The 144,179-nt window shown below is 39.2% G+C and overlaps 2 protein-coding genes across 11 annotated transcripts; both read left to right on the forward strand.

Annotated features, from left to right (window-relative positions):
* Window positions 1-1,845: 1,845 nt before the first annotated feature.
* gria4a (glutamate receptor, ionotropic, AMPA 4a) lies at window positions 1,846-119,289 on the forward strand. Of its 10 annotated transcripts, none has more exons than XR_013327039.1 (18): window positions 1,846-2,235; window positions 5,581-5,739; window positions 46,108-46,347; window positions 49,582-49,634; window positions 49,821-49,952; window positions 54,352-54,405; window positions 55,098-55,256; window positions 59,506-59,673; window positions 59,925-60,029; window positions 61,236-61,346; window positions 77,229-77,435; window positions 78,047-78,262; window positions 79,733-79,893; window positions 98,058-98,256; window positions 105,316-105,563; window positions 111,420-111,534; window positions 113,357-114,646; window positions 117,222-117,241. XR_013327039.1 is itself a non-coding variant. In XM_077721976.1 (18 exons), the coding sequence occupies exons 1-18, from the start codon at window positions 2,142-2,144 to the stop codon at window positions 117,384-117,386; spliced, it is 2,724 nt and encodes a 907-aa protein (XP_077578102.1). In that variant the 5' UTR covers window positions 1,846-2,141; the 3' UTR covers window positions 117,387-119,289. The 10 variants fall into 10 exon arrangements, 7 of the variants coding, with proteins under 7 accessions (XP_077578102.1, XP_077578103.1, XP_077578105.1 ...); XM_077721976.1 differs by having other exon boundaries at window positions 114,509-114,646; window positions 117,222-119,289; XM_077721977.1 differs by lacking the exon at window positions 111,420-111,534 and having other exon boundaries at window positions 113,357-113,471; window positions 114,509-114,646; window positions 117,222-119,289.
* A 4,344-nt stretch (window positions 119,290-123,633) lies between these two features.
* On the forward strand, window positions 123,634-140,683 carry aasdhppt (aminoadipate-semialdehyde dehydrogenase-phosphopantetheinyl transferase). Its single transcript, XM_077723214.1, has 7 exons — window positions 123,634-124,117; window positions 124,181-124,294; window positions 128,589-128,709; window positions 129,560-129,681; window positions 130,212-130,373; window positions 136,370-136,438; window positions 136,519-140,683. Exons 1-7 carry the CDS (start codon window positions 123,887-123,889, stop codon window positions 136,693-136,695), a joined length of 996 nt encoding a protein of 331 aa, XP_077579340.1. The 5' UTR covers window positions 123,634-123,886; the 3' UTR covers window positions 136,696-140,683.
* Window positions 140,684-144,179: the final 3,496 nt, after the last annotated feature.

The following is a 144,179-nucleotide window of genomic DNA, read 5'->3' on the forward strand; positions in this document are numbered from 1 at the left end:
CACCTTTTCATTATATAAATATATCTCGTCAGCAAGCAATGTACCCAGACAGTCAAGCTGTCAGCGTCTTACAGGGACATCTAAAAAATATTAAATTTAGTGGATACAAAAGGCAGCGGCCCTGATTGGGTAACCCGTCCACTTTGTGGGAAAAAAATTTAAGGGCGTCTTATTTGAGTAAATATCCATCGCGTTGTGTTTGTAAAGTTTATTATCGCTTAATAAGGGTAAATGCAATCATTAATAAGGGGAGCAATTGGCTGAGATTGACAGGTAAGACACTCAATCCCTTTGATGATTGACTAGTTTTGTAGTTAGTGGTTTGTAGTGACAGGAGAAAAAAATTAACTGCTTCTTATCCTTTTTTTATTGCATCGCATGTTCACGATGCACATGCACTATTTTTCGCATTTTGCTTCGCTGCGAGAGAGGCAACTTTCAATAGAAAATGAATTGAACACGAGCTACGTCGCCTCTAATGAGTCTTTCCCATAATGGGTGCGACACACGTTGAGCAATGAGCAATGGCGTAATCCAAAAGTTATCGCAATTAGTTGAACTTTCAAATGCAGGGTTTGTCCTATGTTTCTTAGTCGCGAGATGATAGGTGATTTTGTGATTTTCGCCTCTTTAAGTGGAATATGAATTGAACCCGAGCAACCAACACAAGGGCGGCTCCAGCACCCTGTGCAACCCTTGTGATGAAAACTGTTTCGCAAATGAATGAATATGTGGGTTGGTGTTTTGAAATACTCTTTACTAAAAAAACCTGGAGAATATAAAACGATTTTCCATGCCACTGCTTTTTATGAACTAACACACCATGTCGCAAAGCTGCGATAGAGTAAGCGGTTTTCGCCTTTTCGCGCTCGTTCCATAGAAAATGAATTGCTTATTTGGCTTAACACACAATTGGCTTTCAGCACCATGGACAGTTCATTTCAGTCTTGAGCGTGTGGTAAAAGTGCTTGTCATAACTATCCTACTACTGAACACAGTATGTGTCATACAATTTAATACCATCTCTGCCATTGATTTCTTTTCGCACTGTTTGGAATGCTGCCCTAAAATGTGTCGAACAACACCTCATCTCCCATACATCACATTACATTAGAAAGTGTAATTGGGCATGGACAAATCAAAGTTAAAGATATTTTGCAAATTCGAGAATTAATTTGACATTGATATATTTGGACAGTCTCCATTGATAAAAATAATCTAGACATTTACAAGATGTATCAGCCATGTGTTTATCCTCCACTAGGAAATGCAACAAGTACCTAATACTTGTCATCATAAAAACCACTACATTGTTCAGACCGCATCACGTGAGAGCACTCTAAACTATGCTTCTTCATTTTGGTGGCCAGATTTTTGTGCTCGTCCTGTTGGGGATAATAATGCGTTTACAGTTTAACGTGAAATGATGCATCCGAGTGGATTGTTTGATACAGGCAGAAAAAAGTAAATGTAACCAAAGGTTTCCATGTGGACACTGAACAGAAGCAGTGTTAGATGGAAGAGGACATCTATAATGTGGCTAGTTGGAGGAAAAGGAAGCCTGTGGTGAGACAGAGAGAGGGAGAGAGAGAGAGAGAGAGAGAGAGAGAGAGAGAGAGAGAGGGGGGGGGGGGATACAGAGAGAAAAAGGGAGAGATATAGAGAGAGGGGGAGAGAGAGCGAGAGAAAGAGAGAATGAGAAAGCCAGAGAGAGAGCGAGAGAGAGAGAGAAAGAGAGAATGAGAAATCCAGAGAGAGAGAGAGAGGGGGGGGGGGGAGAGAATGAGAATCAGAAAGAGCCAGAGAGAGGGAGAGAGAGAGAGAGAGAGAGAGCGAGAGAGAGAGAAGGGGCGCGCATGTCCATTTGCTCCATGCGTCTGCTCTCCAAGCTCGCCAATCTTGCAACGACTTTCCCCACTCCTCCTGGCCGCCTCTGTGTTTCCATGTGCAACGGTCACACTCATGCGCGATCTGTGTATGCAGGGGGATATCACAGCAAGAAACCCATCATGGAATAGGACGACTACCTTGGGCAAACTACACTGAATACGAGGAAAATATTCCTCTTTCTTCTGTCGATTTTCCCATTCAATTCTGTCAATGCATCTCAACACTTTTTGAGGGGACCCAAGTGAAGAAACATGAGGATTAGTATTTTCTCTTGGCACTTTCTGGGCTCATGTTCCATCCTCTGGGGTTTTGCGACAGGAGCATTCCCCAGCTCAGTGCAGATTGGTGAGTTTGAGAGCTTTTTTTCTTATATATTCATTTTTTACATGTTTAATACACTGTGTATACACATGCATTCTGAACATCTCAAAGAAAAGCAGCTACAAATATTTTAGACACCAAAATTGTACTTCTGACAAAATTCTGTAAATATTGTATGTTTTTTTTCCTCTAAAAACAAAAAGAAAACGTTGACAATCATGTACAAAGCCTTATATATTTAATATATAAGGCATTTATTTAAAAAAACATGCTTTTTATTTATTTAGATTTGATCTCTTTGGACACTGCAGTACTTTCTCTCTCACTCGGTCTATGTCTTTGCTCTATCTCATGTTCTCCTTCTTGAAAAAGAAATGGAATTCTTTCTCACCACACTAAGGCAAAAAAGTAATAAAGTTTGCCAAATCGATATCACCGTTGCAAATCAACCCACGTGCAATTGAGCTTGTGTGACATACACACTACAGGCAAATATGTGATAATGAATTCGCTGCATCACTCCTAATGGGGGGTTGGGGGGTGCGGGGAGGATGGGGAGTTGGGAGATCCTATAATGAGATTCATCTCCTTGACTCTTTCGACCAACAGCTGCCAATAAACTTAATATGCTAAATATTTCGGCAAACTAGTAACACATACACATCCCCAATGCTGTCTGGACACATACAGCACATCAAAGATGCAATGTTGTATGGAATGTACACACAGAGGCAAGGGTGCTGTAAAAGGGTGGCGGGCGGATGATTCTGGAGGGTCATAACTTACAGAGGACCTTTACCCATATTAGCATATTACATGCTTGATGATGTTTCATATAAGGTTTCATTGTATGAGCTGTTATTGCACTACATGGCGATGCATGTTGCCTGTATACTAACGCCAATTCAAACGAGGACCAGTATGCAGACACCGCTGATACGAGATGAAGGTTCTGTATACACATACATGACCTTTTCTGTGTGTCCGTCTAGTCAATCACTTGAAGAGTAGAAACGATTTTTCAGCAATGTCATTTCAGAGAAAGATACGCTCTGCATTTTTAATAGTTTGAGTATAGCAGAAATAGCATGCTATAAAACCTCTTGATTAAATGCAGTCTTTTTAAATTCCGTTCTTCCAGGATAATTTCTATCACATTTAAGTGGGGAGTCCACCTTACTACGGTGTGACATTCACATGCAGTGGGGTGTGTAGAGTTGCTCCAGCACATAGGCTGTGGGTTTGATTTCTTCCTTGGGTGACCTGGTCTAAGTATCCTTCAGCAAGCTACTGAGCCCACAAGTTCTGATGCTGTGTCATCAGTAAGTAAATGAGCACTTTAAATGCCTTAAAGGTGGAAATGCACTAAACAAGTTTAAGACCATTTAAGTTTGTTGTCACAGATATGTTTGTTTCCACACTTTTTACTCTGAATTGCATTACTGAAAAGCCATCCATTTTTATTCTCTTAATTCTGATCTCAAGCTCATCGATCTATGGGTAGTTGCGCACTTATGACTATATCACAGTTGCCAAATCCCATGTTGTTTGAATAACGGTGATAAAACTAATTAGCCGAGTGGTTGCCACGCCAGTCTCATTGTTCTGGGGCCGAGGATTCGATGCCAGATCGCTCCTCACTGAGTGGAGTTTGCATGTTCTCCCTTTCCAAAAACATTAATTGTAGGATGGTTGTGCCCTCCGATTGACCAGCCACCAATTCAGAGTTCCTCCACCAGGTGCTCGTAGTTAGCACGGATAGGCTCCAACACCCCCGTAACCCTTGTGTAAAGAAGTGGTTCAGAAAATGATGAATGAATGCATGAACTAATGTAGAGTTCCATCTCATAAAGTCAGTTGAAAATTCACTCAAGTATTCCTCAAAAGGGAAGCGAAATTGAGAATTGATGGATGGACTATTTGATACATAAAACAGGTCAAAATGAGTGTTATGGTAATTATGCTGTCACTTTATTGTAACTACATTCCCACTTCCTTCTTGATACACGACTTATTCAAGCCATGTTTTTGACTGTCATGGTTTTACTTAAATACCTAAGCACCATCTTAAACCGACTAAATCAGTGCAACAATGTTTTTCAACACCATTTGTTTTTATACAAATGTTATTAAATTAACATCATCAATCGTCCATTTTTATTTCATTTTTTTTCTGTGAACAAAAGTTCCCAATCTTGTTGAAACAATCCTGCTTTATAGTCATGAGATTACACTGTGAGTTACTTCCTGAAAGATTAAACTAGTTTGAACTACTAGCGTGACAAATACACATTTACACTAAGCTAGACGGCTAGATTGTCATAATAATGTCTCCGTTGATTTGTGTGTGCTGCCTACTCCTCCCTTGTTATCGTTTCTCCTTCCCTCGTAACTTTTGTTCTCAGACAGTTGAAACATGAACAAAATCTTTTTGCTACAGATTAGAAGTTCAATCCTTAAATAAATGAAGAAATATCTGAAAATGTATTTGATTTAAAAGGAAGAAATTACATTTAAAATGTAAAATTTTGATCATCAGCTCGGCGAAAGGATGATTCCATATTTACATATTTGAGAGTACTGCAGACCTTCTTGTCTTAGATCTGAAAACTGACAAAAGTCTATTGTACTATTAACACAAGTCATATTTTATTCATTTTCATTTCATTAGCATAGTTGCTGGAGTTAGATTACAATGTCTCTGGCTTACTTAATATAAAGATCCCCTCTGGGACTCCTTGTGAATTTGTAAAAGCTTTCCTTTGCATGGAGAATATGTGGTGCTCTATTCTCAGCCATAAATGCGTAAATGTTCATTCTCTCCCATCAATTGTGACTCTCACTTTTTAACGTTGCTTTATGATTTTGGATAGCTTGATTTTGTCTCATGTATTTTATCTCGACAATTTCGCATTCTGTCTGATGGGATTCTAGCCTCTTATTTTAAAAGGCCAACTGACACAATGTATTTCCATCATCATCTCTTTTTTTGTATAACCTTTGCTCTTCTCTTATGTGCCTGACATTTTTGTGATCTGGCCTGCCTCTGTTATCAGTTACATCTTCTCCAACTCCTAATCATTTTCTCTATTGACCTCTGACACGCTAGTTGTTCTAATATATTTTTCTGGCAATCCCTCCCACCCTCATTAGTTTTATTTTTATTTTTGAAATGCACAGCATTGCTATCAATGAATCTGTGTATGCCAAAACACAAATGAAATTGTTCAAATTGTAATGAAGAGCTTAGTTTGTTTCCCTCACTCTCTCCTCTCGTCCTCTTTTTTGTCACCTGCCCTCCCACGTATGAATTTATCTTCGTGCACATATTTATCCTCTCCATCATCTTTTCCTTTGTTTTCTTTTCAGGTGGCTTATTCATAAGGAATACTGATCAGGAGTACACAGCGTTTCGACTAGCTATCTTCCTTCACAACACCAGCCCAAATGCTACGGAAGCTCCTTTCAACCTGGTCCCACATGTTGACAATATAGAGACAGCAAACAGCTTTGCCGTCACCAATGCATGTAAGTACTGCATCTAAGCCTTCTTGACATTACTTCCTCATTTTAGGTGAAAATTATGTCACATCTGGATAATAGACAACTAAATGATCTAAATGATCTATCCAATGCTATATGTATATATATATATATATATATATATATATATATATATATATATATATATATATATATATATATATATATATATATATATATATATATATATATATATATATATATATATATATATATATATATATATATATATATATATATATATATATATATACATATACATATATATACTCTTTTCTGTTCACTCATAATGGTCATAAATGAACCAGACTTTCTTGATTTTTTTTGTGACAAAAAAGTATCTGTTCCAATCACTCTATCAAACAAAATTCAGAGTTGTAGAAATAACTAGAAACTCAAGAGAGCCATGACATTATGTTCTTCACAAGTGGATGTAAACTTTTGACCACCACTGTATCTGGCTGGTAACAAGTGGTTCTGAAGTAGATACTGCATACTAATCCAGGTTTTACTGTCTACTAGATCATTGAAATTATATTCCCTTAGTAAACCTTTTATGATGAATCTTAAATATGTGTAGTTTGTTTGATTGATAACATTGCACTTTAAAAAATGTAAATTAAAAAAACTTCATGAAATGTGTTGAGGAGTCAATTTTCCACCAGTGATTTTCCCACTATTCAACCCTCTGAAAGAGGCTGTTTGCCGGTGTAGTGGAAAAAAAAAAAACATAAAATAAAAAAAAAGGAAAAATAATATTCTCAATTCCACAAGAATTGGGATAATTAGAAAATATCTAAATTAGGCTTTAACAGGAATCACTGTTTTCGAAAGATAACTTTACCCCATTACATATGACTGCAGAAATCACACATCAATTGTCACTTTTGAAGATCTGTTGTACTATGGATGGGATGTTGAATTTGCAAGAATATAACTATAGTGTGCCCCATGTTTGTAACCCAAACCAGACACCATCTTTATATTCTATTAACTATTAAAAGAAAAAGAAAAAACTAAACAAAAGAAAAGCCTGCCTACAAAGAAGCCTACACGTTGTTGGATAGAGGTTCCTCTGTGTATTGATTTCCTCCCTGGTTACTTGAAGTTAATCTTTTAAAATCATATTATGACTGCATTTAAATCACACCCTGTAGATCCAGGAGGGGTGCTTGTATTGGTCAGTATATAATATATATTATGTTCAGCTTTCTGTATTTGGCAGATGTCTGTGTGCTGTCCACCAATCTACAAGTTGTAAAAACTTGTGTATTAAATGCCTCTCTTTACATTGACCTTTATTTAAAAAAAACTGAGCTGGTGAAATTTAACCAAAAAATACTATTACATTTGGTGTGCAACGATGGGACACTGATAAATAAAATTGGATTGGATAACTTTATTCATCCCGTATTCGAGAAATTTCATTGTGACAGTAGCAGGAAGGGGGGGGGAAATGCGATACAAAAAATAATATGAATGATGCAATGGGATCTTAAGGACCGGTATTGTACTGCCTATAATAGATTTCTTTAAATTACACGTGATTCCAGGCAACATTTGTCAGTGAGAGGCAGTTAATTACAAATGGCACACAAATGTTATTAAGTAATTAAGTAATTGGTTGTTCATCTCCCCGTGCCCTGTGGTTGGCATGCAACCAATTCAGGGAGTCTCTGCCTAGTCCTCACAGTTGGCTGGGATAGTCTTAGGATCCCCGTGGGCCTTGTGAGGATAAGCGGTATGAATGAATGAATACAGTAGAATGAAATATGGAAATACAGTCTAACTATAAAGACTGACCACATTGCATTCCGGTGTTATAACAATATTTTCCTCAGGTTGAAAAATAAAAAAAGAACTTATTGAGGACTTAATTGACAATGACTAATCATTGGACTGGGTCATAGAAATGAAAAGAAATACATGGATATGTAAAATCACTTACTATATTTACTTGTATATAAGCCGCCCCGTCTGTAAGCCATACCCTTAAAATTGCCTTCAGATTGTTGAATTTTACAATTTTTCATGTATAAGTTGCCCCTTGATTCACAATTTTCACCTCCATATTCATGGTTTTAATAAGGAGGAAAAAAGGTCCTACTTTGAAGGGAAAATGTTTAGAAAAATCATCACACATGGTATTACTGAGTTACTGAATGAATCAAAAGCACATCATTAGGGATCATAAGGAATTATCATGAGGAATTAATTTATCCAGTAATTGTTGTTTTCTCACTACAAAACCGAAAATAACCAACAATTCGCAAATGTAACTTTGTGCGCATTTAAGCCATACCCTTAGTTCAGTCATCCTTTTTTTAGTTACAAATACAGCTTATATATGACAAAGAAAGTTATATTATTATTAGTATTCTGATAAAATGAGAGACTCATTGCTCAACAATGCTGAATTTAATATTTTAAATAACAAGTTTTCCCTACCAAGGTAGCCCGGTGATTGAGTGGTTAGCCTGTCGGTCTCACAGCTCTGGGGTCCTGGGCTCAAATCCAGGTCGGTTCACCTGTGTGGAGTTTGCATGTTCTCCCGGCGTGGATTTTTCTCCGGGTACTCTGGTTTCCTCCCACATTCCAAAAACACTCATGGTATGGTAGTTGGGCACTCTATAGCAGGGGTAGAGAACCAATGGCTCGGGAGCCACATATGGCTCTTTTGATGGGTGCCTATGGCTCTACACTAACCTGTGAGCTAAACTATGGAAACTGCTGTTGAGAAAGCACAGGAATAGGAGCGTTACGTTGGTATCATGGCATTGACACTAACTCCACCAATGTTCCCTCAACCCCGTATCGGTAGTCAGCCGATCGCAGGGCACAAGAAGACGTACAGCCATGCATACTCAGACCCATAACTAGGGGCAATTTTAGAGTGTCCAATCAGCCTACAATGCATCATTTTGGGATGTGGGAGGAAAACGGAGTACTCAGAAAAAACACATGCAGTCCCAGGGAGAATATGCAAATTCAACACAGGTGTACTGACCTGGATTTGAACCCAGGACCCCAGTGCTCTGAGGCCGACGCACGAGCCACTCATTCGCCGGGCCGCCCATTCATAGATATTAATCATTACATTTTATTATTACTGAATCACTAATTTGTAGTAGACATGCACCTGCTTATAGCAGGTGTAATACTGGTGTGTGGCCATAGCGAGCAATGATTATGTTGCTCACACTGGTACTCAGTGTGCTCAGGGAGGTTGTCTTTCTACCCAGACAAACAAAAAATTTGAGGTAACATTGACCTCCACTATCATATTTCTTTGGCGGATTAACATTTTAAAAATATGATTCTTTTTTATGGCTCTTTCCTTCAAAAAGCTTCCCAACCCCTGCTCTAATGTGCCACTTGTTGTGAGTGTGAATGGTTGTCCGTCTACTCGTGTCCTGCGATTGGTTGGCCACTGATTCCGGATGTTCCCCGTCTGTGGCCCGAAGTCAGCTGGGATAGGCTCCGGCACACCCAACGACATTAGTAAGGATAAAGCGGTTCAGAAACTGAATTTAAAAAAAAGCATTATCTCGTCCTTTTCTTGTTCCGAAAAAAATGCCAAATTTCTGCTATGTGCAAGAACATAGCAGGTGGGTGGGGAAAGAACACAGTAAATGCTTATTAGTTTGCATACCATTACATACTGAGTCATAAGAATGTTGTTGCTATGTTATTAAATGGGTTTCAAGTGCACTACCACCACCTTAAAAATCAATTCATAAAATAACTAGGGATCTCGTCTTTTGTTATACGCATCTGCATGAAGGCCTCAAGTGATGACTAATTGGTAATGAAAGGAAATTGTCGATTAGAAATGAGAAAACATTATATTGGTTAAAAATTAAAAATAAAGATAAAAACAATCGGTTTCTGCCGAGAAAACCTCACGAAAGTGAGGTGTCCGAGTGTGAAAAGAGGGGATGTAACCAAGTGCATGAAAAGCAGGCAGACACAGAGAGTGAGGGTGCTATAACGTAAACTTTAATAGTGTAAACTTTTATCCAAAATAAAACCTTAGACACAAAAATAGGGGAAAGTAGTACCAGTGACAACTTAAATAACAAAACCCGGGGGCATGAGGAGCACTAGACATGATCAAGCATAACGGGAACAGGCATGTACAGGACTGGACAGACCAGGAAAGATAAAAGCACACAATCCGACAAGTGCTGACAAGGACACCGGATTTAAAAAGACAGACATGGGTTGACGAAACAATTAGAAACACCTGGGTCACACGAGAGCATTGAACAGGAAAGACACAGCAGGTGAAACTAATGGGTAATAACATGGACAGGTCACATAAGGGAAAACGCACATAATACAAAAACCCTACGGAACATGACACACAAATACCATTATTTCTAGACTGTAGGTCACATTATTTTCATAGTGTGGCTGGGCCTGTGACTAATACTCAAATGTGACTTAGACGTAAGTTTTTTTTCCCACTCTACCCATCGAGAGTCTGTGTTGTTGTTTTTTTTTTAATAGGCTATATTTGTCTGAAAGAAAGTTGACACTTAAGATCTTTAATAGTATGTATATGGCATTATTAGTGGTTTTACAAGTATTAGTAATTATTATTGTTTCAATGATTAATCATTACACACATTTTTTTTCCACAATCCATATTTGCAGCAGTGTTAAAAATGAGGTGGAGGGGTGAGTGTCCGGGTTGTGATTTACTGTCTGAAAATCATGGTACGTTCAATGATTTTTAAAAAATACTTTCCAGCAATATGGTCACAGAATGATTGGAATATCATTTAATGCTGGAACAGTTTTGCTTTGCCACAGAGGCATTTAAAATGCTCCCTCTGTTGTTGTTTAGCTGGTATGTTTATTGAAAATGCAGGAGTTAGAAATGGATTTGTGAGGATTGGCATCGACATAATAGACATGGACAAGTACAGGGAGGATATAGCAGTGGTGTGCCATCAGATCCTTCAAGGCCTTCTCTGCTGGCCTAAGAAATATCTGAATCACAGACTGATGTTAATTATATTTTGTCCATGAATATTCAGCTTCCTTTTATTGCTTTCCCCCTGGTTGCACTGCTTCCAGATGTATGTTTTCATATTGAAGCATTTATCCAATCTCATTTCAACCAATATTTGTTGCCGGTATCAGAAATCTGCCTCAAGGCCTTCACAATCAGTTCTGCAGGCTCTGTTGCATTAAACAAGCATTGTTAAGACTGTTGCTTCAACCAATCAGAATTTGATTTGGTGATACCAAGGCCTCGTCACATGCGTAGGCGTAGGGATAAATCATCGCTTTCAGCAACTATGATTGGCTAGTGATAGAGTGGACTAGCCAGAGCTACCAAACTGTATCTGGAATGAGCTGCATAAGCAAATATATTGTTGTGTTGATTTAATGGCGGGTTTTTCAACCTGCAAAAGCTGAAGCAGGAGAAGAAATGGATTAGTTTGCAGATTTAGTGTCAAAGCCATTTTCAAGACGGACTTTTCAAGAAAAAAAAGCTGGACATCATTAAGAAAGGTCAGACTACTGCTAAGCAAGCAAGCCTGTCGCCACAGGGAACGAACATTTTCAGCACTAAATCGAATAAAAACGTATGCCAGAAATACGGCAAGACAGACTCGACTTTCAGCATTAGCTTCGATGGCGAGAGAAAAGAAGGAGGAAAGAAAAGAGGATGGGTATTGTGTACAGTTAAAAATGATTTTTGGTGAGTAAAATATGGCTATATTCCTAAATAATATTTCATTTGTATGAGGTTATTATTGATGATTTTTTATGTGTCGCAGCTGTAGCTGCAGTAGAGGTTTTATAGCCATAAAATAGTTTTTGAGGGTTGGATTGATTCCGATAGCTGAAGGCGCCACTAGAAAAATGCACAGGCCGCCACTGCGATATAGTCATGTAAATTCACTACATACAAGAGGATAGAAAGTAAGTTTGATTATATGTACAAACTATATGAGAACAAGTGACATTTCACGGTCTGAAATTACTGATCAGACTTCGAAAGGATCGGGTTGACAGAAAATGAATGGGAAGAGTAGGTCAGTGAGCACTGATGCTTGATAGCAAATGCGTGATCGGACGTTTGGTCGCTGGTCTTTTGGTCCCCGTTGGTTGCCGGTCTTTTGGTCGCCGTTGGTCGCCGGTCTTTTGGTCGCCGGTCTTTTGGTCGCCGGTCTTTTGGTCGCCGGTCTTTTGGTCGCCGGTCTTTTGGTCGCCGTTAGGGTTAGAGTTAGGATTACGGTTAGGGTTTAATATCTAAGTATATTTGACAACCCTAACCCTACCGGCAACCAAAAGACCGGTGACCAAAAGACCGGCGACCAGAAGACCGGCGACCAAAAGACCAGCGACCAAACGTCCGAGCACCTAGAATTTTTTTTTTACTAAATTAATGTAAGAATGATAGAGATGACATCTTGATACCAGATATTTCTTTATTTTTGACCCCGCAAAAGTGTCTAAAACCTAGCTATATATGCATGTTTATTATTCAGCGAGCACAAATATTGAGCCGACAACATGGGTGGTGAAGCCTGTAGGGCAAGAAGTCTAAAGGATACCAGATACGGCCCAAAAACCTTTTAGTCACACTCTGGTGCCAAGAGTGAGGTTAAGTGACAGGGTGGGGCAACTCATTATTATGGGGAGTATGTGTGACTTTGATATCTGACTTTGGGATACCATGTAGTGGTTACCAGCCAATCATAGCACACATTTGTAGACATCTACAGAAAATGCTGGGTATTCAATAAACCTCTCATTTCATCTAATTTTCTGAAAAGCCTTATCCTCATTAGGATTGCAAGGGGTGCTGGAGCCAATCCCAGCTGTCTCGTAGCCAGAGGCAGGGGACATCAAGATTTGTTGGCCAGCTGATTTCAGGGCACGAGGAGACGGACAACCATTCACTCTCACACTCATATCAAGGCGTAATTTAGATTGTCCAATCAGCCTACCGTGTATGTTTTTGAAATGTGGGAAGAAACCGGAGTACCTGGAGGAAACCCATGCAGGCCCGTAGAGAACATGAAAACTCCACGTAGATGGACATGACTTTGATTTGAACCCAGGACCCGGGCTGTGAGGCCGACGAGCTAACCACTCGCGCCACCGGCCCGCCCCGTTAAATAAACCTAGAAATTGTATCCATGGAATGTGGAAGCCAGCACGATTTCCTGTCAAAACAATATCTAAACACATAAGACCATGCAAATTTCACACTGAAATGCCAATCCCCAAATTGTGATCATCCCAACCTTTTTGTTTTCTTTTTTTCATATTTTTTGAAATCTTTCCACCATTTTATGTCTTTTTGACAGTCAGGATTTTTGTGGATTTCCGGTGCTTGAATTATGAACTGCTCTCTCAAACACATACTCACGCACACAGATATTCTGACATTCGGCCATAAGGGGAGGAGTGTCTGTAAAATGATGCTCTTCAAGTAAGTGAAGCGTCTCACACTCAAGGGAAAACACTTCTTCTGGCTTATGATTCAAAGTCTCTCATCTCCTCCCTCTCACTTTTGTCATCCCCTTTTCCACCTTATCTATGTCCCTTTTCTACTCATTTAGTCCTCATCACATTTTGCCTTCTCAGTCTCAACACGGGTGTGGTGAATGCATCTCTAAATTAATCCATGCCTCTTGCTTCGGGTGTCAAACAATGAAACTGAATTAGAATAGGGAATTATACCACTGACCTTGGCAAAGTCCTATTTTTTCTAGTATTCGAGAAACATGAAGAGATCTTTTTTAAATAAGCACATTTACACGTCACATTTCCACTATCACACTGCTTCTTACGAAATTGAATCGTCTTTGTTACTCGAATATTTTGTGAGTAGAGTCACATTTTACATGCAAATGCTTTAGTCTGTTCCAATACTACCACAGTATTAATTCAGGGGTGTCCAAAGTTGTTATGGTTAGTTGGGGTTTTGCTTGGTTTGTTTGGTTTTTGCCTATTATGTCCCTCCGGGCTTCCCTCCTTCTCGTAACTAGCTGTGTGTACTTGGTAATCAGCCCTCGTGTTACGACCACGGGAGACGTGGAGGCGAGGTACAGGAAATTAGGACCCAGTAGCAGGGAAGCAGGTGAGGACGAGGCAAATAGTGCTCATAACCAAAACTTTAATAACTTAGGACGGGCCTTACAATATAACAAGGACTTAGGAAACTAAACATGAAACCAAACTGGACTGGGGAAAACACAAGGACTTGAGGAACAAAGTAACGTGGATGCATGGTAAGGGAATTTAGGCAGACGATCTGACAATGAAATTAAACTCAGTGGAATTTAAATAGACACATCAGGGACTCATTTCAAATCACGCGCAGCTGCGCGAACACAACGGCAAAGCAGGAGGGACAAACGAGACTCGGGAAAAACAATAGCAGGCTGCTACTAACACCTGGTGTGTCTGTTTAAGCTCTGTGAGTTTTTTAGTCATTGTCATTTAGTCACTGTGCGTTGTTTAATTCATTTCAGATTTCCATGTCAAGTTCCGTGTTACCCCACGTCAGGTTTTATTTTGTCATTTGATGCCAAGTCCTTGTTATTTTATGAAGATTCCTGCCCTTATGTAATTAAAGTCTTATCCTTGACTGCTTCCCTGCATTTGGGTTCAACTATGACGCCACGCTTACGTAACAAAACTACTCCCCAGATCAACGTTTTTGTTCCCCGTGATCCAGTCGACCGTTGAAGCAATGAGGTTTTTGCAGAAACCTGAAGTATCTGACTGCGATTTATGGTTTTCACTTGTAGATATACAGTCATGCCTCTACTTATGAATGCCTCTTGATACGAAATGTTCAGGTTACACATTTTTTTACAAGCAAATGAGTGACTTGAGATACAAAAAAGATCCATGTTACAAAATTCCCCAAAAAGTAAAACCATTTCCATATCCGTTATTTGATTTTGAAAATATTGTCGCGAATGCATTGATTCTCACTTTAGAACATCACTACCTTCTACTGGGCTCTCATTTCATTGCTCTCATTTAATCTCATATGATGACAATAAAAGCATTCAATTCAACTCAATTGGCTGTTGTACAACAACCACTCTCAATTTTTTAAGCTTCTCTCTTACATACCTGTCCACCTCAGCTAAATGCTCCCCGTATTAATGATTGCAATTCCCCTTATTAAGCAATCAAAACCCGTACAAACGTAACACAGCACATACTTTCACACACCAACACAAACACAAACAACAAAAAACATGCACCCACAGCGCCCCTTTGTTGACCTGCACTCCTGCCCTAACCCCTTTAACAAATTATAAAAATATACCAATCTGTATGAAATATGTATGAAAGACTCAAAAGACAGGGAAAAATATTTATTAAGACAATAGAAATGGAAAGACATTTTCCCTGGTAGTGGAATAGTGTATGGCAAAGAGAAGTTTGTGGTGGCTGAAGAAGGGAGGAGGAGGAGGCAACAGTTTGGTAGCTAAGAAAACATACGTAAACACAATTAAAGTGCTTAAAATTCCTTTACATGTAGAGAAAAATCAATCCGATCCACTACACCGTCAGATGGCTTTTCCATATCAACCTTTGTTTTCTAAAATACTCTTAGCCTGCACATTTGAGAATTGATTAAATCAATAATGTTATTATTGCATTATAATATGGGTAAATTACATTCACATACATTTGATTAGCACTCATTATTTTACAACCTCATAACATCAAGCTGTGAGGCTCTCAGCATTGTGCCTCTAGTTTCTCAGGTTCTAAGGGCGATACGGGTGTTTAGATTTGATACTGATTACAGTCCTTTATTATGTGGCGGCACATTATCAGTAAGGCTGTCATTAAAAAATGTCAGTAAGCCGTAATCATTTCCATATATTCTTTTCATTTTTCTCCGTTTCTATTGTGTGCTGAATCTAACCAATCAATTATTCAAGCATGACTTGGCCATAAGTTTCTATTGTGGCAGGCATATAAAAAATTGAGTAACAACACACACACACACGCTTGCATGCAAGCATGCACATCAGAAGGTATTGGCTTGAACAGAACATTGTATAGATTGAGTTTAATTGCATTTGTCTGATTTGGTATGAGAAGCCGCCTCGTGGTGGGACTTTGGTGCGGGCAAGCGCGGGCTCCATTCCTGCTGGTGGTGGTATGATTGGGATTATGGATGGTCATTTGTCTCTCTATGTGCCCTATGACTGACGGGCGACCAGTCTAGGGTGTAGTCTGCCTTTTGCCCGAAAACAGCTGGGTGAGGCTCCAGCAACCCCTGCATCCCTTCTGAGGATGGGTGGTAACGAAGATGAATGAATGATTTGGTGTGAGTCACCCTTTCCTATTCATGTTCAACCTGTACATTCAAACACACATTCTACGTTATACAAACACATTATGTTCCTCCTTTTATATGGTCAGAAAAGGAACTTTTAAATACTGTAATTTCTGTTCTATGGGGAACACTTAAAATCTAAATTTTCTTTAAAAATGACAGAGAGCCCAATCAGTCGGTGCACCTTGTGTATGCAATACATTCAAAATTCTGTAGGTGTTGCAATATGACCCTGACCGATTGAGCGAGTTACATGACAATTTGGGAAAAAGGTTATGGATCCCTGGGCTAAAGTGTCGGTTATCAAGACGAGCATTAGTCGGGCGGCATCACTTTTATGAAAGCCCATGGTGACAAATCTGACTTTGACGGATTTGTATATGTTTTAGTTTTAATGCTTTTTCTTATATTTAGGTGAATATACATTGCGTCAATAAATCACAATAATACTCAGTTTTGCTCTTGCTGCCTTTTTTTTAGAAAATGCACAACATTACAGTACTGCTAGCATAAAACATACGTTAGCATGCATGCAGGATTTACATTGTCTTCAACTTTAATATTTAGTATTTTCTTTTGAAAAAAAAGAAAAAATACTATAAGGAAACTTGTGGCTGTTACCTGCAATTATGTGTACTCGGGATCAATTGGCTACATTCTATTTAGCAACATTTAATTATTTAATCGACTAATGTCAATGTTACATTCTACCATTTTCTGCAATAATTAAGAAAATATCAATAAGAAACAAATAGGTAAGGCCTCTGATAGTGTAGTGGTTCACTCACCTTACTTCGGTGCCGGCTGGCCCAGGCTCAATTCCCCCTGGTGGCGCAATGATTGTGAGTGTGAATAGTAGTCTGTCTCTATCTGTGCTCTACGGTTGACTAGCAACTATTCTAGGGTGTTTTCTGCCTTTTGCTCGAAGTCAGCTCCAGCAACCCCAGCAAACCTTGAGGATGGGTGGTACAGAAGATGAATGAATGAAAAAATGTTTGGCCTCACGAATGATACAGAAAAATGACTTAATCAAAGGTATGTTTGGGTTAAGATTTATCATACCAGAGCAGTGCTTTGTCTGCTCCCTCGCTAAGGACCTCTTTGATAGCAGGGAATATTAATTCATTTATTTTCTGAATCGTTTTATCGTCACTATGGTCAAGAAGGATGCTGGAGCCTATCCCAGGTAAATTCGGGCCAGAGACAGGGGGACACCCAGTATCAGCAGAGTACAAGCAGACGGAAACCATTCTCACTCAAACCCCTACCTAGTGGAAAATTAGACTCCAATCAGCACATGTGGGAAGAAACCCACACAGGCCCGATGAGAACACAGGTGGACCAACCTGGATTTGAACCCAGAACCCCAGAGCTGTGAGGCCAATGTGATTACCACTAAAAGCCATGGAGAATATTTTTTGAATGCCTGGGACACACAACCTTCTCATTTTCTTTCTGCTCGTCCTCAACAGAGGGGGATGTGTCGAATCTGCTCCCTTACCTTGACCGCTCTTGTGAAATTTGCATGTTCTATCCAGGCTAGCGTGGGTTCTGTTCGTAAACTCTGGCTTCTTCCTATATCCCAAAAAGATGCATTGTAGGCTGGTTGAATACTTTAAATTACCACTAGGTAAGAGTGTGAGAGCGAATGGTTGCCTGTGCCCTGCAATTGGCTGGCCATCAGTTCAGGTTGTATCCCAAGTAATGCCCAGAGTTAGGTGGGATAGGCTCAATCACCCCCCGTAACTCTTGTAAGGATAAGCAGTACAGAAAATTAATGAATAAAAGAAGCCACTGGGGATTTATTTTGTTTAAATACACAAGCGTATAGCTTCATAATTAGTAGTCTATTCAATCATCCATGTTCTATTTTGACTGTAGATGGAGAGATGGGATACGGAGTACTAATCAACGAGCATCACGATTTTCCCTTTACTATGCATTTGTTGCTTATTTCTGGAATATAGAATGAAATAATTAATAAAAGTTTAGTAGTTTCTTGTGCATCAACATTACTGACTTACCACACAAGGTGGATGTGTGGTCAGATGTCTGTAGAATGATCGACTAGAAAACTTTCCAATTTCCAAGATTAATAAAAATATCAGTTCAGTTGGTTATGCAGTTGGTCGCTTCAACCAATTCTTCTCACAAATAAACTGCTTGGATAAATGAGCCTACTGAAATGAACACGCCTCCATCTATTTGGGATTTATATTCTGCAAGGAATATATCATGGATGTGTATTGAACGAAGAATAAAGTCAGAAAACTCCTACCAAACCATGACATGTGCAAGGCACACAAAATCCCCTTTGGAAGTAAAGATTCAACTAGCAAAAATTCCTCTTTTGTATGAACTGCTGACTACATTGCTGCTGCCAACATAAAACACAAACCATTTACCAACGCATAACAAAACAAACTAGTTTCAGAGGAATTGTATTGTTCGTAGGCAAAAAGATAAGAATCCTTCCATTGTCCTACGATAAAAAAAACAATGAACACCAGTCAAAGACAACACAAGCAGCCAAATTAAAACATGAATAAAAGATTCAGAGTTGTTTCAATTTTTTTATTTCAGTGAATTGCATAACCTTTTCCGAGCCAAATGCAAAAAGTTAGTAAATTAACACAAAAACACAAGTAATTTAGTTTTTAAAAAGGCATTGATTCGTGATTGAGCTTGGGCTCTCAATTACCCCAATAACTACACACTTGATAACATTCTCTCTTTGTATGCAATCATGTGCAAAGTGGCCCACTGGCGGCATGTTCCGAGCACCTGAAGAATCGTTTAATCAAATCATGTAAATGCAACCTCAGTACAATCAACCAATGATGTCGTAACATTATTAGAACTCCTCTTACGTGGAAATGAAGCTGTATATTTGCTTTTGTTTTTCTGATTCATTTGGCAATGGAATGCAAACACTTTTTCTTAGGGCACATTAAAACCTAAGAACCCATTTTTTGTTTCGGACTAAATGCAAACAGTTTGTGTTTCTCACCTTTTGTCTTGGTGTGAATACAAACCAGCAAACTCTAGTGTTGAGTAAACAGCTTATTGGTTTCTGTTTGCGTCCTCATTTCTCTTCTCTTCTCTCTCATGTGTATATATATATATATATATATATATATATATATATATATATATATATATATATATATATATATATATATATATATATATATATATATATATATATATATATATATATATATATATATATATATATATATATATATATATATATAATTATGACTGTAAAGACAGGAGGTTATGTTGACTCGAGTCACGAGATTGAGTCAAGTCACACAGAATCACAATGTTGTCAAGAAAACTTGTGTCAAGTCACAAGGTTGATGCAACAAACCTGGTCACAAGTTTTTCAAACTGAATAAAGTAACGAGGTTGTCAAGTCAGATCTCAGGTCCATCAAGTTCCTCCTCAAAGATTTATAACACTGAAATTGCAATATCCCTGTTTCAGTCAATAACAATAAAAAAATGAGTCCTGGTTTTTGTTCAGGCCGATCCAGCAAAGACATTTTAACCAATTAGGTTTATGTTAAAAAAAGCACCACCAGATTGTAAACAACTGATTTCATTTGGTCTGTCCCGTATTAGTAAGAATGTGTTGTCTTTTTGGTTGGAATGAAATCTTGCACCCTATTTGTAATAGATTGGACACACCTCTTCTATAAAGTCTCTACAAACATTAGCAATGGTAAATCACAAATTTCTCATGTTTTTTAATTCTTTACACACTTTACACCAGTGGTGGCCAAGTCCGGTCCTCGAGAGGCCCTACTTGGTCTGTTTTCCATGTCTCCCTCCACCAACACACCTGGATCAAACAATCAGGATCGGTATGGACAGCTTGCAAATGAGTTGATCAATTGATTCAGGTGTGGTAGAGGAGAGAGATATGGAAAACAGACTGAATAGGGGCTCTCGAGGACCGGACTTGGCCACACCTGCTTTACACAGTATCATTTGAACTTACATTACAAGAAAGAAAAGGGAAAAGGGTTATTTTGTCAGTCAACGACACACAAAGTAACACTAGCTGTTAGCTAATAAACCTAATGTGCTAATGATGTGTCAGATATGCTGCTATCGCTAGTTAGTTGATTTGTCGCATTACAGCTCTTGTATTTGGCTTTTCTGCATTTCACATCCAAAAGGAAGATATAAAAAGTCAGATGAATTACTTAGAGCTGACGAATTCACTAAGTCCCTATCAGTTCCTGATACTCTGGCACTAATGGCGGCGGCCTTCAAACATCCGCAGTGCGGGAACAAAGGAGAATTGCTACGCATCACAGAATGTGTATGCTCCCAGCCAAGCAAATCAAAGTTGTGTCTTCAATTACTTTTATAAAGTTTGAGTTGATGGAAGTATGGTAGAGCAATGGCCACACAAGTTCTGCAGTCGAGGGTTCAATCCGAGGTCAGTCCTCACTGTATTGAATTTGCAGGTTCTCTTCTGGGTTGGGTGGGTCTTTTCCAGGTACTCCGATTTCCTCACCTATCCATGGTAGGCAGGTTGAACACTCTAAGTTGACCCGTGATATGTTTGTGAGGGTAAATGATTGTGCCCTTGTGGCCTGCAATTGACAAGCTACCAATTCAAGGTGTCCCCCTCCTGGTGCGTATATTTCCCGGACATTGGCTCCAGCTCCCCGCAAACCTTGTGAGGATGCAGCTCGGCAAATGAATGATTGAATGTTTGAGTTGAGTTGCAATACATCAAATTTGCGACTCGAGTCCAAATCCATACTGAAGTCTAACTGTATGGATAGCAAATGTTCCATGCGGCCTCAGTCTCAACTCGTTGAGACTAAATAAAGGCATGTTCGCTGTAATTGCCAACAACATCTTCTTGTTCTTTACTTGTTCATCTTCCTGATCTTGTTTTCATGTTCTAATCAAAGCATTTGCATTTACTAACTCTCTTCTTGACGCTTTTAATCCTAACAGTTTGTTTTGACGCTGAGAGGCATTAACATTCAAGAGCATGTAATCGCAAACATGATTGTTGCATATTTGAACATTTCACAGAATCTCATTCTCAGCTTTGATAGTATCCTTTAGGGATGACGTCGCTGCACCGCACTTTCGGTCGACAGAGCATTCACATTACCTCAGAACACAATGCAACCCACATGGTAAAACAAATGAATCGCTGTTAAACTAAAGTAGTCAAATCCAACACTTGATAACTTTGACTCGCTGTAGGACACCAATGCTCAGGTTGTGGCCTGGAAACAGAAAACTTACCTTTTCCGTTGTCTTTTTCAGCATCTCAGTCCCAATAAATGAAATATATGACTTGCAACAAAAGTGTTACAAACTCTTCTTCAATATTCCTGCCATAGAGTTATTAATAGGAGTGTGCTTTGTATTTATAGTGTAAAGTTGTGGTCAAATGTTTACATACACTTGTGAAGAACATAATGTCATGGCTCTCTTGAGTTTCCAGTTATTTACACAACTCTGATTTTTCTCTGACAGAGTGATTGGAACAGATACTTCTTTGTCATAAAAAAAACATTCATGAAGTTTGGTTCTTTTATGACTTTACTATGGGTGAACAGAAAAAGTGATCAAACCTACTGGCTCAAAAATATAGATACAGCAACACGGATAATGTATATTTTTGACCCGGCAGATTTGATCACTTTTTTTTGTTCACCCATAATACAGTCATAAAAGAACCAAAATTCATGAATGTTTTTTTGTGACAAAGAAGTATCACTCTCAATTACTCTATCAGAGAAAAATCACAGTTGTTGAAATAACTGGAAACTCAAGAGAGCCATGACATTATGTTCTTCACAAGTGTATGTAAGCTTTTGACCACAACTGTATGTATTGGAGCTCATTTGTATTTGTAGAATGTGTTCCTAATAAAATGTACACACTGTAGCTGAATCCACATCTATGATGAGGATGAAAGTAAGGGCATTGGTTAATATTAATAAATGTCACACAGAGGCACACATTTAGAGATGTGGAGCATGACCTTTACCAGACAGTCAGACGCCTGCATCACCACAAGGGATAAAAAGGAAAAATAGTTCTCATTTGACTAGCCTATTCAACAGGTTAACTATATAAGACTACAACTAATATTTGTTGCAGTGCAGCTTCTAAATCATATTTAGACCACATATAAAATGGAAAAGAAAGGGCTTGAATTTAATGCTTTTCTATAGCATTCAATATTTCTCACACAGCTTCTAAGAAACAGACATACAAGCATACACTGCCACACTGCAATGTAAATTCATGGATAGCCTGATATCACAACCCTTAAAGCCAGAGCCAGTCTTTAAGCATTTCATTCCTAATGGACATTTCTATTCTGCAGGAGGAATAGATTATTTGGTAACCACCAGGTAATTTGTCATACTTGCAAACACAGAGATGGAGTAGGAAGCAAAAAGCTATTAATTTTATTAAAATAGGACCATTGCGCTGATGGAGAGAAGAAAGCATTCATGGAAATAGAAAGAAAACAATTAATTATGCAATCTCTGGTAATTATCACGGGGGCACATGCCCAGAGAGGCAATGGGAGATTGAGAGCACAGCTGCATGCACTTGTCTTCTAATGTGTATGCAACGCAGCGAGGCGGCTACTGAGAGTCTATGGACATCGTTGTGTGTAGTTCTATGTCTATTGGACAGTATTGATATTTATCTCTTTAAACCTGCTGCTTCTCCTGTTTGTGGGTATATCACAGTTTGCCTACTCAGACTGTAACCTTTTGTCGTTTTGGATGTAGAGTGTGTGAAGGAATGCATGCAAATGTTGATGCAATAATCAATTGGGCCATTAAGACAGTGATGGATGGACACTCTGCTTCTATTTTTACCCTTCAGATCAGCTTGTGTCTGCCAACCCTTATCTTCACAGGAAACACACTTGTGACATTAAGAAAACCACACACTGTAACAACATTGCCTTTTCTATCTGGAGAATATTTATTGTTGTATGCATTCCTGATACATTTGAATAATTGATGACTCGTGTGTATTTTTGCCTTGGCGGAGCTCTGTACGCTACCCCTGCCTCCTTGATGCAGCATCAAGGCAAAGCATAACGTTACAAATGGAGGGCCCACAAGGGCCCTCCAAGCCCTTTTGCTAATCTTTCTGAAATATGTCAAGGCAAAACAAGATCAAATCTGAAAATAAGTAGTGTCAACTCTACGGAATGTCTCATTGGGCCTCCACTTTTGCTTGATGTGTTATCCTAGGAGATACCTAATAAAGATACAAAAATGATTGTGACATCTGGTTAGGGTGGTGAATTGGGGTAAAAAAAAAATCTAGTCAGAACCCAATCTGTACTATGCATGAAAAAACACAAATATGTTAATTCAACATGATTCATTTGACATTTTATTCAGCATTGACAAACAATTAACAGGATTCAATAGTATGACTACTCAGCTTTCTAATACAAGTTCAAGTCCCTAGAATTGAGGAAGCATTGCGCTGCTATCCATTTATAGAGGCCACATTGTACTTTATGGTGCTGTCAATCAGCATGGAAACATACAAGTCAGATATGTTTTATTATGTCGTCTTATAGTATAGTCACGTAATACCACATTTTTTGATAGGATCTCAAAATCCAATATCATTGAAATTGCCTGTATCAGCTATCCATTTAGAGAAATTTTAAATTGGTGATAAAAACTAGCTGAGCATCCACATTACCTCTTGGCAGTGTGAAAGGAGTTCAAAGCAAGGTCAAAATTCATCCCATCTGGGGCCCTTTTAGTTGGAGGAGTCACCAGAGGCTGCTCACTAAATGGGTTCACCAAGTGCCTAAAGGAAGCCGCTGCTGTTGTTTTTCATAGTCTCTAATTTTCTGAATCTGACACAGAGGTCACTGATTGGGGTAGTATTTGAGTATGTAGGGTGGGACGTTAGAGGGGGTTGCAAGACTTTTTTCAACTTGTTTGTATACACATGAAAATATATCTGTTTCCTAAACAAAAACAAAATGTTTTAACTACCTGACATCTCTAAACAATAATACGTACCAAAATGTTGACGGCATGGCTCTTCAATCTTGGTCTTTTAGATTTTGTAGTTGTAACTGTGCGTAGTGATTAGTAATTACTGCACGAGCCAGTAATTACTGGTTGCAGTGGGTTTACTACTCCTGACTTTTCATAGCCAGTCAATCACAGGTTGAATACTGTATATTGCCAGAGAAACGGTCCTGCTCATATACACATTGTATAAGAAGGATAATTGAACCCACCTTTATATTTCAACCACACATCCTTTAACCAACACTTATTGTTGTCTCATTGATATTGTGTTGTGTGTAGTAGTCTGGAATTAATGATAATGTTTTAGTGACAGAGACTTTTTCAAAGATCATCAAGCAGATTTCAGTGCTGGATTATGGCTGTGTTACAGGGACTAGGAGTTACACACAAAGTTAAATTGTCCCTGACTCAAACATTCAATCACACACCTATTGACACGCATGCAGTCTAGTTCTCTCACCCATCCTCCCATAGGCTCGCTCCCTTGCACACTTACTCCCGCACACATGGTGTCACGCCAGAGGGGATGATGGGATGATAGTACAGATGGCTTACTAGAGTAATATTCTCCATATGGGAAGGCAATATCATCAGAGCAGTTTTCTGTGCAGAGAGAGTGACTGATTAGATCTGGAGAGGAGATGCTACATGATATGACTGGACTACTAGACTTAGATAGCAATATTTTTAATGTATGCTGATTAAAGACACTCAAACTGCTACAACTAATGGACACTGAATTAATTCATCATGTTTTCTGTCTGTTGATCAGGGGTAGCTAAACTATTTCACACAGAGCCGTAGGGGATGCAGGATCATTCCCTCCAAACTTGATGAGAGGTTTACACCAATCCTTTATCTTAAAAATGTAATCAGTTAATTCCAGGAGATGCTTTGTTTTAGCAGAAACCTCATTGGTCAAACTGCTTGTGGTTGATCAGTTGGAAGGACCAGTTTGGAGATCCCTAATGTAGATTCTTCTGGTGTTTGCATTTTTGCCCCTCAAAATATTCCCAAATTCCAAAAATGTAGTCTGCTAACTGACGACTCTGGGAAGTGTCACTAATGGTCAAATACACTTCCTATTGTTCATTTTGTTTCAGCTGTCATTCAGGAAGATGAGAAGCCATCAATATTTGATTGGAAATTTGAGAGGTTTGGCAGATTTCTTTAATTCCATGGCCCAACGGCAGACACGCTGACCTTGAAGCAGGGTTATTAAATTACAGCTTTCTGATGAATAAATAAGTACATCTATAAAATTACCGGTAGGCAAGAAGTTTTTCAGGCCCCAACTGCGGCTCATCATCAGTGAAACGTTTTGGCCATCAAACTATCCCAAAGTACATTACATGGCAACTTGATCGAAACAGAACCGTTAATGCCATATCCCACGACAACTACATCCGACCCTGATGAAAAGAGCAAACTCATAGAGGAGGCGTTGAATAAACCTTAAAGTCCCCCTATCACAGATGTTTACTCACCACTAGTTAATTGAAAAAGTCTTGTAAAAGAGAATTAATGTCTCACATATATCAATAACTATTACCATTGAAAGAAAACATTACATACTAGCTGAATGAATTAATACTCAACCCACACATCTCCCTGAATGGTTTTCAGCCGGTGGGGGGTGGGGGGGTATGCGGCAGAAGACCTGAGGAGAGCCGTCTACAATGTCTCTTCCTGTCTGTGTTTCTTGCTACTGCAACGAAGTGAATTTAAGGAGTACAGGGATGAATAAAATTAATCTAATATAATACAATTTAATCTAATCTAATTATGTGGATCAGTGTTCTTGAAAACCAATAACGTAACGAGAGGACAGGAGCTTACAGAGGGCCTGTTACTCAATGGAAAATGGGTGCTTATCATTCGACTTGTTGGAATACACAATTGAAAATGGGTCGGTATAGGAATAAAGTCCAAAACAATACAAGACTTCACCATACAAGTTCAGACGGGAGGTTGACGCAACATACCACGGCCCGATGACTGAGATAAAGAGGAAAGATTGACACAATACAATTGTGCTACATGTATGTGTCTAGTGTGTATTATTGTTTATTTTGTACCTACACAAGGCATTAAAGATTGATATGCTGTCAACTCGGGCTCCATTATCATCTAATCTACTGAATGGTAAATATCTTACATTTACGACACCCCCAAGTAAAATTTCACTCTGGTCACAGCTTGCTCGGGCAGGGAAAAAGGGATGGTTAGCCAACTCGCTAATCACGTACACCAGTATATTTTACTGCTGTTTAGCTATAAAATATTTTTTTAAAAGAACAAAAACAAACAAACACATTGGAGACATGTCAATTGTCACTTGGTTGAATTGGAAATTTTTCACATTTTGTGGGGGCTTCCCAAATATTAAATGCTATAAAAAAGAGGAATCACTGTAGTGTACTGTTTGCAGAACTCTAATTCATTCATCCATCTTCCATACCACTCATCCACGAAAGAAATGCGGGGGGTTGCTGGAGCCTAACCCAACTGTCCTTGGCCAAAAGGCAGACTACACCCTAGACTGGACACCAGTCAGTCATAGGGCACACAGAGAGTCAGACAACCACTCACACTGCCACAGAGTGGGAATCGAACCCAGACTGCCCCCACCAAAGTCAGGAAGAAGAACCACTGCAACATTGGGTGGCCCCAAAATCCAAATTGATAATTTATCATTCAAAATATTTGGGGACTGGTGAATACGTACCGGCAAGGAAGACATCGCAGATGTCAAGAATTTATACTGTTGGTTGGTTTTAGTGCAGTCTTAAAGATTTTCTTTTGCCTTCTTTTTTTTTTTTTTTTTTAATTTTCACTATCAAAATCGCTCTGTTCATGAATGAGTTATAATTTCTGTTAATCAATTTCTAACCGTTGACTTCTGAATGCAAGCCACTACTACTAGGTGTTCAAATGAAAATGTATTTTCTGTGTCATAAGACAAGGTCAAATGTAATTATGTATCCACAAACAAAAATAGGATTACCAGCGGTGTAAATACAACTGCATTTGGGCATAAAACATCCATATGGACTCATTGGTAAGAAAATGGAACCATTCGAATCCATTGCGGCCCTACAAATTATTTTGTTTGGATGTGGTTGGGTTTTTTTTTAATTAATCAAGTCTTATGGCAAAATAAAGACTTAACAGGTTTGTGGACATTCTCATATTTAGCCAAACTGAAGGATTTGCACTTTAATGTAGAATTACTGCTGACTGTATTAGATGGGAAGAATTAATTGGAGAACAATTAGCATTCATCAGAAGTGTTAGACTTTCTGTGTTTAGGGACAAGTACAAAGTGTTCATTGTGTGTCTCCCCTGTAGCATTTGTGTGTATGTGTATGTCGTAGTATTTTGAGTGTGTGCCTAATTGAATCTGAGTAGAAAGTCTAATAACACTCAGAGGAAAGTGCCGAAAACTTACATGTTGACAGGAACACGCTTGCTTTGTCAGAGGAATATAGTACTTCTTTAACTCTTGTCAAAGTCTTCTTTTTTTCAGATTAAAAACCTATTTCTGGAATTTGAAATCCATCAATTTTCAACACTCATTTATAGCCTGACAGTATCGGAGGGTGCTGGGGCATATCCCAGCTGACTTTGGGCAAAAGACAGACTATACACCCCGAACTGATTAGCAGTCAGTTGTAGGGTACAAAAAAAAAACAGACAACCATCCATGTTCCAATCAATCACATATCCACATGATTTCACGCTGCCTATTCCGGACCGTAAAATAAATGACCAAAAAAAGCAATCTATAGAGTATGGTAATTCAAACATATTGTCTATAAATGTTTCTTTGTCTTCTCTGAAGTATATATATATATATATATATATATATATATATATATATATATATATATATATATATATATATATATATATATATATATATATATATATATATATATATATATATATATATATATATATATATATATATATATATATATATATATATATATATATATATATATATATATATATATATATATATATATATATATATATATATATATATATATATATATATATATATATATATATATATATATATATATATATATATATATATATATATATATAAATATATATATATATAGATACACTTAAGAGAAGACAAAGAAACATGTATATATAGACAATATGTTTATAGTGGTCAATAGATGGTCATCTAGCAGCAGGAGTTATTTTTTAAATTCAGCCGGAATGACAGTGAGCACCAAATTAGTGTGCTCGCCCTCATACTGGGTGTATCGACAAAATAACTATATATACCAGCAGTCATTGCGCAGTACTTTTTCTACGGATAAAATAGTACAGTCGGGGGCTGCTTGCCATAGTTGTGAGAGCTGTAGAGGATGGTGTACCCTATCGACTGATTTATTTTATTTTATCGTGATCACAATTTTAGTATTGGTCTATATACAAAGCGCACTGGATTATAAGGTGCCCTGTCTATTTTGGAGAAAATTTAAGACTTTTAAGTGTGCCTTATAGTCATACGGTACATAAGTTCATGTAGGGTCACCTGATGGTGCAGTGGCCTGACCTTTGTGCAGGTAGCCTGGGTTTGATTCCCACTCTGCAGCATTGTGAGCAGGAGTGGTTGTTTGTTTTATTGTGCCCTGTGAATGGATGGCAACCAAGTCTGGGTGTATTCCGAGTGCTGCCCATGATTGACTGGGATAGGCTCCAGCAGCCCCTGTGTTATTAAGCGGTAAGGAAAATAGTCTTTTATTTTTTTTTGGAGTCAAGGAATTATATCCCAGGTTGGTTTCCTCTAATTTTCCAATGGTCTGGGCAGAAAGACAACTTCCCTGAGCGCACTGAGTACCAGTGTGAGCGACTTCATTATTGCTCGCTATGGGCACACCAGTATGACACCTGTTGGCATCAACAGAGCATTCAAAGCTAGACTGCAAACTCTGTGCCCCTGTGTTAATAAGCGGTAAGGAAAATAGTATTTTATTTTTTCTGGAGTCGAGGAGTTACAGCATCATTGCTCGCTATGGGCAGACAAGTATCACACCTGCGATAGGCCGGAGCATGTTAATGTTCCCTCTAATTTTTCATGTAAAACATGCTGTAAAACACAAAAAACATAAGAGTGGACAGAGCTGTTGTCACAGGCTGCCGCGTAAGCGGCGCCATCATGGGGAATGGGGTAAAAAAAAATGATTAAAAGGTTTGGATTTTATTTACTGCGCACCATATGATTGCTAGAGCGCAAAAAAGACGAGAGTAGTGCGCAATTGCGCACACGCGCAGCTCAGAGGGAACATTGGTTACAAATCATGTTTTTAAATTCTCCTTGCACCAGTTCAGTCTTCTCTCAATGTGGTTCTTGTTCAGAGATGGTCTGGAAAATGGCTTTTCTTACTTTCCCAAGAGTTTTTAGAATTCAACATTTCTTGTTTCTCTTCACACCAGCAATTCCAGCCTTGTTAAAGATAGCTTTACTGCTAAACAAAGGTTTTTTTTTCCATAGAACACGATTGAGCTGTCGTTTTTATCCTTCATTAACATCTTTCAACCATTTGTCTTTTGTCTGAATCATTTGTTTATTGAAGTCTTTCAAAATCTTTTTGATGGTACGATGATCCCTGCCAAGTTTCTTCGAAATAGTCAATGTTGTATCGCCATCTGATAAAAATTTCACAATTTTCTCTTTTTCAGTTGCTGATGTCTTTTTTCTTCCCCATTCCCAATTTCACAGTCAAAACATCAATTCCAACATGTACTTTTCAAAAGTCGATACTACATAAATAACAACATTAGAAAGCGCATTTTGTATATTTTGGCGGTTAATTTTTATGAAGACCATTTGCAACTCTTAAAACAAATTTGGTAGACACGTGTTGACAATAATGCATGAATGTTTGTTTGAAGCAACCTAATTTTTATCAGATTTTTGTCATTTGCATAATAACTTCACATTCAATCAATGGGGATCTAGTCTGCTTAAAAGACTTGCACCCAGTCTGTTTGTGTGTGCTTGCTATACAATAAAACATTCCAAATATATCCAGACTCACAATAGAGTGGTAGGTGTTGATATGTCAATACATCTTCCGTAACTTACTACTTTTTACAAAACATGACTGCTTTATGGAGGAAGTGGAAGTGCTGACCTTGAGACTCAGATTTACTTCCTTGATTTCCGGAGAGCTGTGTGTGATAAAATGAAGTATTTTGTTTTCCCATATAAGGGGCACCAGCTGCACCAGAACCTCTGGCAATGGACACTAATCCAACCCCTCACTGCAGCATTCAAATGTGAAATTACTTGAAAAGCAGCCAAACTCACAGAGCCCTTACTTGCTTGTTTATCACGCACATTAAAAAAGGCAATGATACATTTTTTATAGTGTATATGTGACATACGCATTAAAGGCTTACCTTGCTTTTAATTCATGTTCATGTCTTGCGCGATCATAACGCATCCACTCAAAAACACCTTTAGAGAGTTGAGGATGTTACGTAATGTAGCTGGGTGCCCCCAAGGTGGCCAGGCAATGTAGAGTTTACAAGATGAGAATACTTCAAGGTTTATGCAAGATGACAAAACTGCATGCTTAATGAAAAGGCAGGTGTCAGGAGAGTCTACCAAGTCTGTGTGACGGTGTGAATGTCCCATTGGAAAGACCAAATCAGACTACCTACATACTGTATGAGTCAAGGGTGCAACGTACTACCCATCTACCTGTCCGCAGTGATGAATCGTTTTTATATCAGCAGGGCATGTGTGTGTGATGAATGAGCGTTCATTCAGGGAAGGCCTCCCATACCTGAGCTACTGTTAGTAAGCCTTAAAGTTGTCCCATTAGGGTTACCGGTGTCTGCTTTGCACATGCCCACGGATCTTAAAGGAAGTGTTCCAATACCTGTTTCGTGAGTATTTACTTCAAGCAAGCTCAAACTAACATTTACCTTTGTGCTCCATACTTAAGCAAATAAGAATTTTACCTTTCGAAATCCTATATATACATATAGTCACAAGTTAGCTCATTAAAGTCACTAACTATGGCAAAATATGTCGCAGAGTCGGCAAATGGTGTGACAACCTACAACTCTTCCTTGCTCGCAATGTGGACATCAAAATCAAAATATAACTTAAAAATCAAAGCACCAGATTTAGCATTTTATTTCGACTTTTACTGCAACTGTTTAAATCATTTTTAAGCTGTTTAGAAAAGGACACGTATATTGCAATAACAAAACTGGATAAATATTTTTTGTTTTTGTTCTTTGTACATGACTGCCAACTCTATTTTTATATACGATCAATGTTCGAACATTGCGTAGAGCCATAAAAATGTTGAAGAATGGATACTGTATTATTCATTAAATCAAATCCATATTCATTGTTGACTAATTATGAGAACTCCCACCAAATAATGAGTAAAAGCTAACGATTTCAATCACCGATCTGTCGTGTGATCGTGAGTACCACAGCAGGATGTTTAAAGCGCAAGAATGGATTTTAATAAAGGTCAAATTCGGAGTCTACCTTTTCCCATTTATTACATGGGAAGAGAACAGAATAATCTGAACCACTCATCCTGTTTAGAACATACTGTATTTGGTCCCAAAATAGGCAGACCGGCTAACGAAACATTCATTCCTTTTCTGTGCCGTTTATCCTCACAAGGGTCAGAGGGTGTGCTGGAGCCTATCCCAGCTGACTTAGGGGGGGACAGCCTGATATGGTGGCCAGCCAATTGCAGGGCACAAGGAGACAAACAACAATTCACTTTACAACAATTCACTCAATTATTTCTATTCACCAGAACAACTTTCTCCCATCTGATTAATTTCCATGCGAGTCATGATCAACCAGAATTAAAATGATAATACTGTGTCTAGTGTGATGAGATGAGATTACAAACTTATTAACCCCATACTCAGGAAATTGATTTTGGAGACATTGTATACCTAAATTAAATAGATAATGAAAAAATAAATCAAAACGGAAATAAATAAATAAACAAATAATCGTTTTACACAAAATATTGCACAAGTTTCACTTGCTGTGCCCTATCGGCCCTCCTAGCTTTGTGTAACAATGTCAAACTTCTGCCTATGTACTTAAACCCCATATTTTTGTCAGTCTTTGTGCGAGTATTGTTTCGTCTTGAGGTAATGTCACGTTATGTTGGAGTGCGGTATCCTTTCGTAACTTTTTCCTAGTTTGTTGATTGATACAACACCCGCACTCCCTTTGTATGCATGATTCTGACACTTGGTTCCAACTCCACTCCGCCAACGAGCGATTCATAACTGAAGGTAGAGATACTACTTCTGTATACATGTAAACTATGGGATTGGGATATGACATCATTCATATGTTCAATGTTGATGGTTTCATGAAGCTGATAGAATGTGTTATTTGTGAGACATATTGTGTGATATCTCTGAATGGCACCAACGTTTGCTGGTTCATATTTAAACCAGGCCAAAAGGTGTGCATCATTAATTATTCGGCTTTAGTCCGGATCAAAAGTGCAATTGTGAATACACTGTTAATGAACATCCAGCAAGAAATGGAGTCAGAAAGTGTGCACAAGCTCGTAGTGCTTTAGTGAGCGACAGTGTCATATCATGTATGAACCAGAGTGAAAGTAATGGGAAAAAAAATGTAAAGAAATTTGCAACAAGCATGGAAGTCTGGTTTATACATGAACAAATTGCTTCATAAAGTGTTTTGACATTTCAGCTGGATATGCTAAAAATTGTCGTGATAATCCAAATTTTTGCAATAACTATGTCCAGCTGTGCTATAAACTTGCTTGGTAAAGGGCCATATGCAACTATTACCATATTTCCTAAATGCAACAACACGTACGACTATATAAAGATAGCTGTCCTCATCTTGGACACTCATTTTCTGTAATCAGTGCTTTCATTCTTAGACTACGGGAAGGGCGCCTGCAGGATAAGTGGTCAGTAAAGACAGCCTGCAGGAACAGGTGCAAAGGAGTGGAAAGATATAATCCAAATGAATAAAGAAGTCAACTGTGGCAGTTTTACCCTAAGAGCTTTTTCTGCAGCTGTCTCTGACCACACATTTGGGCACAGGGACCAAAGTAGACAGCAATTCAGAGTGTCCTTTAAGGCAACAACTCTGTATCTGTGAAGTTGTTTGGGTATCTTTGGAATTTAGAAAATAATTTAGAATAGACTATTTGACAAATATTCTGCCCTATAATAACATTTTCTTTGCTGTAGTTTGCTACCTTTGTTTCTTAGATTTGTGGGGCCTTGTGACAGTTACGTTGGTTTCAATAGGAACACAAAAACAATCTGAAAATTGCTTTCTCCTCATCAATGGCGATTAGAGTTAGAAATTTGCATTTAAATATAAGGAAGTGAACACCAGGAAGTTAATAGTTGGGGCCGTGTGCTGGTGTTCTGTACAATTTTGGTACCGCAGCCTTACTTGATAGGCAGGTCTAACAGTTTTTGCTACTTTTTAAATTTGGTTACCTCTGTTTATGTGGGTTTTCTCTGGGTAATCCGGAATCCTCCCACATTCCAACAACATGCACGAATGGCAATTTAGACACTGTAAATTTCTCTTCGTATGAGTGTGAGTGTGAATTGTTGTTTGTCTCCTTGTGCCCTGCGATTGGCTGGCCACCAATTCAGGGCTGTCCCCCACCTGGTGCTGGAAGTCCGCGACCATTTTAAGGATAAAGCAGTCCAGCAAATGAATGAATGAAAGAATGTTTTGCTATACAGACGCTCCCCTACTTACGAACGAGTTAGGTTCTGAGCGCTTGTTCATAAGTTGAAAGTGTTTATAAGTTGAAATTGTTTAAATTGAAGTTGATTTAGATACATGCTATATTTTGTATTATCATTTATGTTTAAGGCCTTGATAAGTATATTGAAGGTTTATATAAGTGCATTTGTATAAGTAACCAGCATTGGTTTGTACCGAAAAATAACATTTAATAAAATGTAGAGAATACATACACTACTGTATACATACATTAGAGAGATGGAGAGAGAGATTTACTAGAAACTGGCCAAAAGAAGCTATCTAATGAGGATTGCAGTTTTCTTCTTTTTTCATCATAAATGCGGTAGCACTGTATGGCATCATTCAATTGATTTGCAACCTTTGTGCAAAGTTCAATATTTGGGTCCTGCTCCTCGATCTTTCTGTTTATAAAAGGTACTAACGGTTGAACGATTCAAGTTGTATTCCCGTGCAACGCTCACCACTTTCTCACATGCATCAAGCCATTTTATTATTGCCGCTTTCGTTTCAAATGAAATGGCTTGCCTCTTCCTTGCACCTTCCTCAATAGAAGCCTTGTGCTTTTCACCAACCATCTTGAATAAAGGATGCACGAGATATTTAATGATAGAAATGAAAAAGGTTCTTTGCGCACTGGAGATATGTCACGCACTTCCGCACTGCAACGAACTGGGCAGAGGAAGGTGGATGCTGGGTGAGCTGAGTTCTCACAGCACCAGGCGTCGGTATTAGCGGCCGAAAGAAGCACTATTCTGAAAAAGGCGCGTAATACAAAATCGAAACTTACGAAAACATTTCGACATAAGCGCAATTTGCAGACATGTTCGCATGTACCGTTTGTTCGTAAGTTGAATGTTCGGAAGTAGGGGAGCGTCTGTATACCCACCCATTATAAATGTGACCATCTAATCGTGCTGTCATTATCTTTTTGCCCCTGTTTGTGGGGAAGCACATTTTATTGCTTCCTGACATCTATCAAAATATTCTCCAAGTACTTAATGAATTAAAAGATTGATTATATTGATGAAATTATCCCTGTGACACTAATCACAGCTACTTTGGATATGTTCTTAATCATTACTTTACATAACATATTTTGATGGTTTCATTAAACCACATCAAATTAAATGTGTTGAGTGCTTTACCAACAATCGTTTGAGAACTTATTATAAAGGGAACAAGAATGATCGCCGTAACACAAATGAGGTGATGACATGGTGACCAGGCTAAGGGCGGGGAGAAAAAGAAAAAAATATATATATATGTTTTGAGTTTTGATAAATCTTCTAACACACTTCCCCAGTAGTTCTGATGAAAGATGGGACAGTAGTCTTTCTTTTTAGAAGTTATGTGTTCACATTGCCATAGAATATACTATTGTGTGGTGCTTGAAAGATGAGGCTTTCTTGTGTCATGATCTTTGAGAATGAATGAATTAATCGTGTTCTTGATACATATGCTCATGGCTTTACATGCTTACAAAAGTACTTACACACAGATGGCTATCCGCTTACATACATGAAACGCAATGTTCCATAAGTTCCCTTGTACGTAATTAACAGTCCATTATGTGTTTCTATCTGTGAGTTGATGATTTTGTGTTTGCAGTTGACAACATCATACACGTTATGTCTTTTGATTCACTGTCGTACTAAATACAGGTAATTAAGATGTGTTTTGAGTTTTGATAAATCGTCTAACACACCTCCTTATTTTGAGTCCTCCCTCTCCTTCGGGGTTCAAACATACATCTGACCAAAACAATTGTTCCCTCATTATTCAATAGTATACCCAATTTAGTGACAATGATCCTCTTACTGGAATGTCCTCACAAGACTTTAAATTTTTTTAAGTAGACCTATGTTTTTTTTTTTTTTTTTGGCGTGTAACCAAATAGACTGGTAAATTAGCTGAAATGAAAAGAATGGTCAATGGAGCGCTCCATGTAAAACTCAATAAACTCCCACACTCTATTTAGACATTTCTCCCCACTGATAATTTAGCTTTATTCCCTTTGAGATGGTTAAATATGTATTCTACAAGGTGGATTAACCCCCTGCCTTCTTATAGATTGTACAATTTCTCCTGCAAATGCTCTGGATTGCGTTGCTAATGCTGATGTTGATCTTGACTTCATCTTTCTGGTAGTTGAGGAAAAAAATTCAAATCTGTGAGGTGAATGTAACTCAACTTATTCATCGGCAGCAAACTAAGTATACCCAGGTCCCATAATTGAGTAGGTTTGTAGTATAATATTGTTGAGCAAATGCAGCAATTATAAGTTGCCATAACTGGCAGGGGTTCCGAAAAATTCAGTGGTCCGTTCTGTTTGATGCATCAAAGTGAAGGGCCAAGAAGTGATTCGTTTTCTTTATTTTTTTTTAACAGGGCCTCAGATCCTCGACTGATAAACATTTACATTTAAATTGTTACTGAGTTTTAACCTGGAACTCAATACCAATTACCATATGCGAACTCCCTCTCTGAACCTCTTCCCCAATCATCTTAAAAACCTGACTGTTAGACGAACAAAATTGGGATCACAACGCTGTCTAAAACTGTGCTACTTGTGTGTTTGTGTGTGTGTGTGTGTGTGTGTATGTGTGCGTTTGTGTGTGTGTGTGTGTGTGTTTGTGGGTGTGTGTTTGTGAGTGTGCGTGTGTTTGTGTGTATTTGTGAGTGTGTGTATGTTTGTGTGGGTGTGTCATCGTTTACCTTCAACCTACACAAGAGACTAAAGATGAAAATTAGTCCTTGGCTTACATAAATCAAACAAACACAAACCTAAAATTCAATTGAACCCAGTTAACTTGCACAGAAGTGAGAAGTGTTAACCACAACAAATGCCATTTGTTATCAATAAATATTTTTAACCCGCAAAGGAATTCAAGGTAAACTAAAAAGAAAATAACAATACTATATATACTTTTTAACTTTGTTTTCACAAGATATCCTCTGAGCAAATGTTCAAAGCCGCTGAGCTTCTGAGATCTTATTGCAGCTATCAAAGCCTACAGGGAAAAATAGTCATTGCCATCCAAGCACTATACAGTTAACAAGTGTGACAATAAAATCTCTGAAAGGTGGAGTGCTCAGTATTCTTCCTCATTAAATGCTAAATGAAATAACGCCACCAAGAAAGTCAGACCATAAGAGGTAGTGGATTAATTCAGAAAATGTCCCTGGCCAACTTTATGACGACACAATAATACTGTCAGCGATGAAAGTGTGTAGGCACTGAGTGCCAGATATTTTAGCATAATAATTTGAGGCTCTATATCAGTACTGAAGTGCTTTGACCTTGAACATTGTGCAGCACATCAGTGTTAATTCCATTTCTAATCACATTGTGCAAATTTCAGACTACGCTGCTTCCATTTTTACTTTTACTACTGGTACATCCATCTGTTTTGCCATACTGTTGATCCCACTGCGATCAAACACTAAAACGAGTGCCAAGTGGGTGCAAGTTTTCTTTCTAAACAATGAAGAGGACATCTTTTTTTCACCAAATTGACCTGCGTCAAGTTTAATCAGTTGATTGCAGTCAGGTGCTACTTGTTCAACAAAAAAATCATTTGTAAAACCGTCTGGCCTGTATTAAATGAATTCCACGACCCTCTTCACCCTTTGTATAGTGTGTTTGACACCCTGGGATTTCCCTGTTTGGGGTTTTATGTGGCGTCTTCTGGCATAAGGCAGCCCACTGTAATCATGTTACAGGGCACATACAGTTGCTGTTGCTAAGTGAAGACTAGACTTGTCTCATATTTGCTTTCACTATGGTGAACTATGTCTTCTTCTAAAAACAGATTATCTCTAGCGATGTAACATGAAAACAATAAAGAGCTTGTAAACGGAAACGATCATCATCATTCATCTTCCATGCCACACATCCTCAAATGAGTTGCGGGGGTTGCTGGAGCCTCAACCAGCTTACTTCAGGTACACCTTAGACTGGTCACAAGTCAGCTGTATAGCACACAGAGAGACAAATGTCCATCCACACCCACAATCATACAGCCAAAAGAAGGAATCAAGCCCACAACTGCCCGCAACAAAGTCAGGCAAGTGAACCACTACACCATGAGTCGTCTCAGAATTTGTATCTTGTAACATCAGCAAACAAATACACAGCCATGAAAAGCTGTGGTCATTTTCAACCTGCAATATTATGTTGAAGCGTCTTTGGAAACTGACGTACAGCTGTTGTCTATCCAGTACAGCTTCTTACCGCATTCTTGTGAGAAAAGAACACTATTTTACACCCAGAAAATGTCAAAATGTATTACAGACTGGTTGTGGTTCTGCCAATGTCATCCACTCCTGAAAGATGCACCACTTGTCCTTGATTTCCTCCTCCTTTGTTTTTTGTCACAACCTGCTCAAGACAAATATCATGCATCTCGGCTAGCTGTTTCATCATGCATTCATACAAACAGCCAAGATAAAACAAAACACAATCACCTAAGTGACAATAACTGACAATAAAAAAACGCCAGATGAGAAAAAAACTCTAGAACATGTTTATTCTAATATCAAACATGCTTATAGAGCCACTTCCCTCCCTCACCAGGCTGTATCAGACCATCTATGCCTGTCCCTCACCCCCACATTGACTCCATTCCGGAGGCTAACAAGGCCACAAACAAAGATAATAAAAACTTGGCCCGGGCACGCCCTTTCTCAGCTGCAGGACTCTTGTTCCCGCACCAACTGGGAACTTTTCAAACACCGCAACCTCCAAGACTACACGGACACTGTACTTTCCTACATCAAAAACTACACGGACAACATCACTGTTAATAAACGGATACAGGTTTTTCCCTAACCAAAAACCCTGGATGACCAAGGAGAGACAGGCACTAATCAAATGCCGTAACAGTGCCTTCAGGTCAGGGGACAAGGTACAATACAGCGCTGCCAGAGCAGAGCTGAAAAGAGGCATTAAAAAGGCTTCACAGGAAATAACCCAAAAAAGATGTGGCAGGGAATACGAAATATTACCAAATACAATGACAATAATATGTCTGTTAACGCAGATGCCTCACTAGCTGAGGAACAGAATCATTTCTTTGCCCACTTTGAGTCTGACAAATCAGACCCAGTCTCAGCACCCTCACCACCACACTGCAGCAGTACACTAAGGTTTCAGGAACATGAAGTGAGACTGGTAATGCGATGTGTGACCACCAGGAACGCTGCTGGCCCCGACGGAGTACCTGGGAAGGCGCTCAAAACCTGTGCTGACCAACTGGCTGGTGTTTTCCCCAAAAAAATCCATTGTTCCCTGAAACAATCCATCAATCGACCCTGCCTGAAATTTGCATTATCCCTGTCCCTAAAAAGCCAACCATTGACAGCCTGAATGACTATGGGCCTGTTGCACTCACGCTGTGATCATATCAGGAAAACGATCCCTCCCTCAGTTGACACTCACCAGTTTGCTACCTGAGTTTGTTATATTTGAAGAGCAAGCAGGTCCACTGAGAACGCTATCACCTTAGCTCTACACACAACACTGAGCCACCTGGAGCACTATGGGAATTACATGAGGTTTCTTTTCATTGACTATAGCTCAGCCTTCAACACTATAATACCGGACATTCTGGCTGACTAACTCTCCCACCTTGGACTATCCTCTTCCATCTGCTGCTGGATAAAAAAACTTATTAACCAACCGTTCATTAACTTTTAGACCTGGTCGCCACCTCTCTTCCTCCATTATACTGAGCACTGGCTCCCCTCAAGGCTGTGTACTGAGTCCTCTTCTGTACTCCCTGTACACATACGACTATACACCAACCCACCAGTCCGACTCCATCATCAAATTTGCCAATGACACCACTGTGGGTGGACTCATCTCAGGAGGGGATGAGTCGGCCAACAGTGATGAGGTCAACAAACTGTCTTCGTGGTGCTCACACTAAACACCACGAAAACTAAAGAAATAATCCTGGACTTTCGCAAACACAGCATAGATCTGGCCCCATTCATAAATGGAGTATGTGTAGACAGGGTCCAGTCCTTCAAATTCCTGTTTGTCCACGTCACGGATAAGATCTCCTGGTCTACAGACACCAAGGCAGTAGTGAAGAAAGCCCAGAAACAATTTCCTCAAGATACTCAGGAGGAACAACTTGGACACTAAGCTTCTGGTAACCTTCTATAGAGCCACTGTGGGAAGCATCCTGGTATACTGCATGAAAATGTGGTATGCTTGAAGCATGCCAGCAGACAAAAAAGGCCATGCACAAAATGATTAACACTTCCCAGAACATTGTCGGCTGCTTTCTACCCTCACTGGAAGACATGGCCAGCCCTCAGAAGACATGGCCAGCCCTCATTACCTGCGCAGAGCCAGGAACGTTGTCGGGGACCCATATCAGCCTGGTCACAACCTGTTCCAGCTGCTGCCCTCTGGCAGATGCTACAGGTATCACAAAGTATGGACGAATAGGCTTAAGGACAGTTTTTTTCCCACCTCCACCAGGACTCTAAACACAGTCCCTTCTGTGTAGTAACTTTGGGGTGTTACATGAAAGACGTTGGGCGGTTATCTGCCTCCTACTGGCTGACTGAAGGTAAGTGAGGAGACAGTGAGAGGTAAGTGATCTGCTTGGAGGATGATGCGATGTATCCATCACGGCAGAATGTCAACGAGTCTGAAATTATCACTTATTTGGGCCTTTTGCGGGGAAAACACACCCTATGGAGAAGCACTACCAATTTTGTCATACGCAGCTGGATATGGTGACAATTAGGCTTTTGTCGATTCAATGATGATGACAAAGCCTATGTCTGATTATTATTATTATTATTAATAATATATTTTTGCGTGGGGTTGATGACTAACATTACACTGTAGTGGTAGAAATGAGCCATGTCATAATGAATAGGGAAAGTAACCATTGTACCATATATCCAGTGCTGGAGTGATGGTTCTTAATCCTTATACAGAATATAATAGAGGGGTTAGTCTTCTAATGATGTCATCAGGGCTCTTAAACCTGTTACATATAAATACTGTATTTCCACACCTATAGGATGCACCGTGTGAAAGGGCACCGTGTCAGTTGCGGGTGTATATTCTGTTTTTTGAATAAAAATATTAAAATATAAATAATCGTTTTAATGAAATTTCCCAAATGCTGGATGAATAAATGTATCCAATCCAATCCAACCCAATAGATAAGGTGCTTCGGCCCAAAGGGCGTTAGTAGGGCACTTGCCAGCATATGTTATGCTAGCGTATATTATGCTAATGTATATTACGCTAGCGTATATTATACTAGTGTGTATTATGATAGCATATGTTATGCTAGCATATATTATGCTACTGTATATTATGCTAGAGTATGTTATCCTATTTTTTGTTACTATTTTTCAAAGGCAGCATGAACAAAACAAATTTTGCTTGTGCTTTATTGAGATAAAAGGTACTCATGTTAATACAAGCTGAAGCCGTTAAACATCTACAAAACCGTCAAACTCATCTTCTGTATCTGATATTAAGAGTTCGGCCAACTAGGGAGAGTTTGCCGTTCAACACGTTATGCTCCATCTCACTGTCAGAGTTGTGGCCAGGTTATTCCGGGAACCTGATGCCATATATACACCATCGGACATCCATTGCTCCCAGGCCGTTCGCAAATTTGTTTTGAATGCTATGTTCATGGCAATGTCCAGCGGTTGTCGTTCCTTCGTCAAGCCTCCCTGAATGACGGCTAGCTCGAAGTTCATATGATGGACTTGCCAGACGTTCACATTTTCGCAATACAAATATAGCGCGTCAGCAAAAAATGCACCCAGAAAGTCAAGCGGTAAGGATCATAACAGCGACAGGGAGACAAAGTTGGAACCTTCACGTGGTGTCTCTTGAGAGGTCGCCCGGCGCCGCCTGCGAATCCAACAAAATACCACGCAGACCTGCCAACAGGAACGTGGCACCCTACGTGTTTCATCCAGCCGGAGATGTTCGACTGCCCCTCACCTCCGGCTAACCCCCCCCCCCCCCCCCCCCCAGTAGTTCATCTGTAAATCTCAGGTGTTCAGTACTATTTATGCACATTTTAACCTCATATTGTGTATCTCCAAACATATCATTACTTATTCATTTGGAGGAAAACCATGAGAAATGAGGATCTTTAAAGGTTAAGGCCTAATGATTGGGGCTGCATTTGCTTTGGATAGATGTAGTAGATTGATGGAGAAAGTAGGTAGGTTCTAGTAGTTCTGATGACTGTAGTCTTTATTTTTATAAGTTCTGTGTTCAGATTGCCATAGAATACAATATTGTGTGGATCTTGAAAGATGCGGATGTCTTGTGTCATGATCTTTGAGACTGAATGAGTTGATCGTGTTCTTGATATGTTTGTGACTTGACATGGCTTACAAAATTACTGACAATGCAGATGGATATCTGCTTACATACATGAAACGCAATGTACTGTAAGTTGCCTTGTAATTAACAGTGTATCAGGTATTGTGTTTCTATCCCTGAGTTGGTATTTGTGTGTTTGCAGTTGACCACATCATACATGTTATGTCTATTGATTCACTGTCATAGCAGGTACATGCAAACAATTGTTGTGTCTGGATTATGAGTCCTTGCTGCTAAATAAACATCCATTATTTACAAAAAGAAAATTTATACTGAGCTGTTAAAACATGGATTCCTGAATAATCAAAAAGGCGGCTGTGCCATAAAGAAACAGCTGCAAAAGTATATTTGAAAGCTTACTATACTATGTGGTTTATGGAATAGAGACTCACAATAATTAAGACATTTGATGGTGCAAAGTCATTAGGAAGTAGGCTAAGACATGCAGGACAAGAGGAAACAAGTAATGAAATGCTAAATTTAAGAGAAATGTAGTTTCCAGGGGACCTTTGTTGTCAGATGTGTTTGCTGTAGTACTGATACTGAGTCGTGGTTCACATGCATTGCGACAAAAAATCCAAATTCATTTAATAGCAAGAAAATGTCATTTTCCTTGACAAAGTTGTCAAAGAAATGAAATTGTATGCGGATAATTGTTTGCCCACGGTGAGTGTGAGGCTATAATTTCTCACTTTCAGAAGGCTATCCTTTGTTTACCAGCCAATTGAAAAATGGTAGGCATTTTCTTTGCAGGGTGCTGTTGAGTATCAATGTACTCAAAACTAGATTTTCTGCTGAATCTGTGCTTGCTGTTAGTCACTATCAAGTTGAATGTAATTTTCATGTGTTACAAAAAACATCCACATTTTCAGACTCGATGACATCAAGCCATGTCTCAGTTATTTTGCAGCATGAATGAAGTGCATTCTATAAAATGTAAAGATAGCATTGGCAGAAAATCCAGGAACAGGGATATAATCAAAATAATACAAACTAGACGCATTATTCATTCATCCATTTTCCATACCGCTTGAATCCTCACAAGAGTTGCGGGTGGTGCTGGAGCCTCATACCCATGGGCAATTTAGAGTGTGGAGATGTGTGGAGAAAGCACAGTACCAAGAGAAAACCCAAACAAGCCCGGAGAAGACATGCATACTCCACAAAGGAGGGTTCAGACCTACAATCAAACCCTTCATCTCAGAAATGTGAAGCCAACCTAAATGTATCAATAGGCACAAAATAGCGGCACATATTTACTCACATCGGACAAACTTAAGAGTCTAAACATTTTTGGGTGCCCAATATTTATGCATTAAATTCAATTATCTGTAGATGCCCCTGCAAGATGCTGTCAGCTTGAATGTCTGGATACATTGCTTGCTCACAATGAAATGGTAGACGTGTGAAAGGAGAATGCGCATGCGGATATCATCCTTAAAGCCTGACTATTGGCATTCGACAATGACGTTTTCATCTGCTACCGCGGATTTCATTATGTTAACAAAATATTTCTACAGAGTCAAACTAAAAGTGCTGCATACAATTTTTGGATATACAAAACACAACCTGCTGGTACTGTGGTTGATTTAAACCCTATCAGCACTCAGCTTGTGTTGAATAACTCATTCAAGTAGATTGTAGAAGTCTTTTAACTAAAAAACATTTAGTTCGTGTCATAATCAAAGGCTAAATCCTCGCCATATACCCTGTTGGGTGCAGAGGTCTCAGCTTTGTCTAATTGCCAAAAGGTGAAGCATCAGAGCTGCATGTCTCTCACTGTTTACTCCTACTGAGGCTTAGAACTGATAATGGAATTACTCTGAGTCCCAGGAGGATAGAGCGAAGGAGGGAAAGAAAGAGTAAAGAGAAGGCAAGCGTGCAGCAACATTCACGAAGGATGGATGGGACATCTGACAGATATGCAGGGAAAAAAAGAAAGATTAAGTACCCAGTGATAGGTGCTTGTTGCCAATAGCAAAGTCTGCAGACTCACTGTTTATTCCAAAGTGATGTATTATTAGGTAGGGAGTAACTTGTGATGCTAGATGCAGCTCATGTTCAAAACGCCAGAAAAACAAATAATAAATAATAGAAAAATGTGTGTACATATATATATATATATATATATATATATATATATATATATATATATATATATATATATATATATATATATATATATATATATATATATATATATATATATATATATATATATATATATATATATATATATATATAAATATATATATATATATATATATATATATATATATATATATATATATATATATATATATATATATATATATATATATATATATATATATTTATATATATACCTATATTTTTAACTGTACACAATATCCATCCTCCTTTCTTTCTTCCTTCTTTTATATCGCCATCGAAGCTAATGCTGAAAGTCGAGCCTGTCCTGTCGTATTCCTGTCATAGTCCGTCTTGAAAATGGCTTTAAATCAACACAACAATATATTTGCTTGTGCAGCTCGCTCCAGATACAGTTTGGTAGCTATGGCTGCCTACTCTATCACTAGCCAATCAAAGATGGTGAAAGCAATGACGTATCCCTACGCTTGCGACAAGGCATTGTGGGGTTGCCGACTCTAAATCTGATTTCTTAAGGCAACAGTCTTGTTGACGCTTTTTTAATGTAGCAGCGCCCGCAGAACTGATTGTGAAGGCCTTGAGGCAGTTTTCTGGCCCTGGCAACAATAACGGCTGAAATGTGATTGGTTAAATGCTTCAATATGAAAACACATATCTGGAAGCAGTGCAACCAGTGGGAAAAGCAATTAAAGTAAGCTAACAGACAATTTGGCATTATTTGATGAGTATTGATGGAAAAAATATTATATATGATTCGGATATTTCTTAGGCCAGCAGAGAAGGCCTTGAAGGCCATGACGGCCTGCCACTGATGCACAATTAATAGGAATTTTCACATGCAAGGAGAGTGACCGTTGAGGCAACGTCCCAACTCCGTTATGAGCTTACACGTTTTTTCTGTTGTTTTATAAAATTCAAGGGCCCTGATTGAAATGTGCATTTCAACTTTAAGGGGAAAGGGTGAGCACACAATTCAGACGTCAATAGTCAAAACAAATGAAGGTCGGGATGTCTTGTGGAGTGTCTGTGGTGGAGTTCAGGTGCACTTCAAAGTTTTCTGGATCCTCTTTGTTTTGTCCAATCCAAGCAGTATAAGGTGTACTGTCTAACCAAGATTTTCAGGAGCAAAGATTTTACTTGTTGCAAGCAAGTATGATACCAATAATGATGAGCAAAGCAAGTTTAACTGTTAAGCAAAGCGTATTCTTCGTTGCAAACAAATGTATAATAATCTGAAATAAAATCCTGACACTAAGGGTGTGCAAAAAAGTCCCTATTCTTCATGAGAGTGGGTTTTATTGTCCATTAGGATCATCTGGAAAAAAAATATTCATAATAATTTGTGTGTTGAGCAACGCAACTGTATGCGTGTGCTCATATGAAATGCATCAAATCTACTTGTTTATAACAACCCATTTTTCTGTTTCTATTGACCTATGTTTGCCTCTGAATTAATTAGTCAAACCTAATAACAATTTCGGCAAGATAACTTTACGTTTATCTTATATTTTCCTATCTTGTAAATGCACTCATTAACTGATGTTCCTATTCCACCTTCCCCTCAACACCCCCTTGCTTGTTATATCCATACCTTTCCTCCCTATTCAACCCCTTTCCAGTCTGTTCACAGTATTCAAGAGGAGTCTTTGCCATATTCGGCCTTTACGACAAACGCTCGGTCAACACGCTGACATCATTCTGTGGGGCCTTGCACATCAGCCTTGTAACTCCCAGTTTCCCCACTGAAGGAGAGGCCCAGTTCACCCTACAGCTCCGACCATCCATCAGAGGGGCTTTGCTGTCCCTTTTAGACCACTATGACTGGAGCCGATTTGTCTTTCTCTACGATACAGACAGAGGTAAAAAGACAAACCACATAGCTGTGTCTTGAGCCACTATTACTTTTTGTGTTGCTACAAATACCACACCAGCAAGGTAGAACATGAGACACATATTTTACTCTCTCACAGTCCATGGTACTGGTTTCATATTTAAATTTAGACCATTTTGTGCAGAAGTCTGCTTATTCAAACATTTCTAATGTGAGTCTGAACACATTTTGAATCCCACATTGCACAAAATGCAGATGGGACTGATTTAAAACGGATTTGCGTGATGTTGATGTCTATTCATTGGGTCCACTACTGTATAGTATTCCTCAGATTGTGAACTGGAATAGGCTCAAACTCATCAATCACCATAAAAGAGATTGGTGAGTGGAAAAATGACTAGTCGGGTAAAAAAGTGTTATTATTATTATTTCACCAAAAAGAAAATAACATTTAATAGAATAATCCAGAGAAGAAAAACTCACACTTTGTAGGTTATTTTCAGTTCTGTGCAGTATTGGGTAACCAGTAGCTTTTTCTATTTACTAACTAAGTACTATGGCTACTAATTAACTAGAATATTTACTAACAGTTTACTTAGACTTTTTGCAGTAGGTTTGTTAAATCATGTTGCATTTGCTTAATCACTATATTTTCATACTGCTCCCACAAACCCTAAAAAAAAAAAGTTTTTTTCCAGTTTGGCATACAGACATTGGTGCATCCTCTTAGTAAATAGGATTTCTCATTTGTTAGTGAGCAAAACAATGTTAAAATCCACGCTGAAACTCGCAAGCAGAAGCCACATCCCTGTCTTCCCCTTGCCACTAAGAAAATGGCAGAAGACAGAAGACTGTCACTCAACTCAGCACAGAGAAAAAAAATGGCGAGCAGTGAGCGGTGGCCGCCATTTTTATCTGAAAATAAAACTTTCTGTGCACCCATGAGCCTCTGCCAGGGTGGATTTTTTATCAGTAATGCGAGCCCCGGGCAAAGTCACGGCAGACAACATCACCCTTGTCCGTAAATAGAGCCCTTTGGGCGGCGAGAATGCCTGGACGCCACCGCCGAGCACCATGAAAGTAGAGATTTAATTTAAGTTGTACTAAGAAAGCTCCCTGGACGGCTAATTGACGGCTGTGCATTGCGGAGGAGCAAAGTGGAAGTTTATTTTCCCCCCAAACTATGGAACGTGGTTTTAGAAATTGGCTAGAAACTTTCAACTTTGAAGCAAATTGTCCCAGAGATTGATGACAACACGGTCATAGTTATGGAATATGGCAATCGTCTTAACAATTTAATGTCCTTGAAAAAAGCATATTTGTACCAAAAATGAAACAGCGGTCACAACTCCCCATCAACCTCTGCCTTTTGCGCCGAAAATCCCGCTTTGAAAAGCTCCTCTACGGCGTCTCCAGAAGATTCCATTGATGATCTAATGCCTATATAATTTGATTAAAAAAGACTTGGACTAACCCTAACCCTAACCCAATACCTTTTTTATAATTTTCGGAAAATACTCCCAAAAAATGCCAAACTCAAAACCGAACATTTTCTTATCAAAGTTAAAGCGGCAACCATGGACATCACAGAAAAAAATCAGACATGTATTCTGCCTTCGAGCACTTGTGTGACATTGACCATCTGGAGCACCACGTTAGGACAGTCTACGTACTGAGAGGAAAATGTGCTAACCAGCAGGGTGCAGCAACTCCCACGGATCTCAATTAGTGATGTTTGATTAACCCATTGCTGCAAAGCATACAATGTGGGTAATGTGAGCCATTTTCGGATATTATACAAAGCCAAAATTAACTCGTCCTAAATCATTCACGTATAAAATAATAACTCATAAGGCAAAAAAAACGATCCACCATGTTCTGTTTTTTTTTTTAATTAAATTCCATAACACTTTCCATAACAGTTTCCCAACCACTGTGCATAGTGATAGTCAGGTTTGCTGCAGGAAGTTAAAGGTCATACATTGTGATATTCTGAGAGAGAAAATCTTGATATGACAAAAATTAAAATGTAACTAGTTTTGAGGTGGTACCCCGGCAACTTGAGTGGTTAGCACATGAGCCTCACCGTTCTGGGGTCCTGGGTTCAAATCCAGGTCAGACCACCTGCGTAGCGTTTGCAGGTTCTCCCTGGGACTGCATGGGTTGTCTCTGGGTACTCAGGTTTCCTCCCACACTCCAAAAACATTCATGGTAGGCTGATTTGACACTCTAAATTGCCCCTAGGTATGAGTGTGAGTAAAAAAAAAGTTGTAATGTTATGAGATTTTAGACTTTTATTCTGATTTTTGCGTTACGTGAACCAGAAGTTGTTGCGTTTTAAGGGCATCAACTTTTGGCGACGTAAAGTCTGTGTGAGCACAACATTGTTTCCGTTAAATGTTTAATTAAAAATAATAATTTTTAAAAGTAATATTGGGAAAAAACTCATGAAATTAAAATAAGTTTAAAAACCTAACATTACTTGTTTTTAGATCACGTGGGCCAGAAGTTGTTCGGGGTCCACAGGAATCCAAGTTTTTGGCAACATTCCTAGGTCTCTGTCAAAAAGAAACATTTTCGAACAATTTTTGCCGTTTATTTGATTCCTTGGGAATAAACTTTGATGAGAACGAGCTTATATTTTTAATATAAAAGACAAAATTTGAATTAATTCTCACCTGGTGTTTGCCCTGGGAATTTATCAATTCAAAAAGTCTGCCGCAGCTCCCAAAAAGTTGGGGAACTCTTTGTTTGATTTTTTTTTAAATTTACTTTTCTGTATGTAAATTTTGAGTGTGTTTATAGAACTGTGATTTTTTTAATTTAAAAAAAACTATGTAAAATCAGATTTCTTTGAATTTTTTTTTCTTGAATTACAATAGGAAAAAGGAAAGGTCTATTGAAATCTTGTGGTCCACAGGCTAATAATCTTTTGGCACATCATTAAGTCCTGATGTTTTGGTTTAGGGAGTATTTGTTTCTAAGGATGCAATGATAAATGCTTTACCCTCCACCTTGAAAGAAAAGACATCAGAGTATTCCTTCTTTAAATTTGATAGGATGATGAATCTGCTGTATTTTAATGCACACCTGCAAGCACTTTGCTGATATAGTCAATCTGCATACACACTGTGGTAATTGTGATGAAATTAAACATTTTCTGAACACATGGGAATATTAAGCATTAAGCGAAATATAATTGCTCCACATCTCAAGCAACTCACGCGACCATTTTTTGTTCTTACTTCTCTCACTTGTCTAGGTTATGCAATCCTGCAGGCGATCATGGAAAGAGCAGGACAAAATGGCTGGCAGGTAAGCAGTTGCAAAATGTACTGTTTAGAAGTAATTTATACTGGCATTGGGCCAAAATAAAATAGACGATGCAGGGTGTATGAAAATCTGCTTACTCGTCTATGTCCTTCATTTTCTCTGTAATCTTGTTATCAAATGGCATAAAATTTCCGTCAACCACCTAATTTGTACAACATTTCTACTCAGGTTAGTGCAATATGTGTGGAGAGCTTCAACGAGCCTGGATATCGACGACTTTTAGAGGACTTGGACCGACGTCAAGAGAGGAAATTCGTCATTGACTTGGAGCCAGAGAGACTACAGAGTATGCTGGAACAGGTAATGCCAATATTATTCACTATTCCATTTACATAAGAGATTATATATTGGCATTTCTTTTTTTTTTCATTTGTTCCCAATCTTAACATGTCCATTTAATTATTTCAATTACATTTGCAATGCTATTAGCAGCAATATGAATAATCAACTAAACATATTTGGGTTTTTTTTCCAACTGGTGTGCAATGCTTTCTTATTCTAGCTTAACAATACAATACCATCAACAAAATTTAGAGACTTCAGAATTAGGTTAGAGCGGTTTAATGCTTGAGATTTTGTTATTATTCACCTACAGCAAACCAGAAATGCCATTTGTCAACATGTTTTAATATAGAGCAAGCATTCTACTGTCACCTTAAAGTTAAAATGAATATTTCACTCACTAATGTACAACAATGTATTTAAAGTGGATTTAATGTAAATAAGACAATTACCAATCAATGTATCTGTGTAATGTAATAATAGTTTACCAGGCAAACCTTGCCACACAATATTGACAAATCTGGGACACCAACTCATTCTTGATGGGAATAAATTGTTATATGTGAGTTGAGAGTTATGTGTAATTTATCAATATGCCATTTTTTCCCGACTATATGGCGCATCACATTTATAGCCGCACTGTCAGTAACAAGTGCGATTTCTGTATTTAGATTTTCTCGTAACTCAAACGAATGTTTCCCATTGAAATGAACTAAAAACAAATTAATTGATTCCAAAAAAACACCAAAAACAGGTTATTGGATTGGAATTGTTTAATTTTCTTCTAATTTGCCATTTATTAACAAAGTATCAAATAACTAGTGGGTTAATAGTATACTAAAATGTAATAAATAGAACTAGAATTAGACAGATTTCACAGTGGAGAGAGAGACAGACAGAGAGAGGGGTGGTTTCTTTGCACAGCAACACGCTCGGAAAATAACAAATATAAATGAACTTGGATTACGATGCCGACACACTCAAAAATACATTAAATTGAACCTTACACTAAACTTAATTCTAATTTTGTTTTACATTTTTATACCTTTCATCTCCCGGCCAGATTGACTCTGTTTGCACCGCCTCCACCCTGAGTTTTAGATGCAACCTATCGATGGCAGTTTGCTATTGTATTCCCTTCCAAAAATTATGCACACAAATGTTCTCACAATAGGATAATGCACGACCACTTGCCAACGAGTACTATATATAACTTTTGTATTAGCGATCGACTCGCCATTCGCAATGAGTAACGGGGGAAAAATAAAACACTGAAAAAATGCATCGCTCCGCCCAGTGCTCGCAGAGACATTACAAGAAGGAGTTGCAAAACTTTAAAGATTAAAACTCATTTTTAAATGTGTATCGTACTCTATGTTCATTTAAGTTAAATTTAATCTTAATGGTATGTCACGAGTGCAGCCGTCTCTCCTCTCTCTCTCTCTCTCTCTCTCTCTCTCTCTCTCTCTCTCTCTCTCTCTCTCTCTCTCTCTCTCTCTCTCTCTCTCTCTCTCTCTCTCTCTCTATTGTCTGCGCCGGCTGTTTTTGTTGTTTTTTCGAGGGTTGGGGACTAATTAATTTGTATTTAATTCATTTCTATGGGAAAAATGTGTTTGAGAAAAATTGACATTCGAGCTCGGTCCCGGAACGCATTAAGCTCGTATCTCAAAGTATTTCTGGATAATGAAGCTGGACAAGGAAGTTAAACCAACAAACAGACAATTAAATAATTGATAAATAATAACAATACAAAATAAGTAAATGATCAATAAATAAGTAATAAATAAATAAGCAATCAAAACAACAACAACATCTTTGCATCATCCTATTGATTTTTTTCTTTTACTTACCAACATATTTGATTCACTGTTTGTACTTCTAACATGCTTTAACAAGAGTAACACAGAGCCCTGATACGTACTGTACTTTTAATGTGAATATGGCTAGTGTAAATGTGAACCATGTTTTACAAAAATAAACACACACAGTGTTGACATGCATGTAGTCATCGAGCTATAAACACAGAGGCAAATACACACAAGAATCTACATCACAGACAGGCAGACTGCTTTGTAATTGGGCTCTCTGGTGAGTGAACACACAGACGGTAATACCCACAAACACACATCAGTGTTTACAACAGACACAAACTTGTCTCACAATGGCCTCTACAATGCCTGTGTTGGCTAGTGTCCCTGCTCGGAAACACACTGCTCTGGTTGTCAGGATTTGCCAACTGCACTGGTGAATGTGGGTGTGTGGGTAGCTGCTGAAATCTGCAAGTTGAAGAAAGAACTGTCTGAATATTATGCAATCAAGGTTTCCTATGACATTAACACATTTTTTTAAATGAAACATAACCATGGTAATTTGAATAATAACGACATATCTTGCATAAGTGTACGCACAGTACAGCATTATTGTTTTTGTTTACTTAACAATTGTAAATAAGTTGGATACAAAAGTTATGTGCAGGTAGAATCAAGCTACAATAATGGACATTTAATGGAGTAATTGTTTGTTATTGTTGCTGAAATTCAGTCACCTTTTTATGCAGAGCTACACATTGATGTTTCTGCATTTTTTCACAGCATAGGTTACCAGATAGAATAGTATCTAAATGTTACTTTGAAGAATCTCAGTTATATATTAAATTTTCCCTTGGCATGCTCACTACCTGATAGTCAAACCAGTTTTCAACACAAAATATTTTCATTCATTTTTGAACCGCTTTATCCTCACTAGGGTAGCGGGGCGAGGGGGGTGCTGAAGACTATCCCAACTGACTTCGGCCAGAGGCCGTATCGGTGGCTAGCCAATCACAGGGCACAAGCTGACAAAACTATTCACATTCACACCCCATACCCAGTGACAATTTAGTCTCCAATCAGCCTACCATGCATTTCTTTGGAATTTGAGAGGAAACCGGAATACCTGGAGAAAAGCCACGCAGGCGAACATGCAAACTCCACCCAGGTGGACTGACTCCAGAGCTATGGGGCAGATGTGCTAACCACTCATGATGCCAGGCCGCCACAAAATGTTTTAATTTTTTTTTTTTTTTAATAGTAGAAAGTTTGCATGATATTTGACATTATTCTCAAAATACTTGCTGCTAAAAAAGAAATAAAAAGAAATCAAACAAAGTATTACCTCAATTTACCAGTCACGGCAGAACTCTTCCCGTGTCATGGAGGAGGACGACAGTCAGGCTACGCCATCTTCCCGGAGGAGGAAGGAATGGCTCAACGCTAGAACCCCCGAGTCGGCTAGCCCTTCGCCAGATCCTCTCCCTGCCTTTTGCTCACCGGTCCAGGTTCAGGCTCCCCGCTCGCTGGGACAGACTCCTTTACCCCCATAATCATGCACCCATATTGACGACATGTGCTCGGGCTCCCGCGCCGACGCCGCGTGCTCGGGCTCCTGTGTCGACACTGCGTGCCGGAGAGGGCCGTGCCGATGCCGCGTGCCCTAGCGCCAGTGCTGACGCCGCATGCTCGAGCATGCTCCCAGACAGTGGCCATGATCGTTGCGACCAATAATGTTCATAGGACGAGGCATCCGGCGTGCCCTCACGCTCACAGGACGGGGCTGCCGGCGAGCCTTCACGCTCACAGGACGGGGCTGCCGGCGAGCCTTAGAGCAACTAGGAAGGGAGGCTTGCGGGCCTTCAAGTGACCAGGATTGGGGGCCGGCGGCCCTTCAAGCGACCATGATGGGGCGGCCGGCATCTCTTCAAGCGACCAGGACTGGGCAACCGGCGAACCTTCAAGCGACCAGGACTGGGCAACTGGCGAACCTTCAAGCCACCAGGGCGGGGCGGCTCTTCAAGCGACCAGGACAGGGCGGCCGGCAACCCCTCATATGTCCAGCCGTGACCCGTCACCTGTTCTGTGTAAGGCGGTCGGCAACCTTTCTTGTGTTCAGGACTCCGTTCAGAGCGAGGCGCGTGGCCACTTTATCAGGGACCAAACCGGCCAGCTTGAAGACTTCTCAGGGCCTGGACCGGCCAGCCCTGTCTATTTTTACCCTGTGTGTTAGTCTGATTTGTTTGCATCAAATCAGGTTGCCCTGCCATGTTTCTCGTTTCCCCTTGTCTTCTGTCAGGTTTGATTTTGTTATTTGATTTTGAAGTATTTGTTGTTTTCTAAAGATTCCTGCCTTAAGTATTAAAGTTTTGTTAGAGCACTCCACGCACTCGTCCATTCCCTGCTTCCCTCCATTTGGGTCCAACTTTGTTTCACAACCGAGCTTATTGTAACAGTGAGTTTTCATAGGAGTACTTTACTATGTTTTGCACACAGAAGGTGTAGTGCAACATTTAACAGCATATTTTCTCAACCAGAATTATTTTGCCAAGCATTTTCGAGAATTTTTAAAATTGTTACTGATTGCATTTTTGTTAATCTTTCTTCAGGCCGTCAGTGTGGGAAAACACATAAAAGGCTACCACTACATCATAGCAAACATGGTAAGACATCTTAAATCCCTTGCTGGCATTATATCAGGGGTGAGCAAAGCACTCCTTGAGGGCCACTGTGGATGCAGGTTCAAACCGATACGGCACAGTCACTTTAGCCAAAGATATGTCTGCAGAAAACCAGAAGCACCTGACTGCAATCCACTGATTGCACTTTCAGGGTAACAGAAATCCACACCCACTGCCACTTTTTATGGTATAGCTTGCCCACCCCTGCATTATACTGTACTTGCATCATGTTTTTCGTTTGCAATATATTGTCGGTGGGAGATCAATGGCCTAAACAGATGTCCTTGTCAATATTGATTCATAATATGCTGCATTTTATCTCTTTGACAAGTCAATTCAACAGGCCTGATTTGATCTCTCAGTCATTCCTGCTAGGACTATGAACAGGTCAAGCAGGAAAATCCTCCCAGCACTTTTACCAATTACTTTTCATCAGTCATGGATCATGCAGACATGTTTCTACCTTTTACTCCACCTCATTTCATCTCTTTACTGCACAGAATTGCTCTGCGTGAAATAGTGTGAAGAAGCAATAGAGGCACCATATTAATTAAGGATAATAGTGTCAATCATCTGTGAGAGAGTGATAACTATGATTAGCTGGCACAAGAGCTCTTATATTACTCAGGGAATGGATCATAATGTCTTCCCTGTTTTATTCTCCTCCGTTGCAGGGGTTTAAAGACATTTCTCTAGAAAGGTTCATGCACGGTGGCGCCAACGTGACTGGTTTTCAGCTTGTGGACTACAGCAAGTCCCTTGTTATTAAACTGATGCAGCGATGGAACAAACTAGATCAGAGAGAATATCCCGGATCAGAAAGCCCACCCAAGGTAAGAAATATTTCACCCTCTACAAAATAGAAATACGTGGCTATTACAACAGCAACCTCCTACTCAGACTTACAGTTGTGGTCAAAATTTATATACATTTGTGAAGAACATAATGTCATGGCTCTCTTGAGTTTCCAGTTATTTCTACAACTCTAATTTTTCTCTGAGAGAGTGATTGGAACAGATACTTCGTTGTCACAAAAAAAATAATTCACGAAGTTTGGTTCTTTTATGACTTTATTATGGGTTAACAGAAAAGTGACCAAATCTGCTGTGTCAAAAATACAACTATAGCAGCGCAAATATTTAGTAACATGTCCCTTGGCCATTTTCACTTCAATTGGGCGCTTTTGGTAGCCATCCAATGAATATTTGACCACTCCTCTTCACAGAATTGGTGGCGTTCAGTTAAATTTGATGGCTTTCTGATATGGACTTGTTTCTTCAGCAGTTCTCAATGGGGTTTAAGTCAGGACTTTGGGAAGGCCACCTGAAAACCTTAATTCTGGCTTGATTTATCCATTGCATTACCACTTTTGATGTGTGTTTGGGTTCATTGTCCTGTTGGAACACAAACTGTGCCCAAGACCCAATCTTGCCGTTGATTACTTAGGTTATCTTTAATTTTGAAGGAATTTGAAGGTAATCCTCCTTCTTCATTGTCTCATATACTCTCTGTAAAGCACCAGTTCCATTAGCAGCAAAACAGCCCCACAGCATAATAATACCACCATCGTGCTTGACGGCAGGCATGGTGTACTTGGGGTTAAAGGCCTCACCTTTTCTCCTCCAAACATATTGCTGGGCATTGTGGCCAAACAGCTCGATTTTTGTTTCATCTGAGTACATCATGACTACTTGTCATGGCTTTTACAGAGTGGTCATGACAGAAACAAGTTAAAGAATGTGAACTTTGCATCAAAAGTTGCATAAATCATATATAATGTTGTCGTGATGCAACTTTTCATGACAATAATTCAAAAAGTGACATAATTTATTGGATGACATCTATGTCATATCAATTCATTAATATTAATGATAGTGCCATGTGATAATTGTGAATCTTATGACACTTTATCAATCCATAGTCAAATATAGTGTTATGTTGTACAAAAAACAATATGGCGTGATGATATTGAGGCTTTTTTCCTAAATCAGACTTTTGAAAGAATGTCCTACACATTGACTTTGTTTGTGCATTTTTCAATTCAAACAACAGCAGGAATAATCTCAAGTAGGAGCTTAATCAATGTAAACAGAGAGGTTTTGCTGCAGATTCTATTTCTTTTTCAATTGATCCCAGCTTTTTCTCCTTCTTTGTCTTGCAAATTATCTGCAAAAGCACATTCATTTCTCTTATGAGTCAATTAACAGTTATATAAATTCAACTTTCCTTTTTATTTTTAATAAGTGTCCTCTATCTTTCCTTTTAACATTTATTGAGTTGTGAATTAAAGTCATACATCTGTTTTTTTTTTTTTGTTACCATGCACTTCATGTTCAGTTATCCACATTATCCTGGTACTAATCCCGAGCAATCAAGGTCTTTGTCCCACTTTGGCTGACGTTCAAACTATTTTATAGTCCTCCTGAAAATAACCACATATTTACAAATGCAAAGTAATGGCTCTAATGAGATGACAAGTTATATTTGACTTGAGTCCATATTGATGATGATATTCTTCATTATTGGCATCTGATTGTTCCGCCAAACTGTGGCGTTAATTGGCTCATCATCATTCTCGGATTCAGCGGATGAATCCTTATTAGCTGTATTAATGACCTTCAGTTTGCACATTCAGTATCATAATGAAGATGTCGTTATGTATGGCTTTGATGAATAGACATACCCAACATGTGTACGATGGACAAAATATAAATACATGCTGGAATTTTTTGCACACTTACAAAGTGCCATTCTTCATTGGTAGAATTGTTACATAATTTAATGAGCTGCCTTTATTCAAGGATTATTTTCATATTATTACTGTTTGAAAAAATATTTTATTTTACAATAAAATATTCTCAAGCCTTTTATTTAAGTATAAATGAAAAAATAATAGCCATCATAAAACATATTTGCGTAATAATAGAGGTTATTAATACATGCAGACTTAATTTATTGTAATCTAAGAGTCATTGTAATTTTGTCAGCATACCATAGAAACCTCTGGCAAATATCTAAAAACCCTGCAGGAACAGACTTTGTGAAAATCTAACATTTGTGTCATTCTCAAAGCTTTTTGCCATGACTGTACATGTGGATGGCCATTACCATCCATGGGAAAAATAGTTGCCATTTCAAAATTAGTATTGTATGAATCCATATCCCTAATCAGTGTATATTTACAGATTTTTAAAAATTAATTCATATCAATTTCTCATCTTATTGCAGATATCAGACCAATGTATGAGCTCTGTATTTTTTTTAGAGTGCAACAGACCTTACCCATCTCTAATGCTCTTTGGTAGTACTAAGAAAGGATTTGATGGAGATGTACATAATAATTTTGAATAAATACATATTTATTTTGTAAATCTTCAAAGAAACCACCTTCTCTCATATGATTTTACATAATTTAACCCTTTCAATGAATTTTTCTACACGATTGTGCTTCATAAAGATTAGTTGCTATTTGAGAATTGACACCATCCTTCATTTGTAATGTGTAATAGTCACATGTCCATCCCCACCTGTACTTAAATACACAAATATTCAAACAACCTTCAACTTTGTACCTTTGTTGCTTCACATCTGCAACACATTTTTTATAGAGTGAATTAGAAATTGATTCAAATTATGACTAAATAAGTCTTGTAGAGTTACAGTAATATGAGTGCCTCCAGATACAAAAAAAATATCCAAGGTCTGGCTGCCCTTCCAGCTAAACAATGACTGTTCAGCACGATTGCAACTCCTTCAAAACTTAGGCATCAACCTCTGTCTACAAGTTCCGGTTTCCCCAAAACATTTTTTTCTATCATAAATGTATTTCAAACAAAAAGGATTAAAACCTACTAGTACCGCTTTGCCACAAAAGAATAAGGTTGCCTGCTCACCGCTAGGGCTCATGCTTTGTTGGTTTGAATCTTGTGCCTCCCAAAAAATGGTTTTGTTTTCCATCAAGAAGGAGCCACGTTGGAGCCACGTTGGAGCCATATTTTGCGTCATCGTAAAACAATAGTAATGTAGTTACATGAGCAGTGGATAGTGGTGTAATTTATTTTCTCCTATGACTGGTACCATACTTTGTGCTCCAAAAATGCCCATAAATGCCTCCAAGCAGAATGGACCGGTAGGGTAGGGCCAGTCATTCAACCTATAGAGCCACCATCTGGGCAATTTATAGGCCATCAGCCACGAGCCTCTACATTTATAAGAAAGCAAAATGGGGAAGAAAGCTTAACTTTGAAGACAACATACAATAAAAATACAATACGTAATAGTATGCAATAGGTAAAGTGCCTTGCGAAAGTATTTGGCCCCATTGAAATGATCATCTTTTCACCATAATCTAGGCTTCAAACATGAAGATATAAATTTTTTTTTATGAAGAATCAACAAATGGGCGGCCCGGCGCATGAGTGGTTAGTGCTTTGACCTCAGAGTTCTGGGTTCCTAAGTACAAATCCTGGTCGGTCCACCTGTGTGGAGTTTAGTACATGTAGTAGATCGCTGAGGTACTATTGTTAGATCACATGACTGTAAGATTTGATCCAGGGATTGGATTCGGAGTATTTTATTTGGGACGTGAACGCGGAAACAGCGCCATCGCCAGTCCAAGCACGATTACTATCTGCCTACACTATTTTGAATCCTGGTTGCATCAGGTATATCACCAGCATACATAACTGGTCAGCATTGTCAGGGACCCCGGGTAAATCGCGTAAAGTTGGCTCCTTGAAAAGTAGATCTTTGAGCAAAAAGGTTTGAGCACCCCTGCTTTAGATGAAAGGTCTAAAGCAGACCCGGGCAATCCGGTCCTCGAGGGCCACTGTGGGTGCAGGTTTTTGTTCCAACTGATCCAGCATAGACAGTTTAACAAATTAGATTTCTGCTGAAATAAGAAGCACCTGACTGCAATCCAATGATTGCACTTCTAACATACCAGATTGGTGGAAATGTTTCCTCTTATGGGTTGGAACGAAAACCTGCCACAATTGCGGCTCTTTGTGGAATAAATTGCCCAGGTCTGATCTAAAGCAATTGTAATACATCAATTTCCTTTTTTTCTCATCCGATCTTTAGTATATTTCATCTTTAACGTATGATGGTGTGCTTGTGATGGCGGAAGCCTTCCGCACACTTCGTCGTCAGAAAATTGATATAAGTCGACGTGGAAATGCTGGAGACTGCTTGGCCAATCCTGCGGCCCCCTGGAATCAAGGAATAGATATGGAACGGGCACTTAAACAGGTACTTAGTTAAGTCGTTGGGGGGTTCTTTTACTGATTGAAATGGTACTATGCCTTTTTCCTCATAGTATTTGCTAAATGTTTTTTTCTAAAAGTGCATTTATTTCTCTCTATGTACAATAATGTAAAATCTCAGCTCTTTGAATACGGACTGTTTTATTAACCACCACTAAATAATGTGAAGAAATTCTACACTAGTGCATTGTCTAATTTGACTTTCTAGCTCTGCAATTTTTTTTTCTAAATATCCAGGTGCGCATTCAGGGCTTGACTGGCAATGTACAATTTGATCATTTTGGCCGAAGAATTAACTACACCATGGATGTGTTTGAGCTCAAGAGCAATGGACCGCGCAAGGTAGGCTTCTTTAATAGTAAGAAAATTAACTATTTATTTATTTATATATTTATTTGTAAACAGCTTCATAGTATGAGATGACTCTTGGCATCGGTGGCAAACAAGTTAGACAGAGCCAGAATTTTAAAGTGTGATATACACCACAACCTATGTTAGAAGCAGCATCACAAATTCTATCTGACAAATAAATGTTTTAAAATATATTTTATTATTTGTTTTTAAAGGGCCCTGGTGAATTTGTGTGTGTTTCAAGGGAGAATAAAAATAAGAGAAACATGAAACGAGGCAAAGAGCCACAGTATATACAAAATATAAGAAACAAACAGCCGCATTCATTTTGGCCGGGAGCCACATTTTCGCCACTCCTGGCTTCTGGTGTTAGAGAAAAGTAAAAGAGAAGTAGCAGGGATTAACAAAAAAAAAATGAAAAATGTTGATGTTCTCTCTAACAAAAGTCAAAATTTCAAATCTGGCAAGCATTCAAGGTCACACTTGGCAAAGAACAAAATTGAAAATTCACCCATGCTGTGTTGACAATGTTGACAAGTAATTGGATACTTTGCATGTTATCTCTTGGCCTTTAAAATTTATTTATTTTATTGCATTGCACATTTTTTTGCCTTTTGGACCTGGAAAAAAATCTGATTTTGATTCCCTGCCCCTCTAGGAGAAAGTTGCATTTTCAAACACAATTAGAAACATATTTCAATCAATTATTTCAAATGTTTGGCACATCAATATATTAAGATACCAGTGGATATTCAACTCGAGATTAATATCCAGTCAATAAAACTTACAGAACATACAAGGAATAAAATGTGCTGTTCCCAAACATGATTTAACTGTGTCCCTGAAAATGTGAACATTTTCTGGCATGCCATTTTTTACATAGCACAGCAAGATATTCTTTATAGTTTAGTGTTTGTCTCATTCATCATTATTTTAACTTTTGTTTTCAAAGGTGTTGAGCACTAATATATATATATATATATATATATATATATATATATATATATATATATATATATATATATATATATATATATATATATATATATATATATATATATATATATATATATATATATATATATATATATATATATATATATATATATATATATATATATATATATATATATATATATATATATAAACAGACTAATTGACTGATTTCTTTTTTGTTACTCTTCTCCATTCGTTCAGATTGGTTACTGGAATGACATCGATAAACTTGTCTTGGTGCAGAATGAAAATTCTTTGTCCAATGACAGCTCTGCAATGGAGAACCGCACTGTAATTGTGACAACAATCATGGTAATGTTCTAACTAACTGTTTTTACTTCCTACGTATAAGGCTGCTATTTTTTTTCCGTGTGGTGGGTCAGTGTCCATGTATCTAGTATTTCTATTGTTTTTTGTAACCAACCTATCATATCTACAGTTTGCCTTACTTTGTAATACTATACTACACAATAATGGCAATGGAATATTTGCTTGAATAGCTGTATTTACAATGCCTAAATCCAATTGAACAAAAACCCAATTTCACTCTATTTGAATCCAATGAAACACGTAATCAATGTGCATCCACATATCTCAAAAATGTACACAGCACAACTGTTCATACATAATGGCAGTATAACCAAAGTGAAGAACCATTAAAATAATAAGGCTGTATTCAGTTTTATTGTCACGAGATGACCTCCCTAAACTCAAACACACTTTTCAAGTTGTTATACTGAGGTTAACCTTAGGGTCTCTGACTACCAGAGCTTACTGACTACCATCTATAATTATTTTTGTAACAGAGTTTCATGACTTACGTCCCGACGGCTTGAGTGGTTCACACGTCAACCTCACAACTTTGGGGTCCTGGGTTCACATCCAGGTCAGTCCACCTTTGTGGAGTTTGCATGTTCTCCCTGGGCCTGCGTGGGTTTTCTCCAGGTACTCCATTTTCCTCCCACATTCCCAAAACATACATGGTAGGTTGATTGGACACTCTAAATTGCCCGCAGGTAAGAGTGTGAGTGAATGGTCTCCTCGTGCCCTGTGATCATCTGGCCACCGATTCGGGGTGTCCCCCGCCTCTGGCCCGAAGTAAGCTGCGATAGGCTCCAGCACCCCCGCGACCCTAGTGTGGATAAAGCGGTTTAGAAAAAGTATAATGACCTACAGCCCTCTAATATACTGTACCATATTGCTCCTGCTCACTTACGCTATATAGTCTGACATGTCACATCTGAATTTTACCTGTATAATTTACAAACTATAAATAATAAAAATTAGCACATAATAAAAAATAATCTCCTGTAAAGATGAAATATCTGCTGACATAAACCTCTCAAATAAATTGTCCCTCCACATTTGTTGTTCCTTAATTAAAATAACAGAATATACATTTTTACAATTTAGTCACTTGAATTATGTGGTCTAAATCCAGTTTAATAGAGGGTGACGAGAGTACATGTCCTGCAGCAAATTTGTATTCATGCCTCAGAAAACTCAGAACAAATTTAAGTGGACCCTCTAAGCATGGCCACAAGGGAGTGATACTTGATTATACTAATGTCTCATTAATAGGCAAATCTTAAACTCATCTCCAATCGCCATTTAGATGTGACCTCGATTTGGTCTCTTCTAATGATTTTTTACATGCCACCTCACTGAAAATTAAGTAATAATGCCACAGTGTCAATCTAAGAAAAAGGATAGCGGCGAGTGTTTGTGTAAGTAATTTTACATCATCCACCTGTGACCAATTTAAAGTGACCACTCTTTCCACTAAATAACTCCTGTTCAATTTGTCAAAATTAAATGCAAGGGAATGCAACTCTAAAGTCTCTCTAATTTCGGTGCATTGGATGTTACTCTTGAATGACAAAAGTTAAAGCTGACAATCACATACAAATGAAAGATAAAAAGTTGTTTATTTTGATTGATACTGTGAGAGATTTAATCACCCAGGAACGTCTATTATTTTAGTTGTGGTTGCAGTAATATAAAATTGCATAAGATCAGAATGACAGGTGTTGAATATTTTGCCGTCATGATTTAACATAACATAAAACAAGGCTATTTACAATTCCCTCTGTGAATGTCAAGTAGGCCATTCTGCTAATGTGAGTGTTCCAAGATCTCCTCTGAACCATGACGATTTTCTCGTAGAACGGTGAGGAGTATTTGATGCCACCCGATCACTTTCACAAATGTTTGATATTCACCTGAATCGGCCAGGATCAGAACCGAGCAGAGGGTGACTGGGAAAAAGCGCTTGTCCATGCTAAGTAGCGGTTGTCACTAATCAGATTAGTTGTAACCATTGCCTGTAGAAACGATGGTCCTGGGATTCGTTTTTTTCTCAGCGTGCTGACTGTGCAACCTACCATTTTTCTTTGTGCGTGTTTTCGAATAAGTTTGAGGCATATTTGATTGGTTTATAACGCGTGAGTGGACACCGAGCACTTGGAAATAAAAAGGAATGAAACTCCCCATATTATTAAAAAACAATTCAACAATTAACTTCTGCTCTGTCATACTGAACATGAGTCATTTTGCCCCCATGTTTTCGACATCAGCATCACACAACATCGTAATTGTATTGTATATTTTTATGTTTGAGCCCGAAGTAATTTGGTTCTAATTTTGTTTGTGTACATTTCCTCGGTACACTGGATTTTATTTCAATAATGTAGTGTGTCCATATTGAAATTCATTCATTCATTTTTTTCCTTATGGCTTATCCTCACAAGCGTTGTGGCGAGTCTGGAGTCTATCCCAGCTAACTTTTAGCTCCAGGCAATTGACACCCTGAATTGGGAGAACATGCAAAGTCCACACAGTGAGGACCCACCTGGGATCGTCCCCTCAACCCTAGAAATGTGGCACTGATCAGTTAGTATGCCAAGCTAGTTGATTTCAATGTGAAGATTATTCTGTTGTGTAAAATTAAACTAAAGGCCAATCTACACTCTTTGAATTACATGTTTTCTTTTACTATCAAAAGTGGTTGCTTTTCTGTTGAAATGTCCACTTCTGTAAACTGAGTGGGAAGACAATATAGAAGGACTACATCTGAGACTGAAGTTTTGAATAGCTATAGAGTTATTATTGAAATGCAAAAAAAAATCGTCTGTTTATTGTTTCTGTTGCAATGTATTTATTTATATTTATTTTGCAATCTATATGATTGCGTTGTATCCACAATGTTGCAACTCTTATTTTATTCTGCTTTGCACAACTACACAAACTCTTCAATACCAATTTAATACAAAGATTCCACTGTTTTAACAACTAGCGATTTAACAAACAACTCAGTTGTTCTGCTTGGATTTGTGCAGTGAGATTAGCATGGGTCTCAGTGGACGTGACACTAACACTAATAGTCCAGTGTAACGCAAAATATTCATTCTAACTTTGCGTCAGCACATCTAAACAGAAACCTGCCAGGCTGCATTTACTATTTGGCAGCTATAAATGTTAAAAAAAAACAAGGTCAGTTGTATTGACAGGTCACCGAAGCTGAGCAAGTGCGTGTATCGGTTATGGTGTTGTAAAACTGCACTGCCCCCGACTGCATGGCATGAGTACTACATCGTTTTTTTTTATGAAGATTTGTGGTGTCGTGCATATGAAAACTTCTAATTGGTCGTTTTCTGTTTATTTGGTCGGCGTGTCACTGTGCAAACAAGCCCTTAGTGAGGATCATAAACCATGCATTTTCATAGAGGTCTTGAGTTATGCAGAATACTCTAGATACCAAATTGTCTGGTGGGTGTGAACTGTTACTGTATTTTACTATAATTTGTCTCAGTCTTTCAGAATGTTGTCTAAAAAGCTTTGCAAGGGCAGGGAACACAGTTTAGTCTTTTCAATGTCTTTCCATTTCCTCCCCAAATACGTCTGTTCCTCTTTTCTTCCCTGACTCCACTTGTCCCATTGTTTTTTTCATCATGATTCCTCCCATGACTCCTCCATACCTCTCTGTGGATGGATACCTAAACAGACACTGGCTAACTTTAGCTCAGCCACCTCCTCCTCTTTGCAGCCTCTGGTGAAAAAGAAGCCTCACCTGCGACTCTGAAGACACAGCAGCTCACTTCAACTCACCTCCCTGTCTCTGGCCTTTCAAGAGAGAAACAAGACTATAATAGACTGAGCATCTCAAAAACTCTTCATTTAAGTTGTGTATTTTTTTTCATTGGCATGTATTTTGCCATTCATTTTGGGTCAACTGGCCTTCAATGAACAGTATTCCATAACCTAGAACCGGTGTCAAAGTGGCGGCCCGGGGGCCAAATCTGGCCCGCCGCATCATATTGTGCGGCCTGGGAAAGTAAATCATGAGTGCCAACTTTCTGTTTTAGGATCAAATTAAAATGAAGAGTATAGATGTATATTATATTTCCTGATTTTCCCCCTTTTAAATCAATAATTGTAATTTTTTAATCAATTTTTTGTGGTTTTAGTTTTGTAAAATCTACAAATATATATAAAAAATCTAAAATAAACGTTGTTTTAGATCTAGAAAAAACTAAGTATTCACTTTAATCCAGTTCTTTTAATCCATTTATATAAAAAAAAACCTAAATATTTTATCTAAAATGGTATGGGCCACATGACATCAAGTTAAAGCGGCCCGCGAACCAACCCGATTCTGACACCCTTGCCCTAGAAAGTATTACAGTATTCTGTAATGTGCTGGCCATTATAAGCACAGTACAACAATAATTTTGACTGTGGAGTACCATTATAAGCACAGTACAACAATAATTTTGACTGTGGAGACCATTCAGTCACATTGCAGTTTAAATTTTGAAAATTTTGATGAAGTTATAGGCATTTTTCCCCAATCTTTGACGTATCAATGGCAAGGAGTCTGCCTGTAAACAAACAGATGTAGAAAGGAAATATGAAGCATCGTATTTTGTTCTCACTTTTGGTTCATGAAGCATTTGGCAGTGGTGTGAACTACAGTTTTGCACTCAACTATTTACAGTGCAAAGTAATTGATATGGCAGCAAAAGAAACAAAAACAGTCAAATACAGCCGAAAATAATCTCATTTTCTGAATCTCTTAGTCCACACTAGGATTGCGGGGGGTGCTGGAGCCTATCCCAGCTGACTTCAGGCCAGAGGCAGGGGACACCCTGAATTGGTGGCCAGCCAATTGCAGGACACAAGGAGAGAAACAACCATTCACGCTCACACTCCTGCCTCGGGGCAATTTAGAGCGTCCAATCACCCTGCCATGCATGTTTTTGGAACGTGGGAGCAAATCGGAGGTTCCAGAGAAAACCAGGCCCGGGGTGAACATGCAAACTCCACACAGGTGGTCCGACCTGGATTTGAACCCAGATCTCCCACTCTGAGGCCGACGTGCTAAACAGTCATTCACCAGGTTACCCCAATAAAAATAAACAAAATTGTGGGGCGGCCTAGTGCTAAAATTGGTTAGTGCGTCTGACCAATAGTTATGAGATTGAGGATTTGACCCCAGTTCTGGACTTTCCTGGGGGGAGTTTGCATATTCTACTCGGACTCCGTAAACTCATTACAGGACTAAACATATTTGGATTCCAAGTTATGTATATTTTAGTGGTAGGCGGGTCTTCTAGAATATCATGAACCCGAAGGCTCTCCATTCTCGTCAGATCAAAGTATTTTTCTATAATACTTACAAAGCGTGATTTATGGGTCTATGAGTGTGTATGTATGTGTGTATGTTAAGATTCTCTCGCTACGTTTGTCCAAACTGTGAAACTTAGAGAGTTGAAATTTTGTATGGTGGCCAGAAACAGCTGTCGGATCCTTATAGATGTGATTTGAACTTATTCACCTTCTCTATGTGTGTAAACCCAACTTATATTTGTTACAGCTGAAAGAGCTGATGTATGAATCGTTGTTTACATGATGTACCATATACGCACCGCATGGCTGATTGGTCTGCCAGCGAGTTTCTTGGTGCTCCCTGGGAAACACTTTTTTCTGACGTGACGGGAGTTATAAAACATCCACCCATCCATAAATCACGGTTTATATATTCTCTAATCTAAAGCGTGATGTACGAAGGGATGTGTGTGTGTGTCTGTGTGTGTGTCAGTGTGTGTGTGTCTGTGTATGTCAGTGTGTGTGCGTGTGTGTACCTAGAAACTCGCTGGCGGAAAATTTGTAAATGACGTGGAAAGGCGTCTTGGGTCAGCGCATCTAGCACCACCGTGTCTCGCCGAGTCTTTCCGTCACGACAGGGAAAAAAAGGGTTTCGGGGAGTAGGAATAGATAAAGTGTGATTTATGGATGCGTGGATGTTTTATGTTATCATTCTCACGCTACTTTTGTCCAAACCCTGCATCATAGAGAGTTGACATTATGGTGGCCAGAAACGGCTGTTGGATCAAGCCCATGCATCATAGAGCGTTGACATTAGGATGACCAGAAACGGCTGCCGAATCCTAATAGACAAGTCATTGCATTTCTTTACCTTCTCTTAGTGTGTAAACTCAAGCTTTGTGCATTTGCAAGTATTATTGATGAGCCTGCCTGACCTGAAATATGTTAGCTTGCTGCTCTTTTGTGGTGGTTTAAGTTAGTTGCATGAACTACGCAACAGCACCACTATTTTGTGAGTATTTATTTTTGTCATATTTTCACTTTAGTTCACATTGTTTTACCAAATATAACACCCAAACATTGCTTAAATAGGTAACATTTGTCAGCCTTTCTTTTGAAATGAAACGTCACTTTCCATACTTATTCCTATAAGGAATACTCCTGCTTCTGTATATATTATACATTCCTTTTTTCACACTTTACATAAGTTACTGTCATTTTCACCAATTATGCCAAAAAAAGAGTTCCCATTTCGGATCGTGTTGGGAAAGGCGTAAACAAGTGAAGCGCAACAAGATGGCATCCAAATCGTCTGCATCCCAAAATGTTGGCGAGGCTTCTACCTCAGCGGGAGCTCAAGATTCTGAATAATCTTATGCCTTCAGAAGGGGTGGCAAGGGTTCCACCTCGGCAGGAGCTCAAGATTCTGCATCTATATCATTGTTACATAGCCCCGACCATGCTCAGATGGCTAACACTGAGAGTGTGGACTTAGTAGGGGTAATATCAGCTACGGGGCACGCAGAAAATAGGGAGGTTCGCATGGCCAGGTGTAAGCACAAGTCTTCGGCTACTTCAGCTACTGGGGCTGGTCAGACTTGCGCTCAGCGTAGAAGTGGTCAGCGAAGATCCGCTAAGGCTCTGGCAGCTGATCGGCCTGATGAGACTGAGGAACTGCATGCTATTCGCATTGGCTGAATGGCTTGTAATTGACAAGGTAGCATCACGTATAAGGTGCCATCATTTGTTAATTTGACAGACGCCTTATGTTTCCACTGTACTCGTCCTTCATCTTCATTTCTGAGCTCCATAGATTTTGTAAATCTACTCAATCATGCCTGCAGGGTCCACTTCCCTGCAATGAATTTCACTTTTTCTTAGAGGAGCTTTGAAGGTCCAGCATTACACCCAGACAAAATTGCTTTGTTGGGTTCTGAATTAAACCGTAAAGTAATTTTGATGTTTATAATACTTCACGTAATGATTTTTTCTGCAATTATCATAAAACCCTCTTAAATTAGTCATCAGTGCAACACCAAAGCTCACATTTTACACACCTGAAAATACTCAGTGACACATAAGTCCAATTATATGTTTTTTATATTAATATATTTAACCTTATCCTTATGAATTTATGATTATTGCATGCACATATTAGGAAGCAACTGAATAAAAAACAGTACTTGGTAGAAAATACCATAAAGCATACATGAATCTTGCAAATTGCACAAAATTGAAAGTAAAAAAGAATAGAATAGAATAGTATGTATTCATCTGTGGATGTGTGCGCACTAGCCACTAGAGCAGGGTTGGGCAAACTATTCCACAAAAGGCCGTAGTGGGTGTGGGTTTTCATTCCAACACATTGAGAGGGCATCTTTTCACCAATCTGGTGGCCTACAAGTGCAATCAGTGGATTGCAGTCAGGTGTTTCTTGTTTTCTGCAGAAATCTCATTGGCTAAAATGTCTGTGATATATCGGTTGGAACAAAAACCTGCACCCACAGCAGCCCTCGAGGGCCGGTTTGCCAATCCCTTTACTAGAGAATATGCGTGGTCTCGGGACCACAGACCCTTTCCCGTCTGCATATTTTTCCAATGAGAATTTGAGGATTTTGTTGTTTTTGTGGGGATAAAATGATAATGTAATAGGGTTAGGGTGGGTCCACAGAGAGTGCAGGATTTCTTTCTAACCCGATAACAAGATACCTTTTCACCGAATTTACAGCATATTAGAAATCAATATTGACAAAGACATCAATTCAGGCCATTGATCTCTCAAAGACAATATATTGCAACTGAAAAATATGATACAAGTATGTATATTGCATTGGTGGGCAAACTATTCCAAAAAGAGCCGCAGTGGGTGCAGGTTTTCATTCCAACACATAATAAAGGACACCTTTTCACCAATCTTGTGTCCTTCAAGTGCAATCAGTGGACTGCAGTCAGGTGCTTCTTGTTTACGGGGAAACGTGATCAGTTAAACTATTTCTGCTGGATCGGTTAGAGAAAAAACCTGCACCCGCAGTGACCCCCAAGGACCGATTTGCCAACCCCACCCCGAAACTCTTCAAAAACTATTAAAACTACTGTGCTTTGTGAAAAGATTCATCCCCCTTTAACTGTTCAACCTTTCCCCACATTCTAGGCTTAGAACATACACACACACATATATATATATATATATATATATATATATATATATATATATATATATATATATATATATATATATATATATATATATATATATATATATATATATATATATATATATATATATATATATATATATATATATATATATATATATATATATATATATATATATATATATATATATTCCAACTGTTTTGATACTACGTCATCATTCACCTACTGATGACACCATCAGAAGCAATCTTCAATATCTATTTAGGCTACGTTGAGGCCACCTGTGCAAGGAATTAAACCCCCTTTGGAAAAGCCATGGATCTTTGTTGTCTTTTCTCAAACATTTTCTCCTTATTGGTTGTCTATATTGTTTTAAGGCATCTCCAATGAACATCCTTGTATTCTTTCTGAATTTGTAATGACTATTTGACATGGGGAATGAAAATGTGTTGCTCAACTGATAGTATATTCCATCATTAATTCTGGTAGTGAATCGTGGCAACCTAGATTTAAAGGAAGAACTGATCTGATCAGTGGGTGATGGTAGAGGGTGGAACATCCGTTGTAAACACAATCAAAAGAATAATAACTTTACTTATTGTAAATTGTCTTTAAAAATGAGGAAATCTTGAATTAATCTTTGAGAAAGTCTTAGATTAACCATCGAGAACCGTATTAGAAGTATTTTCCCCAATACACATGTTTCTTTGAGGTTTATTGCAATCTTAAGGCCCATTTATTGATTAAGTTAAGTGCAAATTCCATGTAAGTCTCCTATAATTAATGTGAGGAGTAATGAGTCCAGCAGCCATATTTTTCTCAAAAATCTAATGACTTGATCACATTTGAATACAAAATCTCACCAAGTTGAACAGACTGTTTTCTGATTGAAGAAGGGATTGGTAACAAGACCCTCTGGTAGAGCAAAACGTAAGTTTACCGTGTGACACAATGAATGAGTAGTTAATCGGTGAAGTGTTTGGCTCTTGCATGTTTAAATAGTTGAGAGACAATCATGCTGACTCACTCGCCAAAATATCATTGGGTGCATGATTATGTGCTGTAATTTGACTAATTGAAGAATGAATGGACTGATTATCCATCTGACAGTCTGAAATAGGCTGTGACCGTTTGGCACAGTTGGCCCTATGGCAGTTGCAATGGATGGCTCACAGGCTAAATGAAAGTCTCAGCCCTTGTGTATTCATTATGGGACAATCTGATGTTTTGTAATGATGAACTGATTGTTTACTGAATGACTGGACAATTCAATGTCCAACTGTGTTACCCGCAGAGCTAAATGACTCAAGCTGATAATTTAACTGTCTCTTTGGCGTGGATTGGGAATCTTTCATGTCTTATCAGCCCAAAACACTTGGTGCTACAAAGCTCTTTTCAAGCCGCCAACTTTTTGGTACTTCATAGTCGTTTGAATCATTTCTTGTGCTTTGTTTTGTTGGCTAGCCTCCTTTTATACTTTTCCCTTCTTTATGTTTCTTTCACATTTTCCTGTTTGCTCAAAATGTGTTTTTTATTGTATATATGTACGTTTTGACTCTGATCCGAGCTGTAATCTCTCCATTTTAGGAGATTTTCTTTAACTGTTGGATTTTCTACAATGCAGAAAGTGGAAAAAAACATGGCAGACATATGATATTATAACAAGCCTCTTTCAAACATTTGATTTTTTTGTTTGCCTGTATTCCTTGAGGTAGATCTCAAAATCATATGATTCAACAAGTCCATTCCATGTGAGCTAGAAATACATACATACATTGATTAAAGATAAATTTACATAAGAACACAAAAGTAAAACAAGCATTAACTCAAGCATCATTAAATGGTTTTAATATTTATGTTACATCTGAGTGGATCATTAGGTATACAAAATATTTGCCAGTGGCCCCCAAAATAATACTAATGGAAAAGGATATACATTTGGTTCATAAAATTTTATATTTTTGTTATTTATGGATCGGTAACATTTGATGCATTTCAATCTGGCACTTGACACTCCTGACCTTCAAAGGCAGTACATGTTTACATAAATTATGGATGTAGTATGACCATGATGGTTGTATTAGATGTTTCAAAAATTTAAGACAGATGGTTTCCGAAATTAATTCACTGAAAATAAATGTAAAGAATTAGTCAACAACAAAAAATTCAATTGGAAGAAGCCACTATCCAGACTAAAACAAATCAGCACATTATATTTCTCATTCAGATTCAGATTCATATACGTTTTTAACATCCATTCCCACACAAAGGCGGCCCAGTGAGCGAATGGCTGCCGTGTCGCACTCATAATTGTGAGATCGAGGGTTCTGGATCTTCCTCTGTGAAGTTTGCATGTTATTCCCAGGCTTGTGGGTTTTCTCCGGGTACTCTGTTTTTCTACTCCATCCCAAAAACATGCAGGGTAGGCTGGTTGAACCCTAAATTCCCCCTTCGGTGTGAGTGTGAGCATGGGTGGTTGTCTGTCTCCTTGTGCCCTGTAGTTGGTGGCTACCAATTCAGGTTGCCCCCCCACCTGGTGACCGAAGTCAGCTGGGATAGTCTCCAGCACCCCCTGTGACTCTTGTGATAAGTAGTACGGAAGCACATAAACAGACATACGCACAGCACTCATATTACCTTAACTGAGATATAAAGGCATCGGAGGCAAACTGATAAGAAACATTGAGTATATTTTGGAGTAAAAATCATCCCACTGGTGCTTGTGTGTGCATACATACATGTGGCATTTACATCATATCAGCTCACAGTCAGGTGATCACATTTTAAACACTTAACCTCCTAACATGATGAACTTCATAGCAATTTGAAAAGGATATAAAAGGGATCATTAAGTTTTTAGCACAAAAGGATTGATTCAATTGGTAGAGAAAATGATTGCAAATTACTGCAATCTCTTTGGACTGACATAAAAATGATATATTCTTACAAATATTCAATAACAATGAAATGCACAAATTGATCATGCTGTCATTTATTCATTCATACATTAATGTTTCAAACTGCTTATCCTCACAAGGGTCCCACCTCATATCGAACCCTCAACCACAGAACTATGAGACCAACGCTCTTGACCACTTGGTTCACCGAGCCGCCCGCTGTCAATTATATTATTGAATTTGGAATTAGTATTTGTTCTGTTTTGTTTTACCTGTACATATATGTACTGAATATTCATTAGCCGAAGGAAACATTATCATCATCACATTATAGAGCAGACATTTCGAATTAAAAGAAAATACTGGATGACAGAGGACAATGTTATTTTAAGTAAAACAGGATTCACTGCACTGTCAATATCTTCCATACTGCTCATTCTCGAAAGGGTTGCGGGGGTTGCTGGAGCCTAACTCAGCTGTCATTGGGCGAAAGGCAACTACACCCTAGACTGGTCGCCAGTCAGTCGTAGGACACACAGAGAGACAAATGACCATCACACCCCCAATCATACCGCCACCTGCGGGAAATGAGCTCGCGCCGGTCCACACCAAAGTCATGCGAGTGAACCACTACCCCACAAAGTGGCACAAACCATTTTTTATTTTTATTTTTTTTCTTAGAAATTGTCCATTAGTCCTGATTAAGGTTAGCTCATCGCAAATAAACTACTCAGCATCTGTAAAATCTTTATTATATTATTTCATTTTTTAATTAGAAGATATCAAAATATATGAATTGTAAATAAAATATGCTTGGCCCATGTGGGTGACGCTTGCCTTGGAGGCAGGTACGGTATCCTCATTCAATTAAAATGGTGTGACTGTGACATCCAAATCAGAGTTGCTGAGAAAAAAAGAGAAACTAACCAATTATCCAGAATCTTAACATTGATTTCTTTCTTCACTGTTGGCGATTGTGTCATCTGCTGTAGGTTCTGATGGAGGTGTTCTATCTGACCAGCATATTTTATCAGAGTAGCATATCCACATGCTTGTCGGATAGCTGTGTCTATCGGGAAAACTTAGTTTTCAAGAATAGCATTACTATATATGTAGCAACAATACCGTAGTCGGTGGATCATTTCAGAATTGATAGAAAATGTACCTACGTGAATAACTAAAGATAAGAAGGCAAAATCTGGACCATGACAAAAGGTGAATTTGTCTGTCTTGTATGATGCCTTGATGACTGCAGAACTAGTTTATGTGCAATTTTCTTTAGCTGACGTGCAAAGATTTTACATATACTCATACAATGTATATGCTGGTCTGATAGAACACTCGCTCATACATGTATGACTACATCATCATCGTCAGCGATTACCTCGTACTCAACCATCTTCCACGGAAAAAAACATTTTCATTTGATTCAATGTTTTAAATGCTGAAGAAAGACAAACTGTCCGACAAATCCATGGTGCATTATTGATCCGAGTATGTACTGATGTGTGTTTATACACTGTCGCCCATGGATGTCAGTTTGTTTGTTCTTGATTTTTAAAAACAGTCAAAAAATATTTCACTGCACAGATTTTATTTTTTAGTTTCAAAATCTTCTTTAGAGTGTCCTGGTGGTGCGAGTGGTTATTGCGTCGGCCTCTCTCATATTTTCGGATGTCTATCTGCTTATGATCCGGTGAAATGTAATGTAGTGTTTGTACGTAAGCCTCAGTTTTGGGATCCTGGGTTCAAATCCAGGTAGGTTGCTCATAGGAATGAGTGTGAGCGTGAATGGTTGTCGGTCTGCTCGTGCCCTGCAATCGACTGTTCACCAATATAGGGTGTCCCCCGCCTCTGTCCTGAAGTCAGCTGGGAAAGACTTTAGGAGCCACCCCCCCCCCCCCCCCCCCCCCGACCACTACTACAACACGCCAGGAAAACAAATCTAACGGAAATCATAGCGTGGGTTTAATACTCACAGAAACCATTTTTGGTCAATACAATCCACCATTGCGGAATTAAACTCTACAATGCAAGGAACAAACCATTTCTAAATAAGACCCAGAAGCACAGGGATTTTCTCTGGGGGCCAGCGATCATTTAAAATGGAATTTGACAAAGTGGAAAACAGATGAATCACAGTTTGAAGATCATTATTGAAAACTGAGATGCCAAGTCATGTGGACGCGAGAGGACAAAAATAACCCAAGTTGTTAACAGCACTCCGTTCAAAAGATAGCATATGTGATGGCATTTACGGTTGTTTTGCATGTCATGGGTAACTTACACATCTGTAAAGACATTGATAATGATGAAAGATACCACATGCAGGTTTTGGAGAAATACATGGTGCCATCGAAGCAAAGTCATTTTCATGGGCGCCCCTGCTTATTTTAACAACACATTGTGAAACCATAATCTGCACGTAACAACAATGTCGCTTTGTTGTGAAAAAGTGTGGATAAACGAATTGCCTGCCCGCAGCCAAGACATGTCTTTCAGTGAAATTTGTACTGGTTATCGTCAAAAAGGTCTTGGGAGGTGCTGGAGCCTATCCCATCTGATTTTGGGCACTTGATGGTGGAGACCCAGAAATGGTGGCCAGGCAATCGCTGGGCACAAGGAGACGGACAATCTTTCACGCTCACAGTCATATCTAGAGGCGATTTAAGGTGTTCAACCCTCTATTTCTGTCTACAGAGATGGGGTCAATAAACTGTCTTCGTGGGGTTTGGTGAACAATCTCACACTAAACACCATGAAAACTAAAGAAATAATCCTGGACTTTCGCAAACGCAACACAGAACTGGCCCCACTCATCATAAATGGAGTATGCGTAGACAGGGTCCATTCCTTCAAATTCCTGGGGGTCCACATCACGGACAAGCTCTCCTGGTCTACCAAAAAGCCAGAAACGACTCAATTTCCTGAGGGTACTCAGGGGGAACAACTTGGACACTAAGCTTCTGATAACCTTGTGATAGAACCACTGTGGAGAGCATCCGGGCTACGACATAACAGTGTGGTAAGCTGGAAGCATGGCAGCAGACAGAAAGGCCATGCAGAGAGTGATCAACCGACGCCCAGAATTTCATCGGCTGCTCTCTGCCTTCACTGGAAGACATTGCCAGCCCTTGCTACCTCAGCTGAGGTTAGGTTGCTAGGGACTCATACCACTCTGGTCACAACCGGTTCCAGCCGCTCCTCTCTGTCAGATACTACAGGTCTCACAAAGCATGGACAAATAGACTTAAGGACAGTTTTTTTCCCACAGCCGTCAGGACTCTGAACTTGCGTTAGCACAACACACAATCCCTTCTGTGCAATAACTTCGGGCTGTGCACTAACAACATGCAATATTTTAAGATTGTGCAATATTTTAGAATTTACAGGATGTGACTCTTTATATTTTCATAATAATTATGTTGTTTTACTCGAAAAATGCAATTTATGGAATAGCACCACCAATTTTGTTATACACAGTTGTGTATGATGATAAATGCTTTTGGTTGATTTGATTGATTGATGTTTTTGAGATGTTGGATGAAACCAGAGTACTCAGAAAAAAACCCACGCAAGCCTTGGGAGAAAATGCAAACTCCACACAGTTAGGACCCACCTAGGATCAAATCCTCGATCTCAGAACTGTGAGGCTGACCACTCACCGGAAGTGCATTTCAAATCTTGCCAAAAGCATGCATTATAATTGAGCCAAATCATTTAAAAGGGTAGGGAAAAGTTACCTTACTATCATTATTTTCTTAAATGATAAAACTTAAACCTACAATAGTCACAGAACAGTCTTTCAGGATCTTAACTATACTATGAGTCTATTAAAATAGGGATCAGGAAGTGTGCAAGGGTTCTAAAACAGTTATGGGGGTTTTCTGGAAAACTGGATAGAAACTCTTCCGATGTGCAATGCGTTTAGTGAAAAGGCAAAGTTAGTGCGAGCGCTGTGGCATATTCTGAAAAGTTAATTGGGATAAGAGAGACACCCCGCCATGACCACAACCTGACTGTTGAACTACATAAACTGTAACGTAAGACAGAAGGGAAAGAAATTGCACCTATACATTTTCAAAAATGTATGTCCTCGTTGAATGTTGTTTCAACCAAAAATGATGTCACACAGTAGTAAACATGACCCAGTACCAGCTCATTTGGAATGTGTTGCACATTAAAATTCAAAAGCAATGATTTCTTCCTGGGGAGCCCGGCGGCCGATTGGTTAGCTTGCATGTTCTCGCCGGTCTTGCATGAGTTTTCTCCTTGTACTCCGGTTTCCACCCACATTCCAAAAAGGGTAGGGATTGCTTACCGCACTGGCGGCCATTCGTGATTGATAGATCCGTAGTTAGATATATAACTTTCATTATATTTAGTTAATATTCCTACCCTTTTCTTACCTCTGTAACATAAATTTCTCCTCTGTTTACTTACCTTATATTTGTTGTTGTTGCTGTCTATTGCATCAAAGCTGCAATCACCAAGTCCAAACAATGTCTTTTTTTGCCTTGTGCTATTTTTATAGGAAGGCCCTTATGTCATGCTGAAGAAGAACTGGGAGCTATACGAAGGCAATGACCAGTATGAAGGCTACTGTGTGGATCTGGCATCAGAAATTGCCAAACACATTGGAATCAAATATAAGATCTCCATAGTGCCTGATGGTAAATATGGTGCTAGAGATCCAGAGACGAAGATATGGAACGGGATGGTGGGAGAGCTTGTTTACGGGGTAAGGTTGGATATAATATAATTATATTATAACAATAAATATAAAGGTTACAGGCGATTATTTGACTTCACGGTTTACAAATACGAGGACCATTTATCAATCATCAGAAGTTTATAAAATGATTTACCATTATTCATACAATTGGAAAAAAATAAAATGGTAGGTGGATAATTCATCATGAAAACGACATATCTAAAACATAATAACGTGTTGATTGAGGTTTCATGTTCCCATCAATTTGATTGGATCCTTGTTTAGTCAATTACAGCATCCATCCATACATACATGTATCGTAACAACAATTCTGTATACAGTAAAGAGTATAAAGGTTTTTCTTCCGAAAGCTGCTTTCAGAAAAATCGAACACTAATTTTATAGTCATGATAAACTTCAATCACCTGTAAATTAACTCTCTCTTAATAAAGTATTGCGCACCAATTTAGCATGTCTCAAAGCTCAATAAATTATCTACTACCCAATTCAAATGAGCTAGCTTTTACCATGATTATCCTCCTTTTAGTCATTGATTTTGCATGAAGAAAATATTGATAATTGTCTGGCAATCACTTTGATTAAAATACCAAAGAAAACCTATCCTCTCGTCTTTGCAGAAAGCAGAAATCGCAGTGGCCCCACTTACCATCACTCTGGTTAGAGAAGAGGTAATCGACTTCTCAAAGCCCTTCATGTCGCTGGGAATTTCGATTATGATTAAGAAGCCTCAGAAATCCAAACCAGGTGTTTTCTCTTTCCTGGACCCACTGGCTTATGAAATCTGGATGTGCATCGTGTTTGCTTACATCGGAGTCAGTGTAGTGCTGTTTTTGGTGAGTGCTGGGGATATGAAAGGTTTACTGGGTTTTAATGAATGCCCCTGAGTGAATGATGTGTTGAAACATTTCATTGTTAGTTACAGAAAAAAAGCTATTGAATGCCTTAAATTCTCTGAAATAATTGAGAGTGGGACATTTTACAATATAACAAACAACAGCTTATTTAAATTTTGGATCGATTAAATAATCTTCATTCATTCGTCTTCCGTACTGCGCAACCTCCTAAGGGTTGCCGGAGCCTATCCCAGCTGACTTTGGGAGAAAAGCAGACGATACCCTAGACTGGTCAGCCATTGGGCACACAGAAAAACATACAACCATTCGTACTCACTATCATACCGCCACCAGCGGGAATGGAGTCCATGCCTGGCCGCACCGAAGTAAGGCGAGGGAACCTCTACACCATCAGGCAGCATTGCTTACATTAAAACTTCAGGGAAAAGGTAGACAACACCCTACACTGGTTGACAGTCAGCCGTAGGACCGACAACCATTCACACTCACAATCATAGCACCACCTTGTGCGAATCAATCCCACGCATGCCTGCACTGAAGTCCGGTGAGTAAAACACTACACCACAAAGAATGTATCTTATTCATTTCTTGCACCACTAGGAGCCTATCTCAACCAACTATGTACACCTTGTTACACACCATTTTGGTGGCCAGCCAATCACAGGGCACAAGAAGACCAACAACCACTCACACTCATACCTAGGAGGCAATTTAGAGTACCAGCCTACCCTTCATGTTTTTACGATGTGGAAGGAAACCAGAGTACCGAAAACCCACGCAAGTCCGGAGAGAACATGCAAACGCTGTACAGTAATTTAACTCTTATTTTGAGTTCAGCTCATTTCATATTTTGTTTTGTACAACTAATCAAACGTCTTTGGGAACATTAACAGTATGCTTTTTGAATGTATGTACCCTCCTGCCACTAGTTAGTAGAAATAGTATGCAATAACCGTTCAGGTATAGTGTTGGAAAAAGCTCTTGGTGCTCATTTGACCACCTTCCTAAAATAATAATCTTTAAAAAATAGAATACACAGAAAGACAGTCTCATCATATCATCTTAGCTTGAGGTGATACAGTGTGTTTACACCATAGTAAAAATTGCTGACACCGGCCAACATACTTTATAATAACCGTAAACGTTCATTAATCTGTCACTGACCCGAGTAGACCAGCCTTTAAAAGACATACACTAATTCTTATTTATAAATACTATCGTGTAGAATGTCTGCTTGATGATCACAACAAGCCAAAAAACATAAATATGCACTTCACGTGCATAATAATCTGATAAAGTAAAAGAATGTAAATTTAAAATAGCATTTTATTAAAAAATATTTGTTACAATCCTAGACACTTTCAGTTCTGCACTGTTAACTAAAAGCTTTTCTGGGGTTCTTTTATTTTCTAATGTTGATTTTAAAGATATGTTTTTGTGCTATAACAGGTGAGTCGCTTCAGTCCCTATGAGTGGCATGCTGAGGAACCAGAGGAGGGCACCACAGAGCCGGGCCCCAATGACCAACCTCCAAATGAGTTTGGCATCTTCAACTCCCTCTGGTTTTCACTGGGAGCCTTTATGCAACAAGGTTGCGACATTTCACCACGGTGAGTGTGCAAGATATGATGCGTGAGTTGTGTGTGCCTCTGTGTTCATGCATGCCTGTAGGGGAAAACCTCTCCTGGTTGCCCCACAGTGTTCACAACAAGAAAAAAAATACAGTATGTAGTTTTGACTCAAAATTCGCATCTGGCTTCATATCAACCCCTAACTTCATTAAACTTTAGATACGCACTGTATGGAGCATCTTGGTTAACAGTAAATCACAGTAGTAATATTCCAATTATCTCTTTAAGTATACTCCAAATATTTAAAAAATAAAGCATGTTACATGCAACTAAATTATGAAGAAACCTTTTAACTGCTCATAACACAAGCAGTTGAGGCAACTAGATAGAGCAAGTACAAGAGTACTGTGATTCTTCACCACTTCTCGGCTTCAACATTCACAGCTTCAGTACATTGCATTTTTTTATATTAAGTATTTTTTTTTTAACAGTTCAGAAAAATGTCATGCTGAAACTCATAAGCGGAAGACAGGGAACACAAAAATGGTGGAAATCAGGCCTCTGCTTCAGCGCTGAATTGGGTGACACTCAGCGCGGAAAAATAAGCCATATTTCACCGTAGGACAAGAATGATATAAAAAGGCAAAGAAAGACGATATCTTTCCTTCCCCTGTTGTGGTGCGATTGAATTTCCCATCATGCACATGACCTGTGGAGAAAGACTATGGCGAGCCGATTACAGATGTGTTTGGATTTTGAGTCGCCGTTGAAAATGACTCCTCCACGTGAGACATTGACAGTGACCGAAAAAGTGACGTTGCTACATACTATGCCAAAGGCGTAACACGCCATCGCGGCATAAATGAATATACCGTGCGTTTTTCCTAGAAAGTAGCGAACATTCGGAAGAGAGCCACATCACCCTTTTTCAAGACTCTAAGTGAGTAGTAACCAGTATGAATAGAAAACAGAACCAGTATTATGAGGGATATACACCATAGATACAGCCATGAAACTGGCATGATGGGACTCCTCAATATGGCATGCAGTATGCAACAAGATTGCAAACAGATTGATGACGATATGGTCGGAGCCATTGAATTTGCCAATTGTTTAGACAGTGTCATGTTCTTGTACAAAAGCTTATTTTGTTCAAGAAAAGAAACGGTAGTCGCCATATTCCTTTTGCGCCGAAAACCTCTTACAAAAAGAAGCTACTCCTGCTGCCCCTAAAATTGAATTTATTTATCTTTTTTAAATAGGGGTGACACTACTTCATGGTTTTTAGTTTACCGTGGCCTTGCCTGGTCTTAGTTAACCGCGATAATCAAGGGATTACTATACTGTACCCCTCCACTCATGAAACAATAGACTGTTTGCAATGGCAAGCACATTTCTCACTTTAGCACTGACCTGTGCTGCTGCTTTGTGACACTTTGTGAATATCAGCAAATACACGCATCATAAATGAGAAATATGGAAGTATAAAAGGAAACGTAGCACAAAGTCCGCTCATCCATATTGGTGAGCAAGTGTGGGAGATTGTGTGCTAGGTGTCCATAAATGATTAATGAACCACTGAAGAGGCAGGGTCCAGCTGTATTTTTAGAATATTTATATGAATATGACATTCTATTATTGATAACCCGAGAATGCAGCTTATTGAAATATTTATGCACGTCATTCTGAAGACTTTTACAGTGCAAATCTGATGAAGGAAGGTGTGGTCAGGATTCTTTGATGACAGCCCAAATCGCAACATTGTATTTTCTTTTCTTTTTTTACAGTCTTCCTTTATTTTACAATAATTAATAGTAATTTTATTATGTTCATGAAAATAGTGTTTGATTTATCAGTGGAAGCCGCCTAGTGATGTAAAGGATGACCTCGGTGCGGGCAGGCACCGTATGATTCTGAGTGCGTATGGTTGTTTGTCTATGTGCCCTAAGGCTGACTGGTGATCAGTCTAGGGCAGATATGGGCAAACTGGGCCTCCTGGCGTTTCTCCGTACGGGGGTGTGGCAAAATGGCCTCAGAGCCTTCGGAAAGGGCTTCAAGGGGAATATCTTGGGAGAGGGTTTTGTGCTAGGTGGTGTCTTTGTTGTCGGACGTGACCAAAAGGGCATTTTGCTGGAACACAAAGATGTGGAGTTTGGCAATCATTTCAACATTGAAGATGTGATGCAAGCTGTCGGGAAAATAGGGCAGGAGCTTCAGCCCATGAAAAATCTTACGAAGTAACCTGACATTGTTTGGCTCAACGTGCGTGCGTGAGCAGACTTTAAGCGTCATGAAATTTAATAAAGCCTTTCACAGATTCCGGTTAACTGACCAAATCCTCAGATTTATTTTGAGAATTGCCACCATGAAACTAACTCCAGATTTTGATGCACTGACAAAAAATGGAGAACAACAACACAGTTCCCACTGAAATGTCAGTTTCTCTACTGTGTTAAAATTAGCAACTTGCACATTTACGCACAACAGCAGTAAAGTAGCTTAATTAACGTGCCGCTCAACACTCAATTTAAAGACTGCTTTCTTTCATAGAATAATAATGTTTTTAATGTTGAAAGTAAATTTGAAAATGTTCACCTTCAATTGTATCTTTTTTCTTACATTTACATTCCCAGGTTTAATAAATTACATTGTGTGTCCAAATGCTCCTGGCCCGGCCCCTCTGTCAAATTTTAGTATCCATTCTGGCCCACAAGCGTGTGTGTGTGCGTGTGTGTGTGTGTGTGTGTGTGTGTGTGTGTGTGTGTGTGTGTGTGTGTGTGTGTGTGTGTGTGTGTGTGTGTGTGTGTGTGTGTGTGTGTGTGTGTGTGTGTGTGTGTGTGTGTGTGTGTGTGTGTGTGTGTGTGTGTGTGTGTGTGTATATTGTGGTCAAAAGTTTACAGAAACTTGGGAAGAACATATTGTCATGGCTCTTTTGAGTTTACAGTTATTTCTACAACTGTGAATTTTCTCTGATAGAGTGATTGGAAGATACTTCTTTGACACAAAAAAAAACATTCATGAAGTTTGGTTCTTTTATGACTTTATTATGGGTGAACAGAAAAAAAAGTGATGAAATCTGCTGGGTCAAAAATATACATACAACAGCGCTAATATTTGATAACATTTCCCTTGGCCATTTTCACTTCAATTAGGCACTTTTGGTAGCCATCCACAAGCTTCTGGTTGAATATTTGACTACTCCTCTAAACAGAACTGGTGCAGTTCAGTTAAATTTGATGGCTTTCTGACAAGTACTTATTTCTTCAGCATTGTCCACAAAGTTCTCAATGGGGTTTAAAGTTAGAACTTTGGGAAGGCCATTCGAAAATCTTAATTTTAGCCTGATTTAGCCATTCCATTACCACTTTTGATGTGTGTATGGGGTCATTGCCCTGTTGGAAAACCCAATAGCACCCAAGACCCAATCTTTGGGCTGGTGACTTCATGTTATCTTGAAGAATTTGAAGGTAATCCTCCTTCTTCATTATCCCATTTACTCTCTGTAAAGCACAAGTTCCATTGGTAGCAATACAGCCCCACAGCATAATACTACCAACACCGTGCTGGACGGTAGGCATGGTGCACTTGGGGTCAAAGGCCTCGACTTTTCTCCTCCAAACTTATTGCTGGCTCAATTTTTGTCCCGTCTGACCACAGAACTTTCCTCCAGAAGGTCTTATCTTTGTGCATGTGATCAACAGAAAACTTCAGTTGAGCCTTAAAGTCCCGCTTTTAGAGCAAGGGCTTCCTTCTTGCACGGCAGCCTCTCAGTCCATGGAGATGCAAAACACGATTGACAGTGGACACTGACTTGACTGTGTTCCAGCAGCTTCTAATTCTTGGCAGATCTGCTTTTTGATGATTCTCGGTTGAATTTTCCCCCTCCTGACCAATTTTCTTTCAGCAGCAGGTGATAGTTTGCATTTTCTTCCTGATTGTGGCAGTGACAAAACAGTGCCATGCACTTTATATTTACAAACAATTGTTTGCACTGTTACTCTTGGGACCTGCAGCTGCTTTGAAATGGCTCGAAGTGAATTTCCTGACTTGTTCAAGTCAAGGATTCGCTTATTCAGACCCATGCTGAGCTCCTTTGACTTTCCCATTGTAGCGTTTGTGGGCGTTTGCATCCAATGAGCCCTATTTAATGGCCTCAGAGAAGTCACCAGCTGTAGTCACTCATAATTATTAGGGTTAAGGTTAGGGTTAGGGTTTATTATCTAAGTACATTTGACAACCATAATCCTAACGGCGACCAAAAGACCGGCGACCAACGGGGACCAAAGAGTGGCGACCAAAAGACCAGCGACCAAACGTCCGAGCACCACTTTGGACTATCCTCTTCCATCTCCTGCTGGATTAAGAGCTCCTTAACCAACCGTTTACACCAGGGGTGTCCAAACTTTTTGCAAAGAGGGCCAGATTTGGTAAGGTGAAAATGTGTGCGGGCCGACTTTTTGCCTGACATTCTTTGAACCATTAACATTAAATGCAAATTAACTTTTTGGGATTTTTTTTAATTACAAATGGCATACTTTTACTTTTACATTTTTTTTACATTTAGGTTTTTACCGAAATCACAAACCACAAAAAATTAAGAAAACTATCAAGGATATCTAAGTTCATGTGAAACATCACATATTATTCACTATTATATGCACACTGTAGGAACAGTGCTGAAAACAAAACAATGATCACTGCATATTCAAACTGTGATTTTGACCATCACAAAAAAAATAATGAACTGAGATTTAAGAATTTATTCAACTCAGAGGACTTAACAAATATCTTGCCTGCACTAATGTGAAGGGTGATACTGGGATCTTGACTGCAGTATGTAGTCCAGGTCTTCATCGCACGCTAACGAGAAAAAGTCAAACTCAGTTCCTTTTGCCTCTAACTGTCTCTTAATATCTAATGAAACGTCTTCAATTCTCCGTGCCACAGTATTACGAGCCAGGCAAATATTGGCAAACTCTTGCTTCTTCGCGGGACAAATTTTCTCAACCATTTTCATTACACAGTCTTTAATAAATTCACCGTCACTGAAAGGTTTGCAGTGCTTTGTAATTAGCGTTGCCACTTCGTAGCTTGCCTTTGTGGCATTTTCATTTGACTCACGGGCTCTTGTGAAAAAGCTTTGCTGTGCCGTTAAAACAGCTTCCAGTTGCTTCACTTTTTCACCGCGTTCGTTCCCAGTTAGCTTGTCGTAGCTAGCATGTTTCGTCTGGTAGTGCCTCTTAATGTTGAATTCCTTGAAAACAGCCACAGTCTCTTGGCAAATTAGGCAGACACAGTTGTTTCGTATTTCAGTGAAAAAATACTCAAATTTCCACTTCTCCTGGATGCGGCGGCCCTCCCGGTCAACTTTCCTTTTTTTGTTTACATGTTAGAAATGGGCTGGGCTGAAACAATGACGCAAGGGTCACGGCGGCCAGAGTGCGGCCACAGGGCTACTGCCATCTTCTGGTGAAGTGAAAAATAGCTTTTTGTACACATTTATTTTATACTGTGGTCAACAGTGCTGGCGGGCCGTGTATTATTGATTTCATGATAGAGGCCGTGGGCCGGTAAAAATTTGTCCACGGGCCTTATTTGGCCCGCGGGCCGGACTTTGGACATGCCTGGTTTACACACTGTTAGACTTGGTCTCCACCTCTCTTCCTCCATTACACTGAGCACTGGCTCCCCTCAAGGTTGTGTACTGAGTCCTCTTCTGTACTCACTGTACACATAAGACTTTATACCGACCTACCACTCTAACTCCATAATCAAATTTGCCGAGGACACCACTGTGGTCGAGCTCATTTTAAGGGGGGGATGAGCCGGCCTATAGAGATGAGGTCAACAAACTGTCTTTGTGGTGTTTGGTGAACAATCTCACTCTAAACACCACAAAAACTAAACAAATAATCCTGGAGTTTTGCAAACACATCACAGATCTGGCCCCACTCCTCATAAATGGAGTATGTGTAGACAGGGTCCAGTCCTTCAAATTCCTGGGGGTCCACGTCACAGACAAGCTCTCCTGGTTTACGAACACCACGGCTGGAGTGAAGAAGGCCCAGAAGCGACTCATTTCTTGAGGGTACTCAGGAGGAACAACTTGGACACTACGTTTCTGGTAACCTTCTATAAAGCCACTGTGGAGAGCATCCTGGCAGACAGGAAAGCCATGCATAGAGTAATCAACAGCGTCCAGAAGATCATCGACTCCGCTCTGCCCTCACTGAATGACATTGCCAGCCCTTGGTACCTCATCAGCGGTTAGGTTGTTAGAGACCCATACCACCCTGGTGACAACCTGTTCCAGCTGCTGCCCTCTGGCAGACGCTACAGGTCTCACAAAACACGATGAAATTCACTTAAGGACAGTTTTTCCCCCCAGAGCCATCAGGGCTCTGAACTTGCATTAGCACGACACACAATTCCTTTTTTGCAATAACTTCGAGGTGTGCAATAACAATGTGCAATATTTTAGAATTTACCTTACCCGGACGTGACTTTTTATATTTTTATATTACGTTAAATTATGTTTTTACTGGGAAAACGCACTTTGTGGAGTAGCACCACCAATTTTGTTTTACGCAACTGTGTATAAGGACAATAAAGACCTTCGATTGATTTGATTTGACAATTGGTGGGTGCCCTAACTTATTTTTCCACTAATCTGGTAATCAGTAGATTGCACCCAGGTGCTTCTTGTTTCAGCAGAAATCTAATTAGTTAAACTGTCTGTGCTGGATCGGTTGGAACAAAAACCTGCAATAAAACCTGTAAAAAAATAGATACAAATAGGTAGTTCATCAGTCTGATAATTTGAAGGCCGGGAGTTCAAACATCCTATGAGGTAACTTTTCAGCAAACTGTAGAAAATGAACTCACAACAATAGAAAAGACATCCTGTCAACAATCCTCATTAAGGATCACGGAAACCTCCTTTTTTCATTGCACTCGTTCATCTAATTTTTCCATTGTAAACTGTTCTAAATGCAACAAACATTTTAATAGACCAGCAGATCATCAGTTTTAATGGTAAGGCACTTAGTATTTCAATTTCGTCGAGACAAAATTTCAAATTTCAATGATTCATGCAGCACAATAGGAGAAAACATTTGGTCTACAATTCTGATGATTGATAGTAGAACCCTCATCTTTAATTAGTATTTTTACCAGTCCCTCTGATTTTACATGGTCAACTTCAAATCAGGGCGGCCCTGTGGTAGGAATGGTTAGCACGTTGGCCTCACAGCTCTGGGGTCCTGGGTTCAAATAAAGGTCCCACCCACCTGCGCGGGGTTTGCATGTTCACCCCAGGCCTGTGTGGGTTTTCTCCGGGTACTCCGGTTTCCTCCCACATTCCAAAAACGTGCATGGTAGACTGATTGGACACTCTAAACTGCCCCTAGGTTTAGGTGTGAGTGAGCATGGTTGTGCGTCTCCTAGTGCCCTGTGATCGGCTGGCCACCGATTGAGGGTGCCCCCTCACCCCCTCGGGACAGCTGGGATTGGCTTCAACACCCGCATGACCCTTATGAGGATAAAGCGGTTCCAAACATGAGAGGGGAGATAAGATGAGATCTTCAAATCATTTTTTTTTTTATTTATTACGTCGGCTGACCTTAAGTTTTGCTGGTGCATAAAGTAGTAGTCAATCTCAAGTTTGTGAGTTCAAACCTAACAAGAGTGTTTTTTTTTAACAAACTACAGAAAATTGACAATTCCCTCAATTATTGATCCAGCACTCAAAGAGAAATACTCCATGTAATGGATATTGAGAGGGAATAACAGAACCTAAAAAAACCCCACCTTTTTTATATAAAAGCACTGACGCAAAGAAACAGAAAATCAATCTCCTCTGGCTCAAGATGATGGGGTGCTAATAATTTTTGTCAAGTCTTCTGATTTTATAGAACCTGAAATAAGTTTGTAAACATCTGACTAAAACATTATGTGCAATGTGGTACCAAACCATATAGACCAGTGAGGTGCAGTAAGGCAGAGCCTCATCTTTCATCATGGAAATAGAAAATTTAAATAAATTAAATGGTAATGTTTATTCAAGGTTACAGTTAATTTTCATTTAACTTTGCAATGTTTGGATTTTTCTTTTCAAATCGCTGAATTTCTACATTTACCCTACCAAATACTAAGAGGTAAGGTCTCGCTGACCCTCACTGTGAATTTACATAACTATAGCAGCTAATCAGTGGTCTCACTATTGCCCCCTGACATGAGGCAGAAGTGTGTGCCTCACTCTGCAGCTGTGCATAGAAGTTTAATAATGCTCAGCACAAGATACATACGTTACCCACATGACGTTGTTGATAAGAAAAAATAAACACTGCATTATATATATATATATATATATATATATATATATATATATATATATATATATATATATATATATATATATATATATATATATATATATATATATATATATATATATATATATATATATATATATATATATATATATATATATATATATATATATATATAATATATACCACCTAAACTAATTATATTTCATTCATATAGTAAAGGTTTTGGAACATTTTAATAGTAACATACAAAGGTACGGCAACATGGTCTCACTGTATAGTGTGCCAACACAGCATATAATACGGTAAACCCTTGAATATTGCGGATACCAGATATGTCTCCTTCTTAACTGCATGGCTGAACCCATTAACATTAACCATGTTCCCACCAGCTGAAATAAATTCTATAAGAATGCTGCAATGTAGATTCATTCATGCCGCAAGGGGCGTGCTCCGCCTTTAGCACATCAGAGAAAATAAACATTTAGGAGGCTTTTTCAACAGCAACTCAAAAAAGTCTTTCTCCACAGGTGCTTCTTGGCCCTTTAAATAATATTTGGCGCACCATTCTTCTTCTGCGGTAAAATCCCGCTTCTTCTTGCCGAAGAAGAAGGAGTGTCCTGATTTCTGCCATTTTTCACTGCCATTCTTCTTCTCGTTTTCCGCTTGCGGGTTTCCGCGTAGATTTTTTACATCTTCATGAACTGTATTTTTTATATGAAAAATATCCAAGTTAAGAAAACCCCCCAAAAAGACAAGCATTCCTTATTCGTTATTTTATTTTGAAAATATTGTCGCGTATGCATTGATTCTCACTTTAGAACCTCCCTACTGGGCTCTCATTGGCTGTCTCACAACAACCACTATCCATTTTTGAAGATATACATGATGTGAGGACATGATGCGTTGCAAAATTCAAATAAAAAATGTTTTTGCAGTTATGTCAGGAGGCGCAAATGGACATGGGGATCGGTGGAGTGATTACAAAGTAGTAAAAGCAATGGAAAGATCTCTCTGTGCTACTTCCTCTTTTAGTGCTATGTAAGCAGATGCTCAGTTCATTTGCGCATCTCGCAGCAACAGTGAAAAACCAAGACACAAAAATGAACTCTGAGCTGGCCGTCATTCCCGGAGGCTTAACCAAAGAACTCCAACCGCTGGTCATCGGCATCAACCAAGCGTTCAAAGCAAAGTTGGGAGTGGCATGGGAACAATGGATTATAGGTGGCGAACATAGGCGGCGAACATAGCTTTACGAAGCGTCTTGTGTGTGTGTCAAATACAGAAATAGCACTCGTTATTGACACTGCGCCTTTAGATGCGGTACGCCATATAGTCGTGAAAATACGGTACTTAATATAAGAAACATGCGATGCCCTGAAGTAAGACAGTAGACAGGCTGTATGCAACTCCAATTCAACAATCACTAAACTAATACCTTGCCCAAAATACCCGATTGAGTCAACACCTTATCGTAGTGGTGGGGTTTGTGTATCCCAATGATTCCAGGAGCTATATTGTCCGGGGCCTTGTTCCAGTCGCTCGCGTTGAGAGGCACCGAGCAGATCTGAGCATACTTATTTCCCCTTGGCTGGGTGCCTGACATTGTGGTTTACACTGGTAGATGAGAGGGTAGCATCTCTCCACCTTTGGTTGGGAGGATGGGATCAGACTGTTGTTTGTGCTTATGGACCAGAAGAGGGCTCCTCCTGGGAACCCCCTCATTCTGCTGGGTGACTTCAATGCTCACGTAGGCAAGGCAATGACAGTGACACGTGGAAGGGCGTGATTGTGAAAAATGGCTCCCCTGATCGAAACTCGAGCGGTGTTCTACTGTTGGACTTCTACGCTCACTGTGAATTGATAACATTGAACACCATGTTCAAGAATAAGGAAGTCCATATGTGTACTTGGCACCAGGACACTCTCGGCCACAGTTAGATGATTGACTTTATGGTCGTGTCTTCAGATATAGGGCCTAATGTCTTGGATATTCAGTTGGCTACGATGATTAAGGAAGATGCCAGCGCGACCAGGCCAATTGGCTATACAGTGTTTCCTCGCTTATCGCGGTTAATGGGGACCGGGACCCCCGCAATAGCTGCATTTCCGCGAAGTAGGCGTGCCCCTTCAAAAATGCTTAAAGAAACGTATAACACGTGCACAAAAGCACCACCAAGCAAAAACATCATCGTAGTCCGGATGGAGGATCTTCTGCAGTTTTTTTGCCCTCAAGAAACATCGTTATTGGGAGTTGTCAACATTGTTTTTTCGGGCGGTGAAGATGTACCTGTAAACAGCCATGACGTCATCGATGCGATTCCCGAACTCTCACCATGTTATTGACCATTTCGTTGCCCTTTTTTGATGCAATTACTAATTCTTATTGAATATTTAGTTTCCACCTCTTGTAAAATGATGTATTTTATAATTTTAACTTAATATCTTTATATATTTTTTTTCCTGAAAAAAATCTGCGAAGCTCTGAGTCCGCGATAGCTGAAGCGCGAAGTAGCGAGGGAACACTGTAATTCCTATTAGTTCACTGCAGTATTTCTTACATTTGGATTGGTGCTGTATAAAGGCAAAATATTAAAAACACAGTCGTTGTCATATATCATGAGTTCAAATCAGTAAGCTAGGCCTCATAATTCTGACACAGTACATGCATATTTCTGCCCTTAGAGAGATAAGATCATGACAACCGTTTATCTAGTCTCACATTTGGGGCTGAACAAAACATTAAATTGACTCAATGTCAAGTCAGTTCATTTTTAATATTAAATTAATAGTGGAGTCTGCCCACTATGTTAAGATGTTTTTTCAGTTATTTGCTGCAAGGACCGCCACCTCGTGGTGTAGAGATTCACTCGCCTGACTTCGGTGCGGGAAAGCCTGGGCTCGATTCCCGCTGGTGGCGGTATGATTGGGAGTGCGGATGGCCGTTTGTCTCTCTTTGAGCCCTACGACTGACTGGTGACCAGTCTAGGGTGTAGTCTGCCTTTTGCCCAAAAACAGCTGGGTTAGGCTCCAGGAACCCCAGCAACCCTTTTGAGGATGGGCGGTATCGAAGATGAATGAATGAATGAATGATGAACTTGCCAAAAGGACTAACCTTCCTCCCCCTTTGCAAGAAGGACCAACTCAGCTTCTTCTTGACTTGGCGAAGCTCGTTCATTGCTGACCATGGATTCGTTGATCTACAATTCCCTCGCGGTTGCTCTATTCCCATGTTCCTCTGCATAATTGATGGCTTGAAGTTTGAACTGAACTTCGTAAGCGTGTCTATTTGTATTATTCATTTTTAGAGGGGCTTAGAAACCAAACCAAAATAGTTTTGCAATAAACACATGCCCACACTATATATGGGGGACCTGGTAGGGGCGTGCCTTTAGCGTCTAACCCCAACCACGTCCGCCTTCTCTATATATAAGAAGGGTGTCGGCACGAAGTGTTCTCAGTCAGGCTTTGGAGCTTACACACGGCGCTCTGCATTATAAGGCGCCCTGTCTATTTTGGAGAAAATGTTAGACTTTTTAGTGCGCCTTATAGTCATGAAAATACCTTATAAAAATGTCAAAATTCACGCTGAAACTTGCAAGCAGAAGACGGGATAAAATTGGGACCAGTCAGGGCTCTGCTTCTTGTTCGGCACTGAATTAGATGACAGTCAGCGCTGAAGAAGAGATATTTCACTGCAGAAGAAGAATAATGTGCCAAATAATATAAAAAGCCCAGTAGGACAGCATATTGGCTTTTCCTGTCTTGATCTGAGTGAATTTCCCATCGCACATGTCACCTGATGAAAAGGACTACGCCAAGCCTATTCCATCTTTTTGAGGATTATGAGTTGCCCAAGTTTGCAATGTCTTCAATGACTATGGCTGCTAATATTTTTTATCTTATTTTTATTTTTAGTTTATCCTGCCCATTCATATTGTGACATTAATTGCTATGTCAGTAGAGATCACCTTATCAGCGCTGATATAGTCTAACTGTAGTAAAATAGAAAATAAGTTGCATTAATGCAAAGATCTTACAGTTCATCATTATTCATAAAGAAGAACTAGTTGTTGACAGTCAGTTGTGAATTCTCTAATACTTCTATTTCTTTTGACATTAATGAGAATTTTTTTGGTAGGCTGATTTTTTTATTTTTCTGTGTTGTATTTATGTGTTTATGCATGCATATAAAAAAAAAGGCAACGCGTGATGTGTATTGAGTTGCCACGATTGGTATGCGGAGTGTGTCCCTTGCTCTCTGCTGCTGCAGTCATCTCTGCAGTCTGAGTATTACACTCACTTCTATTCAGGTCTTTTCAGTGTATAAACTACACCGTCTATATTTATTCATCTTCAGAAAAGATCTCTTTTCAATTTAACATTCCATTGCATCCAACCTCTTCAGAAGATATCCTCATCTTCCTTCTATGACTCTTTTCAAGGAGGCTCATTTTGATCCATTATCTAATCTTGGACTTAATTCATTAACTTTTCATGACAAGCAGAGTCTGTGTTAGAACATCTACACCATCACAGAAAACATAAATTCTAAATCATTGTGTTTACACAAAGAAGGGTGAATGGCAGGATACATGAAAGCATTTAGACACAATGAACCATATTGACAGAATGACCTTGAAATGAAATCTACACCACCTACCTGTCATCTTTAGGCCTGGACTCGCAAGAGTATAACATGGTTGAGTGGTGAATTCAGTGCAAAAAAAGGTGGACTGAAAATGATGATAGGCAGTTGATTGATGGGATTGCAATTGTTGCCACAAATGGTGATGAGGAGGGGAGGATCAAGAAGGGCTGCAGCACAGTGAAGTAAACCGATCAGCTGAAAATATCTCTGAGGAATTAGATATCTTTGTCAATAAACATCTGAAATTACAGCTCTCGTCTGTGTTTTCAGCGGGTACAGGTAGAGTTCAGTCTGTGTGTAATGTATTGAGTAAATGCTTCCCGGGTGGCCTAAATACTTAATGATTGCAACAGATCCATCTAATGGAATGACTAACCAACTACAGTGGTTCACTGAAGATTACTCACTCAGATTGGTCACAAGGTCACTAATAAAAGTATAGTATGCCTTTCGTCTGAAGTTGTCTGGGTTTTGCGCCAGCAACCCCCGCTACACTTACAAAGATGAGCAATAAGGAAGATGAAAAAATTGGATGCATTTTATGTCAGTGTTAATAGAAATGTTTCTTTTATGGAAATCCACTATTATTCAATTTCGAGTGTTATCTTTTGTGAGATGGTCAAAAGCGTTTTGTCTTTGGCAAGAGGTCGAGGCGAGGACACAAAAAATAGGAGCCAGATGAAGGGAAGCAGGCAAGGACAAAGGAATTAGTGCTCGTACCATAACTTTAAGAATTTAGGCAGGATCTTCAAAAATAACAAAACCAAACCTGGCTAGGAAAAACACGGGGAATCGAGGAACGAGGTAACGGAGACCCAGGGCATGGGAAATAAGGCACACAAGCCGACAAATGACATTCTAAATCACGCGCCTCTGCGCGAGTGCAGCGACAAGACAGGAGGGACATATAAGAGTAGGGAAAGAACAGAGGGAGAAAGCAATGGAAAAACAATAACAAGCCAGTCCTAACAGTACCCCCTCTAAGGGACAGATGTTAGATGTCCCAAAGCTGATTGTCCATGAAAAAGAAAAACGCCGGCAAGGAGGGCATGGTACACCGTAATCTGTAGTCTGGCGTACGTCTGCGCCGGCCTGTGATGAGGCAAGGAAGTGGCCGGTCCGGTGTGCCTCTGCGCCGGCCTGTGACGAGATATAGGAGTAGCCTGTTTGGCGGGCATATACGCACAACCTTGACGAGGCGTGTGAGTGGCCTGTCCGGCGGGCGTTCGCGCCGGCATTTAACTAGCAGTGGGAGTGGCCTGTCCAGCGGGCGTCTGCTTTAAGTGATGGCCGAGCGTCCTGCCCTGAACAGACACCAGAATTTCTGTAAGATCGTCAGCCACTTTACTCTGGCGGCTCGGGGGTCTCTGACCCCCTCATCCAGGCGGCCTGGAGAGTTGCCGCCACCAACCCCCTCGTCCAGGGGGCCCAGAGATTCGCCACCACCGACCCCATCATCCAGTTTGCCCGGAAAGTCGCTGCCGCCGACCCACTCATACAGGGGGCCCGGAGAGTCACCGCCGCCGACCCCCTCATACAGGGGGCCCAGAGAGTTACTGCCACTAAGGTGGGCAGGAACATGGCGGGCAGGAATATGGCGGGCAGGAACATGGCGGGCAGGAACTTGGCGGGTAGAAACTTGGCGGGCAGGAACTTGGCGGGTAGAAACTTGGCGGGCAGGAACTTGGCGGGTAGAGACTTGGCGGGCAGGAACTTGGCGGGTAGGAACTTGGCGGGCATGATTTGGCGGGCTAGCCGGCATAGGAACCCAGGTCCACAGCTTTGGCACGGGTATGACTGGCAGGCCAGCCGGCATCGGGACCCTAGTTCGTGGCTTGGGCATGGGGCTGACCGACGGTTTGTGGCTTAGGAACAAGGACGCTGCTTCGCGGCCTGGGAACGGGGACGCTGCTTCGCGGCGTAGGAATGGGGACGCTGCTTCGTGACTTAGGAACGGGGATGCTGCTTCGCAGCTTAGGCACTGGTATGACCGGCGGGCCAGCCAGCACAGATAATCGTGTGCGTGGCTTCAGCACAAGGATGACTGTGTTAATCGGCTGAGGGAATCACAGACCGAATCTCCACCCCAAAAATCAATTAGCTCATAACCGTCCTCACAATCAGAAAAATCTGAGTCCAAATACAGATAGCTGGGGCGATCAACAGGGGTTGATGGAGGCTCAGGATTGTCCCTCCATTGAGGAAACTAATAGCTGGAGTCCAAATCCAGATACCTAGGGTGATGAATAGGAGGGCTATGGAAATCAGGTATTCTCTCCTAGTCGAGTGAGTAGCCAGGCGCGACGGAGTGAGGGATGGGGCCAATAATCAGGGGACTATGAGCTGGATGGCTGGCATCGGCGAGAGCGTCGGTAGCGATGCCCACCAAGGAGCAATTGAAGAAGCTCCATATTGATGTGGCCGATATTCCAGGAGGCTACCCCAAATTTATACAGGCCCCCGAGGTCTACAGGAATGCCCCATTAAAGCGGCACCCACTAATTGAACGACACTATGGGGGAAAGCCGTAGGGAAGTAAAATTAAAAACAAAACAAACAAAAAAAAAATATATATATATATATATATATATATATATATATATATATATAGAGAGAGAGAGAGAGAGAGAGAGAGAGAGAGAGAGAGAGAGAGAGAGAGAGAGAGAGAGAGAGAGAGGAGCATATTGTAATTAAAATAAATCAATTATAATTAATAATGTAATTTTATGAGGCTATTATTGATGTTATTTTTTATGTGTTGCACCTGTATCTGCATTCCTGCATGAGGAGATTTATATCCATAAAATAGTTATTCAAGTTTGGATTGATTCAGTCAGTGCATTAGTACTGAATGAAAGCCTTGGTGCAAAATGCACAGCGCGGCACTGCCAAAAGATCAGATATTTTCTGTCACAGTGACAAGAATCAATAATTAAAAGTGTAGAGGTCCAGGCTATAGCTTGGCAAGTACAAGCACATGTAGAAAAAATAACACTTTCTGTTCACTAGTAAAATAATGACCACCCATGCAGGGCATAAATTCAAATTGTTCAGTTCTGCAAAGTGAGAAAAACACTATTGTGTCGCATTAAAAGAAAAAAAGGTCCTTTAAAAGGTGCCATGTGCATGAAAATGTGTGTGAGAATGAAGAAAAAATCTGTGCCATTAATCTTTCATACACAGTATTGAGAAGGCAATCTGTTAGCTATCATGGATGATACATGAGCCTCCATAGAATGAGTGGCCTGTTGCATACAAACTTGGACATTCATGCAAACAGATAAATGTGTTCAAACTGGTGTCACATCAATAATTTGGTAACTTTTTCTGTTAACCCATAATAAAGTCATAAAACAACCAAACTTCATGAATGTTTTTGTGACAAAGAAGTATCTGTTCCAATCACTCTATCAGAGAAAAATCAGAGTTGTAGAAATAACTGGAAACTCAAGGGAGCCGTGACATTGTGTTATTCACAAGTGTATGTAAACTTTTGATATGTCAATAAGTTTTTAGTCAACCATAAACCATCAATTGTTCCCCTACCTTTAAAGATTAGAGGGACCTGTAATTATCAAGATGGGTAAAATTTCAACCTTGAGAGAAATGTGGAAAAAAAACAGAAAATCACATTGGTTGATTTTTAAATAATTTATTTTCAAATTATGGTGGAAAATAAGTATTTGGTCAATACCAAAATTTCATCTCAATACTTTGTTATGTACCCTTTGTTGGCAATAACGGAGGCCAAATGTTTTCTGTAACCCTTCACAAGCTTTTCAGACACTGTTGCTGGTATTTGGCCCATTCCTTCATGCAGATCTTAGACTTCTTTGACAGCCAAAACTCTTGCTTATTTGTAGATGACCAAATAACCTGACCTAATTTTCCACTCTAATTTGGAAATAAATTCTTTAAAAATGAAACAATGTGATTTTCTGTTTTTTCCCCACATTCTGTCTCTCATGGTTGAGGTTTACGCAGGTTGACAATTATAGGCCTCTCTAATCTTTTCAGGTAGGAGAACTAATACAATTGGTGGTTGACTAAATACTTATTTGCCCCACTGTATTAAAAATTTGGGGAGAACTGAAAGTAAACTGATAGGTTCACCGATAGGCATTCCCAAATGCACGCACAAATAAAACAGACATCAGACTCATAACCAGTGTCTTGCAAGAGAGAATCCAACCTGGCGCCTTTGTCTTGGTTCTTTCTGGCGTTTTGGACGCCTCTCTTGCTGTTTTATTACATTAGATTTACAAAAATCAGTTCTCAAAACAAAGTAAGGTCTGCCGGATCTTCCCAAGGGAGCGGTGTGGACTACGCTGTCAGAAGTCGATGTTTCTCAAAACAATTGAAGGTCTCTACCGGATCTTCCCACGGGAGCGGTGTGAAAAATCCTGTGCAAAGTCAAGCTGGAGAGAGGAGTGACGTTCCCGGTGTTTAGGCTAACTGTGAAGCAAAGTGTTCTTCATTGCAAGCAAATATATAATAATGTAAGACTAAAAACCCTAACATAAACAAATAAATATTAGAATCATTATTGTTGTGTTTGTTTTCTCCTTTGATGTAGACAAATGCACAGAGAGAATAGCCAGCTTTGCACATGTTTTATGGAAGCATTTCATGCACACAATTCCAAGGCCCTTTCATGAAAATAACTTTTGTATATTCAGTCTTCACTGCTACTTCTTTTGCCTTAAGCAGCAAAAACAATTTCATGCAAACAAAGAGAGGATTGCCACTTATGTTGATGTTTCCTCTCAATTGTTAGGTAGAGTGAGTAAACATGAAGGAAGAGAAAGGATCGTGTGTGTGAGGCATGTGTGTTTTAGGAGAGGAATTGAGATTATCATCAACTACATGAAGTCTTGGTTATTGTGGGAACTTAACTGGTACTCAAGATAGAACTTATGTCCACAGGTCATGCATGCATTGTTGGTGAAAATGGTTTACAAAAATAAAGTGACAATTAACTGTCTGTATTTATCCTCTGCCAATGCTTATCACTCTTGTTCTTATGTATTTTTATAACCCCCTAACGTTCACACTTTCTTGTACATTCATCAACTGCTTGCAAACATCCATCTCAAATCCCCTTTCTGATCTCTTCTTTCTGTTGCACACATCCTTCTCTTTCTCACTTTTCCCACTCATTTCCTTTGCAACACACTTCACTTCTCTCTCTACTCCTCCGCATCCATCTGTCTTTTCTCCAGGTCTCTGTCTGGACGTATTGTAGGAGGTGTGTGGTGGTTCTTTACCCTTATCATCATCTCATCTTACACAGCCAACCTTGCTGCCTTCCTAACTGTGGAGAGGATGGTTTCCCCCATTGAGAGTGCAGAAGACTTGGCAAAACAGACAGAGATAGCCTATGGAACATTGGACTCAGGTTCTACCAAGGAATTCTTCAGGGTATGGCTTATGATCATTAATTTGTACTTTCCTTAAGCAAACATTGAATGTGTTGTCTTGTTCTCACGACGTGCAAAATGCAGGACGAGTAGTATATTTTAAAAGCAAGTGGTCTTCAAACGATTATATTTTTACTAGACCATACATGGCATTATGCCTAACAGTACGCTAACCATGGTCAAGAACATGGGTTTTAGTAATTGCAGTTTCAAACACAAAGCTGGGGAGAAGAATGCAACTTTATCTGTCGGCCGGATGACAACAAATGACTAAACAAATTGACACGTTCTAAATGAGGAAAAAAAAGCTTTCAAGAAATGACACCCAAGTGCTATTAGCTTATTACTATAGCTTTGCTTCCTTGTTCAATGCTTCATGCTTCTTTCTTGGGATCGTCAAGCTACTGTGACCTATAATTGATCTACTACTATTCTTACAATTCTAGTAAATGATGAATGCCTTGAATTGTGAAGCAAAGAAAAGTAGTCATAAAAGAAAAGCTTTCATTTTGTCAAACTGCCCAACCCAAAAGGAAAGACAAAAATACTGATTTTAGCATGTCCTCCCCGGTCTGCGTGGGTGAGGCCGTATATGGCCCGCAGACCGAGGTTGAAAAACTTGTACACACACACGACCCGGGGCGGGGCAAGCGCGTCGGCTAAATGTTCTTCGGCTAGATAGTTGGTCGGCCAATTAGTCGTTCGGCTAATTCTACGTTCGGCCAGATGCCTCTTCGGCAAGTTGGCCAGATGTCAGTTGGCTAAGTGTCTTTCGGCAAGTAGACCGGCCACGCCGGACAAAGGCCAATCGCAGGCAGAACATGCAAACTCCACACAGTTGGACCGATTTGGATTTGAACCCAGGTGCCCCACTGTGAGGCTGACCACTCAGCCGCCAAGCGTTTGAGGATATAGCAGCTCAGAAATGAATGAGTGAATGAAAAGAAAACATGGCTGTGGAGAAAAATGCCATTAATGATTTGAAGGGCGAGCACCGAGCAAACTTCGTTGGCTATATCTGAAAACAGAGCTCTCTGGTTGGACAAAATGGCTAGACGCGGCAAGGGAGCGGAGTGGACATCGGATTTCCTCTCGAGAGCACCAGCTGGCCTGAGGATGCTCTTTTGTCAGCCACAGATTCGGCCACAAATCTGGAGAGGCTAGCTTCTCAGACGTGACAATAGAGGCATGCTTGCGATCCACTGACCCCACTAAACTGATGAGAATCTTGTCGAAATTATTAAATCGGGGAGTGAGGAAGAAGATGACGAGGATGACAATGAGGATGAATAATTTCCTTTGAGAAATCAAGAGATCTTCAATATGGCATGCAGTATGCAACAAAGGGTCCCGGAGGTTGATGACAACATGGTCATAGCCATCGAATTTGACAATCATCTTGACAGTGTCATATTCTTGTTCAAAACCATATTTGTACAAAAAAAATCATCAGTCACAGCTACCCATCACCATGTTCCTTGTGCCTCGAAAAACTCCAGCAGAGGCTAACTGCTTCACTCTGGTAGCATCTCGAATCTGATGAAAAGGCATTACCTGATTTGGAGTAAAGCTCTCAATAGCCTGTGTAGTAAATCTTCATTTTCATCATCTTCACTTCACCTTCATTGAACTCATCATCGGTTTGGGGGGGATTCAAATCAAGCGGAGAATAGCTAATGTCATTGTGAGTACATACTTAAAGTAGTATTTGCACATTTATTATACAGATTATCATTTAATATTAAAACATTATGGTATTCACATTTACATATAACTTTAATGTATAGTAATATATACATTTTTAGGTATAGTATAGAAGCGATAACATGTAAGTATGGTAAAGATATAGTAAGGGTGATCAAACTTCATGTTTGTTCGATTATCAAACATGATGGCACTCAAATTTAAAATAAAATAAATACATAAACTACACAGAATACACACCAACTAGGGCACACTTCCATTTTCAACCTGAAGTTAAAACTAGCGGGTATGTATTTCTAGCCCGCAGACTTCAAAGTCCAACTTAGAGATCCTGCCTTGCCTCCTTTTTTTCATCGTACTTTGGTTTCCTCCTATTGAACTCCTCAAATTATCCATTGTAGGGAATTATTGTGAATGTTAACAGCTCTTTCTCTATATGTATCCTCAGTTGGCAATCAGGTGTACTGTGTCTCCTGCCCATAGCCAGCTGAGAACCTGCACCCCGCAACCCTCATGTGGATAAGCGAGACAGAAAATGAATTTTTTTTTCACAATAATCTGATCAATGAACAACAGTTTGTCGATTTAATGATGTAAATTTTGAAGGAAAAGGTGATAAAACTGTGCAAAATAACTTGACACTTACACTTTTACACTAAATGAAATAACGATAAGATTTGAAGAGATTTGTAATGAAAGGTTACGTGCCTGAGAGGAATCCAAGATTGCTTCAGTCATTGACAACTCACTTGTAATGATTACAATTTTAGCAGAGAATGGAGAGGGAAACACTAAATGTCTTCAGTCACATGTAGTCTCTCTCTGTGGTACTCTGTGATATTTGTGTGTGTTTATGAACCAAATAACAGATTTGAAAGATATGAGATGTTGTGAGGGTGTTTGGTGGCTTCTTGGATGGGGCGGATGGTGGGGGAGTAGCTGAGGGTGCTATCAGAGTAGACAGTTTGTGCTTCTGTAAACAGCTCTGGCATCATCAACATAACGAGCAGGCTGAAATCTGTGGAGGGTGAAAAAGCAATTTACTCCCCCACAGTTGAGAGAGATTCACCACCACCATTAATTATCTGTGTCTGTTTGTGCGACTACATGTGTGCGCCTATATCAGGATGTGTGTGCACGCGTGTTTGTGTGTACAATGAGCACACAACCATATTCATGGGCTTATGGATGCATGAGTGTGTGCGTATGCCTCATCCCTTCCTCTGAGCACAATTGTGCGTCGGCGTATAATTAAATGTTTAAAAAAGTATGGATGCTTGAAGGTGAATTCCAGCATCCAGTTTCTCCATTATCCCCTCAATCATTGTTCAAGAATCTGGAAAGAGTCTGAAGAGAGATTTGAACTCTGGAACCCCAGAGCTGTGAGGCCAACAAGCTAATCACTCATCCACCTGTCGAGAGGTAATCTTGGAAATCAAGTAATAGTTTATTTGGTGGCCGAGTGGTTAGCGCGTCTGTCTCATAGTTCTGAAATCAAGGGGTTTGATCACAGCTCGGTCCCCCTAAGTGTAGATTACATGTTCTACCCGGGGTTGCGTGGGTTTCCTCCAGGTACTCTGGTTTCCTCCCAGATCCAAAAAACATACATATTAGGCTGATTGAACACTTTAAATTGCCCCTAGGTATGAGTGTGAGCGTGAATAGTTATTTGTCTTCTTGTGCCCTACATTGGCTGGCCAAAAATTCAAGTTGTTTCCTGCCTGCTGCCCATAGTTGGTTGGGATAGGTTCCAGTGCCCCCCACAACTCTTGTGTGTAAGGGCAGTATGGAAAATGAATGATTGGATTAGGCCCTAATTACACGAAATGAATGACAGCAATAATAAAATCAAGGGTTAGGGTTAAATTTACATTGAATGTTCCAAAATAGAAGTGTGGTCAAATTTGAAAAGTGGTGAGATTCCAAAAAGGTTTTAAAGGCCTTTAGAGTCTTGGACGTCTTTCTCAATGTGGGGAGACTGTTCCATAGTCTAGGGGCAGCTGCTGTGAAGGCCCAATCACCTTTGATAGTTGGCAAAAACACATGCAAAGGGACGGCGATAAAATAATTGGTAGGTTCACCAATAGGCATTCCCAAATGCACTCACAAATAAAACAGACATCTGACTCATAACCAGTGTTTTGCAAGAGAGAAACGATCTTCACGCGCCTTTGGACAAGATCATTCTCCTGAATTGACGCTTCTCTTGCTTAATTATTACATAAGATTTACAACATGCATCTCAGTTTTCAAAACAATTGAGAGTCGTGTGAGCCAGACATGAAGAAGTCCATCTTTCTCATAACAATTGAAAGTCCTCCGTATCTTCCCGAGAGAGCTTGATGTGAACCATACTTTCAGAAGTTGATGTTTCTCAAAACAATTGAAAGTCCTCCTGTTTCGGTGTGAACAATAATTTTGAGAAGTCCAGCGAGTGACCTTCAAGTTGTTTATGTTCACTTAGGAGCGAGCATTACAAGCAGATGTATTAAATGGTTTTCATTAGTAGATCTTAGAACCTTACGGTTGATGCGCTAATCACTACTCATTCTATTTGCGTCATTTACCCATACATCAGTGGCCCGTATTTTTCATCACAGGTGGAAACCCCCATCCCCTGTGGGCCTTCTTGGTAGTTTTCCCCCTTTTGCTGCCCTATCAGCAATAATCATTCCAGAAGGAACTAGGTAATTAATGTATTAGTAAAGTATATTCGCGTGCCAAACATCTACAAATAGAAATTTGTTTTGGAAGTGAAATTGCAGCCGGTCGTCGCTAGTCAGTCAGCATGAACGACTGCAATGCGAGTGGTTGTGATTAACTCTCTGTTTGCCAATAATGCAAAAACGGAAAAGGTTGTGACACATTGAAACACATACCAACCCACACAAGTATATTAACCGTTTGTAAAAAAAATGTAACCTCTATGTTGTGCATTGAGTTATACCCTCCGTTAATGCTATCAGTTTAGCTGTTTGTACACAGAATTGAGGTGGCTATAGTTTCGCCTCTAAAGTTTGTTTTGGTAGCCATCAATGTATTTTGTATTCCGTTCGAGTTTTGCCCATTCCATTTATTCCTAGACAACCCACCTACTTAAAGCATTACTCTGAGGTTTTATATCATAATTTAGAATTGCCATTTTTCACCTACCATACTATAAATCCAGCACTTGTTTCATACCACGAAAGGCCCCACCAGATTTTGGGCATTCAGTGCAAAAAAGAGCGCGTTTCCAAATTTCCCTTGAATTTGGTTTAAATATGGGATTCCCATTCCCCAAATATTCCAGAATTCACGTAGCAAGAGTTTGGATCTTAGATAATTGTCCATTTTCCACTTATCTAAGCTTGTCCTTGCCAATCGTTATCTCTCTAACAGTTAAGTACATTAACCCTATAATTGCAATGTTGTAAGTTTTAAGATGAAGTTCTCCTAATTTGTATGCCCTTAAAGCAATAGAAAGCAACGTCATTTGGTTGTATCAACTGTTCAATGCTTATGCAATCCGTAATATCCTAAAAGTCATTAATATGACCCACCCCAAAGCATATTTCACCCGCTCAGGATAAAACTGGGAATGTCTTCCGTGCACCTTGAAAACACTCCAGGCTTCTTCAGTCCTAGGGAAATTATGCCTATCCTAAATCAATTATTTTATCTAAACCAGCCAGGTACAATTTACCTAATAATTTGGACAAATGCCATTTCTGCATTTTTAATTTCTTGTCCGATATCATTAACAACCAAATAATTCTTAATACCTAAGATTTAATTCGCAAATCACCCCATACGTTGTTTACTTAAGCTAAGAGGCATTTTCGGTAGCTCACTGTTGCCAAAATAAAAACCTACAATAATTAAATTAGAGAAACCAACATTCCACTAGGCATTGCCAAATTACAAATTTCACAAGTTTCACAAATTTGGCAAGTCTAGAGTATAATAAAAAACACAGGTTGGCAACCCTGCTCAACATTTGGCCGTTTTGAATTTCTTTTCATCTTGTAACCACCATATTCCTGCTAGCGAACGGGATCAAAGCCAGGCTAAGCTGCAATAGGCCATTTCTTTCCAGTAAATTGACAGGACATTTAGGTACTATTAACACAGATATTTTACACGTCTCTCCATTCGGATCTTTTATCCAAACCGCAATTGTTTCCGAAACGGCGGTATCCTGACCACCTGCATCCGCCTTGTATGCCTAGCACCTGGAATATCCATTTTAATTGCCGTTTTACAAGCTCCAATATCACATAAAAATTCCAATTAATTCTTTTTACGAAAAATGTGATCTCTGATTTAACCAAACTAAATGCCAGTGTTTCCATTAAATTTAGTTCAACATCTCCATATTCAAAGTCCTCATTCAATTCATTTTGAGCAGGCATGCCGGCTAATCATGCCAATTAGGCCTTGTTTTTAGAGACCCTCTTGCCTGGGCAATCACTTTCCTGAAACAATAGTGAATTTCTGCATTTGAGATGACTTGTGCGGAGAGAAGACTGGTGAGGCTGAGTGGGTTAAAATATAAAATTTTCTTGTGGTTTGTTGGTCACTTACAGTAGATAGCTCATAGGCCAGTAGATGTGTGTCCTGGCACAGACCAGTTTACCTGATTTCAAAGCATCAACGCATAAACTGCACTGGCATGAGATAAACTTGTGGCACATTTTATGCCAGAGCGTAAAGGCACCATCTACAAAAACACATCCCTAAATTCTTTCAGATTAAGTAACTAATGCATTTTCATCGGTGTATTGGATGATTGTGGATATTTATAACTTCAATGGGAGAATTAAAATATAAATGGAGACATGCAACTCTTACAGTACAATTGCGTTTAACCAGATGAGATTAACTTTCTTAGCATAATATAATCAAAAGCCAACGGAAAAAAGAACAAATCTATTGTATGTTGTTTGTCAAAAATAATATCAATAGAATTACACTTAATCATATAGAGATGTCACTATTATATAAATTCCCTGATCTACCTAATCAAATAATTAAACATTCTTAGTGATTTTACAACCTGATTCTCAAGTTAAAATACAAATAACCATCCTTTACTGTGGAAAAAAAAGGCCAGTGGAAATGCGGAAAATATGTGGATTTGAGTTTAATGTATCCTCAGATAGGATCTAAATATTGTGAAGTTTTTCATTGTCTTAAAAACGATATCAGAGGCATTCGACAAGTGTAGCATTGCCGGAAATTTGAACTCTCACTATATTGTTTATGAAATAAATGTTTTCCTTTAGTGACACTTTCCAGTATATTGAAATGATCGAGTATTAAATATGGTCATTCATTCTCCCTCCCTCACTTTCCCTGCTTCTCTCCTACCCAGAGGTCCAAAATAGCTGTATATGAGAAGATGTGGTCATATATGAAGTCTGCAGAGCCAACTGTCTTCACCAAAACCACTGCAGAAGGAGTGGCAAGGGTGCGCAAGTCCAAGGGAAAATATGCCTTCCTCCTGGAGTCCACCATGAACGAGTACACGGAGCAGCGCAAGCCTTGTGACACCATGAAAGTTGGAGGCAATCTGGATTCCAAAGGCTATGGCATTGCCACACCCAAAGGCTCACAGTTAAGGTAGGTGGAGTAGTGTAACAATAGGAAACAGTAACAATAGTGATACTGTGCTATTGCTGCGATATTCCACCTTCCCTGCTGTGCCTTTCATTCAACTATTACTGACATTGCTGTCCGGTGAAAACAAAGAAAGCAATAATTCATTTTTTTCTCATCACTGTCACAGATGGTCAAAGTACAGCCTTAAAATTGGAAAACAGAAATTAACCCAAAAACACTATTTCCCACTAAACAGTTTTCACCAAGCAGCAACTAATGTTAAATCTTTACACATGTAGACATCATCATATCACCTCTTGACCACCTTGAGTTTGTCTCATTGTGTCTCTCTGCCATTTCTATCATTGCTATTGTTATGTCCATTGTCACTTAAAAAAGCTCTTCTATTACACTTTTTATTTCACAGGGCCACCTTCCAGGTATCACTGTTCATCTGTTCACTGTCTTGTGTTTGTGTTACTTCCATTCTAAGGCAATGTCGTGATCATGATTATGATGATGATAAGTAAGTCAGTGAAGTGACTATGAGGAGAGGCAAAAGCTCCAATGGAACCACATCCAAAGGGGAAATTATAGGAAACAGCAATAAAAAGAACTGATTAGAGGGGCCTGACAAATGGGGGGCTTAAACTTGATCTTAAACAAACATTAACTTCTACCCCTTGTTTCCTTTTAAGTAGGCATGGGGTTTTACAAGGAATAGTATTGGGATTTTAAGTCACAAATTAATTGTTGTTTTTCCCCTCGGGAGATATTTCATTTGTATGGGACATATTCCTGCAGTGTTTTTCCATTGTGATATATGCCTGCTGGGGAAAAAAACATGAGTCATGAAATTAATTTCAAATCCTAGTAGAATGCGTGTCCTATAACCTCCCCCATTAGTGGTGCAATCAAATCCCTCAAATATGAGCATCTTGGGTTTGTTGCCCTGTTTTGAATATAATATATATTTTCATGAGGTTACAGTGCGCATGCTCTTTCCTCAATATCTGTACTTGTCTCTTGCTTCTTTCAATCGGCCTAGACATCAACTATATGATAGCATGTGAAAACATGTCTGGAAGTGTAAATATGAGACTGCCTCTACTCATAGTGCCATTGTGGCAACAAAGAATGTTCTCTGATGATTAGAATCAGTGCATTTTGAAGTTTATTTTTTTATAATGATATGTGACTGTTTATGAACTGTTTTAAATCCATTGCATCTAATCATAGCTTGTAGATTAGATCACCCCAGAGAACACTGTCTTGATCCATATCTCTAACTAGTGACTCCCCTTCCAATTAACACAAACAATGCAGTAATTTTGCCTGAAAAAATCTAATTATGGTCTTTTTCCTACTATTGATTAATAATGCCGCTCTATATAGCTGATGAGCTGCAGTTAGTTAATAACATCCAAATTTCCCAAAGCAATCAATCCATCCATGTTCTAGTCCTTTTCCTGTATTAACTTCAAACAGGAAGGCTTGAGAAAAGATTTTAACACAGAATCTCTGACTGTGAGCCAGAAAAGATAGGATCATGCATCCTCCCAGTAGTGGATCAAATAAGGAAAAATAGTTATTTTTTAGATTTACAGCACTGGAGTAAAGACTTATTCAACAGCCCAGACTCTCTGGGAGATTCCTGTTCCATTGAGCCGCCAGCAATCCAAAGATTTTAAAGTTGTATCTGAAATAATGCAGAAAAAATAGACTTTGTTTCTCAGTTACTCTTGTCATTGTATTTTTCCTTTGAAAATACAGGAGAGAAAAAGAGAGAGAAAGAGTGAGAGGGAAAGAGAGAGACACAGAGAGAGGGGGAAAGAGTGGGAGAGAGTGAGAGAGAGTGTGAGAGCGAGAGAGAGAGAGCGAGCGAGCAAGAGAGACAACCGGTAGAGAGACAAGGAAGCCATTTCTTGAGTTAATAATTAGTACTCTTTGATGTGATGGTTCTTCTGCTAATTTGGCTGGCTTCTACAATGTGCTAACCTTGTGCCACTGCAAATGGGAAGTGAGCGTGGTGCTGGGAGACAATAGGAAACACACACACATATATATGGGGGTGGGGGAGTTTAACAGCTCAACCAACAGGCTACAGCTCTGGGCAATAGTGTACAGCAGCAATGTGGCACTCACAGTGACACCTCTTGCACGGAAACATGACATGCAGATAGCATTTGCTTACAATATAATAATAATAATAATGATAATCAGACATACGCTTTGTCATCATCATTGACTCGACAAAAGCCTAATTGTCATCATACCCAGCTGCGTATTACGGAATTGGTGGTGCTTCTGCACAAAGTGCACTTTCCCGGCAAAAGGCCCAAATAAGTAATAATTTCAGAATATTTGGCACTCTGCCGTGATGGTTACATAGCATCTTCCCACGAGTGCAACCAAATCCTGGCGACTGCAGAAGTTTGCCAGCAAAAGAACGTACCACTTACCTCTCACTGCCTCCTCACTTACTCTCAGTCAGCCAGCAGGAGGCAGATCACAGCCCAATGTCCTTCATGTTACATGACCCTGAAGTTATTACACAAAAGATATTGTGTTTCGTGCTACCGCAAGTTCAGAGTCATGTTAGCTGTGGGGAAAAAACTGTCCTTAAGCCTATTTGTCCGTACTTTGTAAGACATGTAGCGTCTGCCAGAGGGCACCAGCTGGAACAGGTTGTGACCAGGGTGGTATGGGTCCCTGGCAATGTTCTCGGGTCTGCTGAGGTAACAAGGGCTGGCAATGTCTTCCAGTGAGGGCAGAGAGCAGCCGACGATCTTCTGGGCAGTATTAAACACTCTCTGTATGGCCTTTTTGTCTGCTGCCGTGCTTCGAGCATACCACACTGTAATGCAGTATGCCAGGATGTTCTTCACAGTGGCTCTATAGAAGGTTACCAGAAACTTGACTACCCTCAGGTTGTGGTGTTTGTAGACCAGGAGAGCTTATCCGTGACGTGGACCCCAGGAATTTAAAGGACAGGGTCCTGGCTACACATACTCTATTTATGAGGAGTGGGGCCAGATCTGTGCAGTGTTTCCGAAAGTCCAGGATTATTTCTTTAGTTTTCGTGGTGTTCAGTGTGAGTTTGTTCACCGAGCACCACAAAGACAGTTTGTTGACCTCATCTCTGTAGGCCGACTAATCCCCTCCTGAGATGAGTCCGACCACAGTTGTGTCATCGGCAAATTTAATGACGGAGTTAGACTGGTGGGTCGGTGTACAGTCGTATGTGTACAGAGAGTACAGAAGAGGACTCAGTACACAGCCTTGAGGGGAGCCAGTGCTCAGTGTAATGGAGGAAGAGAGGTGGCGACCATGTCCAAAAGTTTGTGAACGGTTGGTTAATACGTTATTTATCCAGCAGCAGATGGAAGAGGATAGTCCAAGGTGGGAGAGCTAGTCAGGCAGAATGTCCAGGATTATAGTGTTGAAGGTTGAGCTATAGTCAATAAAAAGCATCCTCTCATAGTTTCCTTGGTGCTCCAGTTGTTCAGTGCTGTGTGTAGAGCTACGGCGATTGCGTCCTCAGTGCACCTATTTGCTCTATAAGCAAACTGGTGAGGATCAACTGAGGGAGGGATTGTATCCCTGATATGGCGGGCCACCAACTTTTCAAAGCACGTCATGATCACAGGCATGAGTGCAACAGGCTGTCAATGGTAGGCATTTTAGGGACATGGATAATGGTGGCAGATTTCAGGCAGGATCGAATTATGATTGTTGGAGGGAACAATTGAATTTTTTTTGTGAAAACACCGGCCAGCTGGTCAGCACAGGCTTTGAGCACCTTCCCAGGTACTCTGTCAGGGCTAGCAGCATTCCTGGTGTTCACACACCACATTAACAGTCTCACTTCATGTTTCTGAAGCTTCAGTGTACTGCTGCAGGGTGGTGGTGGAGGTCTTGAGACTGGGTCTGATTTGTCAGTTTCAAAGCGGGCAAAGAAACTTCCTCCGCGTGTTAGTGAGGCATCTGCGTTAACAGACACATTATTGTCATTGTAATTGGCAATATGTCGTATTCCCTGCCACATCTTCTTTGGGTTATTTCCTGGGAAGTGCTCCTCAATTTTCTTTGTATATGCTGCCTTGGCTTTGCCTCTCTTCAGCTTTGCTCTGCCAGAACTGTATTGTACTTTGTCCCCTGACCTGAAGGCGTTGTTACGGCATTTGATAAGTGCCTGTGAAGTCATCCAGGGTTTCTGGTTAGGAAAAAACTTATCAATTTATTAACAGTGACGTTGTCCCTGCAATTTTTGATGTAGGAAAGTGGAGTGTCCGTGTAGTCCTGGGGGTTGTGATGTTCAAAAAGTTTCTAGATGGTGCGGGAAAAACAGTCCTGCAGCTGAAAAAGGGCGTCCTCGGGCCATCTTTATTTGTGGCCTTATTAGCCTCCGGAGTGGGGTTATGCGGCCGTCAGGGACAGGCAGAGATGGTCTGATCCTGCCTGGTGAGGGAGGGAGAGATGTGTCTCTATAAGCATGTTTGATATTAGAATAAACATGGTCTAGAGTTTTATCTCTTCTGATGTGACACTTCACGTACTGGCAGAACAGTCTTTTAACATAGTTTGTTGAAGTCACCAGTGACAATAAAAACTCCATTGGGGTGGTCAAGCTGCTATTTGTTTACAGCTGCTAGCACGAGGCTAATTGCTGTGCTAACGTTAGCATCCGGAGGGATTAAACAGCCATTACAATGACAATCGTTAGCTCTCTATGTAGATACAAGGGCCTGCACCGTATTGCCAAGAGCCTACTGTTGCAGCACCATTTATTGTGTATGTACACGCAAAGTCCCCCTCCTTTGCTTTTCCCTGATAATTCTTTCAAACGATCGTTTCGGAATAGCGTCCGGCTAGCAAGCGATACCACAGCGCCAGGGATTTGCGAGTGTAGGGTTTCCGTGATGAAAATAATGTTGCAGTTCATAACAAAGCTGTTGGTAACAAGCTGAATTTCCAAATCGTCCATTTTGTGGGTGATGGATCTGGCGTTGGTCAAAAGATACTCGGAAGCGGTGCTCAGTGTGGTTGTTGTTGTTAAGTCACTTCCAGCGCCTGAGGATTACCCTCAGACAGCGCTAGAGCTGCCACTGGAACGCGGATTAGTTCATCCGGGGGGTAGTCGGAGGTGAGGGGCAGTCGAATATCTCCGACTGGATGAAAAACGTAGGGTGCCACGTTCCTTGTTGGCAGCTCTGAGCGGTATTTGTTGGAATTCGCAGACCGCGGCGAGCGGCCTCTCAGGAGACACCTCGTGAAGGTTTCCAACTTTGTCTCCCCTCAGTGTGGTTGCTGCCATAGCTTAGCAGCTAGGCTTGCCAGGCATCCGCGCTTTTGCTTTCTTTCCCTTCGCCGCCTCCGTCGTACTCTGAGTGGGCTGACTATCCACGGCGATCCCGGAGGTCTCGAGATGTCCTCGGGGATATCGTAGGTCCATTGGTAATCTGTTGTGATGGATATATCGCATCTCCTTCCGAGAATAATTAAATCCTGGCGACTGTACAAAAAGTTTGTCTCGCAGATGTTAGTAAATAATGATAAGATTGAGCAAACAAAACACCAAACTGGAGAGCATTGAGCCGCTGCACACGTGCGCACCACCATCTTGGATGAAAAAAGATTCATCTGTATATAGTATATTTGCAGGGGAAGAGTAAGAGGTGCATTAAGACAGTTTTTTTCTGAGGTGCTTCCCATTTTCCTTCCAAATCCATCTTAGCAGCCCTCCCTTTCCTACAATATCCCTCACCTTTTCCCCTTTGGCATTGGTGCCCATCTAGATTGTCTGTCTTTCCTTCCATCCTTTGCTCTGACCAAACTATCTTATGTCCCTCCCCCTCCTCCTTTTTTTACTTAAAGAAATGCGGTCAACCTGGCCGTGCTAAAGCTCAACGAGCAGGGCCTGTTGGACAAATTGAAAAACAAGTGGTGGTATGACAAAGGAGAATGTGGCAGCGGGGGAGGGGATTCCAAGGTTAGCCCTCTCTGTCTGCCCCCGTCCCCAACCCCACCCGGAGGGTACAGGGTCCAATCACCGGCTGGGGAGCCTGCGATGGCCCCCCTCCTGGGAGAGTAATGCAAGCATCTGCCCCGGTGAAAAGTGTAGGCAAAGGGCAAAGTAATTTTCAAAACCTCCTGAGACACCTTCTTCCTAAACGTAAACTCAAGGTTGCAGCTGTTGTCAACAGTGCACATCTTTTCCTGACAAAAAGGTGCAAAGCCTTTGACAACACTTGAGTTTATTAAAAGATAAATATTACTCACAAACTACACTTCATCAAATAATTGTAACAACATGTTTCACACTTATTTCTAAAAGTAAAGAGTAAGGTGATGAGGAGGTTTTGCGTTGACTGTTTCAAGATGATCCAAATATTGTGAAGCCAGGAATGTTCACCCCTAGTACTGCTCTGTGAAAAGCTGTAAACAAAAAATTACACAAGGAAATAACCACTGACAAAGAGGCAAATGCGGCATATCTGCTACATACCCACAAAAATATTTTGCATATGGGATGAGATTAATAATTGACAGTGGCACAGTGAAATGAAAGATTAAAAAAATAATTCGGCGGTTTGTAAAAATTATGCCAAATTTGTATTTTCATAGCATATTTTCAACCTGAAAAGTAGCTACTAAGTTACATTTCTTAAAGACAAATATCAAATCGTATAAAAAAAATACATAGTAATTTTTTCAAACACTATTTGCACTATTTGTACTTTTAAAAGACTTTGATATTATTACTAAATGGGACTGCTGGTAATTACTGGGTTTACTATTGTAAAATGGAAAATTTGATAATGAAAAAAAATGATTGCTTCTATGCTGAATTAAAATTGTGTTTTCTTGCCTTCCTACTATGCAAATACTGGTCCATTTTATCTCATAAAACAAAAGACTCCCCACACCTAAAATAATGTGAAAATGTAAATACTACTTATAAATAAAATTATAAGTAAGTATACGGCCATGGTGGGAAAAGTAGGCCTGATTGAGCAAAACCAAAAATAACTTTGGATTCCGGGGGAAGGGCAGTTTAAATAATCTTATGAATATACATATGTTCTTGACCAGTGCAATGTTTACAGTAATACTAAGTCAAAATAGTAAAACGTTTATTTAATTTGATTTATTTAATATGTCCGGTTTTATTATGCAGGTGGATATTTTTAAAAGGATAGTGAACTAAGTCTGAACTCAGTATGAATATGATTAGTATAGTAAAATATAATATAACAGTCAATCTTATATTTGTTTGGTATGAAATGTTGTATTATCAAGTAATTGATTGTCTTGGACAGTGCTCGATTATTTGGCACAGCAACAATTAAAAGTAGCAGCCTACTTGTTCAAACGTATTGTTAAATGACAAAAAGGAGTTCTGTACAAGATTTGCAAGAACAGGTGGAGTTTTTCAAACATTCCTTTATCATGATCTTTCCCAAACGTACAGCAGAGCGAACTTTTCTATAGAGAGGTTGAGTATTCCTGGCTTGACAGTACTTGTGTGTAATTTATTAAGTACCAGCTGGGGTAGTATGGTTGTGTTACATGAAGTGACAAAGGTGGGTCCCACTCATATGTCTGTAGCTCGCGTAAATCCACTCCCCCCAGCCCCTACTCAACGAGGATACACACATGTACTCAGTGGGATCTATGCTAGGTCACTTGGTTTCGACTGATAAGAAAACTGTTAACTATGTGACTGAGCTGTGCAATGCTAATGTGAAAGACTTTAATAACATAAAATAACATGTCCTATGATGTTATTTATGTTATTTTTACACGCAAAGAACCCCGGTAAACCTTGCCGTTTTGAAACTGAGCGAAGCGGGCGTCTTAGACAAACTGAAAAACAAATGGTGGTATGACAAGGGAGAATGTGGACCCAAGGACTCTGGAAGTAAGGTCAGTCTCACGCAGCTACAGCTCAGAATGTTAGCCTGAAACTTTCATCCTCAACATGCTCCAGATTACTGCAACTACTGTCATAGCAAAACTTCTGTTTGCTTTATTAACCTCCCAAAATATTGTGGTTTACATCAAGAGAAAAAAAGTGTTTTGAAAATCAAATTAGACAATGGCAAATCACTAACATCAAATGTAAGAAAAACAAAAAACAGATGATCGCTTTCTGTTCAGTTTCTGGAGCAATCTGTGGCAAAGTCATTCTCATTGCAATTTGCTTCAGAAATAAAATCTAGAATAAGCACTGCCGGATATAATTTTACTAAGGGCACATTCATGTTTCATTCTCATATTTATAATGATTAAATTTAACACAGATTATGTATAAATGCACTAATTGACCATTTTAAAGGTATACATGTGAATTTAGACGAAGAGAGGATAGTGCTATTTTTGAAACATTTGACCATTTGCTCTGCACACTTACAAAACAGTTGTTGGGTTTTTAAGTTAAAATGGTCTACCGTGAATCATCAATCAGAATGCCATACTGTAAACTAAAATTGGCTAAATATCGAGGCCAAGTTAACCTTTTATTTCCTGAATGACATTTAGGGATAAATGACTAACCCATCAAACAAAGAATGAGCATGACATGACTTTTTGGAGTTTTGAATAGTGCACAATGCCTACATTATGTAGAACTGTTGTTAGCTTGAACAATAGTAAATGCCACTGTCGATGTAGAACATAGTAAATATTGTTTATTATTTAGAACATGATTGTGGCTCTTCGACTGGAAATCTAAGGCAAAAGAATGTATCTAACCCCCTATGCCTTGTGTCTCTCTTCTCTGCTTTCCATTATTCATCTTCTCCTTTATTTTATCTTTACCTCTTATCTCCTTCCTCTCACCTTGATTCTTTTTTTCCTTTTTACCCTGACTTACTTTCACTCTAATACTCCTCAACATCATTCCCCACGGACTTCTACCTTGCCCCCTTCCCAAACACAACTCCCCCTTCTGCTCCCCACAGGACAAGTCGTCTCAGGCCCTGAGCCTGTCAAACGTGGCCGGGGTCTTCTACATCCTCGTGGGCGGCCTGGGCCTTGCCATGCTTGTGGCATTGGTCGAGTTCTGCTACAAGTCACGGGCCGAAGCCAAGCGCATGAAGGTGGACCTTAGCCCCCCTCACTGCCCCAGCCCCTCCCCCAGCACCCAGAATCTAGCCACTTATAGGGAGGGGTACAACGTGTACGGCTCCGAGGGGGTCAAGATCTAGGGGTAGGATTTAGAGGCCGTCTAGGTGGGGTCATGATGCTGGTGATGGTCATCATGGTGGTGCTGCAGTTTGTTGTTGATGTTCATGCCAGGGGCTGTCATTGCGGAAACGTCTTGTTCTTTCATGTGGTCATGAGTATGCAGTCAAGCATTGTGGAGCCAATGTTGATTTATTTTTTTAAAGCTTATTTTGTCTCCATGTTTATTTTTTGCTCGAAAATGTAAAGAATTTTTTGCTGTCCCTTTGCTAGATTTGGTTCCACCTTCTTTGGCTGCAAAATTATGATGAAAATGATGATGGCATAACAGTAACAGTGATGCTCATAGCTACTGACGTAACTAGACAACTGCATTGTAGTCTTAGCTAATAAGTAACAAAGCAATGGACCATGGATACACAACTCCATACATACTATTATACAGGCTATAATTAGGATGAATATTATATTACTCTGAAACTCCATGTTTTATCCAAAGTATAATATTAAACTACATGGAACCATGTTAAATCATACAACTTAATTCCCAACCAATCAGCCTGAAGAAAACCCATGCAAGCAGCAGGAGCTCAAACTAAACCAAATTCTTAATCTTTATTGTTCTTTTATACATATATCTAAGAATTTTAGACAACTCCGACAGTTTCAAACAGATTTGCTCATTAAGATATGATAGTTCTCAGCTACAAATGGTTTATGTTCAGTGTAGACAGCAGCTTTCATCAGTTAGTTTCTCACTTTCAGCTTTAATAGGACAGAAATCACATGAGGATGCCTATGTGAGACATTCCTTACATTTAAAGCATCAACATTCTAAAGACTACGGCATTAAATCTAAAAATCGGAAAGTACATTAATGACAAAAAAAATGATAACAGAAAATGTTCACTGTTGTGGATGGACCAATGAGGTTCTTTCACTGAATCCCCCCTCTCCACCCTACACATACACACAATTCACTTAAAAACAGTCCGGTATTGCGGCAGGGGAAAATTTTATTGGCAAAGACTTCATGGAGCACAGCTACTTAATCATTTTAAATAAAAATGTTAAAAATAGAAATTATAGTCCCACTGTCACAAACTTTTCAACATTATTAAATTATGAAATCTTTTCAAAGTGTTCAAATATCACTTATCAAGACTCACACATCCATAAGTACTGCAATCAAAATATTTTTTGTAACGATTTGCCTTTACAGATTTGAAACTGATGATGTACTCAAAGGCAAGAATACCAGAGGAGTGCATATGACTCTGGAAAACAGTAGTCGAGACTTGTTGACTTTATGGTGCAATGAGTTGTGATAGACAATTGAAATTTGATCAGAAGTTGCGAAGAACCTAATTTTGAGATTTTACATACATATCCTACATTGTTCTTTTTGGGGTTTATTTTTGCAAAAAAAGCATAATAGCTTGTCGCTCACTGAAGTCCAATCTGTCGAATTCAGTCTCTAGGGATATGATAATGTGACTTTAAATGAAGTGGGGAAAAACTTGCCTTAGTACCTCATTTGATTTTTTACTCGCGATAAAATAACGACAAACATAAAGGAGTAGCCTGCCTATGTGAAAATTCACCCTCATTGCGATTAGTAATATAGGCACTTACTCCACTACTTAGTGGCTTGTTTACTTTTGTATTACTCAAATCATCACCTTCCAAAGATGGTACCTTTTTAATTACCATCTTCACACTTTTGGAATCACCGAAAGCTGCTCCCTACCAAACTCCCTCACGACACCTCAAACTGCATGGTCACTATAAAATGCAGATGTCTACGATATAAATCTTCCTTCTGTGTTGGTCAATTTGTTGCTTGCATTCCCCTTGGCCTTTGATCTACTACGTATGTCAGCATTGGATGCTTATGGCCCTTCTGTGTAATCCATGGTTGATGGTGCATTCACACCAGGAGTTGCAATTCAGCCCCATCGCTAAAGAATTGTACGAATAGTGGTAGGATTCAAACACAATTAATTATGTAATGATTGGTAATTGGAATACTAAGTTCAAGCATAATGTTTTGCATTACATACAATAAATCATGCCAACAATTTTACACTGTCGGTTGCTTTACTATATTCCAATCCATTTTGTTTTTTCAATGTCTTCTTATTCTGGCAAGCAGCCACATGACAAGAAATGAATATAGAAGACTCTTGTAATCTTTCATTGTTATTGTTGATCATTTCCTTTCCGAGTGATCTGTTCAAAGCAGGATGCTTTTCCACTTTAATTTTACTTTTGAACAGAAAACTAACTGATGTGACTGCACCATTCAAACTTACTAGCATACTTGTGGTGTGTATACCAAGATGTGTGAAGACCCATGCATGATAATTTCAAATACATGCATGTATTTGTTAAAAGAAATGAGAGCACTTATGAAACAGTTTTTAAATTCACGAGGTACGCTTTTCACAAGTAGCTTGACAAACCTCTTTCCCGCCCTTTTTCATCTAGCTCTCTTTTTCTGAAGCCATGCGGAACAAGGCCCGTCTGTCCATCACAGGAAGTGTGGGAGAGAATGGCCGCGTTCTAACGCCGGACTGTCCCAAAGCCGTGCACACTGGCCGCGCCACCCTGCAACACCCAGGCCTTGCAGTGGTCTCCTCTGGACTGCCCTGAAAACCAAAAAAGATCCGCTGTGCCTTAATGACACACCAACTTGCAGACTCTCACGTTGAAGGATCACAATAATTTTCATGACTTTATCCTCTGATGACACACATTTTTTTTATTGTTTTCCTTGTTGCCTATGACTTATTTTTATTGAAAACATGATATAGCAAAGTCTAATTATTTACAGCAAGCTTTTTGGGGGGCTGAGGGGGGGGGTCGAGCATACCTCCACACAAACTGATAGAAAAGCAAACAAATGGCTGAGATGTAACCATTGTCATAATGAAGAAAAACCTCTCATCTTTTCTTCATCAAAGAGTCTCAGCCATTAAAGCCCACCCTTCAACAACGCCTTACAAAGACGAACTTTTATCTCGATCATAGTGTTATCTGTTGGCTGTTATCATTATGCCTGCAAAGTGCCAGGTGCATCCTCCTCTTAGAAGACCAGACAACTGTAAGCTTGAACTTTTTGGACAATGCAGAATTTACTATGGACATTTTAAAATGAACGAGAAAGCTATCTTATTTCTCAAAATGAGCTGAGGCCCCACACAGCAAAGCAAACAGTCACTACGGAACAGACAAAATAGCCATGTTGCTATATGTGTGCTCTATACACTGGCTTGAGAGTACTTATGCGTTTCTAACAAATCATTAGACTTTCACCTACTCAATAAATATTAATTAGGTGAGTAGGAGCCTCATTTTGCTGGTAATCAATTAGGAAGTTTCACTTTTATGTGCAACGATAAAAGAAAAATGAACATGAGATGATATCTATGTACGTAATGATATCACAAGACAACAGTGGGACCTTATGGATGTTTGCAAATGGCCAGAGAAATTATTAGTCACAAACATTAAAGATTGGTTGTGAATTTATAACCATTTTCTGGTCTGAACAATGACCGGCAGACAATCTTGGATTGGGAGCTGTAAAGTAATTAAGTGACCAGTGAAATACTGCACATTAGGTTCAGTTCAGCCAATAAGAGCTATATGAAGCAATGCATTCAGAGGCACAGCGGGCCTCATTAAATGGGAAGGCCTAGCCATTAACTAAAGTAACATGATCTCATACAAGTCTTATGCCTTTATGTTCGCTCATTAAATTTTCTCATTGCTACTATAAGCTTATCTAATAGAAAGTTTCACATCTCAAAAGCATTTTTTTTAAATTATGACAAGTTTCAACAATATGTGCAGGATGCAGCTCTCTTAAATTTTGACGCAGATTAAGTGCCAGAAAGGGAAGCGTAAGGTGAAAAGCAAATTGATGAACAGCAAATTGGTGAACACTGAAATAAAATGTCAGAAGTTGCTATGGTTTTGAATAAAATATGTATAAATTGTTTAAGTGTATCATATGTATTCATAAATACACTTGATAAGAGCCAGTACAAATTAATCTTTACATTTGCAAACAAATAAGTGTCCCATTGTAGTCAGCCATGTTGATAGCCATTCATGTATAATGAAAAAGCTTTGATTAATCTGAACCATATCAACTTGTAGTCAAAATATTTTTCTCTGGGGAAATTAAAAAACAGCTGAAGTTGTTATGAAAGGATCTCAGAAAGCTTGCTTTTTAAAACTTGTAAATAACGTGTAGCAAAACTCACTTTGTCTTTTTAAAACATGTTAGATAATTCATTGCAATAATGAAAACAAACTAAATTGCCACTACTTGTAACAAATTTTTTTTTTTATAAATCTACATATTATATATGTAAATATATATCTATAGAAAAACAAATATTTATGTCTATAGAACTCTATAGAGAATATGAAACAGATTGAGAGACCATCGAGTACACTATATTAAATATATATGTATATATCTCATCTCATATTCTGAACCGCGGGGTGCCGGAGCCGATCGCAGGTGGATATATGTATATATATATATATATATATATATATATATATATATATATATATATATATATATATATATATATATATATATATATATATATATATATATATATATATATATATATATATATATATATATATATATATATATATATATATATATATATATATATATATATATATATATATATATATATATATATATATATATATATATATATATATATATATATATATATATATATATATATATATATATATATATATATATATATATATATATATATATCTATATCTATATATATCTATATATATATATATATATATATATATATATATATATATATATATATATATATATATATATATATATATATATATATATATATATATATATATATATATATATATATATATATATATATATATATATATATATATATATATATATATATATATATATATATATATATATATATATATATATATATATATATATATATATATATATATATATATATATATATATATATATATATATATATATATATATATATATATATATATATATATATATATATATATATATATATATATATATATATATATATATATATATATATATATATATATATATATATATATATATATATATATATATATATATATATATATATATATCAACCATGAGACAGAATGTGGAAAAAAACAGAAAGTCAAAATGTTTGATTTTAAAAGAATTTATGTGCAAATCATGGTTGAAAATAAGTATTTGGTCAATACAAAAAGTTCATTTCAATATATTGTTATGTACCCTTTGTTGGCAATTAACGGAGGCCAAATGTTTTCTGTAACTCTTCGCAAGCTTTTCACACAATGTAGCTGGTATTTGGGCCCATTCCTCCGTGCAGATCTCGTCTAGAGCAGTGATGTTTTGGGGCTGTCGTTAGGCAACACGGACTTTCAAGTCTCTCCACAGATTTTCTATGGGGTTGAGATCTGGAGAATGGCTAGGCCACTCCAGGACCTTGAAATGCTTCCTACGAAGCCACTCCTTTGTTGCCCTGGCTGTAAGACCAAGCTACGTCTCATCGTCAATGTTCTTGCTGATGGAAGGAGATTTTCATTCAAAATCTCTCGATACATGGCCCCATTTCATTATTTCTTTACACAGATCAGTCGTCATGGTCCCTTGGCAGAAAAATAGCCTCAAAGCATGATATTTCTTGCTTGTTTGTAAGTGACCAAATACTTATTTTCCACTCTAATTTGGAAATAAATTCTTTAAAAATCTAACAGTGTGGTTTTCAGTTTTTTTTCACATTCTGTCTCTCATGGTTGAGATTTATATATATATATATATATATATATATATATATATATATATATATATATATATATATATATATATATATATATATATATATATATATATATATATATATATATATATATATATATATATATATATATATATATATATATATATATATATATATATATATATATATATATATATATATATATATATATATATATATATTTATTTATTTATTTATATTTATATAAACTGAAAGTCCATCCGGCGCCCCCACATGCATACCAGACCTAAAGATACAGAAAAACAGGGTCATTGATTTACACAGAAAAATGGGTTTGTGATATTATCTATTCGTTCTTTGGACTTCCGCACCGCTTCTCAAAATCAGATGCTGGCCACATGTCATGAAAGAATGAAAGTTCCAATACTGGGATCAATCTGAGTACAGAAAAATGAGGCACATTGACCAGTGTGTGATGTTTGCTGTGGGCGACATTTGTTTTCTGCTAATGCTGCCCCTGAGCGAGGTCTCCTACAAATGTGAACTCAAAACAAGCTCATTCCAAAGGATTTATTGACTGAGTATGTATCAACCCAAATTTACCTTCAAGGCATTAGCCAGTGTTTACTTGGTGGCTTGAAATGAACATATAATAAAGTTGATTTCATTGAAATAATACTGTGACAAAGAAAAACAATTCAAATTTATTTTGTAATGACAATTTAGTTTTCTCTGCTGTGAGGGAAAATAAAGGTTAAACCCAGAATTATTTCAGTGTTTATGAAGAGAAAATTACACCATATCATGCACAAGAGAATTATTTATTTTTATTGTTTGCATGTATGCATGCTTGGTGAATTTGGGACTAATAACAAACACATAGAGTGGGAATTTCCATCGGATTTCTCTGACCTTTTAATTCTACTAGTTGATGCCAGGGCTTCAGAACATGTTTACGTGTGCCATTGTCTGCTCACATATTTATTTTTTAGTCAATAACACGCTTAGCACTGTTTCTTCTGGTTGCAGCAGTTGTGTCATGAATTTAGCATCACAGTCCTCTTTTATATTTTTTAATCCTTGATGTGTTTTTTATAAACTTTGCAACATATACATAGTTAGGATAGAAACAGACCAAAATGCCTTTTTTTCATCATTCTATTGAACTTTGTAGTAGTTTGTGATGGACAGATTTCTCATGCGATATGTAAATTCTACATATCAGTTCTCTAATAGGATAGTTTATAATTATAAGGAAAACAGCTTTAAACTCATTGGTCTTTTTATATTACACAAACATTTTTATTATGATGGTGGGTATTTACGATAGTAACCCAGCAGAATTCAACAAGCATTGGCCTATTTGTTGAGAGTTCTAATACTCACAGGAAACCAATTACTGAAATGAAACATACCCAGCTATTGCTGTTCACCTATCAAACTCATTTTGGTATCAATGACGACAAGTGACACTTTTTTAATTCCACTGTTTCATTCAACATTACACCATATCGGTCTGACTTAAGTCACACCCGCGAAAAGATGTACAATAAAGAGAGGAGCATATTCCAAATGACATAGTAAGTCATAATTGCGTATAAGTAACATTCTTGAAGGAAATCAGTTTTATCATTAATTTATGTTCTGAGGGTCGCAGGGGGTGCTAGAACCTACCCCAGCTAACTACAGGGACCAGGCGGGTGACACCCAGAATCAGTGGCCAGCTAATTGCAAGACACAAGGAGGCGGACAACCACTCATGCTCATACACAGGGGGAAATTTAAATATGTTCAGCCAGCCTATCGTGCATGCCTTTAGAATGTGGGAGGAAACCAAAATTACCAAAAGTAACCAAAAGTAAACATTCTTTCATTAAGTAAAACAATATCATGGTGAAAAACGGGTGTCAAGTCGACATCTATTAACGTAACATATTACCAGTTATTCAGATGTGTAAATATGGCCAACAACAACATAACTTGGGTCGGAGTTAGTTGGTATAGTTCTGAAAAAATAATGACCCAAAGACATTTTCCTTTGACAACTTTTAATAATGTTTCTATAATGCAATAGACAAACGTCGTCAAAGTGGGCAATCGCATGAAGCGTGAGCACTTTCTCTGTGTTTTTTTTTTAAGAGACAGAAAGTTTGTGAAATTTCTCCAGCATTTCTTTGATTTTTGCTGTTGGAACGCTGGTCTGCCTTCCTGTTACATTCCTCCTGTATTGGCCGAGTGTTTGTACAATACATGTAACTAAACTTAAGAAAGTCCAGTTGAGTTCCAGAATATTAGCATGTTTTGGAAGTAAATTTTTCATTCATTCATTCATTCATTATTCTCTCATTGGAGGCGGGGGGTGCTGGAACTGACCTCGGGGACAAGTCGTGGGACACCCTGATTTGGTGGCTGGCCAATCGCAGGGCACGAGGAGACAAACAACCATTTCTCAACCACTCACACTCATACCTAGACGCAATTTAGAGTGGCTCTAGTATCCCCTGTGACCCTTGTGACGATAAGCGGTTCAGAACATGAATGAAAAGGGGAATAAGGTTTCATCACTTATTTTCTATTACGTTCTATTCTTCCTGTCCAGTGAGTGGCAGCACTTGACTTACTTGCTGCTTTGCTCAACAACATCGCATATATGAATCTAGATGGCTCGGCCGAGTCGGTGGCATAAGTGCCCGGCAGCCATCTTGCGTCGGAGGACTTTTAAGGTTTCATCACACAAACCCTTAACTCGCTGAATGTATGTAACATTTACAATAGCGATTTTTTAACATAAAAAGAGGCATCAACGTGGCATAACTCAGCTTGTATGTACGATGAGATGCTGAAGAAGTATTTATATTTTAAAGTATGGAGGGAATTTACTAAAGGTTTAAGCTAAATGAAGGTATTTATATATATTTTTTAGGGAATTTACTAAATTTTTGACAAAATGTTAGACCAAGGCTTTAAAAATCGTTTGAAAGAATAATAATAGCGATTTCGAAGCGCACGCACTCTTAATTATATATTGCTATAGTTATCGAACCGTTGACGCAAAACGGCCAACAAGTGACGACTCTCCGTCCCCAATGGCTAACAGGTGCCTCGAACATCTAGGATAACATTACTAATATATCTAGTTTATTTCAATGATTTCTATGGCTGACCAACAAAACAAACTCCACGTGAAGATGTATCTTCCTGTATTTATCCGAGCACTGTTTGCTTGAACAAAAAGTCCTTTTCAAACATGAAACCGTTTTCTCGACCGCAGAAGAAACCTGGCGACTCAATTAAAGGCAGCAAATGTCTGCAGCGCTTACTTTGCAGATTTCAAACTGCCACAATTTAAACTTGAGGAGCCAAGGTGAAATGTCAGAGGTTTGCGAGCAGATGAGTTCTATTCGCTGGGCTTTTCGTTTCGGGTCGTGGACGCCGTGCAGGAGTGACTGGTTGTTTGCCGCTCGCTGTGTTCAGACGGAAGAAAAAGAACGGATAGGGAAGTTTGTGTTCGCCAAAGATGCCAAGTCTGCCATGGTGAGCGTATGATTATGTATTACTGCAGAATTTCACGTGCCAATTAATGTGTCCGTGTGTCAGGCAGGGAGGTTGCTGCTGAGGAAGTTTGTTTGCGAGGAAATGCACATTCCCTGGACACAGATTCACCTGGAACGATCTCCTCGAGGGAAGCCTTACCTGGCTGCGCCGGTTCAAGTGCGTGATAGTTTGTATACAATCCAGTAAAACTCCGAAAAAGATTATCCGTTAGATCAGCAATTTTCCATTTCGACCATCATTTGGACCATTTCAATAATGTGCATCCATGATATAAAAACGGGGAGATATCCAATCGCAACCCCACACAGCCTCAAACTAAAGTATTTGTTAATAAAAATACTGTCAAATACGTGTTATGACAAGCATTTTCACCCGTTTAAATAAAATAGAATTTAAACTAACTGTGCGATACCATGCACTTTTACACTTCTGAGATTTAATAAATAGCCCCAAGTAAACTACACATCAACATCTGATGTAGTGTTAGTAAATTAAATTACTTTTAAAAATACTAATATTACTGTTGTTTCACCTGTTTAAAAAATATATATTTTGAAAGAGATAAACGTACGTTTAGACGAATAGGATAGTATACTAAATTATCCCAAGAATTGAATTAAAGTACTGCCATCAAAATCTGATTGGTAAATCAAAGTACTTTTGAAATTACTATTATGGCTGTCGTGTCAACCACAGGGCATAAGGATACAGACAATAATGATTCATGCTCACACTCATACATCGGGGCAATTTTGAGTGTTCAACCAGCCTACCCTGTATGTTTTTGAGATGTGGCAGGAAACTGGAGTACCCAGAGAAAACCCACACAAGCTCAGGAGAACATGCAAAATCCACACAGGAAGGTCCAAACCTTGGATTGAACCCTCTATCTCGGATCTGTGAGGACACCTAAATAACAATTAAATTGGAATATTTCAAACCAGAAATGCCCACAGGTTATGGTGCCAAATAACACTCAAAAGTAGATTTGAAAAAAAATTGTATTTCATTATGTTTGGGCTGGGTTCGATAGTCAAATGCATTTAAGAACTGCTGTTGCTCATGTTTGTGTCATTACTTTCATTCATTTGCCCCCTTCCCCCCGCCAATTCAAAATTTGACAAAGAACGGAAAGAAATCATTAAAAATTGTATGTTAAAAGGAGAATGTTTAGTTTCAATGTCCATTTTTAATTTATCGCAACCTAGTGTTTACCTTGAGAACAAAAATACAAACGATAATAAAAAATACATAAATAACATTGTCTCAAGTAAGCATGTTATCAAATCATGTTTAGATAGGTCAATTGACTACCCAAAAAAAAAATCACTGCGATTGGCTGCCCACCCAAGGTGTGCCCCACCTGGTGCCCGTAGTTAGCTGTTATAGTTATAATTAGCTGGGATAGGCTCCAGCACCCTATGAGACCCTTGTGAGGATAACCGGTTCAGAAAATCTGAGCTGCCATCTACTGCAGAATTTCAGTCTACCCATGAATGCAACGCAAACTCCGGGACACCGGATAAACTCCTTAAACTCCGGAAGTCCTCCAAAAAAATGCCACTTGAATTTTTTTTAAGGAACGATTTCAGAAACGTACCAAATTTCAAATTTAAATGCCTCGAAATTTACACCATCCCTACGGCTTCCACCATCTTGATTCGACTGCATTGTAAACTAAAATATGTCGGTAACAAGAATGCATTGTTAATTATCCGAGTTCCAAGCTCTGACAAATGGTTCGTCTTGTGTGATTGCAACTAAATCGAACCGGAAAAAATCCGGAAATGGGACAAAGGTACTCCTGAAATGGGGTTGACGGAGGTTGGCAGCGCTGAAAAATGAATAATTGAAAACTTTTTAATAGGATAAAAAGTCGTACCATGTGGTTAAAGGTTGTTTTTTTTTTAAAGCAAGGGTTCCAGATGTTTAATTCACCACTGATGACCTTTTTTTGCCAAACCACTGAACAATAGTATTGAATGTAGGTATCATTACAAGGTACAGTGGTACCTTGAGATCCGAGCTTAATGCTTTTCGGGACTGAGCTCGTCTGTTGGCTTTCTCGTAACTCAAATGATGTTTCCCATAGAAAAAAACAGATACATTTGTTACAACCCTCTGGAAAAAAAAAAAACACCCAAAACAGGATATTGGAATTGGAAAAACATTCTTATTTGTTCTAATTCGCCATCTATTAATAAAGTAACAAATAACTAGTGGCTTAATAGTACTGAAATGTGTTTAATAGTATTACAATTGGACGGATTTCACGGAGGGGAGAGGGGGGGGGGCACGGCAACGGACTCTTAACATAACAAACAAATTTAAATGAACTTGGATTATGATGCAGACACTAAAAAATAAATGTAATCTGACTTTACACTAAACTTCTAATTTTTTTTTTAAATTTTGTACCTTCTCAATTGGCTCTATTTGCCCTGCCTCCACCCTGACTTTCAACTACAACCTATCGAGGGTTGTATGCTTTTGTCTTCCCTTCAAAATATTCTCAAAATGACGCACACAAATGTCCTCGTAATAGGATAACGCACAACCACTAGCCAACTTACCCAGTACTCCTCGTATTAGCGAACAAGCTCCACCATTCGTACTGACTAATGGTAAAAAAAAACACTGAAAAAATGCAACGCTCCGCCCAGTACTTGTAGAGACATTACACGAGGGAGTTGCGACCAGAAAGACAGTGCTCGTATATCAAATTTAGTGTCGTTTTTCAAAATAAATATTTATTAGAAATTTTACTCTACTCTGTATCTCAAATTGCTCGTATGCCGGGGCACTGATACAACGTGGCCATTTCTTCACCATTAACAGTTCCTAGTTCTTGTTCCTCATCAAAAGGATGCTTTCCATTTTTTTCCACCCAATAAATTCTCAGATCCCAACCAGGTTTTTTTTCTTTAAGTCCTGCCGTCATCATTGGAAGTTGGTTGGGAAACTAACATTAGCATTATATTGTGCAACGGTTCATATTTTGGCCAGTCAGTTTATAGTTTACTACTGCTTAGAGGCAACATCTTAAGCCCAAGCCTGACCCGACGCGCAATTGAGGTCAGGTAAGGCCTGAAATGTCAATCATTACTTCGGGTCGGGCTGGGCTTCTCTCTCGCTGACTTTTTTTAAAAATAAATATATGTTTATTAAAATGTATACTCAAACGAAGTGTGTCTCTCTCGCTGACTTTTTGAAAATACATTTTTATAAAAATGTATACTAAAACGATGTGTGGATACTAAACTAAGGAATACTTGTTATAAAATGAATAATTTGGATAAAATAGAGAAGTCACAATTGGAGACGGAGAGACAGAGCACGCTCTGCGCACGTCACGTGAACGCCGCCCTTTTAATAATCTTCCCCTCTGCAAGTCTGCATATATTTTGATCTGGTAAACCCAATATAGAGGATTAAGAAGTTAAGGAAAACTAAAGACAAGAGAATTGAAAAGACAACCACGCACCGGAAAAACTTCAAATTGATTGTTGAAAATGCTACAGAAACTTGCGTTGTTGTTGGCGGTTTGCTTTCATACGAGAGAAAAAAGACTGGCACCTCGACGCAGAGCAGGTATTTAAACAGCTGTACTGGCAAAAGTGATGATTGTCAAACATCTATATTATCAATGTTTATACAGTCTCGTTTAACATAGATTATGTTACAAAAGACAGGCTTTAATTTGTTATCATAAATCACCCATCCTCCCAAGCCCTCACAAATAAAATATGAAATTTTGGGTTTGCTTTGGACCCTGGCCTGCAAATCAGGGTAATTGAACGGGCTTTGGTCAGGTCGGGCTTTAATACCCACGGACCAGGTCGGGCTGGATTTTTGTTTTAAGCCCGATCTTACCTCTACTACTGTGTTGTGGTAGATCAATCAACTTGGGTAAACCATGTAAGCATCCTTCTTAAATTTATTATACGCTTTTGTTGTCACCTGGCTGTGCCTTGTCTCATCTCATTTTCTGAACCGCTTTATCCTCACTAGGGTCACGGGGGGTGCTGGAGCCTATCCCAGCTGACTTCGGCCCAGGGGGTTTGGGGGGGGGGTAACCTCAATTGGTGGACAGCCAATCGCAGGGCACGAGACAAACAACCATTCACACTCACACTCATGCCTGGGGGCAATTTAGAGTGTCCAATCAGCCTAACATGCATGCCTTTGGAATGGAGGAAACCGGAGTACCTGGAGAAAGCCCAAGCAGGCCTGGTGGGGAACATGCAAACTCCACACAGGTGGACCAACCTGTATTTGAACTCAGGTCCCACACTGTGAGGCCGGCGCGCTAACCATTCAGCCGCCGTCGCACTACTGTGCCGTGGTGCGTTGTATTTAAAGAAAAGAGGTTTACAAGTTGGGCGCCGTGGTACGTTGTATTTAAGAAAAGAGATTTATATGTAAACCTTATCCCTTTATGGGTGTCCAGGTCGGTCCAGAAGAGCCCCTTGCCTGGAGCTTCAACATCTCCCATCAGGGTGACTATGCAGTGCTTGCTGCTGAGAAAGGTTCGCAAGTCGGGATTGATGTCATGAAGACAACCATGCCGGGTAAGTGATTAATTCAATGACCACCATTGATGATGCTAGACATCCAATTCATGTATTTTACTGGAAGGGCTAGAATTGATTCTTATTTGTATTATTTATTGCCAGCTTCTCAACACACATTATTAAAAGCCAGCCCTTCGAATTTAAATAAATTTTATCTTTGTAAATGGCATTCATCTTCTGAAGGGCTTATACTCATGATGGTCATGGGGTGCTGGAGCCTTACCCAGCTTACTGCAGGTATGGGGGAGGTACACCATTATCGCAAACTTTTTTTAAATAAGCCTCAACAATAGAGAAAAATAATGCCATGTCAACAGGTCCAAGAGTCTGTAGGCGTGTTCACTGACTGTGCTCATACCACGCCCCACTCAAGTGCAAAATGTCTACTTGTAACCATTGCTTGTTATAATGAGATGATACTTTGGTTAAATGTTTCCTATTTCTACATTACTTTTCTACTATGAGAGCGAAGGCTTTGTGAACACAGAAAAATATCACTCACATCAGCTTGGCTTATTGAGAGGAAAACACCCCAGTCTCTCTCCCGTGTCTCTTTTAACTTTTGTTTCGTTTCCAGATTTCTTGACTAGAAATAAGACATTTAATACAATAACAACTACTGGTAGTAGTAGTGTATTGAACTTGCATTTTCCAATTCACCACTCAGTGTCAGTATTGTATCATTGATTTAAAAAATAGAGCCAGTGTGTTTGAGAGATGTACAGAGAGCACAGTCATTTTTTGTCTACTTCTTTTTATCTAACAAGAAAACTCATCTAGCTTAATTCTTGCTCTTTTTAATTGTCGCTTGTTATGCCCCTGCTCCCTCTTTCCTTTTTTTCTGAAGGCAGCAGCACTGTGCCTGAGTTTTTCCGCATCATGACTCGCCAATTCACGCCGCATGAGTGGAATGTCATCCAGTCAGCAGGCTCTGAGCGGCAGCAGCTCACCATGTTCTACCGCCACTGGGTAACCATGGCGACCGTACAACCTTGTTGTCACATTGCAGAGAAGAAGCATAGACAAGAAGCATAGTGTTGAGTTAATACTCCTTCCTTCACTCCCCTCTAATTCTATCACGCACACATTTACATGTATACGTGCACACAGATGGAACAGCAGTGGTAAACAAAGCTGTGAGATTAGGCACACAAACGTCAAGATCTGACTTCATCATCACACTCTAACAGCAGAGTTCAGTGTTTGCCATAACAATTAGCCCTGTAATTCTCTTGTTACTCATTGACGATGGAACAAGGTAGATTGTGGTTCAATATACCCTCCTGTGTGCTGAAACAGAATTACACCTACAGAAACTAATGTCTTTTTCATGTGCTATTGTCATGTACGCACGCCTACCTAATGAATATTATTTTGTAATGTGTTGTTTTAAAGAGCACTGACATGCGAGAGATGTCAGAGAACCGGGATTTACATATTTAGCTAGAATCGTACTAGAGCATTTTATTTGCTGACTAGGATTTGTCTTTTATCTTAAGGCCCTGAAGGAAAGCTTCATCAAGGCCATTGGCACAGGACTGGGCTTCAATTTGCAAAGGCTTGAGTTTCATCTGTCTTCTGAAGCTCTTACACAAGGCCATGTGGTCACCCAGACCAGAATGCACCTGGATCAAGAGAATGAGGAGGATTGGCTGTTTGAAGTGAGTATGTGTGCATGTGAAGAACTGGATTAATACGATTTTAGTTGTTATCTCTATTTAGTAATTTGTGTGACCAGGTGAACAGTGGTTAGCGTGTCGACCTTGCAGTTCCGAGGTCGAAGGTTCAATTTCAGGTCGGTTGCGACCTTCCTGTGGGGAGTTCGCATGTTCTCTCTGGGCTTGTGTGGGTTTTCTTGAGGTAATCCAGTTTCCTTCCTCATGACAAAAACATGCATGGTAGCCAGGTGTGAGTGTGAGCATGGATGGTTGGCTGTCTGCTTGTCCTGGTCATTTTAATGAAGTTCCTTCATATCCCTCCCGAATGCGAACTAGATAGGAGGCATTTCGGAGGTACAAATTTGGTGAATATGTGAGCTCTATGAAGCAGATAAAAGCTGAGTCCATGAGAGGTGTTCTTGACGGTGAAGACGTTGAAGCCCGGGCAGTTCACACAGAGGCACAGCGAGTCGTCCTGCCCTTTTAAAGAATAATTCTGCCCGCACTAGGGGGGGGGATAACCATGAGGCCTGCGGCCAGTACTTCAAAGAGGTATCCCTCGAGCGCCTCCCGCTCACGCTCTGAAATGTTGAATAGAGGTCCCCTGGAGAGAAAGGCACCCAGCAAGAGATCAATGGCACCAACATATGGGCGATGTGGAGGAAGCACCTTTGTATGGACCTTGCTAAAAACCCTTGCAAGTTTGTGGTAGCAGTCCAGTACTGTGGCCAGTTTTGGTTGGGATGACCTTGGAGCAGACCCTTTGGGCACACAAGGTGACTGGAGAGACCAAGTGTGGCAAGCAGGATTCAAGACTGTCGCCTTGGGGCCCGACCAGTCAATGACTGTATTGTGTTCTTTCAGCCATGAAAGGCCCGGAACTATATGTGATCCAGGGCAGTCCAAAACATAAAAACTGGTAACATCCTGTTGGTTCCCAGATAAATGGAGGGAACAGGCTCCGTCCGGAGTTCTCCTCTGTTTCAGGACTTTCTGTTGAGTGCCATGGTCTTCAAAGGGACACACAATGGGCATGTCCTGCTCCCCAGTTGGGATACCACAAAGCGTTCGATGAAGCTCTCGTCTGCTCCACAATCTACCAGTGCAGTGACGCTGGTTTATATGCGGGAGTCCAGTCTGGTCCTGCAGGGTCCATACTTGGCTGGATTGTACTGCCATGAGCATGAGCAGAGGACCCCGAAGCAGGCACAAAGTTTGCTCATGGTGATTTTTCTTTACTATAATGTACCCAGACAGAGCAAAGGCACAAGGGAAGCAGCGTAGGCAGGTCTGTGAATGTACTGTGGGGGTCGAGAGCCGTGAAGTCCGTGGGATAATCCAAGACGCATGGACGAGAAACATGGTCCGAGGTCAAAACAAGAATTCGTTGATCAGGTAACAATAACAGGAATAAACGCACGAAGGTACTAACAGTGAACTGATGGAGACGATCCAGCGACGTGGCCAGCTAATTCTTTTAACAAATATGAGTATTTTTGTTTATTTATTCAAACCTTATTTATTTTTACACAGTATGGAGAATATTTGGTAGGTGAGTTTTTTGGTATTGAATCATTTGCATTCCAAATCAACGTTGATTGATATTAAAATTTTAAATCACAATCTCTTCTCTGGTGCACTATTTTTAGTAGCTACTTTTATCACGTTTTGGAGACTACCTGGTCTTTGTTAGCACAATTTTGGTAATCCCTATTTTATATTAATTCATTCATCTGCTACACAGTACATCCTCACAAGGGTCATAGGGTTTCTACAGCCAAGCCGGCTGGCTAAGGGCAGGAAGCATGGTACACCCAGAACTAAGGGCAGGAAGCATGGTACACCCGGAACTAAGGGCAGGAAGCATGGTACACCCGGAACTAAGGGCAGGAAGCATGGTACACCCGGAACTAAGGGCAGGAAGCATGGTACACCCGGAACTAAGGGCAGGAAGCATGGTACACCCGGAACTAAGGGCAGGAAGCATGGTACACCCGGAACTAAGGGCAGGTAGCATGGTACACCCGGAACTGGTAGCCAGCCAATTACAGAGGATCATCAGACCATCGACCTTTCACTCTCCGACTCACACTTATGGAGAATTTGTGGCGTCCAATCAACATTTTTCAGATATGTAAGGAAAAACCCACTCAAGCAACTACTCGCAAGGAGGCTAGGATTGAGCTCTCCTTCTCAGGACTGAGGCAAACGTGCCAATTACAGACGCTCCCCTACTTACGAACATTTGAGTTATGAACAACGGTACATCCGAACATGTCTGCACGTTGCGTTAATGTCGAAAAATGTTCGTAAGTTAGATTTTGTATTGCGCATCTTTTTCCGAGTAGTGCTTCTTTCCGCAGCTAATACCGACGCTTGGCCCTGTGAAAGCTCAGCTCACCCAGCATCCACCTTCCTCTGCCAGTTTCTTGCAGTGCGGAAGTGTGTGGACGTATCTCCAGTGCGCAAAGAACTTTTTTCATTTTTATCATTAAATATCTCGTGCATCCATTATTCAATATGGTTGGTGAAAAGCGAAAGGCTTATTGTGAGGGAGCTGCAAGGAAGAGACGAGCCATTTCATTTGAAACAAAAGTGGCAATAATAAAGAAGCTTGATGTGCGTGAGAAAGTGGTGAGCGTTGCACGGGAATACAAATTGAATCGTTCGCCCGTCAGTACCATTTCTAAACAGAAAGATCAAGCAGCAGGACCCAAATCTTGGACGTTGCACAAAGGTTGTAAATCAATTGAATGATGCCATACAGTGCTACCGCATCATTTATGATGAAAGCAAGAAGAAAACTGTGCAATCGTCATTAGATAGCTTCTTTCGGCCAGTTTCTAGATCTCTCTCTCTCTCTCTCTCTAATGTATGTATACAGTACTATTTGTATTCTCTCCATTTTCTTAATTTTTTTTTTCAGTACAAACCAATGCTGGTTACTTATACAAGCCTTAAACATACTAATACACTTATATAAACCTTCAATATACTTATATAGGTCTTTAAACAAATTATAATACAAAATATAACACTGAATCAACTTGCAAACAAATTCCTCTTATGTACAATCGCTCGGAACATAACTCGTTCGTAAGTAGGGGAGCGTCTGTACTCACCCATTATGCCACTCCTACAAAAGACAATGCTACAAAATATACAACACATAAAACAAAAATAAACAATTATTTACAATTGAACATTTTCATATTATGGGTGGACACTGTTAATTTACAGAATATAGAGGCTTGAAGATATTCAAAAGAACAAGAGAAACTAAAAATTGAAATATGCACAGTGAAAAGGTGAAAGAACATTTTATCTATTTAGTAGTTAAGGCTGGTACTGAAAAACACCAAGTGGCTAAACGTTGAAGAGCCTATTTGTTTCCTTCCATCTTACCGAAAGGATCTGACCTGTCTGGAGAAGCTGCTGCAATTCACCAACTCTAGCACGAGCTAAATTTTTGAAACACTTAGACCGCAACTGTTCATGAAGCTAATAGTAATCTGTCTGGTTGTTACATTGAGGAGGATCAACCCACTGACAATGAATGAGTGAAAAGGCAAATATAGCACCTGCAGTTCAGTGGGATTCCTAATGGAAGTGTCCACTCTGTGATTCCCAGGTGGTCTCACACAGCTGAGATTGAGAAACCGACCATGGAGATGAAAAGGTCATCTTTGCACATCCTTCTTTTTTTTTTTTTAGTATTTTGTGTCCTCAAATGTAGTATTCCTTTTCTCATCATCTGCCCTCACTGACCTTTAGTTTTTCTCCAGTATTCCCTTCTCATATGCTATCTTTTACCCTCCTCTCACTTCTCGCCTACATGCACCCTGGCAGAGGAATTAGCGTGCGAGAACTAAAAGGTTACGAGTAATCCAAAAGGAGCAGCGTGTCTCTTTCCTCACATTCTTTCCCTCTAGCATGACCCAAAGCCTACTAATGCACTTCTGGTGTGAGTGTTTTCTCGCAAGGGAGTTGAAGCTCCTTCCCCTTGTTCCATAATAATGGTGTTGCCCTTTTTAAACCCCACATTTTTGGTCATAATTTAGCTCCTAGCTAAGTATGTGCCTCAATTTGTTCCACTTACATTTGACTAGTATTGAGACCTTTTAACAAGCAAAAACTATAATCTAGATTGGGGTTGCACAGATCCATTTCAGATAGGCCCGTGACTGTCAGTTCAAGAAAAATATGATTCATTTTCTGAACCGCTTTATCCTCATCAGAGTAGCCGGGGGTGCAGGAGCCCATCCGAGCTGTCTCCAGGGCAGAGATCGACTGGCCACCCTGAATCAGTGGCCAGTCTGCCATGGAGAGTAGGCAATTACTAGAAATGTAAAATGTTTTTGGCCCCTGTTGAATTTAAATTTGATCAGCTCCCCAAATTCAAATTAAACTTCATTGCAATTTTTTTCCCTTTTCATGGTGCTTTTTTTTTTTAGATTAGATTATCTTAAACTTTATTCATCCCTTTCTCTGGAAATTCCCTAATTGTCATTATTATCCTAGGATAGGACTTATTGTTTAAACAATACCTCGCATTGACCACTACTTCCTCAGAGGTAGGACAAATAAGTCGAGTGAAGCCCAGTGGCGGGACACTCACCACAGTCCACAGGGTATCAGAACCCCAGACGAAGCTCAACCAAGCACGGATCCACCAACGGACATGAGTCCACCGACACAGACCTTGTCCATCTTGAAGGCCTGAAAGGGAGCTATGGTTCGGAGGGATTTGGGGTGTGACCGCGTGGTTCCACCTTGCGCCACACACCTGGGGCTGATCATCCTGTGGTGGGCCAACCTCTGCAGAGGGTGTCTTGTTATAAGTGGCTGAAACACCCAATGACGTGTGGGGCTAACAACTGATGATGTGGCGTGCAGGTGGCACCGCGTGATCCTAGCCAAATCCCACCCCATGTAAGACGTTATCTCCAATCTCTGTCAATTGATGTGCTGAACATTAGGGATATTTAACACCTAGTCCTATAAAGAAACCTGATGTCTGGTGTCAAAACCAGTGACCGCTGCGAAAGGGCAGCTGACAACCTGGGAAAGACCTGGTGACGGCCTGAAGAGACTGCTGGCAGGAGGGAATAGACCCCAACGGGGCTGGCAAGGGTTAGCTACCCTTGCTGGCAGGAGCCTTTCACTACACAGTGTCTTGGATCCACCCAATTATTGCTTTGAAGATTTCTAAAGGAAAAACACCCCTGGAGTCTGCGAGAGCGGGGGCGGAAGATGACTCATCAGCGGACCACACGGTAACGAACATTGCAAAGGAAACGACAACGAATCAGATGATCGGCACAACAGTTGACGGAGTAACAGCACTGGCAGGACACAAGATACAAAGCTGCATCTGTGGCCGGGAAAAGGTTACATCAGAGAGGGGTCTCAAGATCCACCAGGGCAGGAAAAAGTGCCTGGAAGAGCTTAGCGAGGGGCCTCGCATTGACCACTACTTCCTCAGAGGTAGGACAAATAAGTCGAGTGAAGCCCAGTGGCGGGACACTCACCACAGTCCACAGGGTATCAGAACCCCAGACGAAGCTCAACCAAGCACGGATCCACCAACGGACATGAGTCCACCGACACAGACCTTGTCCATCTTGAAGGCCTGAAAGGGAGCTATGGTTCGGAGGGATTTGGGGTGTGACCGCGTGGTTCCACCTTGCGCCACACACCTGGGGCTGATCATCCTGTGGTGGGCCAACCTCTGCAGAGGGTGTCTTGTTATAAGTGGCTGAAACACCCAATGACGTGTGGGGCTAACAACTGATGATGTGGCGTGCAGGTGGCACCGCGTGATCCTAGCCAAATCCCACCCCATGTAAGACGTTATCTCCAATCTCTGTCAATTGATGTGCTGAACATTAGGGATATTTAACACCTAGTCCTATAAAGAAACCATACCCTACGTAAATTGGTAGATATTAAAAACCCTTCATCTTATCACATGTTTTTTTGGGTGTATGTCAATGCAGGAGTGTTTACTTGATGCTGATCATCATGTCGCTGTTGGACTCAGGACAATGAAGAAGCAAAACTGTTCAGTAAGTGCAGGATACACTGTATTGTCTCCAATATTGGACATTATTATTTTTTACAAGTAGCTATAATTGATCAATTTCAGAGTCCTACCACATCTCTTCCTCCACCCACTGCTTTCATGCTGCTCTCATTTCAAGACCTCATCGCGTCAGCATCCCCTCTGACAGATGAAGACCCGGACAACTGGGAAAGCTTCAAACTGAAACTGGAAGCACCTGTGAGACAGAGAGACCCACAACATGGTCCAGAATCATGTTGAAATATTTATTTGCCATTCAGTTCCCGAAACTGTTGTCACATATCAAACAGCGATCCATATCCCAAAATCATGCATGGTAGACTCGTTTGGACAATCTGAATTGCCCCTAGGTATAAGTTTGAGTGAGTGGTTTTTCATCTTCTTGTGCCCTGCGATTTAGTGTCGCCCGCCTGGAGCTCTTTCTAGACCAGGATAGGCATCAGGACCCCATGTGATTCTTGTGAGTATAAGCGGTTCAGAAAATGAATGTTGTTCATTAAGTAAAATGTGACACAGTGCAAATAAAACTGTTGAACATTTCAACAGGTACATTTCAAATAATCGGGATAGGTATGAAGCTTCTAGACAGCTTGCTGATGAGTTGATCATTTGATTCAGGTGTGGTAGAGGATGGAGTTTGAAAAAGAAAACAGCCTACCACGCATGTCTTTGGAATTTGGGAGGAAACCCGAGTACCCAGAGGAAACCCACGCAGGATCATGGAGAACATACAAACTCCACACAGGTGGACTGACCTGGATTTGAACACAGGACCCCAGAACTGAGGCAGATGCGCGAAGCCCTCAGCCGCTGGGCTGCCCTGTCCCTCTTTGGTGATTTATAAATTAATCTTTGTTATGGGGTGGCTCGATGGCGCGAGTGGTTAGCACACCGTCGTCAAAGCTGTGGGGTCTTGGGTTCATATCCAGGTCACATCCACCTGTGTGGAATTCTCCCTTTGCCTCCTGTTGGGTTTATTCTGTATTACTATTATACATATATGTGAAGTAAATCATTTCTTTGTTAAATCATTCTTCCTATTGTTCGAAAAAGTGCTCGGGGTCATAAACAGTCGTCTGGTCCTGTCACGAGGACTGCTTATCCAGGAACTGTCGATCCGACATCTTACCCAGTCTAGGCAGCAAGCAGCCAAGGTTGGATTTCCAGCAGATATGGATATCTGCCACTTCCATAACACTCGAATAGTGTGCATACCTCGTGACGCAATTCGGGCTTCTTTATGTAATTGTTATATGATTGTTAGGTGAAATGAAGGCGTGATTGTTTTAATCCAAATGAGGGTTGGTTTTAGTTTCCTGTTTTGTTATTGTTAAAATACCTTGATAGTTATTTTAGTTACAGATGTTGTTTTGATTTATGGCCTTAAAAGCCGTACGCAAATTACTGTTCGGGAGGATACTTTGAAGACAAGGGGGAGGTCTTGTTGCTTTGCTGTATCTTCCCTTAAGGTCCTTATCCATGATGCAATCTATTTAATTAAATGTCAATAATTAAATAAGATGTCTGCCTGCAGTGATTGATAATTACATCGGAAGGGTAATTATTTATGAACCTATCACCTCCGTAGGTTTCCTCTGGGTACTCCGGTTTCCTCCCACATTCCAAAAACATGCATAGTCGGCTGATTGGACACTCTAAATTGCTCCTAGGTATGAGTGTGAGTGTGCATGGTTGTTTATCTCTTTGTACCCTGCGATCGGCTGGCCACCAATTCAGGGTGACCCCGCCTCTGCCCTGGACCGGAGTCAGCTGGGGTAGGGTCCCCGTGACCCTGAGGAGGACAAAGTGGTTCAGAAAATGAGATGAGTTTTGCTATGGCCTATGTCAATGATACTGGTAAAAAAAATCATGACTGAGCTCCTATGTCCATTCACACGGATCTTAAATCAACATTTCCCATGGAAACGGACTAAATACAAATTAATTTGTTCCCACCCTCTGAAAAAACACCAAAGAACTGGGTGTTACAATGTAAAAACATTTTTATTGGTTGTAATTCACCATCTACTAATAGAGTAACAAATAACTAGGTTTTGATGGTTATAATTTTATTAGATTAAAACTTTATTAAATCCCTTATTAGGGAAATTCCCTTAGATGGAGTAGCAAGGACAGACACCGAAGACATTGTAGAACTAGGTAAAAAACTGGAGCTACACACAGGAAGTCCACGAGATGGGGGGGACCTTCTGCAGACTGAGGTTAAATATGCAGAATCTGCATAGTCCTTCAGTAGCGTAGAGCTGATCATGTCCCTTGCCTACATCATCACCCCATCAGCAGCAGCGGAGAGTCCGGTGGGGAGCACACAAAGCACACAACTCTCCCGTTACAGCCCGGCAGGCACCGACAGAGTGAGAGATCTCACGGTCCCATCACAATGATGAAATGCTCGGTCTGGAGTGTTGCCTCTTCTCCCGGCACTATCATCCACTGCTCACAGCTGATCCCACGTGCATGGCAAGGGAGGGACAAAGGTCGCAAAACATTAGAGTATCAAAGTAAAGTATATGGAAAAGCATTAAGAAATATTAAAACGCAATTAAAAAAAGATAGAACAGCAGGAAAAACTGAACAAAGCTACCGCTACCAGCTGCCGCTTGAGCGGCACCATCTTGGTTGCAGTAGAAAGAACAGATACAGACACAAGTAAAAGACATACTACAAAAACGAAGTCTTCCACAAAGCGGGGACGTTCTCCAAACTGAGACTGAGGTTGAAAATATGCAGAATCACTCTTCGAAGCTTACCCACACAGTCCTTCAGTAGTCTGGAGCTGAAGAATCAACAGTAATAGAGTACAAGACTCCCGATACTCCCATTCCGGCCTGCTAAGCCCTGACAGCTCTTCCATCTTATCGTGTAGGGATATCAATTCCCCATTTCCCATTATTCCCCATAATAATGGGTGAAATGATTGGTCTGAAGCATCACTTCTTCTACTGGCACTTTTGTCCAGCTTCGTATTTCCTGCGGCATCGAGATGTTGCTCTTTCTGCTGTGTATTGTTCACAGCTGATCGCGTGTGTACAACAGTAGGGCCATGGCTGAATGGTTCCAAAAAAAGAACTAGCAGAGAAACTAAGCTAATAGAACAAAGAAAGTTATAAAAACATCAGGATAAAAAGTATAAGGTGCAAAGTAAAATACAAATGAATGTATTAAGAAATATTGAAATGTAATGAAATAATAGATTGCAAGGCTGTGTGGCATTATTTAAAACAAGCGAGAGTTTGCGGATGGGAGAGAGAGACTTGACGGACGTGTTTGTCATGTAACATCAACTTTAAATTTAACTTAATTTACATTCCTACACACACACACTTTAAAAAGTTTTAATCTAATGTTACACTCAATTTAAACCTTCTTGTGCAATAACCAAGGCAAAGAGGTTAATGTATTTCACCACGGCTTTCGAGGCGAACTTCCTGCTTCTCCACAGGTATTGCCGAGCCAGCTCAGTCACTAGTCATGTTTTTCGATTATTTTCTCATCATACGCCTTTTCTTCGCACTTCCCTTCATTGCACCAGCTTGCTTTGGGGCCCTTGTGTTTCCCTTAATTCCTTCGGTGCTCGAGATCTTTGCATGAGGGGGATGCGGCAAGAAATCATCAGCAGCCTCTCGCGACTGTCTAGAATGCTCGTATCTAAAAATTCATCTTATTTCAAGGTAAATATCTGCTCTGATTTTTACTCGTATCTCCAATTCGTCATATGTCGGGGCATTCGTAGGTCAAGATATTACTGTACAATGAGAAGACTTTCATTTTTAATGTGTGGGTTTGACAATATTAGTTCATTAATAGCCTTGTTTTACACTGGTTTTTTTTTTACCTCCCTTGAATTATTTTCGGATCTTGAATCTCGATTCTCCCTGGCGAGGATGTTGACGCACCACCATTGATATTGGTTGACCCTGACGGTTACCTTACTCAAAGGAGGATCATCCCCAGATACCTACGGCCCCGGTTGGGTAGGGTTGTTAACTGCACCTGCGGTGAAATTTGATCGGAACGAACAGTGCACCTTGTTTTCATATCGACTCTGCACTCTTTTTGCACACTTTGATTTTTGTGTAGGGAGCATTAAAACCATTGTGTTTCTTGTTTGCTAATGAGCTGGCTCAAAATAGGAAGTGTTTTTGAATTATTGTATTTTTTTTTTCAATTAGAATTATACACTTCTCATATAACAGTTTTGTTTTTTAAGTCACCCAATGTATATTGAGTATGTTCCTTCACATACACCTAATAAACTATTTCTATGCTGGCATAAACATTACATTTATTACTTACACAATAATAAATACTGTATGTAAAGAAGTTATTCCACTAGCAATTAACTCCTTGAAAATAGACATACTTAGTCATTGACCCCAGCTGGCCTGATTTTGTTTGCTTCTTGGTGATTGTAAATCTTGCAGTGAGTTCAGGCTGAAGTCACTCGCACTCAGGGGAGAGCCTGTTTACTACACACATTAGTAAGGCTTATCAGACCAGAAATTTTTTGTTACTGGCTGAAGATCTGTCAAGTCGTCACTCAGCCTGTTGTTGCTGTTCTCGTGGAAACTAACTTTATTCATACTCCGTCTGTGAATCGAGTGCCTTCAAACTTGTTATCGATTAACCATGGGCCAGTATCTATCGATACTTGGAGCTTCATTGTTATTATTACAGTGGTACCTTGAGATATGATCTTAATTCGTTCCGGGACTGAGCTCGTATGTCCTTATTCTTGTAACTCGAACGAACGTTTCCCATTGAAATTAATTTGTTCCAACCCTCTGAAAAAACACCTGAAACAGGATATTGGATTGGAAAGAATGTTTTATTTCTTCTAATTTGCCATTTATTAAAAAAGTAACACATAACTAGTGGCTTACTATTACTAAAATGGGTTTAATAGTACTAAAATTATACAGACTTCGAAGGGGAAAAGAGGGGGCCAGAGAGGGGGGCCCATCTGTCAAATTTTTAAAGTCAATGTGGCCCCCGGGGCGAAAAGTTTGCCAACTCCTGGGCTAACCACTTGGCTATTGAGTATGTTTAATATTTAAAATATGGAAAGAGAAAAGAAAAATGTCAAAACTCGCATGTCATAACAAACCCTGAGTATAGTCCTAGACACTTGATGATCTGGGATTATTTTTACGGACATCAACCTTAAATTACCAAGCATGTGTTTTGCTTTGAGTCAAAGATGCCAACACAGAACAAAATTTCGACTCAATGCTATTTAGCATAAAATCTCTGTGGTTTTGAGTGCACCATACTGTGTACTCACATACCGTTTGGCAGAACTAAATGGAACACAATTATTGATCAAACTCTTCATTTCAGTGTTTACCCCACACAATGACTCCACCTATTGATTATTCCGTGGTGTGAGTGAAAGATCTTAGTTTGCAAACACATTGAAAAGTATTTCCTCAATAGTAAGGAAAATTCTATATCTACATATATATATATATATATATATATATATATATATATATATATATATATATATATATATATATATATATATATATATATATATATATATATATATATATATATATATATATATATATATATATATATATATATATATATATATATATATATATATATATATTAATATATATATATATATTAATATATATATATATATTTATATATATATATATTTATATATTTATATATATATATATATATATATATATATATATATATATATATATATATATATATATATATATATATATATATATATATATATATATATATATATATATATATATATATATATATATATATATATATATATATATATAGATAGATAGATAGATAGATAGATAGATAGATAGATAGATAGATAGATAGATAGATAGATAGATAGATAGATAGATAGATAGATAGATAGATAGATAGATAGATAGATAGATAGATAGATAGATAGATAGATAGATAGATAGATAGATAGATAGATAGATAGATAGATAGATAGATAGATAGATAGATAGATAGATAGATAGATAGATAGATAGATAGATAGATAGATAGATAGATAGATAGATAGATAGATAGATAGATAGATAGATAGATAGATATAGATATAGATATAGATATAGATATATATATATATATATATATATATATATATAGATAGATAGATAGATAGATATAGATATATATATATATATATATATATATATATATATATATATATATATATATATATATAGATATATATATATATATATAGATATATATATATATATATATATAGATATATATATATATAGATATATATATATATATTAATATATATATATATATATATATAGATATATATATATATATATATATATATATATATATATATATATATATATATATATATATATATATATATATATATATATATATATATATATATATATATATATATATATATATATATATATATATATATATATATATATATATATATATATATATATATATATATATATATATATATATATATATATATATATATATTAATATAAAGCGGTTTTTGCAGATCAAGGTAATCTCTGATGTCATTTTTTCATTAAAAGAGGTGAAAATAACTTCACTGACAACTATTTTGTTGAAAAAACTTTTTTTTCAAAGGGGCTCAATTGCATCTGTTCCAGATTGATCTGTGTAACATATTCATAGTGGAAATATGGAGCAATCAATTTGGCATGCGACATCCACTGAGTGAACCCAAATTGATTTTTTTCTCATGTTCTATTGCTAGCATTACTGGTTTACATTTTCATCTGCAGTATCAGTATATACCGCTGTTTATTTTCTACTCATTTATAATATATTTTCAATAACTTTTCCGTCTTTGTATTGGTGAATCAATTACGGTCCCGAACATAACAGAATAACCAAATAAAACATCCACTGTTTAGCTTTGCTTTATTATGAGGCCTACATTTCATTTATATGCGTGTCATGCCACATTGAGCTCAATAATTCACGTAAATATTGAGCAGGTCATTTGATTATTATTATTTTTTGTAAGAATTGATCAAATAAAAGGGAAGGTCAACCTAAAAAAAAAAAAATTTAAAAGAAACTAATGGCACTGATCTCATCAACTGTTATTGACAGTGTCGCAATCATCCCAACGTTGCATTTGCCAAACAGCCTGCTTGAGGTAAATGTTGTGTCATACCATACTTGTCAGCGGATCCAAAGATCACTAACAATGTCAGCTCTCAGTCTGATGTCAAGATCTGATCATAGACCAGAGACCCTCGAACCCGTGGGGCACTGTTTGTAAAGCAGTATATGAAGAAATTAATGGCAACATTTTGTAATTTAGAAACACTGAGTGATTAAAAATTAGTGCTATATTTTGCATACTTGCATCCATATCTTGCAACTTAAATATTTCTAAAAAATATTTCTAAATAATTGCTACAATTAAATGTTTAAATCTAAAACTAAATACTTAGTTTAATACATAAATCTAAAATACAAGTCTCATGTCTAAAGCTTAAATATTATATCTAAAAAACATAATTGGCAGATAGGTAATACAGTAGTTAGCACGTCCACCTCTTGCTGGTCGTGTACCTCTATAGACAATTTCAGATTGAGTGATGTATCTTACTGCATAGAGAAAATTTCAATGTTCAAGAAATGCACTGTAAAAACAGATACACAGATCGCTTTTCGCC

Source organism: Stigmatopora nigra, chromosome 8 (genome assembly GCF_051989575.1).
Source record: "Stigmatopora nigra isolate UIUO_SnigA chromosome 8, RoL_Snig_1.1, whole genome shotgun sequence".
Taxonomy (NCBI): Eukaryota; Metazoa; Chordata; class Actinopteri; order Syngnathiformes; family Syngnathidae; genus Stigmatopora; species Stigmatopora nigra.

What these genes read in the sequence shown, in the direction of transcription:
- aasdhppt (XM_077723214.1), top strand. Translation starts at nt 123,887, where the DNA reads ATGTCTGCAGCGCTTACTTTGCAGATTTCAAACTGCCACAATTTAAAC. An exon ending in AAGATGCCAAGTCTGCCATG is followed by an intron (nt 124,118 to 124,180) that starts GTGAGCGTATGA and finishes TCCGTGTGTCAG; the next exon opens with GCAGGGAGGTTGCTGCTGAG. An exon ending in CATGAAGACAACCATGCCGG is followed by an intron (nt 128,710 to 129,559) that starts GTAAGTGATTAA and finishes TTTTTTCTGAAG; the next exon opens with GCAGCAGCACTGTGCCTGAG.
- gria4a (XM_077721976.1), top strand. Translation starts at nt 2,142, where the DNA reads ATGAGGATTAGTATTTTCTCTTGGCACTTTCTGGGCTCATGTTCCATC. An exon ending in CTTTGCCGTCACCAATGCAT is followed by an intron (nt 5,740 to 46,107) that starts GTAAGTACTGCA and finishes ACCCCTTTCCAG; the next exon opens with TCTGTTCACAGTATTCAAGA. An exon ending in AGAGCAATGGACCGCGCAAG is followed by an intron (nt 60,030 to 61,235) that starts GTAGGCTTCTTT and finishes CCATTCGTTCAG; the next exon opens with ATTGGTTACTGGAATGACAT.